This window comes from Catharus ustulatus, chromosome 9 (genome assembly GCF_009819885.2).
Source record: "Catharus ustulatus isolate bCatUst1 chromosome 9, bCatUst1.pri.v2, whole genome shotgun sequence".
Classification (NCBI taxonomy): Eukaryota; Metazoa; Chordata; class Aves; order Passeriformes; family Turdidae; genus Catharus; species Catharus ustulatus.
The window spans coordinates 30,386,130-30,498,569 of NC_046229.1; the positions used below are offsets into that span (position 1 = coordinate 30,386,130).

The window sequence follows — 112,440 nt, forward strand, 5'->3', positions numbered from 1 at the left end:
GCCCAACTGACTTAAAGAACCAGTTCCAACCCTAATGAGGCACTTGCTAGGAGCTCTCTAATCCTGCTGGTTCCAGTTTTTCCCTCTGCCCTTGGAAGAAAAGGAGAGGGGTTCACACCTCCCTAATCAGGTTCTGGGTGGTTCTCTGGAGGAGCCCACGCTGGCTGTGCTCAGGAGAGGCAAAGGGTGAAGTTTGGGGGCCGAAGCCCAGCTGGGGTTTTTGTGCAGCACTCGGTGACAGGGCCTGGAGCAGGACACACCCCTCAGTACCACTCCTGCCTGTGTGGAACAATGGAATCACTCAAGAAAAGTAGGCAAAGGGAAGGAATGCTGCTCCACAGAGAGCCCAGCAAAGGAAACACACCAGAAATGGTGCAGAACAGCCAAAGTTTGCTTTTTTTCCTGACAGCCACATGAATCACACCACGGCCTGAAGCTGGAGCCAAGGGCAGCGAGTAAAAATCAGTTGTTGCTTATTAAGTTTTTATCTTTACCTCCAGTTATTCACATCTTCTGACCTTCTGCCTTTGCCCTGCCACACACACAGGACATACAAACCCACACTTGGCCCCTTGAGTAAACTGGTGACTAATGTTCAGAGTTCCCCTTAGTCTGCACTTTGGGGCCAGGATCCTTTTGGGTGCCTGTCCCATTTGGGCCAAAGACTCTGAATTTTTCCTGCCTTTAACAGATAGAAGTGATGTACCTGAACTTTATTTAGTTTCTGTTCCTGTGTGGGTTATGTTACCCTGTAATGTGTGATGTACTACATATGTCATACTGTGACCCATTTTACTTTCCTGCACCCTGCTCCTCCCATTATATTTCTTCTTTTTTAGAAAGCCCCAGATCATCCAGCATATCCTGCCAGAGGATCAGACCCCTCCTAGCATGGGGATGTTAACCCTGATGTGCCACTCTGCCTTCCCCATGCACAGTTATAGAAAACCTCTCTCCTCGCTCGCCTGAGCAGTTGGTGAGGCTCAGCTGAGCAGAGTTTGGGTGTGGATCTGAGATTGGATTCCTTCTGCTATCCAGGGAGCAGAGCTCTAGGTGTGCTGAAGGGGACTCTGGCATTGATGAGGCACTGTCCAGCAGACCTGGGTGTGGGATCTTCCATGCTGTCCAAGCCCTGGAAGGCTTCCCTAGAAATGGAGGGGGCAAAGCTAAAGAACGCACCATACACGGTTCGTGCTGGACTTGGCAGCACAGAACTCAGCGCAGGTTAAACTCGAGGGGCTGAGTTACTGCAGAAAGCCAAGGCGCTCGCACAGCTCAGACCACCTGTGTTAAACACCCATTAAAGCTGCGTCTAGACGAGGCCACGGGGCTGGGCTGCGCTGCCGTTCAGAGCGACTGAGCAAACCACATCCTCACGGGCTGGCGCTGCAGGAAGCTGGAATAACACGGGCGATGTGAGAGCAGCGTGTGAACAGCCAGACCTCCCACCGCTCTGGAGCCGTTCCTTTCAACCTTCGCTCCGCCGTCCAAAACACGCCCGTGCAATCTCTCCCCGGAGTCGCTTCAGGCCGCAGCACGGAGAGCAATTAGTTTTAATGGCATTAAATGGATCCCCTCACGCAGGGGTGTCGGACCACCTGCCTCGCTCCGGCACGGGGAGGGCAGGAGTGTCTAAAAACCTCTTTTATAAAGGACATTGTGGGGCAGCAGCGTGTGCAGAGAAGGCTCGTGAAAGGTCACAAAACACCCCGTGGGGAGCGGCTGTGGGAGCTGGGGACGATGAGCTTGGGGGAGGCTCCGGGCTGCAGCCAGGTGGGGTCGGTCTGTTCTGCAGTGACAGAACAAGAGGAAATTGCCCAACTGAGAGGGGAGATGCAGATTAGATATCAGAAAAAAGAAAAAAAAATCATTGTCAGGGTGGTCAGGCGCTGGAACAGGTGCTGGGGTCACCGTGCCCGGAGGTGTTTAGGACGCGGGATCAGCTCGAAGCCTCCTCCCGGCCCTGACGCTGCGGGCCCGGAGCGCTCCCGCCCTCACCCAACATGGCGGCGGGCGCCTCGGCTGAGGGCGCTGCGGCCGCCGGGCGGCAGGGGGCGCGCGAGGCGGGCGGCGCTGCCGGGCCAGCCGGGCGGAAGGACAGACGGACGGACGGACAGACGGACGGAGCGGCCGGCGGGGCCCAGCGGCACCGGCACCCCCGGCCCGGCGGGGACAGGTGAACGGGGACGGGCGGGCCGAGGGTGCTGTCGGGGGCCGCCATGGGGTCTGGCGGGCGGGCCGGGCCCTGGCAGCCCCGCTGGGGACGCGGTGCCGCTGCCACCCCCCGGGCGGGCGTGACCCGCGGGCAGCGGGGCTGCAGCTCCTGGGCAGAGCTGCCGAGGGCCGCTCCGGCACAGCCCCTGTGTTAAAGCCGCGCTCTGCCCCGTGCCAGGGTCGGAGCGGGCTGCCTGCCCACGGAGGCTGCTGGGCTGGCTGCGAGGGTCCGGCTGTGCCGGCCGGGCGATCGGGGGTGTCCGCTGGGACAGCTCTGCCCGTGGGAGCACTGCCAGCAGGCTCTGCCGGGTGGGAGGGGGCGGGCAGGGCGCTGCCAAGCCGGGAATTGTCTCTCTCTGAGCTCGGCGTGTTCCAGGTGAATACCCTGCGTGCGGTCACTCCGCAAGGAAGCTACGTGGAATTTGCACCTCTTTCTGCTAGCAAATCCGCATTGTCCTTAATTATCGCTCCCTCCGGCTTTCCCTGCCGGGCTCCCCTCTATCCCTGGGTGTTCTGTTTTGCATCTGACGTTCATGTTTACAGTGTGTTGAAAATAAGATACAAAAGGGTTAATTGCTCTTAACTCATATCTGCGTGAGTAATGGTTTGTTTTGGCTCTGGAGAGCCACACCTGGGCATAGACCTTTGCAGATGCTTTTACCAGCTGGAGTTTCAATAGCCATAAAAAAGCTGGAAAGCTCGGGGTGCCAGGCTGCTCAGTGTTTGATCCTCGGAGTTGCTGGTGCCTCCTGAGAGGAGCTGCCCTGGAGAGGGAGGTGTGCCTGCAGCGGGCTGTTGTACAGTGCAGCAGATCTCAGGTGGATCACAGGCGTGAGGATGACTCCGGTGTTACAATATTCGGCATGAGAAGGACGTGGAACTGTTGGAGCAAGTCCATGAGGGTGATAAGGGGCATCTCCCCCGTGGCTGGTAGAGTTGGGGTTGTTCTGCCTGGAGAAGATTGCATGGAGAGCTCATAGCAACCTTCCAGTGTCCAGTATCTGAAGGGGCTACAGGGAAGCTGGGAGTGTGACAGGACAAGGGGGGAATGGCTGCAAATTGAACCTGGGGAAAATTAGGTGAGGTGTGTGGAAGAAATTCTACCCTGTGAGGGTGGTGAGGCCCTGGCAGAGGTTGTCCAGAGAAGCTGTGGCTGCCCCTGGATCCCTGGCAGTGTCCAAGGCCAGGTTGGACAGGGCTTGGAGCAGCCTGGGATAGTGGAAGGTGTCCCTGCCCTTGACAGCAGAGTGGGATGAGATGAGCTTTTAAAGTCCCTTCCAGCCCAGACCATTCTATGATTCTGTTCCTGAACTGTGTCTCTGAAGCTCAGTCTGTCCATGCCTATTTGGAGGAACCTGAGACATCAGGTCAGCTCAGATATTCAGGTGTCCTGAGTGAAATCTGAGTGAGAATTCATCGAGGTAGAACAACTAAATGAGGCACAGCTGGGAAGAGCAGAACGCAGAGAAATGCATTGGCTGTGCCCAGGAGCAGCAGCTGGTGCCTTGCACACAGGTGAGGAGGGACAACCTGGGGCAGCAGGGCAGAGCTCCCAAGTTCTGGATGGAGAGGAGAATATTCTGTCTGGGGGCAGCATGAGTGCTTTTGTGCCAGGGAGGTCACAAAAAAAATATTCCAGTTTAGAGACATGTGCTATTGCTGCATTGTGTTTCTTTTTCACCTGCTAGCTTCTCTCTGTAGTGCTGGGAAGCTGCAGTTTAGATTTCCATAACTTTTATGTCTGAAAGGAATCAGTGCTGAAAAGGTGCAAATTCATGCCTGACACCAGAGGGAAGAGAATGAGGAAGCTGCAAGTTCTGTAGTTAATTCAGTTTAGATTGTAGGTGGATCAGCTCAACTAAAAGCCCCCCTTCCCCTCCATTTCAGGCTGCAGGGGTTGTTGTACCCTCTGGAGGGTTAAAGGAGCCAGGGAACTGTAGCAGACCAGCTCTCTTTCCAAAGGCCCTGAGCACTTGTGACCTCAGGGCTTGTGGAGACTTGACTGGAGACACAGGTGAGAGGCCAGAGCAGCAGCTGTGGTGGAACAGCTCTGCTGGGGAGCTGGGAGACTCCTGTGTTGCTGCTTTCCTGAAGCCTCAGGTCATGACTGGAAACAACCACAATAAAGCAATTCTCTAGTTGCAAAAAAAAAAAAAAAAAGGCTTGGGGGTCGGCAATTTTCCCCCCACTTTTCCTGGAAACTGAGAGTTTGCGAGTTTGCTCTGTCCCTCTGATTCCTGATGAAGGTTTGCTGATTTCTGTGTGCAGACAGGTTCAGGTCTTGCCCAGGGCCTGTGATCACAAGCCTGATGACAGAGCATGTGCTGGGTCAGTGTTTTGCAAAAGAGCCTCTGCAATCAGTGTTGTGTTTGTTTTACCAGTTCTGTGTGTGAGGAAATGGCACAGAAATCTGTGTCAGCCTCTTCCTCATGGGCTGTAGGAGGAAGGAAGTGTTGGCAGGCAGAAGGAATATTTGTCACATGGAGAGAAGGTAATGAAGGGGGAAAACATGCTGCTGGAGGAGCGTACCTGGCTATAGGTAACCTCCTGAAATCCATCCTGTAATCCTTCCTCCTTCACTGGAATCTTCTCTGGCTTGGAGAATTGAGGAGTGGTGTTTTTAGGAAGGCCAGGGGCTCCTTGTGGAGTGGCAATCACACTTCCTAACTGCTGACTGTGCTTAATGTCGGTCAGAGCCTGGGAGTGGGTGCCTGTGTGGCTGGGGGTGTTGGTGGATCCTGCTTTGGGTGGCTCTCAGCCGGGTCAGGGGTCGGCTGTGGGTGCTGCACTGGCTCAGAGCTGGTGCTCACACAGGTGCCAGTGCAGGCCAAGCCCCACTGTGAGAGATGCTGATCAAAGCCTTTTGTGCACGCTGGGTTTCCTTTACAAAGTAAACTTTGAGGATTTTATTCTTGTCCTTAAACTCAAAGAGAGGATACTGACAGGAGGAGATTGTTCATGGCTGTTCTGTGCTTTGCAGAAAATGCTCTGAACGTGTACTGGATAGTGCCCACTGGAACTAAATCTGTCCAAAGAAACTCCTCCTTCAGCCAGAGCCTGTTTGTGGTGAGGAGGGGACCTCTGCGAGGGATGGGCTCGGAGAACAGCGCTTTGAAGAGCTACACCCTGGAGGAGCCGCCCTTCACGCTGCCCACCGGCCACACCCTCTACCCGGCCGTGCTGCAGGATGGCAAACTCGCCTCCGTGTTCGTGTACAAGCGGGAGAACGAGGAGAAGGTCAATAAAGCTGCCAAGGTACTGCACTGTGCCTGCCACACACTGTCCCACAGCTGTCCCTCCTTTTGTTGGCAGGATGGGAATCAGTTAGCAGGGGCCAAACCCTTGGGAGTGAGGGCAAGAGAAAAGGTGGAAGCCAACCTGGCCATGGGGCAGAAGGGGGTTGGCAACCGCAGAGTTCATCGCATGCTGCAGTGCCTGTCTGCCTTTGCAGGGTGCAGGTCAGGGTCTTGCTTGAATGAATCCCACCCAAAATACCATATTTCTTATGAGTAGAACTTCTATTTAGTGTAAGATTTTTCTCCATCCGGTGCCAGCAGGGAGTGTACAGGACAGATGGAGAGACAAGAACATGTAGTGAAAGGACGAGGGGAAATGGCTTCAAACTGAGAGAGTGTAGGTTTAGATTGGGTATCAGGAAGAAATTCTTCTCTGTGAGGGTGGGGAGGCCCTGGCACAGGGTGCCCAGAGAAGCTGTGGCTGCCCCTGGGTCCCTGGAAGTGTCAAGGCCAGGCTGGACAGGGCTTGGAACAGCCTGGGATAGTGGCAGGTGTCCCTGCCTGTGGGAGGGGGATGAAACAAGATGGTTTTAAGGTCCTTTCAACCCAGACCGTTCTATGATTCTGTTTCAATGTATTATAAAAAACTGTGCAGTCTGAGTGAGGAAGTTTGCTGGGTGCCTGGTGAGGAGCAGGGATGGGCTGTCTGAATTCCATGAGAAAACATGGCAAAGGGGGCAGGACTAAGCCCTGCTCTGGAGGAGATGCCTCAGAGGAGCTCTAACACACATCTTTGTTTCTGGAAGCACCTGAAAACCTTGCGCCACCCTTGCCTTCTGCGCTTCCTGTCCTGCACTGTGGAAGCAAACGGGATCCACCTGGTCACAGAGCGGGTGAGGCCCTTGGAGATCGTCCTGGAGACCCTCTCTGCTGCAGAAATCTGTGCAGGGATCTACGATGTGCTGCTGGCACTCATCTTCCTCCATGACAGGGTAGGTACCCCTGGCAGCATCGTCAGGCTCTGGGGGGAGATCGAGGAGATGTGGCAGGGGAGCGTTGTACCTGGGCTTGCCTGGGGACTCATTGCTGATTCCTCCCAAAAATACAGACACATGCCCCACAGTTCTTGTGGGCTGAAACTGCTAAACCTGGCTGCTTTGGAGGAGGAAGGGTAATTGAAAATGTTGTGGAAATGAGGGAGCAAGCAGTTTGCAGTTCATGGATCTGCTTGTAGTACTTCTTGCTTTAGGGAAAAAGGATTGCTTGGCCTTGGTGTTTGTTTACAGCTGCTGCCCCATGGCAGAGATTGGTGTCACTGCTGCCCTGTCTGGGCACTGTGTGCTTGCCCAGGACTGCAGGTAAATCCCAGCTCAGACTGTAGCTCTGGGGTTTTGTGTTCACAGCTGGAGAACTTTCCTGGATTTACAGTTGCATTGCAGGGGCTGTGACAATTAGGGCTTTGTCTGCTCTAAAACCCTGGCCCTCCTGCCTCGCACCTGCTGGTCACCTACAAAATCCCAAAGGAACTGTGTGCTTTTTTGGCAGCTTTCCCTCAGCCCCCTGCAGCACCTAATTAGTGCTGATTAAGATTTTACATCTTCATCTATCCCCTAAGTCAGTTACCCTTTTTTTTTTTTTTTTTCTTTTATGTTTTAGGGAAACCTAACACATAACAACGTCTGTTTGTCATCCGTGTTTGTGAGTGAGGATGGCCACTGGAAGCTGGGAGGAATGGAAACAGTCTGTAAATTCAGTGAAGCCACCCCAGAGGTAAGAGCCAAGCCAAGTGCACCCTGGATGCCCAGGGGAGGATTCCTGGCCTGTGGAATCTGGCCATCTATGGATGTGAAGGCCCAGGTCCTTCCACTTCGCTGGATTTGATATTAAATGTGTTGGCTCACTTCCAGCTCTGTCCTGAACCTTTGCTCTGAGGACACCATAACTATAAACTAAAATGTCCACACAAATTAATTTTCCACTAGCCAAAACGCAGCTCCTTTTCTAAGGGACACTTCTGGCTGGAGAGTGAGAAATCTTCACCCTTCTGGACTGCTACAGAAATTAAAAAGAAGAGCAGGAAAATTCAGGTTGAAATGAGTCATGAAGGAAAATAATTTAAATGTCTCCTTAGCTCGTGCTGGTGGCATTTTTCACTGCTTGGTAGCAGAAAGAACAATTCCTGTGTTGCAGAGTGATTGCAGCAGCAGGCACAGCCTGCCCTGGGTGCCAGCAGAAGGGGCAGGGGCTCAGGCCTGGCCCATGGGCACAGCCTGCTCTGCTGCTGGGCACTGAGGGGGCCCTGGAGGCAGCTCATGGCCCCCTCTTGTCCTTGCAGTTCCTCTGCCACGTGAAGTCGGTGCGGGACCAGTCGTGCATCCCCTGTGAGGAGATGGTGAGTGACAGCTCAGGGAGCTTCCTGCTGCCCCCAAGGAAAACAGGGCAGGAAAGAGTTTTACATTCATGTTGTATTTCCTCATGCCTGAATGGCATGGAAGTGGCTCTTGGGTAATATGTGAGGTTTCCTCTGTTCTTTTTATCCCTCCTCTGTCCCATCCCTGCTTTGGGAATGGTGTTGGGCACAGGTAATACTACTATTCAAACACTTTGTGTTGCTTCTAAATCACCAAAGCTTTGCAAAAATCAGAGAGTAGTTGCTGAGATTGCCAAGATCACTGGCCCCTGGTTGTGTAACTCTCACCACAGCCTTTTCCCTACCTGTTAGTCACCTCCTAGCTGTTGAGAATCCTTGGAGCTGCTTGTGCTGAAGGAGTACACTTCTGCTCTCTAATTACTGCCTGTTTCCATAGAAATGCTGAAAGCTGTTGACTGCCTGCATTCATCAGGGAGTTGTTCCATCATCATGGAGTTGCTCCTTTGGGTTATAAATTCCCCAGTGGAGGTTTTTTTAGCAGAATATTCTACTTGTAGGGTACACAGTGGAGCTTTGGTGCTATAAAAAGAACTGCAGAGTGTGTATGGTGGGGAGTGGGAATAAAGACTTATGGAAAACACCACATATTTCATAAGCTCCTGCTGTGCTTTTTTTTCTTTTTTTTTTTTTCAGTCTGCAGACTTCAAAATCCTGCCCAGCAGCTACGGGCACGCGAGGGACGCCTACGCATTTGGGACGACAGTTGAGAATCTCCTGACAGTTCTCAATGATCAGGGTGAGAATGACACTGGTTTATTTTGCTGGTGACAGGTGCTGTGGTTCATTCCATGCATGGTTGAACATTTCACCTTTTGCTGCAGCTGGCAGGAGTGCTGTGGAATCAGTGGCCAGTGTGTTCCTTGTTTGCAGACCTTCTCCTGTGTTCCCCTTTTCCTGTGGGGATGTGGTCAGATGTGGCTGGAGGTCACCAAACACTCCCAATCCTGCTCTGGTCCTACCAAGGGTTGTGGATGTGGGACTTGAGCAGGGGCTGCCACTTCCAGCAGAGAGGCAGCAGGAAGTTTCTTGGGAGAACAGTAGCACTCCTTGGAGGCCCAGTAGGCAGGCAGCTTAGGAAGAGAAATGGCAATGCTATTTTCCCCTTCCTTTTGCACTTTTGCTATCAATTAGAGCTAAAAGTAAGTTTGGGGGGATGGTGGAGGACTCCTGAACATATCTTGTTCAGTGTGGAGAGAGAAATCTAACTGTAGGTGCTCTGGATTTCAGTTTCAGCAGATATTCTCTCCAGCTTTCAGCAAACCTTGCACTGTACACTGCTGAACCCAGACCCGAAGTGTCGCCCACCACTGTCCAGCTTACTGTCTCATGAGTTCTTCAGGTAAGGACAGGAATATCAGACCTCTTGGTCTTGACACTGCTTCTTTCTGTCCTGCAAAGCATCAGTTTTGTGAAGGTGGGATGGGAATGCAGACTTGATCCCCGCCTCTTGCAGGGATCTTTGTCAAAGAGGGTCCTTAAATTAAGGAGTTACCAGCCCTCCCAAAGAGCGGCTGAGCAGCAGCCTTCAGGTGTCACCTCCTTGCTGGCACTCTTGACCCACCAGCATTTGGCTTGGGCCCCTCTGTCTTGTTCTCTCTGCTAGAGGAATGGTGGGGGCTTGCAGTCTCTTCACTTTAAGAATCAATAAGGATTGCACTTGACAGATTTTGGTTTTGTGCTTAGGAATGATTTTCTGGAAGTTGTGAATTTTCTGAAGACCTTAACACTAAAGTCTGAGGAGGAGAAAACTGAATTTTTCAAGTAAGTGAAGGAACTGTAATGTGGAAGTTTCTTATTTCAGAATGATAAAGCATTCTGCATGTGGATTGTGGGGGGCCTGGGAAGGCTCCTGGCCAGAGGTACTTCCTCAGGAGGCAGATTTGGTGGCTTTGGCAGAACACTGTTCACTCTGTAACACTTTGGGTACTCCAGCCAAAGTAAGAGTCCTCTCAAAGAGGAAACTCTTCACCTCTTGTTTCCCAATTCCCTGTGACTGCTTTGGTGTTTGGGAGGAGCAGTCCCTGCTGGGCTCTGCATCATCCTGATGCTCCCCAGCCTCCAGAGTGGTGCAGCTGCCAGTGAGAGAGTTTGCAGTAAGATTGCTGGGTGAATGAATCATGTGGTGCCAAGAGTAGAGCTGTTGCCTGTAATGGATGTCACAGCTGCAGTAGTGGAACATCTTGCAGTAAATCTCACTGTTGTGGTCCTCAAGATTTTTTCTGCCAGGGGATCTTCTGTGTAATCATGGCATTATCTAGGCCTGAAAAGGGGAGAAGCTTAATTTTTCTTTTTCCATATAAAGAGCCTTGGTGTTCTCACAGACCTGTTTTTCAGCCTATCTTATACATCAGTTATTTTTCATTAGTTTGAGGTGTAAGTGAAGGAAGTAAGAGGAAAATGGGGATCCTTAGCAGGAACATTGAGTGTTTCTCACTGTCTCTGTGTCAGCAGTGTTTACTGAGGGAAGGGATGACCACTTTGCTTAAAGCTAGGGGAGTGCCTTTTATCAGGCAGAGGGGTTTTCACAGCATGTGCACCCTTCTCTTGGTCTTCTCCAAGCACAGAGAAAAAGCAGTGACTGATCATTAATATTCTAAAAATGAAAATCTGACCAACAAGAGCAGTTGCACAAAATCAAACTCTGATAAACCCAGTCAGTACTCTGATGGCCTCATTAGATGGAAGTGGTTTCAAAATGGCATTCTCTTTGTGTAAGGGAAACTTCCCTTGTATGGCAGCAGGAAAATCCTTGCAGTGGACCAGGGTGTGGAGTGAGAGGGAAGCTCTCTGCTGCAGTTTTGACTGTAGCCCTTCACAGGAGATGTCAGCTCTGAGGCAGTTTGATGCCCCAGCAGCTTCCCGTGCCAGCTGGGTGTGCTTGTGCCAGCCCATGATCCGGCTGTGGGGTTCTACAGGATGTGGTTCTGGCTCCTGGTTTGTGCTACCTTTGCCTCAGGCAGCAGGAGCAGAGGCTTTTCTCTGTGGGGTCAGAGTGCAGACAGAGGGAGAGGCTGCAGTGGGACACTGACTCTGGAAGAAGGGAAAATGATATTAAGGGAAACAGGCATAAATGCATGGAAGGCTGCCTTGATACTAATTGCTGTCTCCTGGAATGCAGATTCCTGCTGGACAGGGTGGCTGGCTTGTCAGAGGAGCTGATAGCATCACGGCTGGTGCCTCTCCTACTCAATCAGCTCGTGTTTGCAGAACCTGTAGCTGTCAAGAGTTTTCTTCCTCATCTGCTGGGCCCAAAGAAAGGTGACCTTTAAATACTTCCTCATCACAATTATTCCTGACAAGTTTGGAATGAACTCAGAATTGTGGTTTCATTGAATCAACGGAATAGTGGTGTTTCCCTAAGCAGAACAAATGCTGTAACAGACAGAACTGGAAAGGACAGTTGTCTGTGCTTCCTCCTTGGCACTGCTCTGCTGATGGTGGGAGGAGAATTAGGAATGATCTGGGTGTCACCACTCAGTAGCTTTTGGGTGAGCTGTCTCTTGTGGGTGAAGCAGCCTTTTTCCATCCTCCCCTCTGTTCCCTAGAGCAAAGTGGGGAGAGCCAGACCAGCTGCCTGCTGTCACCAGCCCTGTTCCAGGCCCACGTGATCCCTGTGCTGCTGAAGCTGTTTGAGGTGCATGAGGAGCACGTGCGGATGGTGCTGCTGTCTCACATCCACGCCTACGCAGAGCTCTTCTCCCACGAGGAGCTGAAGAACATCATACTGCCACAGGTGAGGGACAGCACAACAATGGGGGGTATATCCTGGAATATGGGATTTCACTGAATGGTTTGGGTTGGAAGAGCCCCATTCACCCACTGGGATCAGCCACCCTATTTAATTGGTAGCACAGAGTGGAAGGCTGATTTTATGCTATGAAACAACATCCAGCCTCTACTGAGAGCTGTAGGGGATTAGAAATGAGATGTGCTGCCAAAGGCACACTTGAAGAGAAAAGCAGGGCAGCAGCAGAGTTTTGTGCTGTGCTGCCATCAGTGTGTTGTGGCTGCAGGTGCTGCTGGGCCTGCGGGACACCAGTGACTCCATCGTGGCGATCACCCTGCACAGCCTGGCCGTCCTCGTCTCCCTGCTCGGGCCTGAGGTGGTTGTAGGTGGAGAAAGAACAAAGATCTTCAAAAGCTCTGCACCAAGTTTCATGAAAACTGCTGATGTCTCCCCAGAAGGTAAAAGATACAGTCAGTGTTCTTGGGATGCCTGTTCTGTCCAAGCAGCATAGGCAGAGTTCATTGGATTATTAATCTGTTCCTGGTGACAGGTTAATTGACAAAAAAAAAAACCTAATTTGCAGCCAAACTTGGATTTTAATTAGGTGCTATTTGCAGATACAGAATTGATATCAGAAGAAGAGTCATATGAAAGTATTTTAAATATACCAAATATATTGGGAAAAAGTGAAACCTCTTCTTCATTTAAGACTCCCTGGAAGTAAAGGAGATAGTGTGTGTGTGTGTGTGTGTCTGTTGTGTAAAAACTATATTGCCTTTCTAAAGGACTTACATAGGCAGTTATTTAATATTCCCTCTGTCTTTCCTGTTCTTAAAAACAGTAAATCTCATGTTCTTCCCCCAATTTCTATTCATAGATTGGAAAAGGAACACGAACTTCCCTATTTTATCAGCTCTCTGGAGGCTTTCCAGCTAATGCAAGTGAAGACAGTAGCCCCTGCACCTGCTAGATAACTTGGAACCAAGTGTGCTAAGGGAAAGCTTCTCTGGATATTGAAACTAAGAATGTTTATAATGAGGGAAAAGTCAGCATCTGTGCAACTTTAGACATAGAGATACCAAATGAAATACACAACAGAGACCAGTTTAAGTGCTTGCTTCCTGTTTATGTGTGTACTGGCAGCTACCCCCTTCATTAAAATCTGTGGATGGCTCACTGAATTAGTTTCTTTACATTATTTATTTTAGTAGACTGTAGCAAATAAACCACTTTGCAGTGCAGGCTGAAACCAGGTTTATTTTTCAGAATATACTTAAAATTAGATCTGATTTAACTACTGATAAACAACAGAAACCCCACCTTTGTCCTCAACAGCGAGTGATGATCTGCAAAAAGCAACACAAGAGGCTGAGCACATGAGGCTTAAGAAGCTGTTTGCTCAAGCTCCTCAAAGGATGTGCCCTTTATGAAGGGTGCTGGGGGAGGGGGTGGGTTCTGTGTGTCCCTTGCAGTCCTTTCCTGTGGCACTGGTGGTCCCTAGCCTAGGCAGGCACAGCTGGCTGGGAACACACACGAGCCCTGTGGAAGGAAGAGCAGCACTGGCCTGAACTGTGTCATTCTGAAGTGGTGGCACCAGGGTCCCAAACAGCTGAGGCTGGTGTTGGCAAACCATCACCAGTGCTGATCATACTCTGCAGCCCCCAGAAATGAACTGCAACCAGGTGCTTGCCAAGCTGTCATCAGTGGGCCAGGGAAATACACCTGCCTTGGGCAGCTCCAAAGTATGGCCTTGACTGCCCACCACCCACCTCACCTCAGGCTGGGATATGAGGGCAGCTGGCAGTCAGCCTTCAGAGTAGAGACTCCCATTCCAGGAAGCTGCTGTGCCCATGCCCAGGCAAGGAAAGGGATTTGTGTAGAGTCAGGAATTTGCTTATGCTTGGAATTGTTGTGAGTGAGTGCAGTGCTTTTGTACAAGGCAGGTACCAGGGGATTTGTGATGCAGTTGGGATTTTGGCTCCAGCCAGGTGGCAAACAGCATTTTTAAAGGATCTGCTGTGATCCTAATCAGTTTATTCATTGTGTATTTCTTGAAAGAATGTGTCAGCAAAAGCTGACCATGTACAGTTGCCATAACTTTGTACTGGCAAGAGCTGCAGGAACAGAGGAGTATTGTGTTATATATGGATCAGGAGCTGCAGCTGTTGGATTGCTGTGCCAGGACTCAGTGTTGTTCAAAAAGAACATTCCAGTGCTGCAGGCAGTTCAGCTCAGACTGACAGTACACCCTGTGGACTTGTGTCTTTTCTTTCCCTTTATCCTGGCAGGTTCCCCCAGTCACAGTGTGAGCAATCAGAGAAACCAAACCTCTCGGTCCCTGAAGAGCAGTCCCAGCTTGGTCCCCAGCTCTGTAAATGCACCTGGCAAGAAGCTTCCTGTGCTACAGGACAATCCCCTGCCTTCAAAGACAGGTAAAACATACCCTAGTGGTTCCTTTCAGAAATCAAGTGTTCATCAGTGCAGTGTTGCTTGAACAGAGGTGCCTTTTCCCCCACAAGTGCAACAGTGAAGGAAAGGGGAGAGTTATCCATAACATCCATGAGAATAGCTCTTTGGGAAGCTGACATACACAGACTGGGTGCCTGGACTTGAATTTGTTTTCTTATGGCAGATTCTGTGCTGTGCTTTCACCCCTCTCCTAGCCCAGCAGATACTCTGGATTTACAGGTCAGCTCATTCTGACAGTCAAAGCTGATTCTGTTTCCTTCTATGGCCTCTCCTCAGTCACCTGTTGCTTATCAGCAATCAGCTTGTATTGCCCCAGGGCTCTGAGTGAATTCCCTCCTTTGCAAGCAGGAAGGTGTCCCTGCTTTCTAATCCAAGAAGAGCTTTCTTTCCAATCAATTACTGGCTTATTCCCAGGCCAGGTGCTGCCTGTCATGTCAAGAAGTTTTAGGCACAACTCCATCTCTGCCTGCACTTGCTCTCTTTAAATGGGCATGTAACACCTTTGTGTTCCACAGGTGAGCAAGGCACTCAGCCCCCCCTGAATGGAATTCCTGGAAGCATTAATACACTGGGGAACAGCAGGAGCTCTAAGACTACCTCAGAAAAGCCAGCAGAGGAGTGGCCAGACTGGAGTGAGCCAGAGGAGACGGACACTGAGAAAACTGTGAACATTCAAATTCAGCCCCGGGAGCTGCGGGGCAGCACAGGACCTTATTTTGCTGATCATGATGTAGATGAGAAGCCCTGGGATGACTTTGAACCCAGGAGCCCCAGTCCTAAACTGTCCTCAGGAAACTGCCCCACTGTGACACAGGCTGATGCAGCTGAAAGGCCGAGGCCTGTGCCAGGTACCCATCAACTGAGCAAAGAATTCAAAAGCCTCAGACTGAGTCCCCCCACAAAGTCTTGCCATGGGAATAGCTGGAGCAACGACAATTGGCACCCTGAGGAACAACTGGGAGAAACTGTGTTGCCAAAATCCTTTCAGGAAAGGTTGAAGTCTTCATCAGAGTCTGGCCTGGGAGAAGAATTCACGATCAAAGTGAAGAAGAAACCTGTGCAAGACCCTGAGCTGGACTGGTTTGCTGACATGATCCCAGACATTAAACCTTCCTCCCTCTTGATTTTACCTGAGGCAAGGACAGAAGCAGTTGTTCCCACTCACTTGGGTGGGGTGTCCAGCAGAGAAGGTGCCTCCCAGACTATGCTGTTTTCATCCAAATTTGCAGCAGCTGAGGTGATTGAGGTAAGAGGCTCAAGGTTTAGGTGGCTGCAGCCCTAGAGGCTCCTCAGGCACCAGGTCTGCAGCATCCAGCAAAGAGAGCTGTTAGGAAACAGGGAATGGACTCCATTTGTACACTACTAGAAGAACCAAGGAGTTTTAGCTCCAGCTTTTACTCTGTGCTGCTGTATCCTGGATGCAGGAATCCTGTGATTTGTTAAGGAGGGTTCTGGTTTGTCAGACAGGTAAAACAAGGCTGCATCCTGGCTGCTGAACAGACATGGTCCTGTGCACAAACAGAAGGGGCTTTCAGGCACAGAGAATGCTCAGGACTGAAGTGTTTTTCCTGACTCTTCTAGGAAAACATAATAGCATTGTAAATTAACTAGGAATGTGAACCTCTGGAGTTACAGAGTAAAGCTTTTTGGTTGTGTTGTTTTCATGAAAGAATAGCTGAAACATTTCTCTATTCCAGAGACACAGGGGAGGGGCACAAAACTGGGGTTTCTTTAAGCAGATAAATCCCTGTAGCCCAATCAGGGAGACTGCAAAGACCAGTGCTGTTTCCTAGGTGGGGAGGCAGCATTCCCACTTGAACATGTGATTCCTCTAGGAAATAGGTGTTGACTTCAAGTTGTTTTGCTCATTCAGCCTCAAGAGAGCTACCCCAGGAATAGCAGGGAGCATGGGGAGAGGAGCCTGGGCTGTAAACTGAAGTTGTTTATGACATTTCAAAGTGGCACAGTGTCCTGTGACTGTCATGACCCCCACCCCATTTTGGGGGGAGGCAGTCAGTGCTGTGTCAGTAGGAGGGGGAGATCAAACTTAGTGTTAGAATACAGCAACAACAACAAAAAAAAAACTGGGGGGGGGAAAGAAATCATCTAATGTATGGCAGCCTTTTTAATGGAAGGGGGTTTGATACAAACAGTAAAAAAAAATGTAAGCCTGCTTGTGAAAAATATAAATCTTGTAAATCTACCTTTGTCTTTAAGGTGATTCCTCCTGTAGTTCAGAGTTCTTTAGGACTATAAGCTGCAAATACTAACACTTCATTTTTTACCTTTTGGCCTGGTGGATGAATGCTCTGTTAGCCCAAGCCACACAAGGCTCCTGCCTGGCTCCTGGGGCTGTGCTGAGCACACGTACATTCCACATACCTTAATCGTGATAATTTTATGTGATTCTAGGCTGAAGCTACAGGCTGGGGTGAAGAAGAGGAGTTGAACTGGGAAGATGATACAAACTGGTAACAGTTCTGAAGGAGACCAAGGCGCTTCATGGTGTGTTGGATCCTGTGACAGGAGTTGCTGCTTCCCCAGTACAATGGATAAAGTACCTCAGCACTGCTTGTGCCACAAGGCAGGCACTTGCTGCACAGCCACGAGATCCCCTGGGGCCTGAGCTCTTGCCAGGGATGCTCCTTCCCAGTCTGTGCCAAAAGCTGCAGGGGTGAGCCTGCACTCAAGCAATAGGCCAGCTGTGGTGCTGCCACTGCTCCCGGCCACAGGACAGTGTGATGGAGGTGATGGTGCTGATGTGTTACTGGAGGCCAAGAGTGGTGGAGGAGATTGATCCAGAACTCACCCCTGCCCTGAAAAACTGCTGACAATAAATGAAAGTCACACTGAGTTTGGTTAATGTGCCTTTTTCCTTTGGTTCTCTTGTTTGGTTTTTTCTCTCTTTCCCAGAAAAATAAAGCCCTTAGAAATGGCTCCTTTTAACTTTTCAGCTAAGATGATTTTAAGATGAATGTACAGTTTATTCAATTTATTTATTTCTGTTTGTATAGTTCTGTCAATGAGTGGCACAAGAGGTGCTAGGAACCATAAAGTGAACGACCACAAACTGCTTAAGCATGTTGTTCTTTCTGCTCTTAACTGTGACCAATAAAGATTATTTTTAAAGGATCACCCTAGCAGCAGAGGTATGTTCAGAGAACAGTAGAGAGCCTTTAATTGTTATTCCTGAGTATATTTTAAAATAAAGATAAAAACACTACTGCCTGGGCACCTGCATGTGACAGGACCGAGGTCAGTGCTGCTTTTACAACAGCTTCAAACCTCTCAGTATTCAGAATACAGTATAATGAAATGTTTATCTCCACACAGTAGAAGAACAAGCACTGTACAAGCCCACAGCTCTGATGTCCAGTAGTGCCCACTCCAGTCCATCAGGCTATGCAGGAGAGGCTGGCACTGCAGCCCTCAGTCCATTCTGGCACACAAACCACAACCCAGCAGTATTGCAGAGCAGTGCCCCATGTCACAGCTTTTCCTTCTGCAGCACGCCTGGCACGAAGGCACCTCTTCCCTCCCACCAGGGAGCTGAGCTGGGTCATTGTCCCCAAGCCCTGTTGAGCACCTACCGCAGGTTGTCCCTGAGGGTGGCCATGGCTGCATGCAGAGCCTCCAGCTTCACTGCAAGCCAGCCTGGGGGGGACCCTTTCTGAAGCAGCAGCTTCACAGCCTCCACTGCCCCCTCCATGGTGCCTACTGCTGCCTTGTACTGCTCCTCAGAAGGGGGGTGACAGGCTCTTTTGGCCACAGGCTGCAGATTTAAGAAAACATGAAACATCCATTTAATACTGTACTTGAGGGATCAGTCATCATCCAAATGCAAGGAAACCCTTAGGTGGAACAGAGCTGCACGAGTCCCTTGTCCTCTGAGGGTTCTTGCTGCCTGGCAGGCACTACAGACCATTAGGATATCATACATGTGACCTTTTTCCTTAGAGCATGGAGGGCAGCTCAGCCTTTTCAGACTCCCCAGAAGTGACAGAAATGAACAGTTTAAAGAAGCACACATACCTCTCCTGCTGACTCCAGTTCTCCATCCACTTTCAAAACCTGTGCACTCCAGGTAATCCTTTCTTGCTTCAGGCGTTCTCTTCGTGCTTCTCTGGTCTCTTCCACCTGCCTTGTCTAGGGAGAAAGCCCCAGGAGAGGTAACTAAACCCAGGCAGCATTACCAACCTTCACAGGCTCAATTTGTAGACCAGAACAAAAGGGAGAGAGGGAGGGATTTTAATGTGCAGTTCAAAGAATATTGTTTCTCACACACACTTCTAACCAAAGATTGAGGTTATCTACAACTTTGGGTTAGCATCACTGGCAGCTCTCAGTTCTTTTTTAAACTATCTACTTGCCAAAAGCTGCTCAGGCAGAGAGCTCTGCCTCAGGTTACAGTTGCCCCCTCTTCCCCAGTTGCACTGTTCTGCAGCAACAGCCACCTGCTCCTAAGAGGATTTCTCCTAATATGCAAAACGCACTGAAATGTTTCATACATGTTCGTTTTGATTTCAGAAACTGATCCAAGAGAAATGAGGAAGGAAATCAAACCAAATTATCAAATTCTGTATTTTTAATAGGTAAATTCTTTCAAAAACAACAGTGCAATTTAGTAATTATTTTTGTTTAAGGATGATAAAAGCTTTGAAGTTGAAAGTACTGGAGGACCAGTGTGCACAGGAATGGCAGTTGCTAATTCTGCTGATTAAAGCAAGCAGAAAAGTTCAACCAGACAATTTACTGTAAAGTTATTTAATGGTCATGCAGACAATGCAAGTCTAGACCCATGCTGTGTACTGCTGGTAGCAGATGTACAGCATCAACTAAGATAGCAGTAAAATGGTTAAGCAACATACATACCTTAGCCAGAAAATTAACAACTTTGTTCTTAGCTTCTTCAGAATTAAGGCACCAAGGAACAACATCTTCATGTCTTGTTTCCTGTCAAAAATGTTATTGGTTGTTCAGTATATTCAAGCTAACAAGGGAACAAAGTAGATGTTTCTATGACAGTCTCTTGCAACCAATCTAAGCAACCAGTGCCTAATCCTCCTTTACTTCCAGTTCCTGAAATCTCTTCCAACTGCACCAGCCCTCAGCACTTCTAACGTGCAACAGCTGTAACTCAGATCCAGACTGTGCAGTGAGGAGCAGCAAGCATTTGAGACAAGAGAATTTGTGTACAACACAACTTAACGGAACTGAATGCCTGCACCCAGAGTTGGGCTCTGCTCACCTCTGCAAAATGTGTGAATGCCTCCAGTGCATGCTGGTGAATCAGCCAGGTCTGGTCAGCCAGCAGAGAGGCAAACAGACAGGAGAGCTGGGGCACAACCTGCCTCTGCAAGAGAAAAAACCAGCCATCAGTTCCCAAGGGTTAGTTGTGCATATCCCACCATCACGATTTATTATTAAAGAATCACTCTGAGGGACAGGTTTGGGAAATGTGAGTGCTGCTGCCCTGTCTGACTAAAGAACCACTGTGAGGGAGGTGACATTCTATTCTCACTTCTTGTTCCTTCTCACCAGTGAGAAAAGACTGGCATCTGAACCTCCAAACATCCTGCAGGCACTCAGCACGTCTTGATGAAAATAAACCTGCTGCACTCACCATTAATCCAAGACAACTGTCCTGGCGTTCCTGTAGGTAGTTAATGAATTTGATTCTTTAACTGTATATTTAAATAAAAGTCTTTTTATCAAAAGACAAGGCAATTTCATTAAGGCCACAATTCCATTTACCTGTGCTTCTTGTGGAATAAACACCTTTCCCATGGAAGACAGAAAATCCACCACTGCTAGACGGACATGATCCGGGGGATGCAGCTGGAGCAGGGATGACTGCAGTGCAAATACCTGCAGGAGGCAAACCCCAGCAAAGCCCCATCACACAGACTGCAGGTGAAAACTGAGCAGGCTCATCCTTAAATCCAAACACATGGAGTTTAGAAACCTGGAGGAGCTATGCTGCCTCTCCAATAAAACTGGCCAGGATAAAGCTGCAGGGTCCATTTCAAAAAGAAATGAGTGTTTTATCTCTATAGCACTTCCATATATCTCAATTATCTCACAGAGAAAAGGGATTCTCAAAAGTAGTGTTAATCAAAATGGCATGTGCTTGGTTTAAAGACCAGGAAAGTAATCTATGAAGATTACTTCCTTGTTAAGAAAATGCCAGACCATGAAATAACTCACTTGAGATTTCAACAAATCACAAAGAACTTATTTTTCATGTAGTGAATTATTCATAAGGTGGTGTTGGGGGTTTTAGGATTTTTTTTTACCTGGGTCATCAGTTGAGCATCTAGTGCTTGGATGAAAAATTCTAAAAGGTGAAGTAGTAAACACAGTGTCCTCTGGAGACATGGCTCATCAGAGACCTTGAAGAGAGCACAAGATATTGGTAACATTGCATTTTAGCTTATGGAATAACTGCTTAGGAGAGAATGTCAAGTTACAGTAGCATTCCAAAATTGTTACTCTGATTTCCCACATTTAAAGCACTGCATTGTAAGCAGCAAAGAAAACATTAATAATCATATCAGTATTTCTAGGTAGTCATATTTTATGAGACCCTTTTCTTTGATTTTTTAAAGAACATTTCTTAACCCCCCTCTCCTTTCACTACTCACTAAAATAAGCACCTAAAAGTTATCTGAACTATTTCTTTCAGTTGCCAAAATGTCATCACAGAATGGTTGAGGTTGGAAGAGACCTCTGAGGGGGCACATTGCTGGCTCCTCACTCCCACTCTCAAGCTTTCTTCTTTAATCTGGAGCATGAAAACCCTGAGGAACCCTTTTTTCCTTTCCTTTATGCAGCTGCAGCCATGAACTGGTGCATGGTCACAAGGACACTGCCTTGGGTGGAGTGATTGGCCCTGTGTGTCTCTCTGTGCTGGGCTGTGCTCTAATCAAATCACCCTGAGTTTTGTTCACATCCTAATCAATATTTAAAATACACTGAATTTGTAATGGGTATGAAGCAAAACCAGGAATTTAAGGCTTCTCCCTGAGCAAATCTGAATGTGACACTGAGTAACAGATGGAGTAACAAGGAAGCATATATGTAACATTCAGGAAGTCCAAACTCAAGTTCCCCGGAGTTCATGCCTGCCTCACAGATAAACCAGTTGAGAGCTGATGGGCAGCACTGGTACATTGTGCTTTACTGAAACAGTCCAATCCAAGTAAAACAAATGAATAACAACAACCTGAGGAAACAGCACCAGCCTCTCCAAGATGTGCTGTCATCAGTGGAGCATCTCTTACCTGCTTAGCCTGGAGAAAAGACCAGAACTGACTGAGCACTCCCAAGAGAGATGTCTTAAGTTCTGCCTCCAGAGTGGCATCAGAACTGCAGACAGCCAGCAGGACAGAAAGGGCAGTGTTCTAGGAGGAAAAAATGTGTCAGACAAACCAAAACACACTTTATGTAAACCAAACCAAAATCCCAGGCTCACATGAAACATCTAAAGTGATACAAGGTGGCAAGAAGGTCAATGTACAGAACACCTAATCCAGCAGGAGAGCAGCCAACAAAGATTCCAGAGCAGGGAAACCACCCATTACTCCTGTGAGCTTCACACACTGCAGGTCATTTGCTGCACTGGCAGGAGAAGCCTTTAGTTTTTCACACTCCCTCATTTAAGGAGATCAGTGAGCATCTTTCAGGTCTGATGCTGCATAAAACCAGCCAGGACTTTAAAACTGAAGAGGAATTGTATGCTAAGGTACAGCATGAATCAGAAATTCTGAAGAAAAATACAACAACTAGAGTAACTAGTGAATCACAGAACCTCCACTAGCACAGCAGAGGTCCTAAAGTGATGCATTCTACAAGAAAACATTAACATGAGAGTTCTTGCTTATGCATGTGTCAGCTAGGCAACAGACTGAATAATAGAACTGAGGTGACAGCAACAGAATCCTTGCAGTTTGAAAAATGAGAGCTGATTCATTTTCCAAAGAGAAGCAGATCTGCTTACCACAGCTGGGAGCCCTCCCAGGGCACGGCTGCTGCTCAGCCACTGCCGGCACCGCATGAGCCCAGCCGAGCACAGCTGAGACGCCACCTGTGCCCTCAGGTCAGGATTCAGGGCTCTGAGGGACACGTGCTGCCACACAGCAAAGTTCTCCACCTCTTCAGGAGGAAACTTATGAGCAAATTCTACCTGGAAACAAATGGTAATAGAAACTAAACAGACCAGAAAACAATTTGATAGCTTGAAAGATGAGAAACCAAAATGCGCTGCTGGTTTGCTTCAGATACATTATGTGAAAAAAATAGTGCAAAATATTTCAATAAAATCCATCTTTTTATATGAAAAACATTTAGAAACTGCAACCTCCCTTGTCACATACAGGACATCAGAATGATTAAGGAACTTATTCTTTCAGCTGCTTGAATCAACGGCCCTAGTGAGTAGAGAGAGGACTTTAGTCCCTCCAGGGTACACAGAGAGGCAGGGACAGGACAGGACACCCCTCTGGACACCTGATGTCATGAGAACATTCACATCAGTCACAGATGCAATGACAGGACACAGTTTCAGCAAATGTGGGGAGTGCTGTTGTTCTCATACTTTGTCAAAAAAAATATTTCATTGCTACCCAGTAACTCTTAGAAAGGCCAATGTGCTTTTCCTGTTTTAGAGAGCACATCTGCACAAAGCAGCATCCACAATAAGTAATAACTTATTACTTAGTCTAAGTCATTAAGTCACTAACAAGTACAATAACAAATGCAGCAAGTGAGCACTCAGCATCTCCAGAACTGAAAGGGAATATGTGAACACAGGTCACTGATTCAAATCTCTTCTACTCTTCCACAGCAGATGCTGGTGCTGTACTTGCCTGATGCTCTGGAGCCATCAGGAACATCATTCGCCTCAGCAGCACAGGCAGGGCAGAGACCTGGCAGCAGTCACTGGGCCAAGCTTTCACCTGCATCAGGATAAAAAAGTAATGCAGCTCATTACACTGAGGGAAAAATCACCACTGAGCAAACAGATTCTATACAGGATGGTCTGAGATGTGCTATGTGAGCTCACTGTAAATAAAATAAGCAGGGCATATTGGTTTATGTTTTCATTGTACTGCTTTTGCTAACTACTAAGCCAATTTGAAGCACTGAAACAATCTCCATTTGAATCTTGGCTGGTAGCACTCAGATTAAAACTGGTGCCAAACTGCAAACACATCACTGTGGTTCTTACCAAGTGGGCAATCACATTAACGTGGTGAGCACACAGCTCAGCTGTTCCATACCTGAAACATGAGAGACAGCAGCTTATCAATCTGTACTTCCTATTCTTCATATCATAAATCTGGTCTGAGAAATTGCCATTTCCTAGCACATTTAAAAGAGATTTGCAGAGATACAATTTACTTGAGACAACCATTTCAAAAATCAATTACAGTAGTTTCACGAATACAAGCCGCACGGATTATAAGCCGCACCCCCGGTGCCTCGACAATGTTGCTGTCTTTGTCAATAGATAAGCCGCACCCCGAATATTAGCCGCACTTTCGTTCGTCGCGAGAATCCGTGCGCAGCTTTCACAAATTGGCCAATTAGTAACAGGATCGCGGCATAGCGGGCTTTACTGGCTCGGGGCGGGGCCAGGAAGGCTCGGCCCGCTCATGGTTGCCGACGGGGCCGGGTGGCCCAGCTCAGCGCCACGGCTCGGCGGGGCTGGTCGGCTGGTGCTGCCGCCGCCGCCGGGCTCGCTGGCCCCCCTCTCCCGTCAGCACCGCCCCGCTGCCGCGTTCGCTCGCCCGGCTGGCAGGGCTGCCGCCGCCGGGCTCGCCGCCCGCCCCGCTGCCGCTTTCGCTCGCCCTGCGCCGCGCCTCGCGAGCGCCGCGCCTCGCGAGCGCCGCGCCCGCCCCGCTTTCGCTCGCGGCGGCGCTTCGCTCGCGGCGGCGGCGCTTCCGCTCGCGGCGGCGGCGCTTCCCTCGCGGCGGCGGCGCTTCCGCTCGCGGCGGCGGCGCTTCGCGAGCGCCGCTTTCGCTCGCCCCGCCGGCAGGGCTGCCGCCGCCGCCACCAGGCTCGCCGGCCGCCCCCTCCCGTCTGCACCGCCGCCGCGTTTCCTCGCCCTGGCCGGCACTGCAGGCCCCCGCACCGCCGGGCTCCCCTACGCTGCTGGCCCCGATTCTGCTGGGCTTCCCCCGCTGCCAGGCAGCCCCACCCGCCGGCCTTCCTGCTTCTGCCATGCTCCCCTGCACTGCTAGCCCCAGTTCTCCCGGGCTCCCCCGCCCTACTGACCCGGCTCTGCCGCCCCCCTGCCCCGCCCTGCTGGCCCAGGCTCTGCCGCCCGCCCCCCGCACTGCTGGCCCCGCCTCTGCCAGGCTTTCCCACCTCTGCCGGGGCCGGCCGGGCTCCAGCTTGGCTTGGGGCTGCCGCGGGCTCTCACTTCCGTGTTGGCAGCTTTTAGAATTTTGTTAATAGATTAGCCGCCCCGGAATATTAGCCGCACTTCCGGGTTTCCACCAAAATTTTGGTCAAATTGGTGCGGCTTGTATTCGTGAAATTACTGTATTAAATAGAGAAGCTATGTTCCCCTTGCTTGCAATAATGTAAAAATGGCTAAGCCATTTCTACTCCTAATTTTTAAAATATGTTCTGTGTCTGAAAACAATGCAATTCTGGGAAAATTCTGTTTTACAAAAATCTCTCTCAAGCAAATTGCAAATTATGTTCAACAACAGAATGAACTGGATCTGTGTACAGGAGCATCTTACCGGGCAAGGAAGCACCACGAGTCCATTGCCAGCAGAGACGTGATCATACTGGAGCCCAGCACTGCATCCAGCAGGGCACGCTCCTGAGGAGAAATGGGAAAATGACCACAATCTGAGTACTGCAGGAAAAAAAGCACTCAACTTTTATAACAATTTGGCCTTCCCTCCTCTGAAAGAGAATAAAAATTGCCAAGACCACTGAGATCCACAAGAAATTTATTTTCCCCTTTCCTGCAAGTGACATTTACTGTGTAACTGAACTCCAGCCATGCAACTGTGTCACAGCTGATTTCCATAAAACCATCTCAGATGGTTCTCTGAGCATCTTTTCAGAGCCACATCATCAGAAAGAACCCATTCTTTTAAAGTAGCACCTATGCATCAGAACAGCTGAAGAACTGATAAGCAAAACCCAATCTTACCAGCTGAGGGAAGTGTGATGGGAGTGTGGAAGCAATGAAGGAGCACAGGTGGACACAGACATAGTGATAGAGGGTGATGGGAACTTCTGGTTGTCCAGTACTGACCACCTGTGGCAAACACACAGGGAGAGAAAGCTCCCCACAGCATTGGTGGAAACTGAAGAAGAGAGCTGAAAACAAAGACAGGCTGCAAGGGGAAAAGGGAAAAAAAAACCAAATAAAAATGAGAACAGTTTGGTTACAGACATGTAAGTCCCAAATCTTGCAGGCAACATTGGTATTACAAAATCTTTGTCTTCAGCCAGAAAAGATGGCAATAACCCCAGTGCTTTTACACCAGATTTATGTTCCTTACTGCCTTCCTCTTTTAACAATTCAGGTGATTATTAGAGGGTTCAGGCATAAAAGTATGAAATTTTAACTCAGTATCAACAAATTATATCCTTACAACAAACTACATAGCCTTATTCCTAGCCTACAAGTACTCTAAATACCACTCCTTCCCTTTCCTTGTTTTGGTTTAGGGCAAATTTGGGAGGAAAGACACCCTGAATAAACAAAGACATCTCTGTCTTTGTATCCTTCACTCCTGAGGCAATGAACGTCAGATCCTGTTTGTCTTGGCATGAGGATGGAAATCCACAGCGACAATTTTACAAGTTCAGTTGCAAAGGAAACTCCAGCAGCTGAGCCCCTTTGTTTGCCTATATGGAACAACTGGTGTGGTGCAGAACTGCAACAAGAACATTTTTGTACCTTTTTCCTGTGTTCCAGAGAGTTTGCACTTCTTCTGGCTGAGAGGACAGCTTGTCCATTATGGTAAGCAGGAGCAGACACTGGGGCAGCTGCTGCTCAGGAGGGAGACCTGTAGAAGTTTGGGTTTCAGATGTGAAGCAGGCTGCCTGGATATATTTATTGTGTGTGTAAACTGGCTTTTAGGTGTAAAGGCAAATTGATGAGCTACCTCAGAATTGTGAGATTTTAGCCAAGGCAAAAATCAAGAAGAGCTTGTTGAAACAAAAAGCTGACATTTTCCCAGTTTAAAGGCAGAAATATTTGCTTTAGGAAAAAAAAAAAAGCTGTCTTCCCCTACCAACAGAACAAATCCATTTTACTTAGAAAGTCTGTGGCAAATGTGGATTGAAATTATGCAGAAGAGCAGAATCGACAGGATTTCTGTTAACCAGATTAACAGAGCAGCTGCTAGGAGTACTTTAGAAAAGATTAATTCAGCAACAACATAAAACTATCTGTCATAAAATCCATCCAAGTTAAGAGGTAATCAGCTCTATCACAGTATTTACAAAAAAAACAGCAAATGAGTACAGAATATTATGGTCCAGAAAGCCAAAATGTCAATGCTGATCCCTCAGACAGCTCTGGGAGTTGTGCTTTCAACCTACCTAAATTTTTACTTAACACTTGTTCCATGAAAGGACTAAAGGGAAGGAGCTGGGTGATGAGAGGGTCCAGAGCCACAAGAAAAACCCGGGATATTTCATCCTGATGAACTTCCAAGATCTCTGGAGCATAAAGACTGGGAGGAAATTTGCTGAGGGGGAATAGAGAAAAAAAAAAAAAAAAAAAAAAAAAAAAAAAAAAAAAAAAGAAGAAGAAAAAAAAAGAAGTTAAATATTCTCAGTAGCATTTTCAGCAACACTACAAATTCATTATTTCCTTGCTCCTGTGAAATAAAAGACAGAAAAGGCTCCCCATTTTAGAATATGTTATAGCCCAAGAGTTACACTCTGCATTCAGCCTTTAAAATAAGCATCACAATCCAATATTTTACTGAACATTTAAAGAAAACCTTACAAGCTCACAGAACACATGTGTAGAATACATCACACCTCTCAGAAGAAATATCAATTCACAAAGAGTGAAAGGGAAAAGGCAGGAAAATGTCTTTATACTCAATTTGACAGCCACAAATATCACACCACTAACTTAACACATGACCCTAAAAGGGTATCACAGTTTCTCTGAAGAGATAAAAAAACATTGGGCAATAAAAGAAAAAAAGAACCAATATGAGAATAAAGCAAGAGATCATGAAATGAAAACCTTCTACTCTTGCAGCTCATAAAGTGAACTGTAAAAATGCCACCTTCCTACCCAAAAATCCTGCTCAGCTTCCCTGAGTGAATAAAACTTTACAACTTTCCACTTGAGAAAAAAAACTACAAGGTGAGTAAACTTAGAAGAAACTCATAAAAACACATCCACCCAATCTTGCAGTGGAACATGCAGTGAACTCAGGTGCACATCTCACTACAAAACCTATTCTGAATTCCAACAAAGGGCTGAAATCAGCCCTCTGATTTCATAGCATAAATAATTGTCAGTATAAAGTCTGGGTTCTCTTATGCTTCCTCACCACTGCTGCAACAAAACTTTTTGAAAAGAAAGTGATAAACCACTTGCAGACATTTTTAAATGTAGCATTAAAAGAGCATCTGCTTCCAGGAGAACTAGAATCCTTCTTTGAGTCTCCTTAAGATTATTAACACAACAGTAAAGTTATGAAAAATTTCAGGACACTCTGTTTCTGATCCCCTCTTTCTCCAGGACAAGTTTTCTCAAACTTTGTCTTAAAGCAGAAACAATCTGTCAAAAGGCACTGCTGACACCTGCATTTAGTTGTATAAATTTATTTTTCTGCATATCCTACACATAATCTGTTAATAAATCTTGCCATAAATAGTTGTAATGAAGTTAATGGTTTGTCACTATGGGACATGCACAGTATTGATCAAGAATGGGGTTAAGGTAACTACAAAACACTAAGCCATCTAATTTATTAAAAATATTTTAGCTTTCTCTAAATAAAAAAGATGGTAACAACTCTGGAATGAGAACTGCATTTTTACATCTCAAAATATTTGTAATTCAAGAATGCAGTATAGAAATGTTATTAAGATACTATCAATAATCAATTATTTGTACTTCACATACCTGTATATCTGAAGAAAGAGCTGATGTAACTGAGAACAGGAATCAGAGAAACAGGTAAGAAATTCCTGCAAAAGCCATCAATTTTGAGTGATATTTTTAAATAAAACCCATGATTAATTACATGAATTACTGGACATCTATCAACTACTCTGTGCTACTGGATGAAACAACCTGTTACGGTTTATTTTTCTGGGAAATCCCAGCAGTAACCCTGCACAGGCTTGTGAGTATTTACTGGTGGAAGAACTAAAGCAGGTTATGTATGGATGTTAATTATACTGCTCATATGGGATAGCTGCAAATTGTTAAGATATTACACAGTACAGAATGATTCCATTTGCAGACCAAAGGCTTACATTTAATACTAACACAGAATTGAAGTATTAAAACCTACCTTGGTGTAGTGTAGAAGGGAGTTAGCAAAGAACCTGCACAGTTTCACTGTCTTCTGGAACAGCCTGGAGTCAGTGCCCTCCTGTCCAAAAGAAGCACTTCTAAAAGTTAATGTACAGTAATACAGTAAAATAGGAAGTTAGATTGCTAACACTGTTCAAAACCTATTTCACATTTGATTCTCTACAAACTCTGAAGCTAAGGGGGGAAAGCTTTAAAAATATTCAGTATGTAGGCTTCAACATTTTCAGAGCAATATTAAAGATTTGATTGGCCTTGGGATAATGCCAGTTTAGGAAATACAAAAAGATTCTCCCATAGTATGGTGAAAATGTAGTGTCTCACTAAAACATCTTCAATCTACACAAAGCTGTGGGCCTCACTTCCATGTGGTTTCTACCACATGAAATAAAGAAAACCAAAAAGAACCCAAACCAAATTAATCCGAGCAATAATACAGCACAAAGAATTTTTCCTCCTTAAGTTCACTGGCAGCCTTGGGAGCTTTTAAACTCACCTGTATCTGTGACACCTTCATCTGCTCAGCCAGCTGCAAACAGGAGTCAAAAGAAAGAAGAGTGTCCTTGCACAGGCCACCGAGGATGTCACTGTGCTTCAGGTGGCACTGCAGCAGGGAGTGATGCTTCAGGCTCTGCCTGAAAGACAGGAATATAATCAGATATCTAATTGTCAGAAGCAATGAGTTCTTGTTGCAACTGTCAGTGCAATTATTTCCTACAAATGCAAATAGCCAATTCTACCATTTAGCCTTTTATACAGGCCAAAAATTAAAATATCTACCAATTTGCTGGTCAGACCTCTTAATATTAATCATTCAGACAACAGTGCTGCAAATTTTCTTCTGCATTGCAATACAGAAAGTTTCTATTACTTTTCATACCAATTCCTACCTACTTTCAGTGGCAGTGTTTTAACATTACCTCCTAGCTAAATTTCTAAATTTCCTAACTAAATAGCTACATTGAATTCTTTCATTTTAATGTTATTAGAAACTCTGAGCACGGAGCAATTGGGACATTCATTATTTAAAATTACACCACAATAAAACCCAGTTGAGACATTCATTCTTTAATATTACACCACAATAACACCCAAAGAGTTTAGCTACATACTTGATGATGAACTTCCAAGTATTGGCATGAAGAGCGTGGTCCATATTGGAAATGACAGAGCACATCTCCAGCACAGTGTGGATTACTAAGGAAACAGCAGCAACAGAGTTAAATCAGATTTATGAGTTCACAGCAATCCCAAGAGAATACTGAGAGAATACCAGGATACTGACATGAACTGGGAAAATGGCTCAGTGTTTGGGTGCTGCCCTTTTCCTACAAATCTGCACAAACTTTTTGAGTTCAAAACGCTGCTTTCTGAAAAATTGATCAGGACAGCAGGAACTGAGCACACTCAGAAACTTGTTTTAAAATTTCACACATACTCTCTGTATGAAAAAAAGACTAAGACTCAAAAAGTACCCAATTCACATATACCTGACACCATACATGTGATGTCCTCTTCACTGGAAGCAGAGCTTATGGAAATCAGATCAAACAGCTCCATCAGCTGTTTCTGAAGGGAGTAAGTTTCCTTGAACATGGCTTGTAGGAGGTCAGAAATTAGGTGCAGGTGCCCACAGTACACTGATTCACTGTCCTGAAAGGGGAGGAAGAGGTTTGTTACAGAGCTCAGGACTCACAGCCTTATTTTTCACATGCAGAAAACACCAAGAGCTTCGCCATACACCTCTCTGGAAAAAAGAACAAGGCACAGATGTACCTACTTTAACTCAATACACAGCCCCAGAGCACTCAATATAAAATATGTTCACCTGCAGCTCGTGGGACTAATGAGGTCTGGCTGACTCTTGGGAGTGTCAGGGGCTGTGGATCAGCCCTCCTTGTATGAACCTAAGATTGTAGAACCAAAACAGGACAATGCCAGCAGTAAAGGAAGCAGCATTACCAGAGATTTCCCAATACTTCCATATTAGAATTACTAGGAAAAGATATGGCACCTGAGTTTGAGTCCTGATGTGGAAAATTGATGTAAATGTTCCCATAAGAAATAAATACTAAAAGTGAAAATGAAAGGCAACCAAAAGTTAGTGCGCCCCATGATAATCTTTTTTTATTTTCAATGCTTTGAGGGAATTACTGTTGCACTTGAAAATCCAGATCAGTCCATGTCTGAAACTGATCCCCAGTCTGAGCCCAGTCTGAGCCTCTCATCAGCAGGTCAAGTTTGCTGGGCAGACAGCTGAAAAATCATCTTTGTACTTGTGCAATGAGTGCATTCTGAAAATGACTTAACAACTAAAATTAAAAGAATAATACTTGGACAACAGTATTGCTTCAAAATAAGATCTCAAGTGTTTCCTGAAAGCCAAGGAGCACAAGGAACTTTGTGCTCCCAGCAGTGCCTACCTTGCAGTGTGTGAAGGTGCTCTTTACCACCCAGAGGACGGAGGAAGGGAGGGAGTGGATGCTCTGCAGGGACAGCTCCTGCAGCGAGCACACGTAGTGCACACAGCCCGTCAGCGTCTCCAGCAGCTGCACCACGGCCTGAGAGCAAGGGGGAACAACATCAGCTACTCCTGCACTACCTCCAAAAGCATTTTTTCTTAGTTGAAATGCACCTGGGGTTTTACGGCATTTAAAGTTCACTGCTGTTTGCATAAATAAGCAATTTGTTAAAGATGAATGGAGCTCCAGAGCTTTTCTCTGATACCATATCCTCTGTGAAAGCTCCTTATTTCTTTGACTATTGTTCTCAATTTACAAAAATGTTAAAACTCAGAATGAAGTGACCAGATTAAACAGGTGCCAGATTCACTCTTTAAATATGGGGAGTCACATTCCATCTGCAGGAGGGACTTAAGCAGAATTTGAGATGATTTTTAAAATTATCATTAGCATCACATGCTAGCTGTAATCAAATAATTCACAAAATGTCAACTGAACTTCGACTACAAAGGAAGGTTAAATCACATTTTAAGCATCAATAGCTGGCAAAAAAATTCTAAAAACCTTTTAGTAGCTTAGGTAAAAGCAAAGAGTGATATAAACATTATTTTGACAGCTGATGTGATGGGACTTGCCTGCAGCAGATTCCTTACAGTACTGCACAACTCCGTACTCTGGCTGGTCAGTCCTTTGGCCTTGCTGGATAATTCACACATCAAGTTATCAAAGAACTGTAGAGTCTGGCAGAACACAATAAAACCGAAATGTTTCACCTACAGAAGCACACATGCAAATAATAACACCATTCTGTACCTGCTTGCTTCCTTGGCATGGAGGCACAGAGAGAACTCACAGCAGAACACTTGCCAGCACTTCAGTCACAAAGCATGATACAACAAGAAGTAAAAACCATTTATATATATGTATATTATAGACAGAAGGTATCTCAGCTGTTATTTCTTCTAAAATCTGTTGCTAAAAGTTAATTTGCTTGAAATATATATACCTCAACCTACCAAAGATTTTTTACTTAGTTAAAACCACATAATTTAAAAAATATTTTAATTCTAAGAAAGAAAATTTATTTTCTGAGAATGATTACTAATATTTTGAATACATTAAAAAAATAAGTCTGTGACATACAAACAACACCTATTTCTACTTTGCTGAGGTTTCTGGATATCTGATGAGTGTTGCAAAGGCAGTGAGGTGCTTCTGGGCACATGCAGGATAAACAGTGGTACACTGATCCTTTTTCAGGATGTGCCTATTGTGAGACAATTTTCCTGTAATCTCCAAAAATTTGTTACTTGAGATAAAATAAGAGAAAGGGAATTCAAGTGGCTATTTTTGCTGGCTTTTTAAAAAGGACAAGCTGAGGCCTGAAATCTAAATCAGTAATTTGGCACCACTTAAAATGCAAGCACTGATTTTAATGCAACTGTGGCACAAAATTTTCCACTGTTTCATCAAAAAAGAAAACATGTGTGAGGTCAGTATGGTCTAAAAGTTTATTCACTATATTAATTACAAATTTCACAACATTTATTCATGATACAGGAGTGTTGAGCTCTTCAGTTTACTTGTCCTGAGAAGCTCCCTCACTTAAAAATTCTCCACCTTAGTAATTGTCTAAAAAGCCCTATCTTCTCAGAAAGAAATAAAACCCAAGAGTAGAAAGCAGAACATTGTATATTTGATTCTCTCCCTACTGTAATGAATGAGAACAACCACAGAAACAATTCAACACAACACTGTGAAAACTCTTAAAGGGTAAAATTTACATTTTAATTTTTGTATCCCACAGATATTGTGCAACCCCAAAAGAAGAATCACTGCAATCTAAGCAGGTCCTAACACTGCACTGACAATTCCACAGTTAACTGAAGCTCTCCTACCTTAGGTAATACTTTTGAGAAAAAAGTTTGTTCCAAGTCTTCGAGGCTGATATGAGGCAAAAACATCTCAGTCAGGATCCTCAAAACACCTGGAAAGAAAAACATTTACAATGTGTAATTCTCAGAAATATACAGCAAACTACCGGAGGAAACAAAGAACTGCAGAAAGCAAAAACAGATCAGGTACTCGATTTTGAGAGAGGCAACAGAGCATTTGCCTTATCTGAAATGCATGAAAACACACACACATTACCCGAAAAATCAAGTAACTGTAACAGCTCCAACGTGCACAAACCCACCAAAAACAGCAGCACACCTGACTAAACTTAGTTGAAGGCTGAGCACGACTGCCAGCCTACAGATCTAGTATTTGTCACATTCCAAACTGCAAATACTTGCACATTTTATAATGCAACATAATATGCAATGTAACAGGGAGTTACATACGAGCCTCATTTTCTTTTAACTATCAGCTTTGTCACCTGAAAGGTAACAGCCCAAAAGAAAGTAAATGCCAGATAAAAATCACCATTCTTTCGTGTCTTTAAAGATCAGAAGTAGCAGAAAGGGAAAAACAACAGAGTTTCTGTAGGTGCATTTATAAAGCTTATTCAACATGCAGTAAGTGGAATGTGCAAGGTCCAGCAGGATCGCTGAAGACTCTGAAAAGTTGTAGCAGAAGTATTTTAAGCACTGCAGTGATTCCAATGCAATTGCAATAGAGGGCTCCACAGAAGAGGCACTTTTTAGCCATCACTTACGAATATGCTCAGTCCAGTCTTCAGACTCTTGATACATTGAGTAAAAAACGTTAAAGAAAATCAGACTTGCTCTGCTATAAAGGCTATCTTTAAAGCACTTGCAGAAACCACAGTGACTTCTATCACTGTCTCATGTACCTCTGAAATTGGTGAGGATGCTCCATAAGCAACGCAGGCTGATAGCCCGGAGTACCCACAGGATCAACAAAGTATTTCCAAAATGTATTAGAGAGCAAGTCTTGAAGAGGGTTTTTGTTTGGTTGGGTTTTTTTTGCTGGTGTGTGGTTTGGGATATTTTAGGGGGCTGGGCTTCTTTTGTTTTGGAGGAGGGGGAGTGGGTGAGAGGTGTGTCGCGGAGTTATCCCAGTGCTAAATGAACTACACGCGATTTTCTAGGTTCTATGACTCTTTAATACCAGGGAAAGGCTGTACCCGTCTCCAGCGAGATTCCCGACACCCAGCCCCACAGAGCTCCCATCGCTCCCCCTCACACAGATTCGGCTGAACCGTGGAACTCCGAAGGATGCACACACCGCCCCCGCAGCCCCCCCAGAGCCCTGCTGGGAAGGATATAAGGAGCCGGGGCAGCACGGCGGGCAGCTCCCGGCGGCAGAGCTCCCAGTCCCAGGCGCCCAGCTCCCGCAGGAGCAGCTCGGGGTCCGCCTGGGACATGGCGGCGGCCGCGCTCCCCTCAGCGCGAGCCGGCGCGGGAAAGGCGCCCCGCGCTCCCACAATGCCCCGCGGCCGGAAGCGGAAGCGGCTCCACGTGGGAGATGCGGGGCCGGCCCGGAGCGGCAGCGCGGGTGGGTGCGGGCACGGCGCAGGGAAAACGGGGTGGGAAACGCTCCCGGAGCTCCGCACCCGGCCTTGGCTTAGCGCCCCTTGAAAGGCTGGGTCTGAAATGCGAGTTTTAGCTGTCCTAATTACCATGCTTGTATCTATGGTATGTGAGATGGGTGACGCTGTCTGTTAATAAACTTAATTAGAGAGCGGGTTCTTTAAATTACTGAATAGTTAGGGTGGGAAGGGAACTCTGGAGATCATTCGGTCCAACCCCCCCCTGCCAAGGCAGCGTCACCCGAGCTGGTGACACAGCGACGCGTCCAGAGGGATTTGGAATGTTTCCAGAGAGGGACACTCTACGACTTCCCGGGGGAGCCTGGTAATGAAAATCAGGATGCTACAATTAGACGGTTTGTGCTGATATTACTGATACATAAAACTATTTACTCTTATTTCCAGCAGCAATTCACCTGGCTCTTGGCAAGACATCTGATACTGCACCAGTGAAACACTGTCCTGCAGCGATACCTACATAAAAAGCTGGCTGTAATAAGTTAAGCTTTTAAAAAACTGTTATTCCTGAATCCTGAAGATGGATTTTCAGTTTAATTTTGCTGTTGATGAAAATGAGAACGGTGAGACAGATGCTGATTTCTTACTGCTGTGCTCTCCAAAAGACAAGCAGGAATCCAGAGAAAAGAGCAGGGAAGCTGCCGATCCTGCAGCAGACTCTAGCCCGAAGCTGGCTGCTGCTAAGCACCAGGATGAGGCAGCTTCGAAGAAAAAACTCTGTGTGAAAGCTGCCAAGGAGCACAGCATTCCCGAAGGTCTCAATAAAGTATTGGAAAATAAAGTCATGGAGACAGTATTGGACCTGTCTTACGTAAAGCTGTCCGTAGTGGAAATGACGTGTTCGGGTGATGCTGACAGCGAAGGCATCGTGTCCAAAAGTGTTTCTTCTCACTCTGATCTCATCCCAGGAGTCTATGAAGGAGGGCTGAAAATTTGGGAATGCACCTTTGATCTCATGGACTACTTTTCCGAGGCTGAAGTAGAATTTACCAACAAGACTGTGCTGGATCTTGGCTGCGGGGCTGGGCTGCTGGGAATTGTTGCTTTGCGGGGTGAAGCTGCCAGAGTGCATTTTCAGGACTACAACAGCACAGTGATTGACCAAATAACTTTACCTAATGTGGTGGCCAATTGTATCAGTGAAGGCAGGAGGATGGGCAGTGGGAAGGACACAAAAGCCAGCAAGCCTCCTTCAAAGAGGCCCAGGAAAGCAGCAGGCTCACCCGATGTGCTCAACAGATGCAGATTTTTTTCTGGAGAGTGGTCTCAAGTCAGCCAGCTCCTGTTAGACAGCAACAAACCCTGCTCAAAGTATGATATAATTGTCACCTCTGAGACCATCTATAATCCTGACTACTACAGTGCTCTGCATGATACACTGGCTCAGCTCTTGGACAGAAATGGCTGTGTGTATTTGGCAAGCAAAGTGCACTATTTTGGAGTCGGTGGTGGTATCTATCTCTTTGAGAAATTCATTGAAGAGAAAAACGTGTTTAGAACCAGGATGGTTAAAACAATTGATCAGGGCCTGCAGCGATGCATTATGGAAATCGCCTTCAAAAATTCCTGTTAAAATTAAACCACTAATCCTCCAAAAATAACTCAAAAATGTTTTAATCCTTATGTCTCTGCTTTTTCCTCTGTAATTCTGGTTTGACAAATTAAGGACGCTGGTTGTGAAATGTTTGACAAATTCTGGTGTCTGAGTAGAAGTGGGGGACTTTTGTGATGTTGACTATGCATAGACTTCTGCTTAAAGCAGCATCTATTTATGATAATTAACATATATAAAGATGAAGCAATCTTTATATTCTTTAAGCAATTGTCTCCAGCCAGGCTTTCACGTTCTCTGTCAGCACCAGAACTGTGCATCACAGGAATGAGATACATGACATGGAAATGACATGCATGACATATTGTGGCTGAATAAGGTAAGTTTAGCATCCAAAATCAGTCAAGGGTTGGGCAGGCTAACTGCAGCAGATTTAGGAAGGGACCACACACCTCTGAGCTCTTCTGCTTTGCCAGCAGAGGGGGATGTGATTGTATTTATCACTCTGTTCTGTGTTCTACCCTGCTGGAGATCTCAGAAATCCAAGTAATATTTCCATGTGTAATGCACACATGACTTATTTAAGCCTTTTAAAGAGTGTCACAATATTAACTATGGTGGTCTGTAAATTTTCACATTCAGATTCTGTCACAGGCTAGGAAAATTTTCAGCAAGGAATTCAAAAAAGCCATGCTGGTTTAGAAGCTGACTTAAACGAATATTCTACACAAGATAAGCTCCTGCTACCAACCAATAAGCCTACAAATGAAATACTGGGGAATGATAGAACTGAGCTTGAGGAGACAATTGGGAAAGGAGATAAACTGTGCTATTACAGGAGTTTTATAGATTGCTGTATTATTTTAACAAAACTTTTCCAGAAATTAATTGCCCCATTTTCAAAACTTGCTGGGGGTACTAGTGAACATCCACACCTCTTCAATCTTTCCACAGGACAGAAAGCACTCAGAAAAGCCTGCAATACAAGGCACTTTCCTAGGCTGAAGATAGTAATGTTGCTGAAGAAATTGCCTTACCAAAAATTCAAACAAACCTCCAAAGAACTACAAAACCTGGTCTTGAGCACTCATTGTCACTGGCAATTCAAACAAAAAAAAGATAAATCCATTGCATGTTTTGCCTTGGCCAAAACCAAACAGAAAGCTGTTAGGCACTGTTGTCATCATGGACTGCTTTAACAGGTGCCCTTGCCTGGATAAACTTGGAGACAGTGACCACTGCAGTAACAGGATGCAAGGATATTCAGTGTACAGCAGAAGGACTAATAGTCTGAGGGGATGGAAAGAAACTTAGTACAGCAGTGATCTAAGAGTTTCCACCACTGAAGATGCTGAAAGTCAATCCCAAGGTTCCTATTTTGAACCTGCTGCCATTAAGATAGAGCTGTAAAGGATTTCCTGTACTTGACAGAAGAGCCTTCACTACTGTTTCAGACTATTTTAAAGGGATGTTTTGAAAACTACTGAATTTTGCCTCTCATAGGATAGGAGAGAGGAAGAAAGTCAGTTTTGCCATGACTGCCACGGTGCTTTGGAATTTTTCTGACTCTGAAACTTAATGATGATAACTGCTGACTACAGACTGAGGAACAAAAAAGAGTTTTAGCTTTGGCAAATCAAGAAGGTAGTTAACAGCTCTTTTTTCTTCCTGTCAGAACAGAGAAGCTGGAAACAAATGGGTTACTATTTGTCATTTTTCAAACTCAATCCTAAGATAAATCCTGGCTTGCACTGAATAGGTTCTACACCTGCTAGTCCAGTGTAGTTCCAGAGAACCATACCTGAAGTAATAAGAAATGTTGACCACTATGACAAAGAATATGGTTAGGAACAAGAACCTTGTGTAATTTTGGATGAATAAATGAAGAAGATACTTAAAATCTTCTACTGTAATATTTAATCTTGATAGTATTCCACTATCAAACTCACCATCTTTGGTTTAATTACTGTGCCTTCACTCAGTATTTGGCAAAAAACATAGTTGGTTTTGAGCAAATATAAAATCAGAATTTTTAGGATTTCAAGGGAAGAATGGCAGAGCCACAATCTTACAGTGATTGCACACCTGCAAAACAAATAACCCCCCCCCACTATAATTAGCTTTTTCTCAGGTGAAATCAGCACAATTAGCATTGGGATTTCCATATTCTAGATGAGTTCTGTTCTTAGAATTCAGCAGGTACATCTGGGAGGAAACAGAATTCAATACTTAGTTTTGTAGGTTGTTGATGTTTCAACATCAGTAATTAGACAATACTAATTATTATAATACTAATTTCTCTCACCTACATTAGGGCTTGCTGTACCTCAGAAATCCTCACCACCCCAGTGACCAGTGTCCTGCTCCTCTTCAAAAACTGGAATAGAAGAAAATGAACTTTTCACTCCTTTGAAACACTTGTCCCTATTACTTAATGACCAGGGAAAGTAAATTGCCCCAAATGACACTGCACTAAAAAAATTAGCTGGGAGGTCCCTCAAAGTGTTGGGTTTTTTTTGATGACACATTAAAATCTTTCTTCTGTTAAGAATTAAAAGGTAGAGATCAGCTGGTAATTTGATTTTGAACAGCTCACTCCAAATCATCGTTTTTCTCCCCTCACATTTTGAACACGTCATTACAATAATAAGTCCGGTCTAAATTATGTCTTTCCTGTAAGTATTGTGGAAACAAAGATTAAAATCACTCATTAAATACCTCAGGAAACTCAATTGAAAGGCTTGTTTGTTTTAACACAGCTATCCAAACTGATGACTTCCATTTGAAGACTATCTGCCAGTTTTGGGAAATGAGGCTATTTAAAACTCAGGTTTCCATACTGGCAACTACTAAAGCTTAGGGGGAAAAAAAGCCCATGATAATGGAACTGGGAAGTGTTAATTTGCAGGTTACTGACATGTGAGCTATTCTTGGTTATCAGGCACACAAGCATTATATCATGCTCTGAAATCAAAATCTTGTTCAGTAAAAATCAATCCTGCAATCATTACCACGGTATTTCAAGTGCAGCCAGACAACCATTGCACGAGAACTCAAAGAGAAGCACAAAGAGCAGATGCAAAAGCAGGCAAGGGTGCTGGAGGGGAAGATCCAGCCTGCAAGTGGGGGAAATCTGGTGCCAAGCAAGAGACCTGTAGCACCAGGTTCAGGAGATTCTGCTCTGAGATTATTGGAACTCTTCTGATGAAGACTAGACTGAAAGGTCTGAGGATGAGAAGAGAAAATTCCTCTTTACCCAACCAAAACAAAGCCACAGAAAGGTGACTTAAGATGGATCACAACTCTTAAAAAGGGAATAATCAGGACTTTTGGTGATAGAAACTGGCCAAGTCTCACAGATTTCCTGTTTTGTACTGTCTGAAAAATGCTGAAAAAAAAGCTTCCCTATACCACCAGATACTGCTGAATAAGTGCAGTAGGAACCACAGCAAAGGGAAGAACTGGAACTTGTATACAAATACCTCTTGAAGTCAGCAAGCCTTCAAGACAGCAAGTCAAGAAATCCACAAATGAATTAAATGAAAACTATCATGGAACAATAAAAAGTGAAAACTATAGCAAGTAATTTCACAACAAACAAAAGGGAATATCCTGCCACGACAGGGGGGGGATGTTAGCTAATTCACACACTGCCTAGGTGTACTGAGGAGGTAGTTTACTATGGCATAATTATTGCTAGGAAAAAAAAGAAAAAAAAGCATTATTCAAATTCAAATCAAAGCAGTCCAGGGGAATCAGAATGAAAGAGGCATTGGCAGAATTTTACTGGGAAAAGGGAAAATTCTAACAGGAAAGTCAAATATTTTGGTCATTACTTCTGCAGAATACTAGATTTTCAAATCACTGAGAAAATCAAAGATTTGGATTGTTGATGAAGAACTGTAACAGTCAACCCCACCCTCCACACCAATTTTTTTTTTAAAAAAGAAATATGAAAAGCCTAAAAATTAATAGAAAAATAAATTTAAAACAGTGATCAAAAGACCAGTGAACAGGCTTGGTCCAGGGGTGTTTGAAGTCGATGGTAAATCCTTAGGAATCCTGCAATAGATCAGTGAAATGGGACTGGATGAAAACAAATTAGAGGTAAGATGGTGTGGGAGTGTTTAACTAAAGGGCACATCAAAAGGAAAAAGGGTTAGATCTTCAGATTCTGCACAAAGGAATGATCTAAAAAATGAGATATATCTGAGGAGCACTAACCGTATTATAGACTATGGCAGAGTCCAGCTACTCCAGATTTATGGTTACATACATAGAACACACATTCAGTTTTATTGATCAGAGTACAGCTCACAGTTACCAGGCTGGAACTGCTCGTTGTGTGCACAAGTTTAATTCTTGTCATCTGACCATGTAATTTCATAATCTGTGTACTCTTTCTTCAGTATCTCTACAGTCACTGAGTGATCTGCTTTTCCATAGCCCTGCAAGACAGAACAGATTAGACAAAGTCTTCAGAACCATTCAGTTCATATCAAACAAGTTGTTCACATGCAAATCAGATACAAGTTCAAGAGAAGTTACTCTTGCAGTATCATGTTTTATTTTTCTATTATCCTCTCCAAATCCCCTTCCTGCTCCCCCAAAATCAAGTTCTAGAAAACAAATGAGATGGGTTCAAATAGGGAATGCATTTTCCACACAATTTATCCAGCAGAAAGCTTGTTTTAAAATGTTCCCAACCCATCAACCACTGTGTTTATGGGATGTTCCTTTAAACCACAGAGATTGCATTGACCCACTTTAATGTGTGAGCATACAAACAGCTGATTTGGCTCAGCTGAAGGGAAAAGGAATAAGCAAACAAGTGTGAGCACTATTCTGGCCTCTAAAGAAATTACAGTCTTCATGTTTTATTTATTTCCCATCTTGCCTTAGCTGATTATAGCACAATTTTAAGTATGTGTGGTTTTCAGCTATTGCAACTCCGGGTAAGGTCAGATGACCCATGTGATTTCTACCCTCATTTAAAAACCACTGGTCACAGTGTTACTCTCTCACTGAAATTTAAGGCTGTCATGGCCAAAGTGGCCTTTCCATTATTGTCTTAGATGATCAGAGTTATCTTGATTTCTAACTTCAGAACTACACATAACAGTGCAGCATACTGACAGAAATCTCTGATTTACAGGTAATTTTTTCTCCATAATATTTCACATGAAAGTTTACTTAGAAGACAGAAAAAAAGAGCCCAAGTTTATATTATCAAACAAAACATACTCTTACTCATCGGTGACGGCCCCAAAGAGGAAAAGCTTAAATAAACAAGCATTTAAACTGAAAAGGTTAAAGTTGATGCATTATAAAATGCAAGCTTTTAAAAAATAACAGATAATATAGTTATGTCAGTTGGAAAGCAACAGATCCATGGCTCACTCTTGCCTTGGCACCCACTTGGAAGGCCCCATCCAGCCTTAAAATTAGCAGGGCTTAAAAAGAAGTTAATAACTATTTCTCTGGTTTCTTCAAACATCAAGATAGTTCTGTTTCAGACTCTGACAACAAACCTTCAAGCCAAAAGGATCATTAAATCAATATAATGAATATTTTGACTTCTAACCTTCTGGGACTGAGGTAATCTGAACCTCAGGGTCTCTACCTGACAGAAGCCCTCATGGCAATAAAACTCTGCTTTTACCTGATGCTCCTGTGTGAGCACCAAGGCACCAAAGGCTGAGAATAAAGTATATTTTTCAGACTGCAAGAGTTGACCACTGCCTCTAACACTTAATTTGGCAGCTAGATTAACAATACAGGTGTCACATCTCATCTAAAAATGCAAGCATGGTGAACACCAACCATCAGAAGAATTTAGTGTAATAAGCATTACACACTGCCTTCCCACTTCACACAAATTCTAAGGAGGTTTTTTTTCCTTCTTATGATTCCAGAATCATCTTGGAATAAAAGCAGCACTAACAGAATTGGTAGGTCTGTTTAAAAACATTTAACACCTTCAAGGCCCAGCATTCATTGCTCAAAGGTAAGCAGATTTGAATTAACCCTCACTTTCTATAGAAAATTAAATGAACTTAACAGAACTATTTTCTTCTTGTCTCCTTTAGAAGCCTAGAAGCTTTACTCAGTTATTACTACAGAAGCAGCTACACTTCATCACTGAGCAATACCACAAAAAGACTACAGCACATTCTCTAAATTAGAGAAATTCAGAGTATTTACTGAGTCTTTCCCGAAGAAAACCAATTTAAACAGAATAAGAGGTAACAAAAATGCTACTTTTATTCCTACAAAATACATTATTACATTTTCCCCTACTAAAAATTCACCACACCTAAACTGTATCTGCTTTTCTCACCCAACATACACATACACAGAACAACATTCACAATTTAGCTGGTGACTACCAACCAACATTTTTATTGGCAGATGAAGACCATACAATAGCTGGATCCAGCCCCTGTGGCTACAAATGTGCTCCAGCAGTAAAACTAAAAGATTCTGAGTCGAGATGCCAACTTCCATTTTTAGTCTTAATTCTAACTTAACCAAATGTTGAGTAATAGCAGCTTTATCTTTTTGGTCTCCTGCCCCAAAACTACTGTTTTTCTAATCTATATCAAGCAAGCCAGGCAAGTTTTCCAGTTAATGTTTAAAATGTGATATAAATTACCAAAAGCTATTATGCAATTAACCAAAAACCCCAGAGCATCAGAGACACAAACATATGAAGAAAAATGAGAGATGCACTTACTGTTGAGAGCCCAAATACCCTGATTTTCTTGTCTTTGCTATTATGTTCAATTTTCCCTCCTCCAAGGCACTTGCATTCATATCCCAGCTTTTCCATCTCGGGGTTTACTTTTTCAAATATATGATCTGCACAAGAAGAGAGCCATTAGAACAGGAACTAGGCATTACACAGTCTAGAAATCGTTTTTAATTACTTTCTTATTCCATCTACAAGAGAGAAGGTTTCTCTTCAGAGACATAGAAAAGCTGCAGTTAAAGCCCTTTAGTTTTTACTTAGTTAGCATATATTGTTCTCCAAAATAAAGCTGATTCTGTCAGCAAAAATAATCCATAAACACCACAGTTTTATGTCCAAAAAGGAGACAAAGACCTGTAAGTTTATTCAAATGAAGAGAGAAATCGTGGGCATTTCCCCTGGGGTCTCTCACATTGTTAAGAGCACACAGCCTCCTTTTTATCCAAATTTCCCGGCTGTATTTCCCTCTTTCCACTTGGCTGAGGTACTTGGGAGGTACCGACTTCCCAATCGCCGAATCCCCTTTCTAACGTGCACTCCCCTCCTTTTATATTTTTTTTCCTCGTGTCTCTGGCCTTTTACTGTAAATCCAGGGATTTATCTCCGCCTGTGTCCATCAGTGGCATTCCTATGGGTTTTATGGTTCCCCCTCCACTGCTTCTTTCACCTCTCATTATCTGGCCTCACCCACCGGGCCCTCAGCTTGTTTGTGAAGACACCTCCTCATCCCTTTCAGCCGGGCTCACAAATAACACCTGACAGATATATTGAACCCCAGTTCAAACACATGAACCCCCAGTGTCCATCCGGCACGGGGGACTGCACAAAGTGCGGAAAAGAGGATTTCTGAGCTATCCGCCTCAGACCCGCCGGGTGGGAGCAGAGCCCGCCCCGGCCGCTGCCCGCTCGCCCCCGCGCCCCGCGGGCTGCCCACGCACTGTGGAACTCGGCCGCCTTGGTGCCCCGCACGATGTCCCGCTGCTCGGCGCCGCCCGGGCGCTGCAGCCGCACCAGGATGTACTTGAAGGTGCCCTCAGGGTCGATCTCCACGTCCCTCACGGCCGCCATGGCGCCCGCCCCGCCCCCGCGCCGGCAGCGCCATGGCAGCCGTGAGGGGACAGGCGGGAGCGGCCGATAAAATATGTCGAGTTATAGGGTTTGGTCGAGCAAAGAATCGCTTCTATAAATTGCTCGTGCTTTGGTAACCATATACAGCCTTACAAATAGCGGCACAGCATCTGCTTAAAAAGAAGTAAATGGCTGTTTCTCTGGTTTCAGTAAAACATCAAGGTGGTTCTGTTACCGAGTCAAGAGAAGCATTAAACAATATAATTAATGTTTTGACTTCTGGCTTTCTGGGACTGAGGTAATCTGAGTCTAAGGGTCTCTACCTGACAGAAGCCCTCATGGCAATAAAACTCTGCTTTTGCCTGATTCTCCTGTGTGAGCATCAAGGCACTGAAAACAGAGCAATGAAGTATTTTGCTTAGACTACAAGAGCAGGAGTTGACCAAAGTCTCTAACACGAAATGCCCTTCAGGGAGCTCTGCTCCTGTATCCCTCCCTTTGCAATTCTGGGATTTTATCCACTCGTCCTCAAGCTGGGACTTAGTAGGGCCAAGGCAAAGCGAGGTGTTTATTCGAAGAAGAGGGCCACAGGGAGCTCTGACAGCCAATATTCCATACGTTTTGTTTTACTGGAGCTGAATAAGAAATCCAAGTCTAGCTCGTGGTTGCCTTATTTTATAGATTCACCTGACAGTTTAGGCAAGCCTCAGACAAATTGATTGTACAGTCACAGATGTGTAGAATGAATAATTTCATGGAATCACTGAGTGGTTTAGGTTGAAAGAAACTTTAAAGATCATTTATTCCTAACCCCTGCTATGGGCAGGGACACCTTGCACCATCGCAGATTGCTCCAAGCCCCATCCAACTTGATCCTGAACACTTCCAGGGATGGGACATCCATAGCATCTCTGGGCAACCAGAGTCTCACCACCCTCAGAGTGAAGAACTTCTTCCCCATATCCACTCTAAACCTATTTTCTTTCAGTTTAAAGCCACCCTCCCTTGTTACCACTTCACTGAAGACGAAATCCATAATATTCACCAAAGCAAAAATAATTGTTTTCAAGCAGTGCTAAAGTAAGAGTATGGTCTTGTATCAAGTGTTTACTCCAAAATAAGGAAAAAATATTTTAAAGACTATATTATTTTTAAAAACTTCAAAACGTCTGGTACTTCAACATAACTACATCTTTAAGTTATGTGGTAGATCACTTCTAACGGACCTATTTTATTCTTTTCATACATACAAAAATTAAGTTATTGTTGAAATTAATTTCTCCATCAATAATAGTTTAAAAAAATCTAAAACTAGTACTTGAACACTTCCTCTGGATACACAAACAAAATGCTATATAAAGTAAGATAAAATGAAAAACATTAGTAAAACAGAGGAAGAGTACATATAATCTAAACATAGTATTTAGAGATACTACAAAGGTACATGTAAATTTGTGGTTAGTTAGGCTATTTTGAGAATTGCTGTACCAACTAAAGTTGCTTCCTGAGCTACTTTATTAACTAGAATAAATGTTAATTTTAAAAATTCAAGCATTTTGTTTTTTCAGAGACCATTGTTAATTACCTTGTCTGTACACAGAGCAAACCTGGGAGGAAAAAACCCCCAAACCCTAAATCCACACTAACTAAATTTTAAGGGGGGAAGAGGTGTGAAGGGCTTTAAGTAGAAGCCAAGCCTCCTGCCTCAGCTGTTTGGGATCTTCAGGGCAGGCAGAGAAAGTGATAAAATCCCTTGTGATAAAAGTGCCCAGTTAGGCTAAGGAGGCTTAGAGAGTCTTGTGGCGTTGGGGTGGTTGCTTTGTGTAGCAGTAAGGGTCTGCAGGATTCGTGCTTCGTTTCCAGTAATTTGGGAAGGTCTGCTTTTGTTGTGGTGGGTTTTGTGCATTTAGCTTATTCCTTGGTTACTTTGTTTACCAGTCTGCCGAAATATCTCATGTTCTGATTTATCCTGTGTTAACAAAGCGTTGTGGAAGTTGTTTGTTTGTACAAACTCCCTTTTTTTCTTTTTCAGTGGAACGGTTTCCTTCATTTCCTCAAGCACAGAAGTCTGTTGCGTGGCTGTGAAAACCGTTATTGCCTATTTCAGTTATGATGCATGGCAGGAACTAGCAACAAACAATAGTGGTAAGGATGGCAAAGGAAATACTTGTGGCATACCTTAGAAGCTAAACTCGAAAGGAATTTGCTATCAATGAGGAGAACAAGCATCAGACTACACCCAACATGAGTTTGAGCACTTTGTGACTTAGTAATAGTCCCAGCAGAGTTTTGTCTTGTATTATTTAATGTTTTTCCCTTCCCAAGCACCCATCTTATCCACGATTTCACAATTATAAGCCGCACCATTTTGACTAAAATTTTGGTCCGAACCCACAGTGCGGCTTATAATCAGGTGCGGCTTATATATGGACAAAGAACGAAAAGTTGCTGTTTTAGTTTGGAGGACAGGTGTCTGCTGAGAAAGGCAGGAGCTTCTCTTTGAAATGGAGAATATGAACCCCCTCCCTCCAAATTATTGTAATTTTGAAATCAAGGGGTTTTCAGGCAAAGGTATGGGAATTAGGAATAACAGTTCTTTTCTAGGGAAATTAAAATAGAAATACAGTACTACAAAGAAACAAACTCCAAACCCTGACAAAGACAAAGACAAACTGACACCCCGTCAGGCAGGGTGTCGGTAGCAGTCCCATTCCATGGTGGCTGCATCCTCCTGCAGTGACAGATGTGGCTCAGTTGGAGCAGTGCTCCTGTAGAAGGTGCAATTTCCCTCTGGAGGTCCAGTGGTGATGTGGAGAAATCCGGTTTTCCTCTGGAGTCCAGTGGAGAAAGGGGCTCCCTTAGTGTCCCAAAACCTCTGTTTTTATCTTGGTAAGAAATGTTGGGCTCTTCCCCCTGGCTGGAGCAACTTTCAATGGGATGCAGTAATTTTATCAGTCCCACAGTGGGACTCAATGGCCATGAGCAGAAAATGACTCCCTGGAGGAAGGATGGGTTGTGAAAAGATAAAGAACAATGCCCTGCCTGGTTTCAATGGATGGCCCATTAGCAGATTATCTGCCATTGAGATAAGGATCACTGACCCCACCCTCAACAGCTGGTGATAGAACAGATACCTTTTATCACACTCTGTATTTTAATGTGGGGCTTATACTCAGGTGCGGCTTATGTGTGGACAAAGAATTAAAAGTTGCCGACACCTGGAAGCGCAGCTTATACTCAGTGCGTCTTATAATCGTGAAATTACTGTAGTTTCCAATGCCGTGCCCAGGTATGGGAGCTTCCTGTCGGCTTTTAGGCTGCAGACAAAAATTCCCCGCTGCTGGTGGGAATTGTTGGTGCGTCACTTTGTGGGCCTCAGGGGTACAGAGAGGATGGCATGGGGTGACAGGGGTCTTCAACCAGACACAGCCTGTCCCCAACAAACCTGCGCGGAGGGACTTTCCTTTTGTTGTGGGCTTCCTCATCCCAACCTGGGGCAGGGAGCTTGGGACTATTCTCTGAAATAATTAAGGGGTTTTTTATTTATTTGGTCAAGTGACATCTTGTCTCTTTGTAGTGGAGTCCTAAAAAACAACGTTTGGGTCTTGTTTTGCAGGATTTGGACTGTGCCCAAATGACTAAAATGGCTCTGTTTATGTCCTTCCTATCATCAGGTCCTGTGAGCCAGGAGTATCCTAATGCCAAAACGTCTTCATTTATTTAGTAACTTAAATGCTTAAATGGCAAGTAACTAGAAAAGTAATATTATTATTTTGCAAAGCTGTTAACTATACACTGTGCTGCAGTGAAGCTCAACATGAGATTCTCTCAAGCCATTGGATCAACCTAGGCTACTAGAGTCAGGAAAAGGGAAGCAATCACTTTGAACTCCAGGTGTATAAATTCTCCTTTTATTGAGCTCTCTGACAGAGAGCACAAGATGTAAGGATACATTTAGCCCATGCTTGTATTACAGGAAAATATTAAGGAAAGGCTTTTGAAGTAGGTGCTTTCCATTTCATGTAACCCTCACACAACAGAGAAAATAAAATGAAGGCTAATGTTTAGCTGTACTTGCAAATTTAGTTTTTATTCCAGAGCAGGAGTACCCCTGGGGGTGATCAGAAGAATGCATAATACACCTGTGCAAAGGAAATGCACTGTTGAAAATTCTGCCATGGACATCAAAGATCACAGGTGTTCTTTGCTGCTTGGCCCATTCAATTTGATGGGATTTAATAAAGATTCTTCTTCTACAGCTGTTGATTAGCAGCTCCTCAGATTAGCAAAGAGGTCAGAACAAAAGCAGGATAATGACATTATCTCTGTTGGGATTAACATCTTTGGCATCTGTGCATTTATCGTTCGGGAGGCAGAGGCTTGGTTTGTGTGCTGAAGTTTAGGAATCCAGGCCAACTTCCAGCATGCTGGAGTGTGAAGGGACTCTTTTGGGCCCCTCATATCTTGCTTTCATAAATAATGATCCCTTTCAGAAACTGAACAAGATCTGGGGAAAACCAGGTTTTGTTCTGCTCCTCATAGAAGGCAGTTTTATATATTTTTTTATCCATTTGGGTTTTTGTACCAGCTGTACCTGTTTATATACCGCTGTTAAAAATTCTGAGCACCTTCTTCACTTTTCTGAGCCTTCCTAGCTGCTTCCTCTTCCTCAGGCTTAAACACAAATTTCTAATAGGCTCTTGGAGAGATATTTCTTTAGAATGGACCTCATGGCATGTATCTATTCCTGGACTTTCCTCCCAGGAGGTGTCATTCTTCTGTCTTTACTTCTGAATGACCATGAAATCACCTGCCTGTCACAGGATTGTTAATGTTTGAAGTGAGAGAACACAGGACATGCCCAGAATCCCCTCATTCAATGAAACAGCTCTCTAGGTTTGTTTCCAGGGCTCTGCTGTCCTTTGGTTGTCCTTCCCTGCTCTTGGTGTCCGTGCCTTGCACCATATGTTGGGGGCATGATGGAAGCAGTGTGCAGGTGATGATTCTCGAGGCCCAGCTGTTCCTTTGTGGTCTGCAGAGACAAACAGTGTGAATGAGTTGTTTAATCGATCAGAGTTCATTTAGGTGGGATATGTGACATCCTGAGTATCAGGATGGGCCTTTCAGCTGCTTTTCTTCAGGATAAGCTCACACATTTGCATTCTTGGAGTAGAGATATGAGGGGTTTTTGATTGGTAGATTTAGGGCTGGAGGCACTCAGCAGGGAAACCTTGCCCTTCCTTTGTCATGGTGTTGGGATTGCAGCTCCTAAGAAAAAATCAGAATGAAGATGATGGATGGGGAGTGTAATGGTATGAAGTCTTACTAGAATAATTCTGGATATAAATTAAAGTTATGTCCTTTGACTTAACCTTTGGATAAACCTTTGTCTGTCTTTGACTCTAGAGGGTATGGAGCAACTGGACTCCTAGTTTACTTTTCTTCAGGTGGGCATAAATCTGGATGTTTCATTTTATTTTGAGACTAGGGTAGCTTCCCCACTGTATTTATGTACCCCTATTGGGGGGATTTTGATTTACTGAACTCTTAACTGCCTGAAGTAAGAGTGTTGTATGCAGGTCCAGTATTATTTTATAGCTGGTAAATGGCAATTCCTTCTCTTCCTGCTGATAAAATATCTGTTATGAAATATCTGTTTGATTCTGTGGGCCAAATAACCAAACTCTGTTACTGATTGCAGTCATGTGACTACAAATAATGAGTAAATGCCTATTGATAAACGAGAGGAAAAAACCACAACTAGTATGCACCAGGAAGGATAAATACAGGATCACAGAATCAATCATTTGTTTGGAAAAGCCTGCTAAGATCAGAATCCAAATAGAAATCTAACACTGCCAAATTCACCACTGAATATATTTGTATATTTAGGTGTCCCTAAGCATCAAAATATCTCCACCACTTCTCTGGGCTTGCTCTTCCAGGGCTTGACAACCCTTTTACATGAAGGGTTATTAATAGGGTCTGTGGGGTGGGGTACATGATCAGCACTTGAGAAAATTCACTTTGTGGATTGCTTTTTAGGCTCAAACAAAGAAGTGCAACAATTTCTGGATAAGTGACAGATCATCCTTCCTGGTGAGTCAAGAAATTGAAAAGTATTGGAAGTGTGAAATCTTTGCCAGAAAAGTTAAAGTATTGTTTTCAAGCCCCGGAAATAAGGGAAGTCCTAATTTTCTTGGTACCAGTTAACTGGAACTTAAAAAAGCTTTGTGGTGCCAGTTTGTTGGGGTTTTCTTGTCTGGGAAATGATAAAATTAAGTAATTGCTTTCATCGTTAGTGATGAGTTCTTTGTTCTTGAAACAACAATTGTATGCAGCAATTAAAGTAGACTTCACTAATGATCTTGCTGTTCTAAAAAGTAATTACTTATCCAGCTGATGGAAATAAATTTCTTTCTCTGAGTAATTCACAGATGGTATACTTGTGGCAAAAAAAGCTCCTGGAAGAGTCCTTAATCAAGATCTTCTGTTCTCTCATGGTCTGTTGACTGAAAAAAATCATGAATGGTATGAATGATACATTTTGATGGCTGTTCTTGGACTGGTTTTACTTCTCAGTGCTGTGCAGTTGTTCCTTGTGCTTTGGTCTTCTGCCTTGAAGATTTCAGATAGCCAGTGGCAAGTTCTCATTTCAAAGAATTCCAGTAGTTTTGGGGATGGACCTTACATGATTGTTACATTTGTTATAATGAATGTTGTGTTTAATGATTGCTCTTGACTGCTGCTGTTAAATACTGTGTCCATTGATGTACAGAAATGATGTAACTGAAGCTGAATTTGAGCACTGAAGAGAACAGTCCTGAAGCTTGGAATTCCTAAACTCATGGTAAAATGCATTAGTAAGGAAGTGAAGCTGCTGCATCTTCCTTTTTGTAGCCTCTTCATCCTGATTCAGCAAATGAAGAATGGTGGGTCATGACAGCACTCCAGTGCTGCTGATAAGCTCCCATGCTCTCTGGTAAGTCAAAACAATATTTTATTGGAAGAGAGCTTGGCAGAAGCTATGCAAAGAATCTGCAAAACAAATGGTGACCAGGTATCTCATGATGACCACTTTTACAGTCTCAACCACCTACTTCATCTCCTAATCCTGAAGCTTTCTCTCACTCCTCTCACTTGCCAAAAGCTGTAACTGTTCTGTTCCTCAGAGCCAGAATCCCCTGTGAGTGTCACCTCTGGGACATCTCCCCTGCTGAGACCTTGTGGCTGTGGAACAGAGCTGGACAGTAAATGAACAGTCAATGCATGCATTATATACTTATTCTTCCTATATGTACATGAAGGGTGACAAGGCTCCAAGAGCTTCTCTGCCATGGTTTCCAACAGTGGAACTAGAAATAATAAAATTCTACATGGGATCAGTTCTACCTGCAACTGCAGGCAGCCCATGTGTGGTGTGAAGGCCAGTCCTGCTTTTATCTTAGCTCGAGGTGTGAGTTGTTGTTTCCTCTCCTCCTTGGCTCTGTTTCATGTTTCAATTCTCTGAATCATACCTGGCCAGTGCAAGTGACCCCCAGGCTCAGGTTAGATTCTTCAAAGTATATTTTTGCCTCTTTGGAGGAAATTGAGCACTATGAGTCACATCAGAATTCCCGAAATGAGAAGTGGAGATAAGATTTTCTGACTCCTGGGGTTCCACTCCAGACAGAGTGGAGACTGCCTTAGGCAGCCTTGAGAAATTCCAGCGTCTTTGTAGCAGTTGCATTGCCTACCTTATTCACACTTAATCAAACACAGAGGCTGAGGGATGAGTATGTTTTTGGAAATTATCTTTTCTTCCCATCTGGACCTCAGGGAAAATTTGTGCCTTAAACCCTTTGTCTCTTAATTTCTAAAGAATTAAGTGTTGCAAGCTCCTCTCCAAACAGGAAACACCTTCACTACTGGCACAAGAACTCCTTTTCCCCCCTCAAGGCTGGCTAAATCTCTTACTTTTCCTCTCCTAGTGAGTATTACTGTGGGTGAAGCTGGAGGTTTTTCCATTATTTCAAAATTTCAAGTGGTTCTATGACACTTTGCTGTGGGATCCATGTCTGTTATACAAAGCACTTAGAAATAAATACTTACCAAGTGTTTTAATTTAGGAATGACAAAAATATCTTCCAGTAGAGAGAGATGAAACTGGATTATTCAGAGGCACTTAAAGCTCTGTTTTTGTCTGTTGATATGTAATTGCAGATGCAGTCTTCTAGATGAAGAACCAGTCTTTAAAAAAAGATGTGGGAAATTAATCTCTGTCTTTTTCTATATGTACAAATATACATCTATATACTCTGTTCACCTGGGATCCCACCACGTTTTGTGTTTCTCCTGGTTTTGTGATTTCTTCAAGTTCAACAGAAGTTCCACTGCATTAAATTTTCTTGAGATACTGATAAAGATACTGAAAAAATGTTTCTCAAGCCCAAACTTACAAATTTCCAACAGAAAGGCAGACTCTACAAAACCCCTGCTTTAGCAATTAATGGCCTCTTTGGAAAATTTTCAATTAAAACTTTGTCACTAAAAATCAATCCAGCACAACTTGTTATGCATCAAGTGGATGTGGAACATTGTTGATCACTTGCCTCTTAAGTACTCTAAAACACCTTTTGGGTTTAGAAGGTTGTAAAGATTTCTTTCCTCCATCCCCCTTTTTTACAGTGGGGTGGGAATAAAACAGTTCTCTTGGACAGATAGGGGTCTTTGAAAAACTGCCCTTTGTGTAGTGGTTCCATCCCTTGTGTGCTCATTTAATGGTGATTTTAGATAAGCTTTCACTTGTTTCCTCATAAGAATGTCTCATGGGATGATATTAAAAATCTTAATTAACAAACCATAGTGCACTATTGTTTCTTTATTACTGACACAGCCTTGAGGCACAAGCCAGGTTGATCTGCCAGGAACAGTTCAATCCTATCAATGTCAACTGTTCTTGACATCTTAGCAGCCTTCTGCTGATTTTTCAGTGGTTTTCTTTAACATTTTTCAATGTTCTAGCATCTTTTCTAGGTGCTCACATGAAAGGCCTGGCTTCTAATTACCTTGATCTTCTTTTCTGAGATAGAGAGAGGCAATATTTGCTTTTTGTCCACTGTGTTACACCTTTTTTCTCATATTTTCAAAGTTAATTACTGAAGGTTTGGATCTTTGAACTGTAGCTTGATTGGTTGTAACCAACCTAAACAGTCTTCACTCCATAATCTGACCTGTTCTCTTTTCCCAATGCATGGCACTACTGCAGTGAATATTAACTTTCCTTTATACAGAAAGAAATGACATTTGACATATCCTCTGTCAATTGCTGTCCTTTAAATAGCAGACCTGGCTGGATTTTGTTGTTTTTATGGCCCTTTCTTACCCTTTATGTCTCATAGTGGCCTCTTAAGTGAATCTTCCAGCTGGAAAATTAGTTGTGGCCACATTATTGTCAATACACCTCTGTTTGTAAGGGAAAAGAGGTGATCTGGAGTGTTCCCTATAGAAAGCTGGGCTTTCACTTCTGCAAATGAAAATCTGGAGAGTATAGGAACAAGAAGTGTTCAGCATTTCTAAAAATTTGTCTTTAGAGTCTCCTTTTTTCTGGCAGAGAGGAATTGTATTAATTTTAAGCAACTATATCTGTGCTTGTGTAGCAACAACTTCATCCAGCTCTGTAGAGCACAAGAAATGAGGATCTTACATTCCCAAATTAATTGGCAAAACAGTAAAAAAGCAGGAATGTGAAATAACTTTGAGAAGAGAATAAATAAGTAATACAGAAAGCAGGTAAGGTCAGGCCACGTGGCATTTTTAGCTTGATTATCTCCAGTTCAACCTAAGTATCTGTATCACAGGTATTTTTCCTGAAATGTATATGAAGTTTAGCCTTCAACATGAGCTTCAGCTCATAGGAATCCCAGTCCCCCTGAAGTTTTTAAATGCCTTTGACTTTTAATAATGAGGTTTTAACCTCTGTTGTGGGGTTTTGAGTATGATTTTCAGGCTTTCTTTTTTCCCTGAAAATGCTACCTTCATCTTCCAGTACATTACAGTGGAATAAGAATATATAATAAGAATACAATCAGTGGATAGCATAGAATTCCCTGGGAAAAACCAAAAAGAGCCCCATGCCAGTGATGCACAAGGGAATACAGCCAACAAAAAGAAGCAGTCTTTTTTTAGGCTGGAGTTTTTACAAGCATATTGCTTGTAGGCTTTGGTGTTTTATTATTTTTTGTAGGGCTTTCTTTATCTGCTGTAGACAAGAGGTCTCAGACAGCCCCTGCAAAGGAAGACTTCTGTAAACTATGAAATAAGCTCTTCCTTCCTCCGGAGATTCCATTGGCAAAGGAATTCTGATAAAGTTTTCTCAGAGCTTTCTTCAGAGTTTCTGCCATGACAAGGGTGAGCGCTTACCAGTAGGAAGCTCATTAAATGGCTTGGAAAAGGGAATCTCCAGGAAAAGGCGTAGCATTTTCTGCCTCTTGGTGCCTGAGGGCATAAAAACTGTCCTGAAGTTGGCTATAAATTTTCTGTGCATCCAGTAAGAACAGCTGACCAATGTTTTAGGAAGAAAAAAAAAAACAAAAAAAGCCACAACAAAACCTTGCATTATCAAGACATTAGTGTGTAGTAGAATAATGTTTACAGAACCCCAGTGAAATTAGGCCCTGCTGCATAATGTGATTATTATAATGTGGTAAAGCCTCCCAACAGAGAAGGGGTGGCAAACAGGAAGAGTTTTCATTCCCAGTTTGGGGCTAAATAAACAGCAGTCCTGACCTGATGCTTCCTGGAAGCCTCAGGGAGCCTGGTTCTTCTAAGCAAGGCTTGCCCAGGCCAGCCAAAAGCTAACCTCAGCTGTCCAGAGTTTCTTGATTGTCCATTTGTGTTTCTAGCTTTGCTAGAAAGTGTTCCTTTGCCTACAGATATTCAGTGTGTTGTTTTTAATCCTCATTCTCTTCAGTAACTGACTTGCTTTCTAAGGCATTGATGCAATTGTTAGTAACTGAGGATGTTTTAGGGTAAACTCTTTATGCTATGCTCTTTTCTGGGATGATTTCTTTGATGGGCAGAGATCTTTGGCTACTTGACAGTTCTTCTTTTTTTTTTGGTGAAAAAATTGGGCAATACCAGTTGATATTAACTTGGAATCCAGAATCCTCTGATTTTTATTCTGAAAGAGCAGGCTGAGGCTCCAAGATCAGAGCTCCAACATGCACTGTATAAACTCTAACTATGCTTTACAGATATGAAGTGGGTGCTACCCTGTGGCCTCCTATTGCTGCCAGCACTTGTTGAGTCCTTGGCATGTTCAACCTCATTAAATCTCATCCAGAACAGCGAAGCTTTATGCAGCAGTATGATTAATCAGGGTATACACAATAAATGTGCATGAATTCCTAGTGTTTAATATTATATGCACCTGCTGAGGAGCTGTGACTCTATTGAGATCAGGACACTGAAGAATGTGGTCCAAGGGACTCTTCAAAGCAAGGTCCACGTTTCAAGCTTGGCTGCTACAAGTGACTGATGAACCTGTATTGTGAAGAGCTCCAGCAATGCACACCTGATCACAAATGAGAGCTCTGCACAGCTGAGATCCACAAGGAAGGGCTCATCCAATGCTGCAGTTTCTATTTTTACCCAAACTTGGTTAACCAGCTTTGAGTGTTGGTGCCTTTCCTACCAAGAGACCGGAAGAACTGGCACCACCTTGCTGCAAAACATTATGCCAGGCAAAAAACTGGGATCTGCTTATTCATGCAATTAGTTCAAGCTAATTGCCATCCTCCTCCTTGACATCCTGGAATTGTGTGTTTCTGTCAGTAAAAGTTTGTGATGTGGCACTTGGCACTTTGTCAGCACAGTGTGTCTTTCTGGGAGGGCTGATCTGGCAGGAGGAAACATCCGTCCTGACGTGTGCGAGGGCCAGACCCTGGGATTTTCCCGGATATTTCTTTCCACGCAGAATTTCCCATCTCGTGGAGGGCAGGCTGGATGAGGGGATAAAAGGCAGAGCATGACAGGGTCCAGACACTTGGAGCTGAACTTGACTTTCAAGGCTGAGTTCACCCACTTAGCCACAGAAAGCAGTCTCTGGGAAGCAGCACAGAGGAATTCTGTCACTGGGACATTGCAGCTACAAACTGTGAGTAGAAGTGGATTCTGCTATTCTGTTTCACTGTCCAGCTAAAGGAGAGCTGGACAGCTTGGAAATCTGTCTTCATCTTCCTTAAAAGCTGTTTACATTTAAAAGTATCTTGATGTTAAAAACTGTTTTAAAATGAGTAATTTTGTAGAGGTGGAAACCCGATTTAAGTCTTGCTTAAGAGTGCATAGCAAAAATTGCACGGTCTGTAGTTTATATGGAATTTTGAAAGCTCAGTATTTGTTTTTTACAAATATGTTTCTTTGATTTCTCATAGCCATCTGCTTAAAAGACAGAGAAAACTCTCAGGAACATGATTTGCTTGCAGTTCCTATCTCTCCTTACCTGTGGTAAGTGTGTATTTCTCTGTGTAGAAAACTAGTGGGATGGCAATATTAGTATGACTGTTTCCTTTGAGCTCAGCATCAAACAGAATTTTTGAAGCTGCCCTAATTAACCTGAGGCTGTGTTCACACATAAAAACCTCTGGATGCAGCAGCACATTTTCCCTGCTTGCCTGTCAAAGCCATAATTGGCTGCTATAGTCTCAAAGCTTTCTGTGATCAGACATATTTTCACAGGCTGAAGTCCCTTGAAGCTGACTTGCCTGGTTTCAAGCTTGCCAGGTGATTGTTTATAAAATAATTACCAGTCATTTTTATGCATTTTCAGATACTGACAGGTTAGCAGTGTTTATAGAGCTTAAGTGTCCTCTTCTGGAGAGAGAGGAGGGGAGAAATCAGACACCAACTTTTTGATATCTTCTCATTGTAGGACTTACAGTGCTGCAGGGGGTGAATGGGTGGACATACCATTATTCAGACACAAACATGACCTACAGGGAAGCAGAGCTGTGGTGCAGGGAGAAGTATACCAACCTGGTTGCCATCCAGAACAAGGAGGAAATCAGGCATCTCAATGCCTTCCTACCCTTCAATCCGGGTTACTACTGGATTGGAATCAGAAAAATTAATGATGTGTGGACCTGGACTGGAACTAACAAACAACTGACAGAAGAAGCAAGAAACTGGGCTTCAGGGGAGCCCAATGGCAAAGGGAACAACGAGGACTGTGTTGAGATCTACATCAAAAGAGGGAAGGATGATGGCAAATGGAATGATGAGCAGTGTGAGAAAAAAAAGGTCGCCTTGTGCTACACAGGTATGGTGTGATAAAAGTCATTCCAGTGTGGCCCTGGGGAGATGAGGTGGTGGTTGGGATGAGTTTTTTAACTTCATCTAATATTTACCTCAGAACAAGTGGTCTTGGAGTTTCCAGCCAGCAGAATCCTTTTACTGTGAGCTAGTCTGTAAAAGCTGCGCACTTCAGAAATTCTTCTGTGAAATGACAGGATAATCCTAAATACCAAACCCTCTGATTTTCTTTTGCTGTACAAAGGGCTTGTTTAGTGTCAGAAAGAGAAACAAAGTGCTGGCCAGGTTTTGTCAGTGGCTGTTGTTGATTCTTTCATAATTTGCCTTATTTTTTTTCCCCCAGCTTCTTGCAACCCATCTCTCTGCAGTGGCCATGGAGAATGCATAGAGACTATCAACAACCACACCTGCCATTGCAACCCTGGGTTCTATGGGCCTGAATGCGAGTTTGGTAAGATTATTTCATCCTCTTTTTGACCAACTCATGCTAGCTAGTGTTGGCTTCTTGGTTTGTCTGCTCAGCCAAAGAGACTGACTGTGCCCCTTCTTGTGCTTCTTTGAAGTTAAGAGTTGTGATCCACTGAAGAAACCTGATCATGGGAGCCTTGAGTGCCACCATCCATTGGGGGACTTCAGCTACAACTCATCCTGCACAGTTCAGTGTGACGAGGGCTATGAGCTGACTGCACTGGAATCTGTTCACTGTACCTCTTCTGGGGTCTGGTCTACCCCCCTTGCAGCATGCAAAGGTGAGATTTCTGCATTGTACATGGCCCTGTAAACCTCAGTGCTGCTCTGGCAGTAGGTACAAATGGAAGTTTGGCCAATTGCTTTGTTACACATCCCGTGGTGTGGCTGCAATTTTATTTCAGCACACAGGTCTCTGTTCCTGAGGAGGTGAAATGAGTAGGATGAATGTTCTGGACTTGTTCCTTGCAGGGAAAGACTTTTCCAGCTCTTAGATGGAAACAGGGAATTGAGATGACCTGGCTGGGAGACTGCTCCTGATAGGACAGTTGCCCTGGCTGTAGGAATCATTTTATGAGGTGTTTGGCTTAGAATGGGGTATTTTTCTAAGCAAAAAAAAAAGCATCAAAGCTCACTCATCAGCAGTCAAAACAGGGACATTTTGGATTGTAAATAGCTGCTGTCATGAGTTGCAGATGAATTAACAGTATTGCCATAAGAGCCATAAATATTTTAAAATATTTCCCCTTCTGTCTGCTTTCTGAGATGGTGGCATAGTAGATCCCTTTCTAAACCTGTTCCTGTTTAGTGGGTGTGTTGCTAAGTTTCAGAAAAGAAAAGAAAAAAATTGTTTGCTGCAAGCTAAGCTGTGTGCTGTCTCTTGTGTCTTTCAGCTGTGACCTGTCCTGCCTTGGAAATGCCTGTGCATGGGGCTGTGAACTGCTCCCATCCCTCTGTGCAGCTCACCTGGGGAACCACCTGTGAGTTCACCTGTGAGGAAGGATTCACCCTGACAGGACCAGCTACACTGCAGTGTGGCTCTTCTGGAGCCTGGGACAGGCAGCAGCCCAGCTGTGCAGGTAACTTCCTTACCCCTGCTCACCTGAGCCCTGGGGGCTGTCAGCATTGCTGTGCTGTGCTGTTCTCCTGAAGCACCTGTGCTGATTGTGTTGTGCTCCCTGTGCTGCAGCTGTGAGGTGTGAGGCTGTGCCCTGGCCAGCAGAAGGCTCTGTGAGCTGTGACCACTCTCCTGCAGACCTCACCTCTGGCTCAAGGTGTGATTTCCAGTGCAATGAGGGATATGTCCTGGAGGGCTCATCCAGCACTGTGTGCCTGCCACAGGGACAGTGGTCAGACCCAGTGCCCAAATGCAAAGGTAAGACTGTTGGAAATTGCAGTTTTCTGGTCACTGGGGAACACACAGAAATCCGTATTCCTATAGGGCCCTGGCTCCAAACTAAACTCTGTTCTCCCCTGTTTTCAGCTGTGCTTTGGAATGCCTGATCATGGCTCTGAGCAGCTCCCATCCTAAAGTCAAATTAATTTGAAAAAAAATTGTACAACTACTAGTGCAAAGAACTGAGCCAAAGACAGGAAAGCCCTTAGTGACTCTTAACAATTTATTTTTGTGTTTCAGTCATACAGTGTGAACCACTGAGCCCTCCTGAGAAAGGCTCCATGGATTGCTCCCACGGGGCTGGGATCTTCACCTACAACACCTCCTGCCACTTCAGCTGCCCTGAAGGATGGAGTCTCAATGGCTCTCGTGTTCTTGAGTGCAGCCATTCAGGAAACTGGAGTGCCAGCCTGCCCACTTGTGAAGGTATTTTGCCTGTGGCACTGGATTTTGAATCAAATGAGACATGGAAGGGTGGTAGTGGTGGTAATAGCAACCAGTGAGCTCGAACATGTAGTGAAATCCGTGAATTCAAAATTATTCTTTACGCTTGAAAATAGAAGAGGGAGAAAAATCCTAAAAGATTTTGTGGGAAAATGTTGATTTCTTATCTATAAACAAACCCCTGCAACCGGATTTCAGTTCTTTCTGTTTGGTTTTTAAATAAAATATTTCTCAGTATGAGCTTTTTATCATGTGAATAGAGACAAAAGCCTTTCTAGAAAAACAGAACCTTATGGAGAAATCTGCATTCATAAGTCTGTTTCTCAGTGGAAAATTTTATAGGTTTTTTAATTTGATGTGATAGTTTCTTGGAATAACTCTTCAGCCAAAAGACCTCACAGAGCTTTTCTCTCAGAGGCTGTAATTTCAGAGGACAGAAAGCTCAGCCTTGCTTTTCTCATTCAAGGCAATAAGAGCTCTGTCACTGCCCTCAGCTGGAACACCCCTGGCCTGCCTGGAATGCTTTTACTTGAGGCCCTAAAAGCTCAATTCCATTTTCATTTGCTTGAACAGAATTTAGATCCTGGAGTAATTTCATTGATCTCAGCAGGATTGCTCAAAGAGGAAGATAGCACACAGGGAGTTAAACTATGAACTGCAACATGAAAAATAAGAGGAGCACAAATTGCTAGGCAAGGCAGGAGGTTAGAGTCACACCCTGGTGTAGGGAGCTTCTTGCCTTGCCATTACTTTGGCAATGGATGGGGTAACTTTTGGTATTCAGCTTTTTACCTTGTGTACAGGAACTGTCCTGTTTCACAAGAGAAAACTTTAGTGTTACAAGCTGCACTTCTGGTTCCTCTTGAAGAGCACAAGGAAAGGGAGGAAGGAGAGAGGGCTTCAAAGACCACCTGTGCCCCTCAATCTCACTGAAACCTTTTCATCCTTTCAGCCTCTGAGCAAGCCAGCTACATCGCTGTGGGCATAGCAGCCACTTCTGCCTCTCTGCTGTCCACAGCATCGTTCCTTCTTTGGCTTGCAAGGCGCTTCCGGAGAAAAGGTGAGCACTGGGTCTGCCTCCACGGCTTTATTTATCTTCCTGAAAAATTTTCAGGAGGAAAGAGACCCCTAAAACCTCTAAAGCCCTATACCTTGCTTGTTGAAAAAGTGGTAATTCCCATAATTAAATAAATTACAAAATTATTTTTGAGAACCCTTCATATACGCCAGGTTTGGCTTTTGGATGGATCTAAAAAAGGAAAAAATTAGTAAACCCCAAATATTTAGACAAAAATAATTCAGGCTTTTGTCTTGAAATGCTAATACCTTTTCTTATTCTTCTTGCAGCAAAGAAGTTTATTCCTTTCAGGTAAGTTGTGTCTCAAAAAGCAACATAAAAAAACCCACTGCCATCACTTTGCTAAAATCCATTTGATAAAAACATCTTGTCATTAAAGTACTTTTCACTTTTTGTTTTATAGGAACTGGCAGGAAACAGCCAGTGAGGGCAGCTTCCAAAGTGCTGGTGAAAATGTCTAACTCAGGTGTTTCAGGTGAGCACATCTGATGGCTTCACTCACAAACTCTCATCCTTTTAATCACACAAGCAATCAGTCAGAGCTGCTAATTGCTGTACAATTGGTGACACAGCAATATGTGCTTTGGGATACCTAATATGCATCTTGGCATTGCATGGAAGCTCCTAACAAGACTGATGGATTTCTTGCTGTAGAAATGGTTGTTCAGCTCCTTAAGGATGATTGTGCTTAGCATTCTATTCAGCTGCATATGGTATTAGGAACACTTTTGTGCAGTTCTGCTACCTGCTGCATACAAAATTCCTCTGGGATGAGAGCAAATACAAATCTCTGCCAGTTTTCTGATTTATGGAGGAATTTTGTTCTCTCTGCAGGAATTGCAGCCACCTTCACTTACATCTCACATTTCTGGAGAATGAAACTGCCTGCAAATCAGCAGCTGTCCAGATGTTTTTACCTCTTGCTGACAAGTTGATTGACCTTGTGTGTGATTCAGAAATCTTGAGCTCAAGCTGTCTGGTATTTCCATTGAAGACAAGCAGAAAACTCTGGCCTTCTGGCCAAATCCTGCCTACATTCAGCCATGTAGTTATCCTAAACTGGGAGCTTGCCATCTCCTGTCCAGATGGTGAGCAAATAGTGCTCTGCTGCCTAAAGAGGAGGCTGGTTCCTCCTCTGTTCCACTCAGAGGTACTGAGGTGAGGTGAAGACATGCATTATTTCACATCACTTACTACACTGCTGGACGTGTCTCCTCTGGAGTCACAGGGGTTATGCTTGCAGAAACAGAAGAATCAGGATGAAAAAAATATTCACTGAACAGCATTGAAACTATTGATCTGGTTTGGGGAAGTCAGTTTATTTTAAGATGTCCCAGTCAATAGATATGCCTGCAGTGATATGGACAATTATTCGGGTTTCTGCTGTATATCCCAGAAAACTTAGATATCTTTTTTTTTTTTTTAACTGTAACAGCACTAGAAACCATAGTGCTTACACAAGGTACTGTGGTTTCTGAACACAGCAGGTAGATCTGAAATTCTCTCATCCCTGTGGGATTGTGTACTGTAATATGTGTATATACATATATATTTATTTGTGCAGCTTTTACTGTGGGTATTTCTGTGCTCTTAACTGTACGTGTTTTGTAAAATACTTGTTCTTGAGTGGGTCTGTGGCTGTTGATCAATTGATCAGAATTTATTTTGAAATAAATAGGAGGTGTTTGTAAGGATTGCATGCCTGCATAATGTTTATGAATGAAATGGAAGACAGATTTGTATATTTATGGATTGAAAATATGACTTTTTTAAACTGTTAAAAGTCTTCAAATGAGGGTCTCTCTTAATTTATGTTTAAGTTATGGTTATAAATTAAAAATCTCTCATTTAACCCATTATGTATTATCCTATTTGTAACATTTTAAAATAAAATGTTTTCAGTGTAATACTCCCTATTTGTAAATGTGAGTCATTTAAATTATTTGGGTCAGCCCTGTGACTTGTGGCTTCAACAGAACAATGTGAGGGTTGGAAGAAGACTGGCTAAAAGCAAGGCTGTCCTTTACTGCAGAATCACAGAATCACCAGGTTGGAAGAGATCTTTAAGATCGCCGAGTCCAACCCATGCCCTAACACCACCTCAATTAAACCATGGCACTGAGTGCCACAACCAGTCCTTTTTTAAACACATCCTGTCCTCCCAGGGCAGACGATTCCACTACTTTATCACTCTTTCTGTAAGAAACTCTTTCCTAACAGCCAACCTAAATTTCCCTTGGAGCTTCCCGTATTTCCATAGCAGCCGAGGCCAGAGCAGCCAGCAGATGGGGCTGACTGCCTGGGGCTGGCACAGGCAGAGCCGGTCCCAAACCAGTATCCCCAGCTCTGGAAGGGAGGAGGGAGGATCAGTGCTGTGTCCCAGGTGCCTGGGCTCTGGCAGGCATGTGCAGGAGGGAGAGAAGAGCAGGAAGAGAAGCAAACAGCTGATCTTGGTGTATATGCAGCAGCACCAACCCCTGGGCCCATTCAGGTTTTTGCAGCCCCTTCTGCTGGGAAGCTGAAAGAGTCAGCACAGTCTGGAGTGGAAAACACAGCTCTGACTGCGCCTAGGGCCCTCCATCCCACCCTGGCCTGGGCTGCAGCTGGGGAGGTACCAGGGGTGGCCAGGCTCGGACCTTCTGCCAGCCCTGATATCCTGGGCTGTCCTGAGAAAACCAGGAGCTGCACTGTAGCTCTGAAGCTGCTGCCAGGAGCCTGCCCTTGCTGACAAGCTCTGAGGGGCATTCCTGCCCCAGCCAAGGCTCAAGAGAAGCCATCAGGGCTGTGAGTGAGGGAGTCACCTGGGATGTGCTGCACCACAGGGGACAGAGCCCACTGCTGCTTGTCCCAAAGCGATTAAAGAGCTGAGAGTGGCTGTCAGCACTTCCAGGGCCTTGACAAGGTGGGGCCCAGCCCTGTGAGCAGATGTAGAGCAGTAATCCCCAGGTTCCCTGAGGGGACGCAGAGATTAGCCCGGAACGCCCCTGCTCTGAATCCCTGCAGGAGCTGTTTTGAGAGCTAAAGCACCACATGGATCCCCTGGCCTGCCCTTGTTGTTGTCCTCTACATGCATGGCCTGCGTGTAGCATCCTCTGGAGAGAGCTGCTTATCCAGCATGGCTCCCACCCTGCTTCCCAGCAGCCCAGCTTCTCCTTTCCTGACCAGAGCTGGTGCTTCTAGAAGTATTCCCTGGGATCTTTATTGCCAGAAAAGCGACTATAAAATTATCCCTCCTCTTTCTCCAAGCCTTGTGGCTTCTAGAGGCAATGTTCTTCTAGTGAGATCACATTTGGGTGGGATTCATCCTCTTCTTCTCCCATATATCCCCTAGGTCAGACAAAGACTCTCCCTCCTTGCAGTGACTCTCAAGTTACATCTATCCTCATAATTAATGTTAGTCCAGGACACAGGAAAAACCCATCCAGGTTGCTTGATTCTTTATCCCCTCCTGGCACAGTTTTTCCTGCCTCAGGATATGATTTACCAGTTATGATGGCATGGTGCATCCAGGCCTTGAGGAGCTTCAGGAAGTCATTTTATTTGTCGTGGTTGTGTCTCTGCCAGTGCCTGGGAACACAGCTCTTGTTTGCTATCTGTGTAGTTCCCATGCTGGCAACAATGGCCATGGGAATGCTGGCTGCCAGGCAGCCCTTTAGTCACTCCATTGTGTCACTCCTCCCTGTGCAGTGCTGTGATGGGCCACAGGATCTTTGCTGGAGGGACTTTCCTTGTTTCCTGTTGTTCTGCTTCTCTTAAATTCTTCATCTCTCCCCGGGCCCGTGGCATTGTTCAGAATGCTCTGTGCTCTGCCTGGCATCTTGTTTTGGTGTGGGTGTCTGCTTGTGCTGTGACCTATGGAAGCTGTGAAGGTGACATTAACTGGGAGGCACGCGCGTCCTTTCCCGGCTCCGTGTGTGTGCTGCTCGGCAAGGGGAGGGAGTTCGTGGTGTAACTTAACACATTCCTGATGAACCAGGGTGCCTTCAGCTTTTTCACTTCTGCAGCCTGGCAGACAGGGAGTCACAAACAAAATTTCACTAAAAGTCTCATACTAGCAGTGTTTGATTTGGGGTGGGTGATATGGGCAGTGTAAGACACAGATTGGGTTTGTGCCTTCTGTTTTCATTAGCAATTATCCACCAAACAAGCAGTCATTTACCAGGGCCTGGCTGAAGCTGCCTTCCAAAACTCATTTTTAAGGACTGGGCTGGACCCAGCATTTCTCTTGTGAAGATAAGCCACTGCTCCAAACTCTGGAGGCTGCACATCCCTGCAGCTCCTCGCGTGCTGTGCCGAGCCCTGGCAGGGGGACTCTGGAGCAGCAGCTCCCGCAGGACTCGGAGTCGTGATCCAATCGCTGTAACCTGCTCTGGGAGCTGTCAGAGGACATTAGGGCCAGGAGGCCAGACTGCAAAACACAGTGTCTGTGCAATGCAGCATTCCTAGGCCTCTGTGAGTCTGGTTTCTGTCCTGAGCCCTGCTGCTGTGTGGATTCCTCTGCTTCTTGCAGGGGCTGGCTCCTTTCCCTTGGCTCGAGCGTCCTGCTCTGCTGTGGCTGGTGCTGGGTGCTTGTCTTAGGCTGACTTTATAATGCTTGTATCCCCAATCATCTGTTTTGTTAATATTAACTATTGAGTTCTGCAACTTTAAAACTGATTTCAGAAATAAAGAAGAAGAAAAGAAGTATAAAATTTGTTATCAAAAGCTACACTTGCTCCCCTGCATCCTACAGTAGACAACAGGAAAAAGCTCTCCTTTGCTCTTCATTAATTTCTAAGACAGAAAAGCTCCCTGGACTGTGGGGGTTTTTTTGTTTGTTTGTTTGTTTTGGGGTTTTTTGTTGTTGTTGTTGTTGTTTTTCTTAAAATTATTCAGACCAACTCTAGACTAAAAACCCAGAAAAGCACCAAAAGCTCACACCTGTGACCCACTAGGGCCTGGCCTGGGCTGTGGCATTTCCCAGTACTGGAGGGATTGAAAATAAACCAAGTAAACCAAGCTGCAACCCACAAAAAAACTCTTCCAAATTGATCATCTATTCAAAACAGCGAGAGGTTTTGAAATTTAATACTGTTCATTTTTGTGCTGGAAAGTGCCTTGCCTATTAAATAAACTTTTTTTTTGTAGGAAGAAGCTATCAAAATTGCAGCTTAGATTGGATCAATGGACTCAAAACCTGCTGGATGGTTTTTGCTACTCACCTGGCACTGTTAAGCCTCACTTAGGAGGGACTCAGACTTGGCCAGTACAGCTCAGCCGTGGCTCCACAGAAAGAAATCTGCAGCACAGAAAGTGTTTCCACAGCTGATGATGGCCAGTGCTTTTCCCAGCTCTGGAAAGCTGCTGCCAAGATCAGGACAGCGTGCAAAAAGCACAAATGCCTCCTAAGCAAGGCAGCAGCAGATGCCCCCAGGCAGCTGCCAGCAGGTTTTCTACCTGCCTTCCTACTTCAGGGAAGGACATTCCCTGAAAAGCCCAACAGTTGCTTTGACTTTCAGCCTGGGCCAAGTGGGACCTTCATCAGCTTCTCGCCTCGCCAGCTGCCATGCAAGCAGCGATGGCAGGTGTGAAATTCCAGGTGACTTGCTCGCTTCTGGCACTCCAGTGCTGTCATTTTTGGGTTTTGACAGCCTCTGAGTGGACAGGATGAGGGAATCACTGAATTTGTGCCTTCTGGAGCAGGCCTTGGGCCATGGAGCACTTGGGTGGAAGGAAAAGGGTTAAAGGGGAGATGGGAAACACTTTGTTCAGGGCTTATCCCATAGGATGATTTCTGGAAAGGAGGGGCTGCAATCAGGCAGGATGTGTTCACTTCTGGATCTTGGGAAATCAGGCTCAGCCTGGCCCAAACCAAGGGGAAAATGCAGCCACAGAGCATGAAAAGGTGATGTCCCCACTTTACCTCATCTCTTGTCAGTGCAAACAACCCAGATAACATGAAAATCAGACGTGGTGGAATGCTGTCATTCCACGAACAACCACGATATCCTGTGGGGAAATGGTGCAGTTTGAGCAGAAGGACAGTGGGGGTTGTCCTGGCCAATCCTGGCCTAAGACAAAGGGCCCCCTCCAGTCCTCGCTGTATTCCTGCTCAGGGCAGCAGAGGAAAGCTCTGCAGGTAAGTCAGGAGCTGCTGGGTCACTGTCAGAGCATGGAGAAAATCTCTGTACTTCACAGCAGATCACTTTTGAACAGTGCAACCCTGGTAAATAACAGATGCAGCAGAGGTTCTTCTATTCTGTTTTATAACACATGCCTTTTTTGCAACTGAGTTTAAAATCTGCATCTTTAAAACTTATCAGACATACAAAACATCCTGTAAAGTATGCAACTGCATACAAGTGTGGGGCCAATGTGGAAGTCACAGAACTGCTGAAAAGAAATCAGACACAGACCCCCATTTTCTCCAGACTGCTATTTGTCCAGTTTGGCTGCACTAAACTCAGAAGTGGTTCCTTTAGTTGACTCACAAGGAGCAGTCAAAGCTTTTGTTTTGTCACTTTTGCTTCCTGTTTGTTTGCATGCACACAGGGCACGTTTTGGTTCTCAGCCCATTAAATGGTGAGTGAATCCTCATGACACCCTTCCCTGCCTCCTAAGTGGGAGAAGGTCTTGCAGGTCAGCCTTTTTGTGGCAGAAATGGGTGATGGAGACTCCACAGACTTTATTCACGAGCAGGGGAAATGGAGATGGTTGAAAACAGCAGGCACTCTACTTCCACGAAGCTCCAGAAAGTGACTCTACCTTAAGAAAGGCACTGTGCAAGGATGAATCATGGAGGAGTTTTAGGAACATGGGCTCCCCCAGATTTTTCAATAAGCAAAATTAACTCTGAAGAGCACATTTCTCCTTGAGCTTACACCTGAGGAAAGGACTTGTCAGAGGTTCCTATAAAACAGGATTTGAAGAGCCCTGAGAAGCTGTCTGCTACAAACCCCTGTCTCAGTCTGGGTTATTCTGCAGGTGGAAGCTGGTGCAATAAGCAGAGGCTCTCTGACAGGAGACAGACAGACAGACAGACTCTGACAGTGGGTGGCTCCCACTGCAGTGGCACCCCACGTCTGAAAGGATGTTCCAAGCCACACCAGGGGTTTGGTGCTAGCTCCCACTAAACCACATCCCAAAGTGCCACCTTGTAAATACCTCCAGGGATGGTGACAGAATGATGCAGAAGGAGAGCTCTGGGACCCTCCCAGGAAGAGCAGAGGACCTGTACCAGGGTAATGACATGTCCTGTTCTCACCCCCCTGCCTTCTCCTTCTGCTGCTTGATGGGAGGCCAAGGAGACCTTTGCTGTGATGTGGGACAGCCATCCTTCTGTTCCCATGTCTCCAGTGGGAAAACCTAAGCCTGCAGGGTGTTTGGATGCTGTGGGAACAGGTGCAACAGGGGACCTAAAAAACAACAGATCAGAAAACATATGGGCCTGCCCCAGCCCTTAATTAACCTAATTGCTGTAGCTTCCACGAAGGTCTGCATGTTTTCCTAGTGTGGTTTCCGGGGCAGGCAAAGCCCCATTCCCTGTGACAGAGAGCAGACACAGAAATGCCCTGAGCAGACCCTTCCATCCCACAAGGGCCCTGCAGGGCAGAGCACCTCCATAAAACCCAGCTGGTGGGCACAGGGTGAAGGATCTCCCACCTGGAGTGCTGTGGGCTTCTCTTCAGAGAGAGTGGGGGCAAGGAATGGGTTTGGGAAGCTCACAAGGGTGATCACAGCACGTGGATGTCTGCCTGCCCTGTGTCAGAGGCTGATTGCTGCTGCAGGGCACTGAGTCACTCCAGCTGCTGAATGTACTGAGCCAGCTCACCTGTGTGTTCCATGGCACAGTGAAACCACTGGGTGTTCACAGAAACAAACTGGTGCAAAAAGAACACAAAATGCTCTTTGGTTAAAGAGCACAGCTGGGCTGTAGCGCTTTCCTCATGGCTTCAGAGCTAAAGAAAGGGTAGTCAAGAATCTTTACTAACCTCTTTTTTTGCTCAAACAGCAGCAAGGTTTTTCTCACTTCAAAGTCACTCTTCCTCACTGAAAGTATTTGGAGAACAAAGTCATTTCCAGTTTGGTTAAACATTTGTCTTTCCGTGGCACTGAGCTGTAAATAAAGCTGTTGTCCTAAAAATACTACAGATAACTAAATTTCCTGAGGTTCAAAGACACCCTCTAACAGCAATCCTTGCGTTGTGCTGCAAACTGAAATGTGCAATTGGCTGTCCAGATGTCTGGTAGCGAGTAGCCCAGCCAGCTCTTTGCAAAGGAGCAGCTATTCCCACTGATGTGTTTCACTCCAGCAGAGCCTCAATCCTCGCTGAAACTCAAGGGCTGGAGAAGTGCAGCACAGCAGAAGGAGCAGCCTTGAGAGGTGCAGAGATGCCAGTGAGAGAGGAGAGCGAGGGCAGTGTCTGGTGTGGGCTGGCCAGCCAAGCCAAATGTTTATCACCTTTGGATTCACCATGCTGCCCAAAAAAGCAAATCAGATGTGTAGTAGTGTTGGCAATCTCTGTAGGAACCTCCTGTCTGCCAGATTCTCTCTCCCCGCCCTCCCAGCAGGTGCCAGCTGGGTTTTTGCTTTCTTTCATCCTATGATTGTGTTGCATCAAAGCAAGCCCAGCCAGGGGACGCAGAGCCTAAGGGCTTACTAAAATTAGGCCTGATCTTTGGTCCTGTTTGCAAGTTATTTCTAGGCATGGCGATGCCTGACACACAAACTGGCAAAAATCAGGGTTTGCAAGTCCTAAGTGCAGCTATGTTTGTGTCATTGTTTGCAAAGTCCTTTGGAGCAGCTGTGTGCCTGCTAGGACAGAGCAGCAGCAGCAGGCTCGGATCACAGAGCCCCTGTGAAATAGATCTCAACAGACAAGCAGCCTCCACTACCCAGCTCCCTGACACAGGAGGATCCCAGGAGGAGCACAGGGGATGCAGTTTGGACACAGCCACACCATGCTCACACTCAGTGCTGGTGCCACACGTGTCCCCTGCAGACATCTCTGGCTCTTCTGCAAGAACGACCAATGAACAAGATGTTAAGTCCCAATTAAGTTAATGGGGCTTAAACAAATCTTTCAAGTTGAATGTAGTGGTTTGTGTTTTAATGGATCTGGATCTTGCTAAAGCTTCCCTTCCCCCCTCATCCCACAGAGCTACTTAAATAACAGTGGTTACTAAAGAGGAATTATGAACAGCAGTTCAAACCCCAAAGTGCAGCCAGAAGAGGTGTTTGGAACACCTGTACAAAATACCTCCCAAGAGGTGATGCATAAGCATCAGAGGCAAGGAGGGAGAGTAAAAAGTGTGGTTTGTGCCTGCTTTTCCACTTAGCTCAGAGTGGTTTTTGAATGAAGAGGACACAGGGATGTTGAGTCTCTGGTTTGGCTGATTGCCAAGCATGCCATGGAAATCAATGCCCAGTTGGTAGCTGACAGGGATGTCCAGGACACAAATGGAGCACTCTTTTAAGGATGTACTTGAGAGAGGTGAAGGGACACAAGTTCAAAATAAATAAAAAGAAGTGATTCTCCATTCTTTATTCACCTGTCCTGGAGACTGATGTTGCAGAAGCTCCCTCTGAGCTCCAGGGAGAGACAGGGGAGATCCTGGTGTCAGCCCTGAAACAGGCTGCTCCTACACTGTTGGAAGCCTTCTAGGCCAAACCCAACCCCTTAAATTTCACCTGGAAACAAATGGACAATCAGATCTGCTGGACAGCCTTCCAGGAAGCTTTGCAAGGCAGGCTTTTGTTATGACTCCCACGATAAAGGTCTACAACCTCTCATTTCATGAACAGACAACAACATTATTTTTCCCCTCCTAACAAGGTTTCCTTAGAAATGGATCCACTGCTGAATCCCGAGTCTGCCTGGCATATTCTGGGGGACATCTGGTGTAAATTCTTCATTATTAGATTACATTAGTTGCAGCAATAATCATTCACATGGGATTATTACATCCAAGCTTGTCTCATTGCCTTTATCCTTTCACACATTGTCTTTCCTGGTTCCCCTTCAAAGGGCTGTTGTGAGTCTGTGTCAGAGCAAGAAATTAACTTGTTAGTAATTTATGCATCATTTCCTCCAGCCACATGTATTTAGGGCAAGATCAATAAAATATAATAAGGAAGCTGGTGGGTATTGTCACCATGGGGCTGAAATAATTCCTTTGCTATCACTGTAAATCCTCCCCTTGCCACGAAAACCCACAGTCCTGTCCATCATCAGTTTGTTTGGCTGTGCTATATCAACAGAACATTGAATCAGCTCTTCTGTGTGCTTGGACAGTTCACATCCTGCTACTTCTGCTCGCAACCAAAGTGCCTCAAGTGGAGGTTTAAGATTTTGAGAGTTTTGCAGCCTTTCTTATGGCTCCTGTCATGTAACTAAAGCCGTGCCATGTCACGCTGGAGATTCATTTCTGGGGCAGCTCCACGCTCTGGCAGCTGCTGTGTTGTGCTAGGTCTGAGAAAGGGAAAGGGATGGCAAGAGGGATCTGAGCACCACAGCTCAGGGCTCCGAAATCTCGCTGTTTGTGGGCACTGGGGAGGCAAGCCAGAGTGGATCTGAAAGGTCACTGGCAAATTTGAGGGGATCTGGAGTCCTTGAGTCGTGATCTGGCTGCTGGGCAGCCCTTCTTGGGTAAAAACAAAACAAAGAAAGAAAAGAAGGAGTTTGGATCCATCTTACCCACAGCAGTGCAAGGACCTAAGAGGGGCAATGCTTGTGGCTGATGGAGCAACGCTGGATTTGTACAGCTCCTAAAGAGGAGTCTCTTTTCTCACCTCCTGGCTTCAATTCAGACTGCCCTGCAGGGTTTCAGCTCCATGAGAACTTGAATTTGAGGAATTTGTTGCAGTTTCAGGTTAAGAATTTCCTGAAAATGCGATCAAAAGCAAACCAGCGGTCTGGCACCCTTGCTAGCTCTGCATGCCTGACTCCCTGGAGCTGCTTCTCCTGCAGGAGATGTCCTGGCACTTGGCACTGATGTGGAAGGGGCTGTGTGGCCCAGCTTGGCTTTGGCAGTGCTCTGGCTGCTGATCTCAGCCGTGCAGAGTCTCCAGATCCTCAAATTCTCTGGAGGGCAATGTCTTGGACCACCCTGCGCTTTGGGACCCGCGTGTTTTGTGCTGTAAACGTGGAGAAATCTAGCAGGGGGAGATGGTTCAAAGCCCCTCACAGGTCTGAGTGGCACCCCAGAGGAATTCTTGGTGGAGCTGTGCTGGGCTGGGCAGCACACCGTGTACAGGATGGGGCAGTGGAGGCAGAGCAATCCTGCCCTGCACAGCCCGTGGTGTTGACACAGCCCGAAGGGGAGCGCAGAGGAGATGAGATACCAAGATTATCAGTTCAGACAGGGGAGAGGAATGTTGTTTGCCTGTAGCTCTTCTCCATCAGGACTGGCAAAATCCAAACACGAAGATGTCTATGCATGGTTAGAGAATGTAACAGAGATAAGCGAGCGCAGGAACAAAGCCAGGGGCTCTAACTTCAGCACCAGAAAAACCGGTCACAGCACAGGCTGGTTGTTTTCTGAAAGCCTCCTGGAGACAAGGGTCTGGCCAGGTCACCTGCAGGAGCTAGGGACACTGCCCGGCAATGTGTACTGCCTTCACAGCTGCCCCCATTGTCCCCACACAGCTGTGCTTGGTCTGCAGCACGGGAGTGCAGAGGTGATGTGGCTGGCACTGCCGCCCTCTTGATGCTTGCTACCAGATAGAGCTGGTGCAGGTGAGAAAAAACACTGAACTGGCAGGGAGGAGGAAAGCAGGACTGAGACAGATGCTCAGACCGTGTGGATGGCACTTGTTGGCTCGGTTTTGTTCCTTTAGGAGCTGGGATTAGAAGAGAAGTCTCTTCCAGGAGACACTTTGTCAGCAGAGCTGCTGTGGACCGACTGCTTGGCGTGGCAGGGCCCTTCCCAGGCTGCCCAGCCCTCCCCAGCCCTCCCCCTGGCATTGCAACATCTCCCACTTTCCAAAGAGACAGAGCCCAAAGAAAGAGCAAACACAGGAAACCCCAGCCCCGGTCAAGGTCTGGGAGGTAAATTTGTAACTCAGGACAGATTGTGAAGATGCTGCTCTGCAATATGTAAATACTCCTTTCTTTCTCCAACAGCCCAGAGCTGCAGAGGGAGCTGATCCCAAACCTCCCTTCATGGTTGAGTCTGCTGAAGAGCCAGGACACAGGTTGGAAATGCAGCCGGGCACGCAGGCTCCTTATTCCCTGGAGACGGGATCCTTCCCTCACTTCTGTAAGTGCTGCCCTGACCCCGGGCTCAGCTGTGGGCTGGGAGGCTGCACAGGACACCACTGTGAGCCCTGCCAAGAGCTGTGGGGTGTGCCCAGCCTTTGGGCATGCTGCTCCTTTGGCCAGCAGTGCCAGCTGAACAGAGCCGTGACGGGGCTTGGATTGGGGTGCAGGTTTTGGAAAGAAAGCCTCTTACCACTGCAGGAGAGTTCAGGCACTGGGAAAAGCTATTTAACAGGAATGGTGGAGGTGTGATGGGACAGATGGGCTCAGCAAGGAGGTGGCAGCTCTGTCCTTGAAGGTCTCTGATTTGGGGCTGGAAGATGGGCAAGCTGAGCTTTTGTTCCTCTGTGTTTCTTCCAGACCTGTGAGTCTGTGTTTTCCTTCTGCACTAGTGGAAAAGAAAAGTTTGCAGTCTGTGTTTATTGATGGCTTATACTAAAGGAGTTCTGGCTCCTTTAGTGTAAGATCTGCTCATAAAGGTTAAAAAAAGAACGTTACTCATAGAGGTAGTCAAGAGTTTTCCATGAGAATAATAGCTTTAACAAAGTGATGGTTCACTAAAAGCTGAACCTCTCCCTAGATAAATTTTGTCAAATATATTAAATATGTTCAGAGAGAGAGAGAGAATTCCACTGAAAAACTGTCTTAATGGCCTAATTAATTTCATATCCCTTTGAATCTGGTTTGGGTTTTGACCTGATTCAATGTATTTCACTACCTTTGCTGCATATGAGCTTTCTTGTAATATGTATGTATCAATTTTCTGACCAAAAGGAATATATTTACTTGCTTTTACATACTTCCAAGTCACATGAAATGTAAACCAGATACCTCTCTTGCTACTTTATTATGTCACATATCCATAACAATATCAAGTTTAATTAGCATCAGCAGGCACACTATTTGCCTGTTTCCTATATATCAGTGGAACTGATCCAGTCAGATGCAGAGTAACCTTTGCACCAGTTCTGAACTCTGGGAATCAAAACCAGCCTGTGTTGGGCAGGTGTGTAAGTAAAGGACACAGAGAAAATTATCTTCTTGTCTCTGAGCTCTAAAAAGCTGTCGGCTACTTTGACCCCTCAGGATGAAGGAAGGCTGCCCAGCTCAGTTCCAGGTTTAGAGCCCAGACTCTTGTCTGGAAGTGATCCACAGAGGATTTGTCACCAGAGCCCAGAGATGGAATAGTGTGCTGCCCAAACCAGTTGCAGGTACTCACAGGCTGGTTCTTTCCACTGTGCATCTGTCAGTTAAGGGAGCATCCTTCCCATCCTGACTTTTCCCAGCTGACCTTTTTAAGCTCAGTTGCAGGTTCTGCCCCATCTTGCCAGTGACAGCTCTGAAGATTCATTCTGAATGCTGCAGAGGCAGTTGGTTTAGGGGAGAGGTCTGCAACCTTTCCCGGGCTGCCCTGCCTTTCCCAGCCTCAGAGACAAGCTCACGCACACCCAAAAGCACTGGCAGGGAGCTGGGAGATGCTGCCTTTGCCGTGGTCCCCTTCAGACAGCCAGCTTGGAGCTGGCTTTTGCATCAGAAAGGAATGGCTGTGTGAAAACAGGGAGCTGGGAAATCACAGGTGACTGGAACAACAGGAACAACTCCCTGCTGCAACTTGCATGTAACTCCAGTGACCTCCAGGGAGACTTTTCTTGCTCAGCTACTCCTGGCAGTGGAGATGGAACATGAAAAGCACTTTAATTAGCTAATGAGAAGGTTACACCTAGGCCAAACCTCGAGTGTTGTAGCAGGCATCACTGCAGTGACAGCAGTGGAGGGAAGGGTGGGAATGTGTTTGCTGCAGATACTTTCTGTTTCAGCTGAAGTCCCAAGGACTTTTTTACCCACAGGATGAGGCTGGTTTGGAATGAGATTTCTCTCATCTTGCTGTGATCTTGCTTTCTTTCCTTCTCCTGCTGCAGCAGCTTGCTGGGGTGATTCAGGAGCTGAGCTGAAAGCCTTCACTGTGTGCCTGCTGTGATGCCTGGCTCTGTGAGCCCCTTGCCTGGGCTAAGCAATTTCCAGCTGCCCTTGGGAGAGACGGGAGCTGTCTGTAGCAGGTTCCTCTGTGCCCTCTCCTGTGTCCAAGGGGCAGTGCAGCAGCTCTGAAGGACCAGGATGCCAATGCCTGCTGTCCTTGATGTCGGTGGTTGCTGAGCACAGCTCTCGCATCAGATGAGCCCTCCTGCCCTGTGAGGATTCTGCAAAGCTCTTAGTTCCTTTCCTGTTACAGTTTTTTTGTTTTTTTTAACGGGAAGCCTTTGATACAGCTCTGGCAGAAATTGCTCTCACCTTGGCCTGCTTCTGAGCTTTCCCCAGAAACATTGCTGGATCCTGAACACCACATTTTGGGGCCAGGCTTTGGATGGTCCATTCCCTGCCTGTGAGGGGTGGCAGAGGTGATGGCTGCATTGTGGGGAGGCCAGGCTGCCTCCACTCCTGTGCTGTCAGCAGTTTCACAAGGGCTTTATCTGTACATTTTGTTATAGCTTATATTGCTCTGGTTATGGGTGTATTTGTTGCTAGGATAAAGCTTCTGTTTTCAGTGTTTGGAGGAAGAAAAGCATTACACTGCAAATCCTGTAGGAGAAGCTGAGTTCAGAGACTGAGGCAGACCCAGGGGTGGATTCTTCAGTCGTTGGCACCAGCCCTGCTGGGCTTGAGGGCACAAAGCCGAAGTGCACAAGGAATCTCAGTCTCCCTCTAAAAACAAACAAGATCTGAGCCTGCCATCCCTCAGCACCCTGGGGAGCACATGGTGTGTCTGCTGCAAACCCAGGGCAGATGAAGCTGCCCGGGGAGTTGGGCTGGTTTGAGGTGCAGGTTTCTTTGGGATTCCCAGTGAAAAGGAAGGCATGGGAGCCAAGATGTCTCGTCTGGGTGCTGAGAGCTGTGCTCGCTGGTGCTTTGCACAGGAGCCAGCAGGGTTACAGGAGAACACAGCTCTGTTTCGGGAGGAAGGCTGCCTCAAATGTGGCTGGCCCTGTGGGGGCAGCGAAGGGGTTAAAGCTCAGCCGTTCTGCCCAATCAGTCTGGCTTGCCTGTAATAACCAATTAACGAAGTGTAATTGTGCAAATCCATATGTGGCAGTAATTACCAGAGAGATTAATGGATTCCTTCCTTTCTAAGCGGAGCCCACCGCAGCTTGCCAGCGTCCCCCCGCCACCTGAAAGGGTTCGGAGAGGGGGGAAAGCGGGAGCTGCTCTTCCCTGGACACTCTGTGGTGAAGCCAAGCGGACAGGGAGGCCCTGTGGGGACTGCCCCGTGCTTGTTTAAATGACCCTTTTCATCTCCCTGCCTTCCTTACGTACAGCTCGCTGCTCCCTGGCTCGGACCCGGCCTCTTGAGGACAGTTCGTGCCCAGGCTGTCGGAGCCCGGGCTGCCATGTCCCTGCCCTCCCCATTGTCCATTCATTCCCTGCTCCCTGCTCCCCTGTTCGGCCCTAATTGCTGCAGAATATCGCGTCTGTTCGCCCTCTTCTTTTGTAGCTTTGTTATTTTAGTTGCAATGGGTAATCCAGCAAACTGTTAAAGGCATACACGAGGCGAGGAGGGGACAGCAGGGCGCTCGGGGCAGGATTTCACGCCAGGATGTGGGGATGTGTTTGGGAATGGCAGCTCACGGGCAGGCTGGGCCTGACACGTGCTCTGGGGTGGGTTTTCTTAAGGATATGTGACCAGAGGAGCCAAGAGTGACCCTGAAACACGTCAATGATGCTCTGGGTGGTGAAACAGGGGACTGAGTGCTGCACAGGGAAGAGGGGATGCATTTGTGGGAAATCACCACCTGGGCAACACAGACTCCTCCACTGCCTCCACCTTGGGCCCTGGAGATGCAAAGTGCCTTGTGCTGGTTAAACTCAGCCCCACAGCACACACAGCACAGAGCACACACAGCACACACAGCACACACAGCACACACAGCACACAGCACACACAGCACACACAGCACACAGCACACACAGCACACATCACACAGCACACACAGCACACACAGCACACACAGCACACACAGCACACAGCACACACAGCACACACAGCACACAGCACACACAGCACACATCACACAGCACACACAGCACACACAGCACACACAGCACACACAGCACACAGCACACACAGCACACACAGCACACAGCACACAGCACACACAGCACACACATCACACAGCACACACAGCACACAGCACACACAGCACACACAGCACACAGCACACACAGCACACACAGCACACACAGCACACACACAGCACACACAACACACAGCACACACAGCACACACAGCACACACAGCACACAGCACACACAGCACACACAGCACACACATCACACACAGCACACACACAGCACACAGCACACACAGCACACACAGCACACACACAGCACACACAGCACACAGCACACACAGCACACAGCACACAGCACACACAGCACACACAGCACACAGCACAGATCACACAGCACACACAGCACAGATCACACAGCACACAGAGCACACAGCACACAGCACACAGCACACAGCACACACAGCACACAGCACACACAGCACACAGCACACAGCACACATGTCTGAGCGCTGCTGGCAGGGGCAGCTGGGCAGAGCTCAGCCCTGTTGCCATGCCCAGCAATGCTCCCTGCCCCTGACAGGGATCTCGTGCGGAGCCTCAGCCCCTGGGGAGGGCTGGTGTGCTGGCTGGGGAGCCTCCCGTCACCAGCTGCACGCACAGGGCCACACGGGCCCCGGGGGTGGCTGTGCCTGCTCAGCAGGGGACGGGGCAGGTGGCTGCAGTGGGATGGCAGGGAGTGGTCACATCACATCTCACGTCAAGCATCCTCCCTGCCTCCCTCTCCAGGCTGAAAAGGGGGTTTGAACCTGGGTCTGTGCATTTGTTTGTTTGTTTGTTTGGCCTCTGTGTGTTGGCTGGGGTTTGTACTTGGGGTAGGTCAGAGATGAGAGCTTGTCCTGGGTGTAAGAAGCACTCAGACAGAGCCAGGCCAAAGGTGCATCCATCCTGAAAATGAAGGGAAGATAGGAGCAGAGTGTGTCCTTCCTCCAGCAGCCTCTGCCCTGAGCTGCTCGGCATCTCCCATCACTGAACCCTTGTGGGCCCAGGACAGGCTGCCCCCAAATCTGTAATGATATCTGCACAGACATCCCTGCAGAGCACGTCTGGCCTTTCTGGCTGGTCTCTGGCAGCCCTGGCCCCACTCACTGCCTCACAGATGGTGAGGATGTAAATGACCTTTTTCTTACAGCTGACTTACAGTTGCAAAGGCCGGGAATGTGGCTGCTCCCAGGCAGTGGCTGTGCAAGGTGCTCATCAGAGACACAGGCAAGGCTCTTCTCCAGGGAGGGTTCTGGGACATTCTTTCCTGAAGGTGATGGGAATGCACAGAAAGGTGCAAATTCCTAAGAGGAGTGGGAGAGGTGGAGAACAATGACTGAGATCCTGCTTTTGGGTCTCCTTGCTTGGGGTTCTGGGAGCCAGGCCACACAGACTGCTTGGTTTCCATCCAGGAAAAGGCACCAGGGCTGCTCCTGGCCATTCCAAATGGGATTGTTTTGTTTGTCAGAGAGGTGTGTCCCTTGGAGTCAGCTGAGGCCCTGGATTCTTCTAGCTCTTCCATTTCACCTAACCACAGGTTCATCAATATTCCTCTTCCCTTGCTGCTGGGTCATCCTGGGCTGGAGGTTGTGTGTGCCAGAGCACAGCATGGAAATGTGTTTCCTGGGTCTGCTCTGCCTGTGGGATCTTTCCTTTCTGGAAAGCTTCCCACTGGGCACAGATACCTGGAGGGATTCAGGGAAATACTTGGGGCGCTGAGGGGCGTACCTTGCACAGTTTATGGCATGCTTGAAGTGTAGGGTCCTTGCTACCCTGGATTTTAGGTGCCAGGGCTGCAAGATTTAGTAGGTAGGTGTGATTTAAAAGCCTCATTACTTAAATGAGCCATGGAGACCACTTTGTGTGGATATGGCTTGGCTCTTAAACATCCAGAGCTCCCAGTGGGAACATCCCTTGGCCTGTGCTGACTCCAAAACTGTGCTTGGGAACTATCTGATGGGAAGTGCCAGTCTCTGCAGCCATCAGGACAGATCCTGGGACTGATTAATTTATCAACTTTTCAGGGTGTGCTGCTGGTGTGAAAAACTTAAGGCCTGAAAAGGGCTCCAGATTTTTCAGCTAGGATCTGGCTGGCTGGCAGGAGACAGCTCTGTGGAGAAGCTGATCTTCAGGGCTTGCTTTAATAAGCTGACTTAAGTCAGTGCACATCAGTGCAGTGCCAGTGTTTGAGTATGCCCACATCATCCCAGGTCATTTCTCTGCTTCTGCTGTGTAGAGGCTGCTCCTTGTGCTCAGAGACTCGAAAGGACAGGGCCAAAATGTGTGGCTGGTGCTCTTTTCTCTCCCTCTCTTTCTATTGTGAAGGGGTTGAGGGGCAAAGAGCAGATATTTGACAGCAAATGTCATTCCACATCCCTGCAAAATCCTCATGTGCTTGCTCCTTGCTGCTGGGCTGTCATGTGTGGTGTGGTCTGTCCCTGCCTTGATCCAGGGCTGGTCCTTTCTTTGGGCCATGGGGAATTTTTGTCATGCTCCCACAGCTTTAAATACCAGTGGATTTTCCATTTGGTACAGGGGAACACGCGGCTTTTGAGAGGAGAACATGACAGGCAATGGAGAGTATGGATGAGGAAAGGGATGCTCACTGTAGCTGGATCCTCACCCTCCCCTCAGCTGCACAGGGAGGTGAAGGAAAGCACTGAGGGGAACCTTTCTCATGGGAGAACATCTTGGCTGAGTTTCATGTTGTGCCTCCCTTTGGCTGCCACTGGAAGGTGAGTCCTGGGGGAAGGAGCTGCTAGGACAGATGAGAGCTGTGTGTCTGTGTGGGCAAGGCAAAGGGGAGCCTTGGTCCTCTGCACCTCACACAGACTGGGCTGGCAGAGCCCGCTGAAATTGGTTGTACCTGTAAAGAGATGACCTCAAAATAAACCTGTTGCTATTCTGTGAAATGGAAATGTCTGCATGGCTTAGAGGACAGACACAAACTGCTGAGAGTGGAGTGGTTTGAGCCACCAGCAGAGACAGTGAGGGCTGGGGTCTTTATATCCCCCTTCTCCTTTATTTTTTTACTGACAGCTTATGAAGGGATTCTTTGGGTTTGCTCATCTTATGCCTCAATGCTGGGGTTGTGCTTCATTTCTTCCAGCTGCCATGCCTGGGCTGTGTCTCCAGACCTGGTGTTGGTGGAGAGGCTGCACTGGCATATCTGCACAGAGCATGGACATGGCTGAATCTCTGGGCAAAGATGGGGTCTGGGTTACTGGCTGGGGAGTGTGGTGTGGGGCTTTCATTGCTGGGGGCTTGCATGGGCAGGGTTGCTGGATCGGGGTATTTGGAGCAATGGAAACTTTTTCCAAGGCTTGCTTGAAATTCCTGAGTGGAGTTCAGGAGAATCCATCCCCAGGAACCCTGTGCCATTACAGAAACAGGAGATCTCTGAACATGAGAGGAGGCAGCAAAGCCTTGAAAACCTGCCTCTCCCTGCTTCTTGAGGACACACTTGGGTTTTGGTGGTATTTGATTTCCTTCCCTGCTCTCAGGGAACCCAATAGACAGAAAAAAAATCTACTGTAAAAGGGGTTAATGTGCCAATGGCACCTGCAGAAGTGAAGTGGAGGTGGGATCCAGGTGAGCTGTCTGGTTCCTGAGGAGCTCCTGGCATCCTGTGAGAGGGACAGCTTCCCACTGTGGCTGACAGAAAATGCCTCATTGACTGGAGCAAGGACTAAACTCCAAGTTTAGAAGAAGTGCTGACTGGAGCTGATTTGGTGGATGTGACTTTTGGGCCCTTGCTCCAGTTCTAAAGCTCTGTGGCCATTTGACCCACAGTTCTAGACTGGCATAAATGCCTTCTCCTTCCTCAGATCTTTCCCAATTATTGTAATGAGGCCAGTTTGATAAGGCAGGCTTTATCCTGTACCAGATCTGCTGGCTGCCAGAGAGCAGACTCTGTTGGAGACATGTGAGGAGAGACAGGAGTGATTCAGAGAAAGCTGGAGCCCTCACTCCAGCATTAATGTGGCATTAATGTGACAGTGTGCACTCAGATGCTCACACCTGATGCAGGCACAGCACAGTGCAGAAACCCAGAGTGTGCAAGCTTGAAGCAAGCTTGAATCCAAAAGTACTTGCTGAGCTCCCCTCTGCCATGGCAGGACACAGAGAGACCTGGGATTAAATGTTTTATGATTGATACCAACCTTCTGGGCTTTTGGGGGCTGGCTGCTGTGGCTGGGGACTCACAGCTGTGCCCTCAGCCACGAAGGTACTGGTGCTAGCCCTTGATGTGAAGCTGTTCCTCTTGGATGCCTCCAGCCTTCCTCCCCTGAGAAAGGAGCTACTCCAAGCAGAAATAAGCCCTGTTACCTTGAACTCCAGGACAGGCACGTTTGCCTGTCTGGTATAAATAGACCCTTTGGACGTGATGGAGATTGACAGCTTGTCTCTGGAGTTTTGCACTTGCTGGAGCAGGAGGAAATGTAAAAGCATCAACGTGGGGATGCACAGCATGAGAGCAGCAAGCAAAGCCCCCCAGCTGCACAGCAGGCTGTGCCACCTGCCAGGAGGATGCAGGTGGGGAGCCTTGGCGGCCCTGAGCAGGGCACTGCTGTGACAAGACCTTCCCCAGCCTGTGCTGAGCCGTGCCAGGTTCAGCAGGTGCCTCCTGTGTCACCCAGCTCAGCCTCTTGCCAGCAAGTCTGCTCACAGAAATCCAGGTTTCCCAGCAAAAAGGGAATGAAGAATGGAGCAGAATCAAGGGAAAAAAAAAAAAAAAAAAAAGAGTTGTATGTTTCCCAGAAGTTCTGTAGAGATATGTATAGGCACCAAGTTTCATTTAATTTGTTTCTACATAGTCAAAGAAGTATCAGTATTTATTTGTGACTGAGGGTGGCCTTTTTATTTTTTTTAAGTACTTGTCCCTTGAAGCAATAATGGAGGGTTAACCTGAACAAGGAATATCTTCTGTTGAGATGTTTCCTCTGAAAAATGGTTCTTGTGGGAAAACTGGGAAATTGCATGCACTGTGTCTTTCAAGATTTCTCTGAGCACTCTTTTTTTTTTTTATTTTATTTTTCAGGCAATGAGGAAATAATGGTCAGGGTGTAGTTTTCTTTGAAGGAAGATAACCTAACTGTTTTCAGGCATTTTGCAGAAATCTCAGTTTCACATCATGTGAACAGCAGAGTTAAGGGTGGGCTTGTGTTTAAAGGACAAGCTGTGTGTTCCCAGGTGTTTTGAGTGGAAAGTTTGCTTGCAGGGTGGTATCAAGGAGGTACCAAGTGAACCTTTCTTCACCTGTCCTTTGAATATCCCTTGCTGAACACCAAATGTCTTGTCAAGGTGAATATAAGAGCTGAGTGTTCTTTTCCCAACTAAATCTCTTCTGGACACAAGGCCCTTTTGTCAGAGCCTGCTTTTGGATCTGAGCAACTTCAGCACTTGTACATGGAAATCCTCACTTCATTCCATGCTCATCCAACTTGGAATCCTGGTTTTACACCACAGTTTGTTGTTTTGTACCATGCACAATAGAAATAAGGTGATTACCTTGAAGTGTGAGGGATGGGGGACTCTCCCAGCTGGAACATGTTGTTCCTTTTTTGTCTCTCTAATCTTTATTCCAGGAAAGATAAAAAGGTGGAATGACCTGTCTGAAAGCAGGCAGGGAGCTCTGAACTCCCAAACTCTGAGCTTCCACTCTCTTGACCCAACCACTGCTCCAGGATATGATGCATGCCCAACACAAATCTCACTCATTCCCTTGCAAGCCCAACCCAAACCAATCAAAGCTTTCATTTTCCAGAGGATCCAAATGGCCACTTTTTTGGATCCACCTCCCCAGGAATACTTTGCTGCATGCTTTTCCATGACGCTGCTGCTGCTGCTGACCTTTCTGCTCTGGCAAGGGGGAGTCTCTGGGAAGCACATAGGCAGTGATTCTTCACTGGGACAAAGGCTGGGATTGTTGGCAGCTTGACGCCCCAGAAAGTGTCTAATTGACTCAACTCTCTCTAGCTGGGCTCAGAATGGATTTTCTGCCTCAGGATATCTCGGCCTTATAGTGGACCTGTTGTTTTTGCTGCCTGCATGATGCTCAAAAGTGCATTGTTGGAGCAGAAAGCGTTGAGTCAGAGCGGATGCGCTCAGGGAAGCCGCCTGTCGCTCTGTCAGCCTCTGCCAGCGCACAGGAGCACAGCAGGGTCACCTGCCAGCCTCACTTGGGGGCTCCAAACTGTCCTGGAGCATCCCAGAGCATGAGTTTGGCTTGATGGGTACAACTGACAAGGCATAATCTGCCCTTTGTGTCTCATGGAGCGTTAGTGTGAAAATGTCTCTGCTGGTTTAGCAATGTTTGTTCGCTCTGATGCCTTGGAGTGGCTGCCTAGAACAGAGGCTAGACAAAATTAAGGGCATAAAAGCAGGGATTTATTGAAGGCCTTCAATAGGCACACCTTGGGCAGTCAAAAGCCTCTGAAAGGGGCTACACCCAAGATGGACAATGGTCAGCAGTTTTTAATGCAATTATATATTTGGTCCATTTACATATCAGGGGTTAGTCCTCCAATTACAGCTTCAGGTATTGAAGTCATTTACTCCAACTTTGCTCCCCCAATCCACTGTTGTTTACATCTCTCAGGGCCTGAGACAATAAGGTGTCCTTGAGTTTCAGGGCTAGAGAAGAATTTTTTTGTCTGAATAAAATGTGAGAACAGCAGCTGACAGGCTATGGAGCTTTAGTTACAGACTAAAGCAGTACAGGATCTGAAAAAATATAAAAGCTAAAATCCTAAGGGCATCAACTCCAGAGCATCTCCAGTGTGGGCTTGGCCCAGGAGCCTTGACAGGTATCTCTGCCACCTTGCACAAATGCCTGGGAGTGCTTTACCTTCATCTGTGTCAAAATATCTAAGTGCCACCACTGGTGCCTGTCTGAGGAGGTAATTCCCTGCAGGATTGGGCAGCTGGGCTCTGCAACCAGCAAAGCTGCTGGAGGTGCTTAGGCAGGCCTAAGAGGATTCAGTGACACCGCTGATTAGTGTTGAGGGCCTCATTAGGGTGCTGGTAATTGCAGGTCTCCCAAGGTTTAAACAGGCTTGTTTAAATCTGCCCCCAGAGGCTGCGCTTGGCTGCATGGACGGTGCTTTCTGCAAGGTAGGCAGTGCCCTCCTGGAGCAGCCTGGCACTGGGGATGGTGGCCCTGACACCTGGGGGTGGGACTGACTCTGGGTGAGCTGTGGGGCTCAGGGAGAGAGGGGGAAGGCCTGGGGAGGAGCAGAGGGCAGGCTGTGATGCTGCAGGTGTGTTTGTGGTGCTGCTGTTTGAATGTGCTGCTGTCCGTAATTGCATTAGCCCAGTGGGGCTCTGGGCCTAATGTCATTAGCTTGGTGTCTGTGGTTATTGCTGGACATGAGGAAGGGCAGGGATGGATGGGGAAGGGCTGATGCAGCAGCTCCCTTCCTCTCCATCTCCAAGGAGACAACTTGCTTTTGGTGACTTTTGCCTGTCCCAGGTCTGTGGTCAGCAGGGCAGGGCTGGCACACCCCCACTGTCCCTGCAGCTCCCAGGGGATCTCCTCTATTTGGAGTTTTTCCCTCTCAGCTGTTCTGAATGCTGCCTGCATTTAGTGTGCTCCTCCTCCCTTGGGAAAAACACTCTCTGGGTGCACCTAGAAGGAGGAAGAACAAAATTTCTGGCATTTCCCAAAGTTCCACTGTCAACATAAGGGTAGGAGAAAGGATGGTTTCTATGGAAGAGAAGAGAAGAGAAGAGAAGAGAAGAGAAGAGAAGAGAAGAGAAGAGAAGAGAAGAGAAGAGAAGAGAAGAGAAGAGAAGAGAAGAGAAGAGAAGAGAAGAGAAGAGAAGAGAAGAGAAGAGAAGAGAAGAGAAGAGAAGAGAAGAGAAGAGAAGAGAAGAGAAGAGAAGAGAAGAGAAGAGAAGAGAAGAGAAGAGAAGTCAAGTCTATATCTTCTGGAACATCAGGAGCTGGTCCCATGCAGCTCAGAGTCAGGGATTAGCACTAAAGCAACCTGAAAGGGGAAGGGCTGATGCAGAATCTCCCTTCCTCTCCATCTCCAGGGAGGCAACTTGCTTTGGGTGACTTTGGCCTGTCCCAGGCCAATGCCATGGACCAGTGCAACAGATGGATGAGGCTGGCTCAGTCCACTTGTTGGCCTGGAGAAATCCAGTTTTAAGGCCTTGCTCTGGCACTGGCTTCCTGTTGGCCCTGAGCAGGTCACCTGGTGTCTGAGTCACCCTCAGAGGCCAGCAGGAGGAGAATGGGCATTTTGGCTCCTGGAGCACTCAGCCTGGTAACCCTTATTGCATCTCATTAGCCATGTGAAGGCAGGCCCAGCTCTAACACCAGCACCCCATGGGAAATGGGTTTTCCCTGGAATTCTGGGGTTGTGTGGCAGGAGGAAGATGAACTGTGGGGTTATAAGAGCTGTGACCTTTTTATTTGGTCATGTCTATCATAGACTGCCTTTGAACAAAGATGAGGTGGAGATTCTTGAACATATTTGGGGTTCTCCTAGTTCAAGGAAAAGGGACCATATTTACTTTCTAGCTTTCCTGGTTCTGGCACAGAGTGGGATAAAATTATTCCCCTGCAGGCCTTTATGCTCCAGAGACCAGCATCCTAAAAGGCTTGGTGGAGTAGCACTGGTGGAGGAGTTCTTTGAGATGCCATTCCAACACACTGCAGAAATGCTCTCTGCAGTACAGAGGCCTTGGAAAGTTGGCTGGGAGGTGGGTGAGTGAGCTGGGGATCCCAACACAACGTTGAACAGTTGAACATCTTGAACAGTCCTGCTCTGAGTGATGCCCCAGGTGTGGCTGCTGGATGCCCCTGGGCACTGAACCCCATCTGGGTGCAGCATGGCAATGGATCTCCTTCCTAAATTAACAGTGGCAGTCATAGTTCTCCTTTCACACAACCACGAGGATGGGCAGGGAATAAAAGGCATTTAATACTCTGAAGCTGGGAATTGAGCTATTCTACAAGAAACTGAGGGGCTGCCTCTGTAAGGTCCTGCAGTGCTGCTCTGGCTCCCAGAGTCTGTCTGCCACAGACTGACTTGGGTGCAGGGACTGGAACCTCTCCATGCTCCAAATCCATGGTGGTCTCCTAAATTAATTGCCTGCCACTTGATTTGCCTGAGGAAAGGGCCTGGAGGGGTTTCCTTGAAGTTGCTCTGTGTGTGCATGTGTTCTGCAGTGCTAAGCACTCACTAACCCAGATCTGCTAAAAATCAATAAAGTAATCCACTTACTGCTTGGGACTGCCAACCTTTTTAAGGAGCTCAGAGCTGTTTTGTCTTCTTTCCTCTCCCAAAGAAAGAAAAGAGCTGTGAGCAAAGGGGGGTGCTGACAGAGCCGGTCTAAAATCAGGCTCTTTGCTCTGGGCAGATCAATAAAAATAATTCCCTACTAAACTTCATTAGCATGGAATTAGAGGCGCTGAGATCCCGCGTGGTGGGTAAGAATTAATGGTACTGCTAAACCTCGGCACGGCTGGTGCTTAGAACGCAAAGCTGCTTCCCTGCTCACACCTCCCCGTTCCCAGAGCTGCCAGGGCTGTCCTGAGCACGCAGCTGCCTCTGCCCCTTGTGCTTGGTAAGGACACAAACCCTCCTGATCAGCCTGAGGGCAAGGGACAAGCCAGGCTGGCATGGCAGGGAGGTGTGTGACTCGAGCAGGTGGAAGCAAAACTGCTGTGCAAGAATGGGTTTGTCTCAAAACCTCAGCTCTGAGTGCTGCTGGGGCACCTGGGGAACAGGGCTACGAGGCCACACTGCATCTCTGCCACGGCTGCTGGGCAGGCAGAGCTTTCCCATGACACCAGATCAGAGAAACATCCCTCTGGTTGTGTGTGGGGCTGCACCAAGTCCCTCTCTTGTGCGGAAGTTTTGGATCTTATTGAGCGTGTGTATTTGTGTGTGTGAAAAATCACTTGCCTTGAAAGCAGATTGTTTCCTAGGCTTTTTTGATTGAAAAATGTTTCTTTCAGTCTTGTGACAGAGGAAAAAAAACACAACACTTGCCCTGCTGAGAAATCCAATTTTCTATCAGGAGATGGAAACAATCTCCTTGCAGCCTCTTGCTCAGCAGTGCCCTGGGTTTCTGCCTGCGGGGCATTGAGGTATCCCTGCCTGGTGCCTGGCTTTTGCTTCCTGCTCCTAACAAGGATCCCCAGCGTGGCTGTTAAAGGACAGCACTGGAGGCAAAGCCTGTGTTATCCTGAAGCAGCAAACTTTGCAGACAGGTTAGAAATCCTTGTGGTTGCTGGGATTGTCATCACTTGGATTAGACAGGGCAAGCCTCCACTGGAACAGGAGCTGTGTCTACATCTCCTGCACCTGGCTGTAGCTGGGAACACTTGAAGGACTGTCCTGAGCCCAGGACATTCACTGGGGATGGCCTTGTATGCTGGGGAAGTGGCAGGGCAGGACAAAGTTCGGCTGAACAGGAGAGGGACAGGACACACAGTCAGATGCTGCTGTGCTGTGCTCCCGTGCTGGTCATCAAAACCCTTTGGTCTCCCTTGCCCAGAGCTCAAAACTTGTGGCAGTGAGAGGAATGTGTAAGTATCGGTGCCTCAGCTGCCTCTCCTTCTCTAAAAAACAGTTCTGCAGTGCCATGAATGTTTGTGCAATAAAACAAATGAGATGTGAAAGGTGGCCAGATAGAAAATACAAGAGTGATCTCTGCTGTTTGTATTCCCCCTGCGAGACTGCAGTTGCTTGGTGGGTTTTTTTGCCTCAGTAGAACCTACTGTGAATACTGATCTTTCATTTTCTTTCTTTCTTTTTTTTTTAACTGTGAGGAAAAAAGGTGTGTGTAAACCCAGGCTGCAGCTAATGGGCTATACAGAATGATGATACCACTGCCTGCAAACCTTCTTGCTCCTGACAGCAGGCAGCTTATCCATTTGTTCTGCTGTGTGGACATGCACTGTCAAATGTTAGGTTCCCATTCCCAGGTAAACTCGAAGTCCTGGAGCTGATCTGATGTACCTGCTGCCCAAAAGCTGCATCCAGGTCATGGTACCCTCCCAACACTGCACAATACCAAGTCCTCACACGCAGATGCAGAGCAGAAATTGGAGGAAATAAGAATAATTTATTATAATAAGAACCTTTTAGAAAGAATTTAAAGGTTGTTAATAAAAGGGAGGAGATAAACCCTTTCCCTCACTTAAACTCTAGCTAGAGATAAATGGATATAGCAATGTCTGAGAGCAAAGGAAGAAACAGAGCTAACAAGGGTAACCTTTCCTTCTCCTGCAGATGCAGTACCTCAGGGCTGACTGCACCTCAGTCAGCATCTGCCTGAGCTGCTGCTGGGTGCTCTGAACAGCTCTGGGCTGGCAGATTCCCTGCCTTCCCCTCCCAGCACGCTCTGTGCCAAAGGCCAAAATGGGTCCTAGGGTGACCTGGAGGGAGCCAAGTGCCAGAAGGCCCTCGTAGGATGCCAAACATCCTAATCTGCTCTTCCCTCTTTTTGTCTTGCTGCTTGCATGCCGTGCTCCCCCTGGTCCCCTGGGAAGCCAAAGCCCCTTGCTAGCCCTGAGCCCCCTTCTCTGCTGGTGCCAATGACTTCCTTCCAGCCGCCTTCTCCTCCAGCACACGTCTAAGTGCAGACCTCCAGCAAAATTCCTCCCTCCTCCATTCCTTTGAGGTGGCTTCGTTTGAGGCTTCCCAGATCAGACAGCAGAAGCAGTGGGCTGTGCTGTATCCTTGCCTCTCCCCAGAACTGCATGAGGCTGGCTGGGGGCCTTGCCAGTCAGGGAACTGGGGCTGTTCCTGGCTGGGAGCATCAATCACTGGAGGGGGCAGTGCTGGGGACTGCCCCAGCCTGGAAACTTGTTTCTGCTTATTTCTACACATTTCCTGCAGAACTTCACTGTCGGGAGGGCTGGGCATCAGACTGAAGTTGTGGATGTACATCTGCGGCTGTCTCAAGCCTGATGCACTCTGCTGCCCTGGCCGTGAGCTTCACTGACTGTGTGCAGCACGGACTGTGTCTGTCCTGTGTCCCACCTCAGCTTCAGCAGCTGCTTAATGATGCTTTCGGTGTGGTTTGCGCGTATTTTGTCCTCCTTTGGGTGGGGCTGGGGGTGAGAGCTGAGCTGCCAGCTCTGCCAGCCCCAGCAATGCTCCTCATTGCATTCCCGAGGGGTGACTGCAGTCCAGCACCACAGCCGAGGCACGATTTGGTGCGGGATGCGAGCGTGGATGTGGAGCTCCTCCGGGCTGGTCCAGAGAATCCCTCCACATGGCCGGAGTCGCTGTTAGTTACCGAGCCGAGCCTTCACTGGTGGAAAAGCCAAGCACCCCCTCCTTCCCCAGGATGCTCCTCCCCTAAACAACTTAACCTCTCCCCCTCCTCCCAATTCCCGATCCATAGCGGAGCCGCCGTGCATTCCCTGCCGTCTCAGCCGGGCGATTATGCTCGGGCGCGCCGGGAGCTGGCAGGGAGCGGAGCCGGCGGGAGCAGGGCAGCGGGCTCTGAGGCAGGGAAGCCCGGCACGGCTCAGCCCGGGCGGCAGCTGCTGCCAGCCTGAGGCGAGGATGAGCCCCCGGCAGGAGGCGGCTGCCCTGGCACCCTCCGAGAGCCCCCGCTCCTGCAGAGCCATGCCCCGGCCCCGGGATGCGCCGCGCTCCGGGCGGCTTTGAAGTTTAGAGAGCAGGGCACTTGTGTTGGGAAAGGCGAGCGATGAACTGAAGATTAAACATGTATGGGAATTATCCTCACTTCATTAAGTTCCTGCGGGCTTTGGCAGTAAGTGTTTTACTTGCGTTTGCGATCTGTGCCTTCTGGGTTAGGTGGAGGGACCGATGCCACGGCGGCGGCAGGGGGATGTAAAGGGAATTTTTTAAGCTAGCTGTAACTACAGTGCCCGTGTGCCTGTGGATGAAGCCGTCCTGTGGTTTTATGTGCTGTGAACTTCTGCACGGCCAGACCAGGCTGCCTGAAATTGTGCAGGCTCGAGTCAAAGCGCCTGTGCTTTGAAGTTCAGGGGATCTTTTGGGAGATGCATGTTTGTGTCTGTGTGCGGCGGCTTCAATCTCTTCATTGTAAAGAACAGGACCAAACCAAGTAAGCATAATTCCAATTTCATTCTTATTAAGGTGTTGGGGGGAAAAACTACTCTTCAAACATAAAGCACCCCCTGAGAAAACTATTTCGTTGCCTTGTGGGGCTAGCTCCTGCCCTTGTGACCCAGATCGCAACCATAATCGTGTGAGGCTGTGTCAGATTAGCCCAGAGACGGCGGAGGGCTGGGGCTGTGACACCCCTGTGCCAGCCCTGCTGCAGGACCCGCAGCTGCTCTTGGGAAATGGACTTTTGCGATCACATTTTTTGGTCTGGAGTTGTTCCCCTCGCCCTGCGGCAGGGATGTGCGAGGGGAAGGGCTCGAGGAGCTGTAGGTCGGGGCGCTTGGCTGCCAGGGGCTGGGAGCACCCACCTATGCACTGCTGACAAAAGTACGGATGGAACTTAGAGTGCGTGCATGTGCAAAGTCTCAGTACCTCTGGAAAACTCCTTGAGTTGTTCCCAGCCCTTCAAGGTGGGTAAATGCCTCCAGAATTCGCTCTGGAGGCCCCCGGGCTGTTTACATCAGCCTGTTATTTCTCTGCTGGGAAGCAGTTTCGTGCAGACACCGGATTGCACATGGGATGGTCCACCACGTGTGTATTTTTTTTTTTTTCACCAGATGCTCACCTCTGGTAATTCTCCAACTCCAGAAAAGTCATTGGTATTGCATCAAGTTAATCCTCGAATTTCACAAGCGCTCTGCTTTCCAAAATACCTTTTTAGGCTGTTTCTGCAGGAAGGGGATGACTCGTAGGGGAATCTATTGCTCACTGGTGTTTTTAAGGACTCAGCAAACACAAACTGAACTCTCTCCTATTGCTGCAATAAGAACGAAACAATGAAAGTGTTATTTGTGTTTAATTTAATTTATTCCTATTATGAATTTGCAATGAACTAAAAGAAAAGTGACATTCAAGCTGATCTTCATAGGAGCCAGGCAGAGATCCCTGTAGGGACAAGGGTCACAACTCTCAGCACAGCCTTTGGAAGATTTCTAGGAGAGGAAATTGGTAATAGGAGCAGAGGGATTTCTGTTCCACCAATAAAGGCAAAGGGACTGTTCTCCAGCAGTTCAGTATATTGGGAGTTTAACTTCCATTTAAAGTATTAAATTGGTGTTTTAACCTGCTTCCAACTTGGTATTAGAAACAGAGGTGTTCTCTGTATGTGAATGTGTGACAGATGCAAAAGCATTGGCCAAGTTCTGTTTGGGATGCTTTCCAACAGTCCCTCTGTCCTGGATGGAGTTTGCCACTCCCACCCACGCTCCCCTCAAAGCCAGAGCTTCCCTGTCCCTGTGGCAGCTCCCTCTCCTTGGTGGCTGGGGGATTTCTGTCTGGCTGAGAAAGCAGTGGCAGTTTTGGTCAGGCAGCTTTAGGGCTGTGTGAGAGGGCAGCCAGGCTGGAGGAGCAGAGCTGGTGGTGACCATGGATGGAAGGGATCTCCCACTGCCTTGGGTCCTCACCACAAAGCCTGTGCAGGCAGCCTGCATCTCCCTCAGGCCCATGGTGTGTTTGTGGTGTTTACTGCTCCCCCATGCTTTGAAAAAGCTGTGAAACTCTTCCTGGGGAACTTCAGGATGCCAGGGCAGTGTCCACACCAAGCTGTCAGCTTGTAGCACTCATTACACTCTGCTGCTGGAGGCCAAAGTTAAGGTGATGCAGGTTCCTGCTGTTGAGCCTGTCTAGATCTTGCATTCAAATTTCCTTTAGCTCTGAAATTCTGGGCTTCAATTTCAGCACAAAAAAAACCAAAAGAAAAAGGTGTCTACCCTCTGCCTTTGCTTTCAGGTAGCTGTTACATCTGCTTTACCTCAATTTTGTCTGCATTCGGGTTAGAAATAAGGTGTTTTTGATGGTATGTGTAACACTCCCTTTGATCTTAAATACCTGAATAGCACCACCAAATTTGTCTGAGGAAGTACATCCACAAGGTGGTCACAAGCATGTGATTTGTGATGAGAAAAGGACAATCTGACTCCAAGATGTCACAGATGAATTTGTAGAATAGCAGGGAAAACATTCAGGTGAAGCACCCTTAGACATCTAAAGCAGGAGATGTGCAAAAAGGAGCAAAGAATGGGCTTTAAAATGTGTTTTTATTCTCCAGAAGGATGCATTTCACCCAAAGCCCAGCTCCCAGGGCAAGGAAAGATGCTGTGCTGGCTGTCCTCTCTCTGAGCACTCTCTGGCACAGTTGGTTGGGGACAAGAACTAACTTGGCTCCTCCACAAAGTCTCTTTTATTAGTACCCATGTAACTTGGCCTGTGGCCACGCCACCTCCGGCTGCAATCTTGTCAGCTCTCCCAAGCAAAGCAGGGTTAGGCCAGGTCGTTTGGGGGATAGGGAGAGGAAAACCCAGATTGTGCCTGGAGTGGCTCTGCTGCCTGCCTGCCTGCCTGGCACCTTCTTCACATGTGGGGAAGTTCTGTGACCTGCGGGATGCTTTTTTCCCCTGGATGTCGTGGCTTGCTGTGTCCGTTCCAGCAATTGTGGATGTGAGGATGGAAAAGAGCCCTTTCCCCCAGCAGAGGTGTGAGAAAATCCAGTGACTGGGCAACTCCAGCATCTGAGGAAAATGAAATTTTAAATTCTGTAAAAGTTTTTCTTTTTAAGCAGGAGACACCTTCAGCTGCCTGGGGCAGCCACAGGTCCTGCAATCACTGGGACCTGTAGCCTCTCCACAAGCTCAAAGAAATTGTGTATGTTTTTTCCTGGTGCCTGCTGGCCAAGTGGGAAATCTGATCAAAAATCATGGAGAAGCCCTTCAGGCCTCAAATTCAACAACTTTTTTTTTTTTTTTTTTTTTTTTTTTTGGATGAGCAACTTTATCCAACTCTTGTGTTTGCTGTGGTCACCAGGGAGATGTGATACCTTGTTAGGGTGTGCAAATTTGGCTTGCAGTTCTTTTTAATTACTTGATGTGTAGTTGCTAAAGGAGTCTTTCCCTGGTGCAGGCTCAGCAGCAGATGCTATTTTGAGGTCTTGGCCTGATTTGGCTGAAATTGGACATTGGGTCAATAGCTTAGTCTGTGCAAGGACATTTGGACATGACACACAGCTTCTTGTGGCCAGGCTCTGGATGGCCCCTGTCTGCAAGGCAGGCACAGGAGCATTACCAGAGAAGAGGGGAAGCAGCTCTTCCCACCACCTGGAGAGCTGAGGGAAACTTTCTGCTGCCCTGTTGGAGAAACCCCTGCTCCCATGTGTGCCACTACAGCTCCTGAAAGTTTTGCTCCTTGTTTTTAGCGGTCAGGAAGGCTGCATTATTTATTGACTTGGAGCTGAGCAGGAAGATGGAAACACAGAGGTTACTGGACCTTAAAAGCAAGGCAAACCCACTAACCTTTCTGTGGGATATTAGCATGGCAGTTTGTGCTGTCTGTGGGAATCTGCTTGGACAGTTAAAAATATCCCCAGAAAGGGAAGAGATTTTTGGTTCATCTTCTGTGTATTAAACAAAAACAACTTCTGCAGTCATGGCAGCAAGACTTTGCTCGATTCCAGTTGTCATGGGTATCCTGCTACATAACTGCAGCCAGGTTCAGGAGTGTTTCTCACAGGTATTTCCCTCTCAAGGTCGTCCCCAAGGACGAGCTGTTTGCCAGGCTGCACCTCCCACGCACACTCGTGCTCCTCTCCTGAAATCAGCCTTTCTCTGCCTGTCTCTTCCCACTTCTCGGTGCTTTCTGAGCTGCAGAGGATGAAGTATCTGCAAAGTCATGTGTCAGGCAAGGCAGCTCACACCTTTCAGTGTTTGTGCCAATGAAATGAACCTTTTCTCTGAAGCCTCAGGAGCATAAGTGTTTTTCATTATTTGATGATTTCAGCTTTTGATTCTCTCTGATATTAAAAAGAAAACTGTGAATGTTGAGAGCATCATCATCTCTAGGCTTGCCTGGGATCTTCAAGGATTATTTTAGGCCTTGGCTGAGGTCAGACCCTGGTGTTGAACATGGGTATTCCTCTCAAGGCTTTGCTGGGTGTTAGAGCTGGAGGGGCATTAGCCGAAAAACAAATTTGCAGCCTGTGGTGGTTACACAGACAATGTGTGTAGTGCTTGGAAGTTTCTGGTCTCTGCATCTTGATTCTTCTTTCTGCTCAGGTGTAACTGCTGAAAATGATGTTTGCTGCCGTGATTTGTGTGAAAATCAGACAGTTTTATTGGTTGCAGCCTGGTTCCTTCTCTTCCTGCTGCCTTCACCAAGGTGTTTGGGGTCACTTGTGCTCTCTTGCAAAAGAGAATTCTTGTATTTCCTCAGCTTTTCCAGGGAAGTGCTTGGAGCACAGAGGTGCATCCCAAGTGCCTTTACCAAGCTCACATTGGTTGTTTCTCTGTGTTAGCCCAGACCTGGCTGTTGAGCACTAGAGCTTTTGTGCTCTGCAGGTATATCTGTTGGACACCTACAATTCTGCTGTGGTGTGGATGGTGTTCTTCTACTCCAGATTTATGAGGCTATTCGTGCACATTTCCTATCCCTGGATTAGGATTTTGCTGAAGATGAACACAGTTTGAGTGTCAAAGCTTTGTGTGCGTGCTCAGCTTCAGTAGCCTGTGGGTGAAGGTGATGCCCGTGTCCCAAGGGCAGTATTTTCAAAAGGCAGAGAAATGGGTGTTTCTTGGGGTCTTTCTTCATCATTTTTCCTAATGTCAGCAGAGATGCCTAAGCTGACACTGGATGTTGTTCTGAATGCTGAAGCGACAGCGTGGACACTGTCTGTGTGTGTGCTTCCAGCTGCTCCCTGCCACAAACTGTGCCCTGATTTGCAGAGCTGCTTTGAAACAGTGAAGCACCCAGAAGGAAGTTCCTTCTTCCTAAGCTTTGCGTCCTTCAAAGAGAAGGCTGGAGCGTGTGTTTCTGTTTCAGATGGAGGGTTCTCTGGGCAGTGCGTGTTTGCAGCGGAGAGAAAATCCGCAAGATCCTCCTGTCCTCTCTTCCCCTGCTCCTCCAGACAGAAATAAATACAAACCCGAGCTTCCCTGAACTTGGACAGGAAACTGGCTGTCCATGCACTAATGTGGGGAAGGGAAACAGGGAAGAAAGACAAGCAGCCCCACTTGTGGATGAGAAATAAGGCAGTGATGAGTGCGGAGTGGGTGGCCAAAAGCAGCGGCGAGCGCTGGTGCTCGGTGCAGGTCCCAGCTGTTCTTCCCCAGCTGGTGTGGGGACGTGGCCAGTGTGGCTGTGCCCTGTGCTCCTTAGGGCATCCCCAGCCCTGCTGTCACCTCACATTACCTGATGGACACGCTGCAGGTCTGTGTAAATGTCACCTGTGCCCAGCGCTGCTGCGGGGGCGGCCGGCTGTGCCTGGCAGGACTGAGTGCTGTCTGCCCAGCCCACCCTGCTCCAGCCCAGAGCTGCTTCCCTGCTCCAGAGCAGCTCCTCTCTAGCCCTGCTCCACTGCTGTTTGTCTGTCCTCCAAATGATGGGAGTAAACACCTGGAGTAAAGCCATTCCATCCCGGTGAACCCAAGAATCCTGGGTTCTGCTGGGAGATGTGGGACACAGACCATCAGTATCTTCTTACAAATAATTTAATTAATTAATTAATTAATTTCATAACATGGCCGTTTGCACAGTCCAAAACCTCCCTGGCTTCTTTGAACTGAAAGAGGTTTGAGCATACTCAGCTGAGTGAATAATTAACCCCAGGGTCAAGGATGCTTTGGCATGGCTCTTCCTGCACACCTTTCAGCCATGAAAATTGCTCCTCTCACAAGCTGATAGTCTGCTAACAGTCATTTCTTATATCCCTCTCGGAGCACTCTAGCCTGAAAATGAGAAGCTGAGAGGAGGATTTTCCCCAGGTGCAGGAGAATGCATTTCTGCTCCCCTGGGAAATGGCTTAGCAGACTTATCCCAGAAAGGGGCTGGAAGTCAAAGTTTTTTTTGTTATCTGTGGGCTTTTTGTGGTCATTGTTGTGCTTTTCTAAATGGAGGCTTTATTCCAATTTGTAACAGATGGATAAAGTTGTCGCTTGCTAAGTGGAAAGTTAACACTGCTGGATTTGACCAAGGGGTTTTTCAGAGCCTTGGCAGGACAGTGTGGTCAGGCACTGTAGAAACAAGCATGTTCACTCTGGTTTGTGTCATCCGGCCCTGGTAAAGCCTGGCTTTATACCTCTGTGCTCTCCAGCAGGTATTTTCATTTATCCATCCATCTCCACCAGCAAACACCCAGTGCATTCACACTTTTCCTCTTCAATATCTCCTTGCTGGGATAGCAGAGGTACAAACCCTCTAGGTCTTCTGGATTTGACCTTTGGTCCCATCCTGGGGTCTAGGGGACTCCCCTGGGCCCAACCCCGAAATGTTTTCCCCTTGACAGGGGCACAAGCCCACAGTGGGGCTTGCACTGGCCAGCAACCTCCTTGTGTCAAAGTCTGGAAGCTTTCACGTGAAGATGTGAAGCCTGGAGCCTCTCTAATGGAGAAACTTAGCAGTGACAGCATTTCTGTAAGGTCTGGCATAAAAGCAAACAGTTAACTCTCCTGGGTGTCTTTTCTTGTTGGTTTAAATCTCTTCTGCATGATACTTTCAAAATATGCCCTTTTCTGTGTTAATGGAAAAGGATGAAGAGTCATTCTTCTGCTCAGCTGTCCTGGTGTGATAGATCTTTGCCCAATATCCCCTGCAATGACTTATTTTCCAAGCTGAGGAATCCTCAAAGGCAATGTTGTTTACCTAGTTATTTAAAGAGGCATAAAAGCAAATTCTTTCTAGGTCTGTGCTACAGATGCTGGGGAGGACTGGTGTGTGTTGTGGTACCACAGGTGATGAAAAATGCATTTGCTTTTCTCTGAAGCTGATAATGGCCCGAGTCAGGATGATCCTTTTAAGCCCCAAGGAACATCAGAGGTGCCTGTGTGAGCTGAGTGCTTGCTTAGATGAGGGGGATGGTCCAGGCAGGCACTCTGTCCCTGGGATGAGGGACTTGAGCGCTTGGAATCCGTTCCCAGGTAGGGACTTTGCTGTCTGCTGACAGAAAGCAGGCTGTGTGTCTCCCTGATGGTGGCAGGGGGACGTGGGGTGACTCTGTGGCAGCAGGCAGGAGCCCTGGCCCTGCCTCCAGACCGCCTCGCTGCCTCCGAGGCTTCTGCTCTTGTCATTGAGCCGGCTTCCTCTTGCTGCACATCGCTCTCCCACTGGGAGAATTGATCCAAAAAGCCAGAGCAAGAATTGACAAAGACCTTTCTCCCCCTCCCTCTGCAGAATTAAGTCTGAAGTGGGTTGATAACGGCGGATCGAGTCCTCCTTGACTCTGACAAATGTCTTTAATGTTATTCAGCAAGCTGACCTTTTCCCGTCTTTATTGTGCATCTTCCCTTTGAATCAGATTTGATTGTTACTTCAGGTAGAATAACAAACACTGTCACGTAAATAACTTTGCAATAATGTTAAAAGGAGGAAAAAAAACCCACAAACAAACAAAACACTAAAGCGCTGCCTTACTTGCAAATGCAAGGGGAGAACGTATCCTCTGTGCCAGCCATGAAAAACCAAGTGTGTGACCTTCCCACACAGCATCTTTGCCTTGCTACTCCAGGGAATGATCTCCTGTGTTGAAAAACCAACAGAGAAATAATGGTTCACAGAAATGTTAATGACAGCTAATGCTAACTAGGGCTGGAAAATTCTAAAGGAGGGAGAAAAGGTCAGGTAGATCCTTAAAATGCACCTAAATACACAACCCATTGGGACTAGTGGGCATTTGATGCCTAGATGGCCTCTGAGTATTTGTGACTGGTCTTGCAGAAGACAGTGTTTGGCTCTCGGTTGAGCTGTTCAGCCTTGGAGTCTGCCCTGAAGTGGCAATGATCAGGGTTGTGTTGTTTTTCTACACCACTTCTTCCCCAGCAGGGTTCAGGGGCAACCTGATCTCATGGGGCTCAGCTTGGTGATGTGCACTGCAGCTCTGTAGTGTGGAGGGAGGAAACCCTCTGTCCCTGTAGCTGTGAGAGGCCCTGGCACATCTGTGCGGCCAAAGCCTCTGCTCTGATTTGTACAAGTGAGGAAAAATAAAGGACAAATTGTTTTGTGGCTGCCTCGTCCTAAAACTTACTAGTGTGTCACGAGCCATTCCTGTGTTGCTCCAGCCCCTGTGGAAGATGCTGGCATCCAGCTGTGAAGTCAACATGTGGAATGGAGCAGTGGTGACACACGTGGGTGGGAAGGGAGGAAATTAAACCATGGGAGTACAAGGCCAGAGCCATCTCAAGGAGCAGAGGTGCTTCATAAAACACGTGGAACATTCAGAGTTGCCAGGCTGGCTGATGAGGATTTCAGGGTTTCAGAAGTGTGCTGTCTCTAGAGCTGGCTTGGGAAGAAAGAAATGGGGCCTCAGGGAGGAGTTCAGAGAAAACCAGCCCGAAGCAGGCAGGCAGTGGTGCCTTCCACCAAGTCTGCTGAGGCACCAGAGTGGAGAAGGAATATTTTGTTATTAGCATTATCCTCCCAATAAACTTCGTTGCTGTATAGAACTCCTTTTCCTGTACTCCAACCAACATTTTGTTCTTTTCCCCTTTCAGCACAATTTGCTGGCTGGTTTGAGGTTGGTTTTGAGGCTGGGCTGGCATTTGAAGCGCGGCTGGGCAGCTGATGGCTGTAACACTCTGTGAGCGAGCTTCACCTCTCTGCTTCTCCCTGCAGATTCCCCCGTGCACGCCAGCTCCACGTCGGTGAGCCTGTCCTCGGGCCTTTCCGCAGGGAATCCCGTGGAGGGGCCCCACAGCTACCTCGAGCCCCCCGCCAGCGCCGCGCGGGCGCTGCCGCCGCCGCCCATGAACGCCCTGGGCTCCCCAGTGAACACCCTGGGCTCGCCCTACAGGGTCATCACCTCCTCCCTGGGCTCGCACCCCGTGGCTCTGTCCTCCGCTCCGGGCATGAATTTCGTGGCCCACGGCAGCCCACAGGTGGGGATGTGCGCGCTTCCCTCGCTGCAGGGTGGGTGAAGTCCCAAAGGTGGAGAGGGAGGGGTGGCTGCTGGGGAGTTTGGCCACTCAGGGAGCTCAGCTGTAAAGAACACTTTCTAGCACGTGAATAAATCACAGACACAGTTTTAAAATACCTACAGGAAAGGGAACAGAGCTAATTTCCAGCTTTGTTCTCACTGCGGGTGCAGTCTGGCTCTACTGTACATGGCAGCAGACAGGATGCCAGGGGCTGCAGCACGTGAAACATTGCCCTTCCTCCTGCAGAAGCATATCTGCTTCGTTTCGTTATCTGGAAAGGAGACAGACTTTCCAGGGAGAGACAAATGTTAATGCTAAATGCCAGCCACCTACTGTGTTGTGTATAAACTTGGCCTGAAGCGAAATGCAGCACTCCCATCCTTACTGCCTGTGCTCTTGTGAGTGCTGAGGTTTCCCTTCCAGACCCAGGTGTTGGGGCTGGCACCTCCCCAGAGCCATGGATGGGGCTGGGAGCCTCCTAGGGTGGCTCTGTGGGATGGAGACGTGCTGCTCCAAAAGCTTGGCACCACCTCCTGCATTTCTGGTGGCAGTGTGGCATTTTGACAGAGAGCTGGAATGTTCTGGGCATCCAGATCTAAGTGAAAATTCTGCCTCTCATAAGGAAGATTTTGTGTTTTATTAGTGGGACCTGAAGGTAGAAGTGCTCAGAAGCCTCGTGACTCCTGATAAGGAAAAAGCAAGGAGATGGTCCCCAAGCCTTCTGTGCCCCATTCCCTGCTGCTGCTCTTGGAACACCTGAAGCTTTCTTAGCACCTGGAAGGCTGGGAGGGGATGGTATTAAGGAGGTCCCTGAAGAGCTCTGAAAGAGAATGAGGTTTGCACACTTTCCCCAGCATCCTCAATTCCTGTGTGGGCTCCTGCTGTCAGCATCCCTCTTCCCCTTGCGCCACCCAGCTGTTCCCCATGGATGTGAGGGTATTTGTGCCCATGACATCAAGGACAGGATGGTTGGACAGGAAATCGTGGCAGTATTGGCTGTTGGGAGCCTTTCCTTTGGGATTGGGGATGCTCTGGGAAGTGGTTTCCCCAGCCCGGGCGCCACGCCAGGTTCCCAGATCCGAGGAGAGGGTTCCATTTGTGTTGCCTCTAATGCAAGGAGACAGCTGGGCCCTGGGGATTCAGCAGGGAGCCAGCTAATGGATTTGGGTTCAAGCAGTTGTCCCAGATATCATACATGATTGCACTTAACCTGCAGGAGTCAAGCTCTAAGGACACTGATGGCTAAAACTGCCCTGTGTGTCCCCCTCCCATGCACCCTCTCTCCCTTTTATTGTTTCAAAGTGCAGACAGGGAGGAAGAAAAGGTGGTACCTGAGTTCTGAGTGACATTTTAAACCACAAAAAGTTCCTCCTGGCTCAGCATTCTGCCCAAGATGATGGGCACTTGTGGGGTTTATTTCTCCTTTCCTTGGCTTGGGTTTTGAAGCATAAGGCTTTAGAGTTGCCTGGTTTGAGTCTCTGATGGGGGATCGAACCTCTGTTCCTCTGGGCAGTTTTTCCCAATACACTTGTATTTTCTAGTGGAGCAAAACAAGTTGGTCTGATTTTTGCTGGATATTTTTTGTTTTCCTTGTTAATAAAACCTTGAAGCTTTGAAAATGAAGGGACAGCAGTGAGGGAAGCTAAGAACGAGCTTTGCCTTTTTATTTTTCTTAGGACAGGTCCAAAAAGGGATGAACCCTTGTTCTTTACTGAAATTTACTGTGGAAATTACCTTTTTTTTGTGGGAAATGTGCAGTTCCTTGGAGCAAATGGAGAACTTTCAGCAGCATGCATGAAATCTACTGTTTTAAATGTTACAGAGATTGGAATGAAGGCTCGAGCTGGGTCTTCATCCAAACCTTTGTTTTCTATCCCTGCTTCTGCCCTGCTTGCTGGGAAGAAGAAATTGAGTTGATAAACTGGCACAAACAACTCAGGGGTGGAACAACCCTCCCCAGCCCTCAACCCACGACAGTGGGGAAGGTGATTTGATGGAAAGCTTGGAGACACATTGGTGTGCCCAGTTTTTACAAGACATGCTCAATAGCCCTTAATCCTCCCTGCCCTGCCCGTGGCTCCAAAGCAAACAGCAATAAAATGAAGCCCTGGGTAACGTCAGGCTTTGGTCTCTAATTGATGTGGGTTTGTAACCTTTAACTTCAGCAGCCACGAGCAGCTCCTGGGGATCTCGCTGAGGGCTCTGCATTGTTTGCCTGCATCTCACAGCCACTGATTTTTAGATGCTCAGCCCTTTGTTTTATTTATTTATTTTTAATCTGGTAACCCCAAATCTGCCACCTGTGATAGTGTTTGGGAACCAAAGTCCCAGAGAGTCCCCAGATATCCATGTTTTCATGTGCACATGCAGATATCATGAGTCAGGGAAATTAACCCACTAATTTTTTTTTTTTTTTTAACATTATTACAGCTTCCCTAGCCGTGCAGCAGTGCAGGTCGGGTTGTAACAAATCACCTGGCTGCAGAACTCTTCTTTGCTAAGCTGTTAGTGCTTGTGGCTGCCAGCAGGCAGCGATCAGCATCCTCTAATGAAGCAGGCAGGACCCACCAGCCTCATGGCTTGGAGGCTGTAACTGAGCAGCTGAGCTTACTGCCTGCCCTTTTCCAGCTCTGCTTAGTCCTGGCTTTGGTTACAACATCAGGTATCTGCTTTAGTGCCTGCTCAAACCCCTCCTGCTGCATTCAGCAGAGGATATTTGCCTGCCCACAGCAGCTCCGTGGGCTTGCTGGGGATAAACCTGTGGGACAAGCCCAGCAGGAGCAGCAAGGGAAGGGTCAGCTCCATTTGGGGATGGTTTCATCGAGATGTGAGTGTCTCCCTCTAATTGTCTTGTGGCTTCTGCAGCTCAATGTCCTGAACAACGTCAGCAGCTCAGAGGATATCAAGCCCTTGCCGGGTCTCCCGGGGATGGGGAACATGAATTATCCATCCACAAGTCCAGGATCCCTAGCCAAACACATCTGTGCCATCTGTGGGGACAGGTCCTCAGGTAGGAAGGAAGTTTTCTTTCCTTGTGCAGTGAGGACTCTCCTGGTGCTCTGAAGCAGGGCTTGGGGCTCGCTGGGGCCATGCTGGCATTGCAAGATGATGGCTGGGCCTGGCTGGCTGTGCTGCAGATTAGTGCCCAAAAGTGAGCAAACCCAAATGCTGTGCTCTTCTCCCTTGTGTGTGTAATCTCATTTTACCTTCTGTCCCTGTCTACTAAAGGTAAATCTGTGGAAATCTCTGTGTTCCCATTTACCTCTGCTTTGTGCTAGCTGGGTTCTGGCTGTGTCTGGCTTTTCTCTCATACCCCATAAGCCTTGCAAGCCCTCTCCAAATCATGCACCCCATTTGCTGCCTGTGGCTGTTCTGCAGCTGTGATGCTCCACATCACCCTGCTGGGATGCAGCCCCTCCTTATCCCAGGAGAGCAGTGCTCCTGTGGTTTGACTGCTGCTGGTCGCTATTGCTGCAGAGGTGATGCCCTGCAGGTTTTCACCTTTGGGTTGGTTTGAGCTCCTGCACGCTGGAAGGAAGGGCAAACAGCTGCCTGCCCAGCCACTCCCTTGCCTCCCCAGGGAAGCACTATGGGGTGTACAGCTGTGAGGGCTGCAAAGGCTTCTTCAAGAGGACGATCCGGAAGGATCTGATCTACACCTGCCGGGATAACAAGGACTGCCTCATCGACAAGCGCCAACGCAACCGCTGCCAGTACTGCCGCTATCAGAAGTGCCTGGCCATGGGGATGAAGAGGGAAGGTAGGACTGGGGCTGCTGCAAGCAATGGGATTGGAGAAATTTCCCTTCATTGTTTAGGATAAGTCAGGTTCTTGGTGGCAAAACCCCACACTGGGAGCATCAGGGCATTGTGGACCTTGTTAAGTGAGGGGAATGAGATCATGGTTTAGGTTGGAAAAGACTTTTCGGATCAAGTGGAGCCATTGGCCCAGCAATGTGGATTCCACACTAAACCCTGTCTCTAAGTGCCACATCTACCTGTCCTTTAAACACCTCTGGGATGGTGACTCAACCACCTTCCTGAACAGCCTGTTCCTGTGTTTGACAACCCCTGCTGTGGAGAATTTTTTCCTGATAGGGAGAGGAGCTGATAAGGGAAGAGACTGATGGGGAGGTTATTACACTGTATTTTTTTCTCACCTAAACACACACACTAGTGAGCGTTGAAGCTTTTAACTGATTTTGACCCAATCTTGCTTCTAGTTAGTGACTCTTAATGGCTTGGACCCCTTGGAAACCTGTAAACATCTGCTGGGGACAGCACCCAGCAGTGAGGGGTCCTGCAGCCTTCTTGTCTCCTTTGTCAAGAGCAGCTTCCTTTTTTACTTTTTGATTTGCTGACTTTTTTTGTCATCACCTAATTCTTGTCCTGAGGATAAGGGTGAATGATTTATTTTTCTCTCTTATTTTATAGTTCTCTAGCCTCACCTGCTGAGCCGGCTTGTCTCCCAAATTATACTAACAGATGCAAGGTCAGGAAGTGAGAACCAACACAGCATTTAAGCTCATTTTTCCTAAGATACAGTAAGGGAGCTGCCCTCAGGGTTGGATGCTGGCAGGCAGTGTAGCTGTCCCTTTTGGAGGCCGTGCTGTTCCCCTGTGGAACTTGCAGACTGTTCCCTGTGCAGGGCAGAGCCTGGGGAAGCAGCTGTGACACTGGGCATGAACTGATCCTCATCCTGCAGCATCACCAAAGCTCCTAGGGCAGCAGGGGGCTGCAAAATCAAATCAGGCTGGAATCAAAGACCTAATCCCAGGCACAGCTCCCTCTTCCAGCCAGGTGCAAAGTGGTTCAGAGGACCAGGGTGTTAAAGCAACTTCCTTTTGCAGAGAGTGAAAATTTAAACCCCAGGATCCTGGTGGATCCTGCAGGAGTTTGACTGCAGCAATCACAGGGGCTTTTTGGGAGCTGCAGAAACTGGGGACAGAGTGCAGCTTGAGTTCAGGGGCTGGTATTTCCTGCCATGTTCTTTCTTCCAGTAAGATTTTGGTGACTTCAGAGGCACTTGCAATGGCTTTTCCTGTCCATTACTCTAACGAGGACAAATGTTCCTCCCAGCTAGCTGGCATATACCTGTGTCCTGTGTTGTCCTATCTCACAAACACCAGGCTGGATGCCCCACTGATCTCCTTGGGTGCTGCCATTTCTCCCCAACAGTGAACTAAACAATATAATAGTTTATAATAATGATATAATAATAATAATGTATAAATAATATAATATTTTGTATATTATATCTATTTATATATTATATATGATATTGTATTTAGAATAATATTGTATTTATTTCTAATTATATAAAAATATTACACCTGCTGGTTGCTTCTTTTTTTAAACAGAATTATCATATTTCCCTTTGGGATTTTCTCAAAAAAAAAAAGGTGTACCCAGGACTTCTGTTGCACAGAAGATACACAGGTCCTACACCGACCTGTCTTACACACAGCAGCCCCGGGAGTTAATAACTGAGCTTTGGAGAGAATGTCATGATTCCGTGCCTTCAGTCAGCAACTGTTTTGGAAAAGATTACAGAGAGGGGAGAAGTGACTGAGGGTGTTGGGGTATTGATGTGGAAGGAACATTCTGGTGGGGAGGATGAGGAAGAGAGGTGGTAGAGGGAGAGGTGATGCCAGACTGGGCAGGATTTTGCTCAGAAATGAGACAAGCAGCATGTGTGAATGCAGCTGGGGTTTGGGACTGTGTAAGCCCTGCTGCTGGATACTCTGACTGCTGTGGGATTGTTGAAAGTGTACTGGGACTGTTGGAAGCATGCTGAGAGCATAAAAAACCTGTGAGTGCTGGGTCCCTCCTTCTGCACCTAGTGACAGCCGAGTCCAGGCTGCCACCTGGAGGTACCAACTCCTCTCTGTTCTGGAGCTTCATACTTTGGAAATGAATTTGTCAGTTTGTAAATCTGATATCCAGTTTGTCAAATTTGGAGGCTACTGGTCTGCAGCAACCTCAGAGGTTCTTGGTGTGGGCGCAGCCAGTTTAATGACTGTGCATCTGAAATACCCCTGAAATATTTTTAATTAAAAAAAAAATATATTTTCTGTGCTGCCCCTCCTGAGGGGGTTTCTCAGCCCCATCTATGGGGACCCCTGTGAGCAGGTGAGTGTCAGACCGTGTCTGTGTCCCACAGCTGTGCAGGAGGAGAGGCAGAGGAGCAGGGAGCGCAGTGAGAACGAGGCTGAGTCCACAAGCAACGGCAGTGAGGACATGCCCGTGGAGAGGATCCTGGAAGCTGAGCTGGCAGTGGAGCCCAAAACGGAGGCGTACAGTGACGTGGGCACGGAGAGCTCGGTAAGAGCCACTGGCATCACCTGCAACCAGAGATGAGGGGCTCTGAGCTGGCATTTCAGCAGACCTAGCAAAACGATTTTGCTCCACACCACCTAAAAATCAGCAACAGTTTTTATTTGGAGCTACTCTGCGTGATGACCAGAAAACAGCCTGTATGTTATTTTCCAAGCCTTTCTTTTCCAAGTCTCCTTTAGTTTCAATGAGTGGATAGGGAAATAGATGCTGGAGAGTCTGAGCCCTGTACTGGCTTTCACACCTCCATGGCCATGAACACTTCTTGTCTGTCTGTCCCTGTGACCAAGACCACTGCTGTGGTTTCACTGGTTTGGGTAAAACTGCTGCACATGCCTTTACAGGGGCTGCTCCCTGGCTTTTAGATGTGCCCTGGGGAGCAGGACTTGCTGCCAGCCACGAGGGACTTGCTTTGCAAAGGACAACAAGCAAACAGAAAAGTCTGGCAACCAGCTTGATGCCTTAGGATTTTGGCTTTTAGATTTTTTCAAATCCTGTACTTTAGTGTATAACTCTAAAACTCCATATAGAGTGTTAGCTACTGTCTTCGTGTTTTATTCAGACAAAACAATGAAAAAACTTAAGGACACTCTGCAGCCTCAGGCTCTGGAAAGTATATACAGAAGTGAAATGGGGGAGAACAAACTGGGTGAATATGGTTTCATTACCTGAAGCTGTAATTGGAGGATTAACCCCTGATGTGCAAATGGACCAAATTTATAATTGCATTAAAAACTCCTGGCCATTGTCCATCTTGGGTGTAGCCTTTTGACTGCCCAAGGTGTATCTGTTGAAGACCTTTAATAAATACCCACTTTTACTCTCTCAATCTTGTTTAGCCTCTGTTCTAGGTGGCCTCTCCAAGGCATCAAGCTGGCTTGGCTGGCTGCAGAGGGGGACAGTGGTGACAAGTACCTGCCCTTCCAGCAGCACCCAGCTGAGATTATTGGCTGAGATTATTTGAGTGTTGTACTTGTGGCCTTGAGTATCGTTAGCTCAATACCACGTACAGCATTGATTGTGATTGTGATGATGAAAGCTTTTCCATTGATGAGTTCTCTTTTCCTCTGCTCTTTCCCTTTTTTACCCCTCTTTGTTAGACCAATGACCCTGTCACCAACATCTGCCATGCTGCTGACAAGCAGCTCTTCACCCTCGTCGAGTGGGCCAAGCGCATCCCCCACTTCTCCGACCTGACGCTGGAAGACCAAGTGATCCTCCTGCGGGCAGGTAGTGTCCCCCTCCTGGCCCCTGGCTGGCCCTGCTGGCCCTGCCCCTTCTCTGGGACAGCCAGCCAGGCTGGATGGTGCACATGCAATCCTGAGCCAGTCCATCCGTGCGTCTCCCGTTCCGAGACACGATGAGAGGTTGGCAGAGGTTGTGGGTGGGGGAATAAAATCTGTTTGTAAAGGGATTGCAGTTGCTAGCAATATGGTTTTTAGGAAGAAAACCCAGAATATTTCCCCCCTTTTCTTTTTGTTATAATTTTATTTTTTCCCCCTTTGAGCCAATTTCTGCTTCTTGATTGCTACTGGTTAGGGTCATAAAATCATAGAATATCCTGAGATGGAAGAAACCTGCAAGAATCATCAAAGTCCAACTCCTGGCCCTGCCCAGAACAACCCCAGGAATCACACCATGTGCCTGAGAGCATTTTCCAAATATTTCCAAGGGATAGGCCACCCTTGCAGTGTTGGCAAGGGGTGCAGCTGATACCTGGGGTGCCAACTCTCCTCTGAGTTTGATTTAAAGCCAGCTCTGCTGCTCCACATGGGACTGATTTTTGGCCGGACTGGCTCACGTGTCCTGCGCTCCTGTGCTTGCAGGCTGGAATGAGCTGCTCATTGCCTCTTTCTCCCATCGCTCTGTGTCGGTGCAGGACGGGATCCTGCTGGCCACGGGCCTGCACGTGCACCGCAGCAGTGCCCACAGCGCTGGCGTGGGCTCCATCTTTGACAGGTACCTGGCCCTGGGGCTGTCATCCCCCAAAAGGGGTGGCCTGAATGGGAAAGATGTCCTTAAGGGGAACTAGAGCAAACCCTTTGTGGTTTGGGGCAGGGGATGCTTGACTGCCTTGAAAAACAAGAATGGGGTGAAAAGCACGGTGGGAAGGGATTTGCAGCTGCAGAAGCAGATGTTGGGTTGGGTGTGCAGAGAGAGGAATGCTCCTCTCTTGAAAGTTTACTGTATCTAGGCCTAATACTGCTCACCAAGAGCTTTAGATGGCAAAGCCTTAAACCCCAACCTGCTTGTGTGAAAACTGCACACATGCTGTCCCTGGCATGCCTGCTCCCTGCCTGGCAGGACACTGCCTCACCACTCTACACACCTGGCACGTGTAAGAGCAGTGCCCATCTTTTACTACACAGTAAAAAGTGGAGAGAACCCACGTGGTTTTCCTTGAGTGAGTGCAAATTGTGGGTGCTGTGTGCTGAACAGGGGCAAATTTGATGCTCAGGTCCCTGGATGTTGCTGATGCACTTGTAGAACAGTGGTGTGGGGCATGGCTGTGCCTCAGTGATGCCTCTCTTCCTGCTGAGAGGAGCTGAGGGTATTCCCAGGTGCTTTTCAGTGGAGACACTGATCTCTGGTTGTCTGCTCACCCCTGTCCCCCACACGCAGGGTTTTGACAGAACTGGTGTCCAAAATGAAAGACATGCAGATGGATAAGTCGGAGCTGGGGTGCCTGCGAGCCATTGTCCTGTTTAACCCAGGTAAGTCCCAGGCTGGGGACAGTCCCAGGTGACAAACGGTCTGTCTGGGGCACAGCAGGTCACTGTGACAGTGAGCATCAGGGCTGCAGGCAGATTTTGTGCTTTGGGTTGGAAGGTTCCTCGAGGATCATTCCAACCCCTCTGGATACAGGATTAAAGAGGGCGTGAGTCCTCTCCTGCCCGTGCACACAGTGCAAAGACCCCCCTCTGCAGAGATTCTTTTCCCCACCTGTATTTTCTCCCTTGACCAGATGCCAAGGGTTTGTCCAGCCCCTCAGAAGTGGAGTCACTGAGGGAGAAGGTCTATGCCACGCTGGAAGCCTACACGAAGCAGAAGTACCCCGAGCAGCCAGGGCGGTGAGTGCCACCAGCAGGGGCAAGGCAGTGCCACCCCCACCCTGGAGAGAGGAGGCTGGGCACAGACTGAGCCTGTGCTGCCTCTGCCTGAGCCGCAGTGCCCAAATCCCGAGCCTTCAGGGTGCCCTTGAGATGGAATTTCGTTGCTTTCCAATCCAATCCCACCCTCTGCTGGCCGAGCTCTCGAAGCGCTGGCAGCTGGGTCGGTCCCCACCACTGCAGTTTTCTCCTGCTGGTTTTTTTTTGGCTCTTGCTGTCACCACAGACACTGTGGGCAGGGGGAACAGGGAGCAGGCTGCTGGATGCAGCCCCCTTCCAGCTGTGCCTCCAAATGGGAGGCGAGGGGCTATGCACCCTCTCGGAGCCTGGGGATTTTTGGAAGACACATTTAAACAGTACCATGGAGATGTAAGTCTTATAAGGTGTTAAGATGTTCAAAACTTGGAAGGAGAATCTGGATGTATAATATTTTTTTTCTTTTCCTTTTTTTTCCTTTTCCTTTTTTATTTTTTCCATAAGTTTCAAAAATGCCAAATTCTGTTTTGCAATTCTGTTTGGAATTCTGTTTTTTTTCTCCACACGAGGCAACAAATGCTTACCTTGAAAGCTTAAGGGAATCTAAGTCTGCGAATGCCCGGAAGCATTTTTTTGGGGGGAGAATTTGGCTGCTGCAGGTTTGGAGATAGGTGGGAGAGGGCAGCCAGTGCCTCCCTTGTGGCTCTGACTCGGGTCTTCCCCAGGTTTGCCAAGCTCCTCCTGCGCCTGCCGGCACTGCGCTCCATCGGGCTGAAGTGCCTGGAGCACCTCTTCTTCTTCAAGCTGATTGGAGACACCCCCATCGACACCTTCCTCATGGAGATGCTGGAGACACCCCTGCAGGTCACCTGAGGGTCTGTGTGGCCAGACCCTCGGCCCCCCGTGCCCCTGCACAGCTCCTGCCCCTCTGCTCGGAGCCTGTGAGAGCTCCAGAGATGTCCTTGGCCCTCCGCTCCTCCTGGGCGGGATTGTCGTGGTTTTGTACAGCTGTAAATCACCCCCTGGAACCCTCCCTGGCCTGTCTGGGGGTGGTCACAGATCCTCCACCCACCTAACCATCCCCCTGCCCCCCCTGTACAGATAATTGCTTTAAATTATTTTTTCATTCTCAATAAAAGTCAACAAAAACGAATAAAATGATATTGAGTGGGGAACTGATTGGAGCTGGCAGAGCAGTGTCCTCTTCTGCTGTGGTCACGGCTCCAGCTTGGGATGGGGCTGAGGGTTCCTCCTGAGACTCTTGGGCAGCCCAAATCAGGACAGGAATGTCACTTGGGACATGGCTGCTTGTGCTGGTGGACACAGTCCTCTGCTGAGAGAAGACAGGTATTGCTGCTTCTTGCTTCTGCTAAGGAAAGACCTAGAGGAACTTGCTGCTGTGAATCAAAACATCTCATTCCACTGTCTTAAAAAGAAACTCTTGGACTCTTGGAATTCTTTGAAGTTTTAAAGTAGTATTAAAAGTAAGTTTTTAATGTGTGAGGAGCTGGTTGTTTGGTTTTGATTGGTTGGTTTGGTTTTTTATGTTTTTCTTTTCTGAGCTAGTCTAGTCACTGCCAAAAGAACCAAAGTGTTTCATTTTGGTCCAGGTGGAATATTTTGGAGTGACACAGACCTTGTGTGCTCATGGATAACTTTCCATTTTCCTGATGCTTCATGCATCCTGTTCTCTTTTTTTATTGTTATTTCCCTCCGTATTTTTGCTCTGGATCACAACCCCCAAATTTATAACCTCACACTTCCACGAGTGGAAGAAAGGAACAAGACACTAAAAATTTATCCTCAGAGGCCTGCCTGGTCCTTCCCCTGCTCCAACAGCATGGCTGGAGCTCCCCATTGCAACCGAGCTAACCAGAGTCAAACGAGTTAAAGACATTAATTTGTTCAATATGCAGCGCTTATCCTGGTGGGAAAATGTCCTCCCAGGAACCCAGTGAAACTGTCTGTATTATTATTCATAAAACAGGTGTAGTGTTAAGTGATCTGCCCCTGCTGACCCTCTCAGCAGACAGTGGGGTGAGATGCAGCTTTGTCTGTCCGCCTGACAGATTGCGACGCTGCCGGCTCAGGGAACTTCGAGGGAGAGGAGGGCTGACAGCAGAAAAGGAAGGAGGATAAAAATGAAACATTTTGTTAAAGCTCCCACACAGGGACATGATTCATTTTCCAGTGTTTCGCTGAGAGAAGGGAAAGAAGAATTTAAAAGAGTGGAGGAAAAGAGGGAAAACCCCAAAATTATGAAAATGCTTTAATTTTTTCTTTTCCTCCTGAGAAAAACCCTGGAAGAATTTTAAAAAATGTGAAAAACACTGACTAAGAAGCTATTTTTAATCGAAAAGATAATTTTCCATTGAAAGAGAAGTGTTTAAATACAGAAAATACACAACCTGCTCATTGTAGAACTGTTGCTGGAATTTGAGATGCTGCACACAGGCTGTGCTGGGATGCTACCACACCTCACTGCTGGTTAGATGCAGCGAGAAGTCACCTCCAGCCTGGGCTGCTCAGGCTTCCCCTCTCCCTCTAAGAGATGTAAACTTTGAAGAATTGCTCCCCAGCTGGCTGGGTTGGGTTTCTTTCTGATTGATGATGTCCTCAATGCACTGTTTATAAACAAATCCAGAGTGCTGCCTGATATTGGAAGTGATATGGTAACCAAAATGGGGCAGGAAGTCTTGAGGTGGCTGCTGGACACCCTCATTCTTACTTGGGAGCGTAATCTCTGGGTTCTGGGCCACAAGGTCTCCAGGCTGCAGTTTGAGCATCTGTTTCTCCAGATGACTCTTGAGTTTTTGGAAAAACTTAACACCCAGCCCACCACAAACTCCCCCACCCTGTGTCTGGCAGGGCAGAGACACCATGACTCTCCATGTGGTCTCTGTGAATAAAACACCACTTGCTCATCTGAAAGTGCCACATAGCAAACCGATGTCCTCTGCAGAGGAAACAAGTCATGGAGCGACCCAGCTCTATCTGCAGCCACTGAGGGTTGATGCAATCTCCTGGATTTGGTCCCAAGCCTTGGATTCCTCATTCATGTTGTAGACCTCTCTGCAGGGGTGTTGTCCACGAGCTGTGCTTCCCCCAAGCCTTGCAAAGCGTGGGAGTGAGTCTTTGGACACGCCGAGGAACAGATCCCACAGCAGCTGGTAATAACTCACTGGTGTGATTATCCTTCTGGGAATGGCTGCAGAACAGCAGCAGCTTGGCATGGCTGGAGCTTCCCCAGTCTTCAGCCCTGGAAAAAACTAATTTCCATAAAACAGTAGAAATCACAGTCATTGATAAGCCAAAGAAAACTTTGTGCAGTCATTGGTTACCTCGTGAAGCCCCTCATAGCCTCAGATTAAGCTCAGGCAATTTTTCTTTTGCTCTGGGATTATAAATAAACCAGGCTCTGGAAATGACTGGTTCAAGGCCATTTTCTCTTTGCCACCATGCATCACATCTCATGAGCTTCCCAAGTTAGCAGCACTTGTTCCCCACCATGGACAAGCTTTGTTCTGGTGTACGGGCCAAACGTGTCTTAATTCTGAGCTGCTCCCTCTGCAGTGCTCTGTGGAGAGGGCTTCCAAAAACAGTAGAGTTTTTGGTTCTGTTGCAGATGCTTCCATTTCTGCTGAGTCCAACAACAGCACTTCTGGATTGAGAATAAAAAAAAAAAAAACCAAAAACCTATAAAAGTTTGAGCTGGTTTATGTTCAGTTTTAGTCTGGGCTCCCTGATGGATTGAGTGATTCAGGGGCACATCCTGTAGACCTGACATGACCCTCAGACACCAACAGTGTGAATCCAGCTGAGTGCCACCAACACTGACCTTTTCTCAAGGACCTCTGGGCTGGGCTGGGCTCTGGACTGCCTTCACCATCTCACCCGAGCTTCCCTGAGATATTCTCCTTACTGCCTGATTCTTCTGCTCCTCCCCTCTATGTCCCGCCCAGCTCTCTGCTGTCCCATTGAAGGCCCAGCTGGGAGGCTGAGGAGGCTGTGCTC

General features: G+C 46.9%; 6 protein-coding genes across 12 annotated transcripts; 4 read left to right on the top strand and 2 right to left on the bottom strand.

The window, feature by feature from the left end:
- The first annotated feature begins 2,109 nt into the window (after positions 1-2,109).
- SCYL3 (SCY1 like pseudokinase 3) lies at positions 2,110-17,209 on the top strand. Its single transcript, XM_033067358.2, has 14 exons — positions 2,110-2,176; positions 5,195-5,469; positions 6,257-6,442; positions 7,107-7,220; positions 7,786-7,842; positions 8,515-8,617; positions 9,109-9,220; positions 9,565-9,642; positions 11,000-11,139; positions 11,427-11,614; positions 11,895-12,066; positions 13,897-14,040; positions 14,593-15,323; positions 16,490-17,209. The coding sequence occupies exons 2-14, from the start codon at positions 5,305-5,307 to the stop codon at positions 16,550-16,552; spliced, it is 2,253 nt and encodes a 750-aa protein (XP_032923249.1). The 5' UTR covers positions 2,110-2,176; positions 5,195-5,304; the 3' UTR covers positions 16,553-17,209.
- Positions 17,210-17,257: 48 nt separating this feature from the next.
- On the bottom strand, positions 17,258-34,472 carry C9H1orf112 (chromosome 9 C1orf112 homolog). Of its 2 annotated transcripts, none has more exons than XM_033067357.1 (24): positions 34,317-34,472; positions 33,744-33,783; positions 32,983-33,071; positions 31,720-31,824; positions 31,046-31,183; positions 30,113-30,275; positions 29,735-29,819; positions 29,119-29,257; positions 28,603-28,683; positions 28,209-28,237; positions 26,657-26,805; positions 26,010-26,118; positions 25,254-25,440; positions 24,832-24,914; positions 23,307-23,358; positions 22,945-23,034; positions 22,077-22,262; positions 21,361-21,480; positions 20,374-20,469; positions 19,832-19,945; positions 19,326-19,430; positions 18,950-19,030; positions 18,110-18,223; positions 17,258-17,849 (listed from the first exon to the last, which is right to left on the bottom strand). In XM_033067357.1, exons 1-24 carry the CDS (start codon positions 34,413-34,415, stop codon positions 17,664-17,666), a joined length of 2,640 nt encoding a protein of 879 aa, XP_032923248.1. In that variant the 5' UTR covers positions 34,416-34,472; the 3' UTR covers positions 17,258-17,663. The 2 variants fall into 2 exon arrangements, with proteins under 2 accessions (XP_032923248.1, XP_032923246.1); XM_033067355.1 differs by having other exon boundaries at positions 28,209-28,273; positions 34,317-34,471.
- A 31-nt stretch (positions 34,473-34,503) lies between these two features.
- On the top strand, positions 34,504-37,187 carry METTL18 (methyltransferase like 18). 6 transcript variants are annotated; one of them, XR_004418688.1, is made up of 3 exons: positions 34,595-34,686; positions 34,989-36,529; positions 37,105-37,187. XR_004418688.1 is itself a non-coding variant. In XM_033067363.1 (2 exons), exon 2 carries the CDS (start codon positions 35,119-35,121, stop codon positions 36,169-36,171), a length of 1,053 nt encoding a protein of 350 aa, XP_032923254.1. In that variant the 5' UTR covers positions 34,504-34,546; positions 34,989-35,118; the 3' UTR covers positions 36,172-37,187. The 6 variants fall into 6 exon arrangements, 5 of the variants coding, with proteins under 5 accessions (XP_032923254.1, XP_032923250.1, XP_032923252.1 ...); XM_033067363.1 differs by lacking the exon at positions 34,595-34,686 and adding an exon at positions 34,504-34,546 and having other exon boundaries at positions 34,989-37,187; XM_033067359.1 differs by having other exon boundaries at positions 34,989-37,187.
- Positions 37,188-40,411: 3,224 nt separating this feature from the next.
- LOC117000493 (14 kDa phosphohistidine phosphatase-like) lies at positions 40,412-44,021 on the bottom strand. Its single transcript, XM_033068143.2, has 3 exons — positions 43,840-44,021; positions 42,887-43,011; positions 40,412-40,598 (listed from the first exon to the last, which is right to left on the bottom strand). The coding sequence occupies exons 1-3, from the start codon at positions 43,967-43,969 to the stop codon at positions 40,506-40,508; spliced, it is 348 nt and encodes a 115-aa protein (XP_032924034.1). The 5' UTR covers positions 43,970-44,021; the 3' UTR covers positions 40,412-40,505.
- A 12,383-nt stretch (positions 44,022-56,404) lies between these two features.
- Positions 56,405-62,370, top strand: SELE (selectin E). The gene is made up of 11 exons (XM_033067713.1): positions 56,405-56,455; positions 56,880-57,266; positions 57,603-57,710; positions 57,823-58,008; positions 58,621-58,806; positions 58,917-59,102; positions 59,364-59,549; positions 60,520-60,627; positions 60,915-60,936; positions 61,049-61,120; positions 61,480-62,370. The coding sequence occupies exons 1-10, from the start codon at positions 56,419-56,421 to the stop codon at positions 61,104-61,106; spliced, it is 1,464 nt and encodes a 487-aa protein (XP_032923604.1). The 5' UTR covers positions 56,405-56,418; the 3' UTR covers positions 61,107-61,120; positions 61,480-62,370.
- Positions 62,371-89,408: 27,038 nt separating this feature from the next.
- RXRG (retinoid X receptor gamma) lies at positions 89,409-109,394 on the top strand. The gene is given in 11 exon segments (XM_033067528.2): positions 89,409-89,714; positions 89,717-89,734; positions 98,704-98,966; positions 101,871-102,015; positions 102,586-102,765; positions 105,168-105,328; positions 106,441-106,570; positions 107,167-107,299; positions 107,963-108,054; positions 108,306-108,411; positions 109,152-109,394. Coding segments are annotated over 11 exon segments (1,404 nt in total). The 5' UTR covers positions 89,409-89,686; the 3' UTR covers positions 109,300-109,394.
- The last annotated feature ends 3,046 nt before the right edge of the window (positions 109,395-112,440 follow it).

Coding starts and splice junctions, on each gene's coding strand:
- SCYL3 (XM_033067358.2), top strand. CDS start 5,305: ATGGGCTCGGAGAACAGCGCTTTGAAGAGCTACACCCTGGAGGAGCCG. Junction 5,470..6,256: donor AGGTCAATAAAGCTGCCAAG/GTACTGCACTGT, acceptor TGTTTCTGGAAG/CACCTGAAAACCTTGCGCCA. Junction 14,041..14,592: donor TCCCCTGCCTTCAAAGACAG/GTAAAACATACC, acceptor TGTGTTCCACAG/GTGAGCAAGGCACTCAGCCC.
- C9H1orf112 (XM_033067355.1), bottom strand. CDS start 34,415: ATGTCCCAGGCGGACCCCGAGCTGCTCCTGCGGGAGCTGGGCGCCTGG. Junction 19,946..20,373: donor ATGCTCAACTGATGACCCAG/GTAAAAAAAAAT, acceptor TGCCTCCTGCAG/GTATTTGCACTGCAGTCATC. Junction 19,431..19,831: donor TTATTCCACAAGAAGCACAG/GTAAATGGAATT, acceptor TTTCTCTTGCAG/AGGCAGGTTGTGCCCCAGCT.
- SELE (XM_033067713.1), top strand. CDS start 56,419: ATGATTTGCTTGCAGTTCCTATCTCTCCTTACCTGTG. Junction 58,807..58,916: donor GCAGCAGCCCAGCTGTGCAG/GTAACTTCCTTA, acceptor CCTGTGCTGCAG/CTGTGAGGTGTGAGGCTGTG. Junction 60,628..60,914: donor AAGGCGCTTCCGGAGAAAAG/GTGAGCACTGGG, acceptor TTCTTCTTGCAG/CAAAGAAGTTTATTCCTTTC.
- LOC117000493 (XM_033068143.2), bottom strand. CDS start 43,969: ATGGCGGCCGTGAGGGACGTGGAGATCGACCCTGAGGGCACCTTCAAG. Junction 43,012..43,839: donor CAAGGCGGCCGAGTTCCACA/GTGCGTGGGCAG, acceptor CTTCTTGTGCAG/ATCATATATTTGAAAAAGTA. Junction 40,599..42,886: donor GGGTATTTGGGCTCTCAACA/GTAAGTGCATCT, acceptor TCTGTCTTGCAG/GGCTATGGAAAAGCAGATCA.
- METTL18 (XM_033067363.1), top strand. CDS start 35,119: ATGGATTTTCAGTTTAATTTTGCTGTTGATGAAAATGAGAACGGTGAG.